The sequence below is a fragment of the Eleginops maclovinus genome, chromosome 15 (genome assembly GCF_036324505.1).
Source record: "Eleginops maclovinus isolate JMC-PN-2008 ecotype Puerto Natales chromosome 15, JC_Emac_rtc_rv5, whole genome shotgun sequence".
In the NCBI taxonomy this organism is placed as follows: Eukaryota; Metazoa; Chordata; class Actinopteri; order Perciformes; family Eleginopidae; genus Eleginops; species Eleginops maclovinus.
This window is the reverse complement of record NC_086363.1, coordinates 6049883-6194061: the sequence shown is the minus strand read 5'-3', so window position 1 is coordinate 6194061 and position 144179 is coordinate 6049883. Positions and strand designations below refer to the sequence as shown.

Genomic DNA, 144179 nt, shown 5'->3' with positions numbered 1-144179 from the left:
ATACTTTTTCTAACATTTCTTTTTGCAACACCAATAACTTACGGACAATCACAGAACGATATTTTGAGGAATGTAATCAGAGATAAAATGTCAAACTAACTGTGTCCCAAAGAGACCTGCAAGACGATGAAGACAAACTAATCACTGCTTGTTCTTAGGAAACCGATAAACCGTATAAAAATATAATATATAACACAAAATGCGGCTTCCTCCTTTGTGATTTTTCAGCTTTGCTACTTCATGTAGTCAAGCGGTTTTCTCTATTTATCTCATCCTATCCTTAATCTGCAGTAAACTGTTCCTGTACTTTGGTGTATAATTACACTGCCCTGTCTAGTTAATATAAGCCGTTTGTTCATTTTGTAATAAAATGGAAAAAAAACTCATGCACATTTGTATGCTTTTTCTTGGTAACTGGAATCTTGGGTACATTTTAAAATGAGTCTAACAGCAACAGTAAGATTTGTAATGTCTGTACGCACTCAAATGAGAGTAATCAGAGAGATTTCAGACGTGCAAACACAAGACAGAAGAAGCAATACGAATTTTATGTGTGTTGTTAGTGAAAGAAAAGGATACGTGACGTGGCCTGGGAACCTTTTCTACCTATACTGTGAAGCAGCACTGTGATTTGTGTGCAGCAAGAAAATCTCCTGATACATTGATACAATCAGTAATGAGAGTCTTTTATGAAAACAGTTCTGCGTTTTGTTTCCCGTAAGCTGCTTTTACCAGGTGTAGCATTTTTGTTTGCCTGTGAGCGGCCTCTTCTTCCTCATGGCTCCAATAATACAATGGCTGTGGAAAGTCTGGAAATTCCACTCAGCTGTACCCTATTTTATAACCACATACCAACAACAAAGCATGCTGGATAATTAGCCAGCACAATGTCATTCACAGGATGATAATTACACTTGATCTGTGGCGATGATCAATATTTCTTCCGGTCAGGTGAATGGTGCTCTGAGGGTTAGAAAGTGACTGATTAACAAATTCTAGTGACTGCTTCCAAGCAGACAAACCTCTGTGGTAAACAGCTAGAACAAAAGGTTATGAAACTATACCTACTTCCCTATTGAGCCTATGGCCTGAAGCTATTTATGTTGTATTCACAGTGTACAGTGGGTCATCCTAGTGTTGCTAGGGGCTATGTTAAAAACAAAAAGGTGTTGTGAAAAATGGAGATAATCTTTTTCCCTTGTCTCATGATATACTCTTTACCATATGTTCCTATTCTAGATGGGCTGTTTGATTAATGCATCAGTGTTACTGCAATCTCTGATCCTTAATTTGTGTCAAAAACTGGTGGCATTAGTTGTGGGGGTTTTTTGAAAATAGAAATCCTCCAAACATTTAATAATTGTCTCACTTCAGAAGACGTGTATGCAGGTAATTGCTGCTTTTCATCATGTTGGAAATCAAATAATTAGGCTAAATTGTGAAGATCGAGCTCTTTATTGTCATAAGCTTAACAACAACAATGAAGCAGTGGTTGATAATAAAATCTTGGATCTTAATCTCTCATAATACATAATAATACACACAATCTACATTCCTGTTTATATCCCTTCCAACAGGTTTGTTACGTAAGTTTGACCAGAAGAGGAAACAGCACGAAAAACACGTACGATGTACATTTCCACTACAAGTACAGCTCCTGCACACTTTTTGACTCGTCATAGAAGAAAAATGAACAGATTTTTTTTGTTTTTATGCTCACTCCCTGGCTACAGGGCTGTCATCAGTTTGAGCTCCACATGTCAGCAAAGTGTCAAAAGTGTGTATTAAGTCAGTCCTGTTTGCCACTATGTGTGCATTTTAAAGTTGTAGCTGTTTGAGGTTGAACTCTTTAAGTACTTCATGTGTTGTTGGGTGATATCTGGCACAACCTCAAATAGTTTGAAGATGCATGGAAAGTACTTCAGGTCAAAAAATACTAAATCCCTTGTTATCATATGAAGTTACTCTTCATACCACAAATGCTCCTGGAGTTTGGACCTTTATGTAACTGCTTCTTCTCACTCTATTTCCTTGTCTATCACGCCTAAGGTTTGGGACTTTCACCTTTTGAGGACAAAGGGGAGGCAGCAGCAGCGCCGGGTTAAAAACTCTACCTTAGACTGAACCTAGAGCACATCATTATAAACCTTGTATCTAACTATCTACTCTTTTATGAGGATCCTTTTTTTTTATCCCAGAGGGGCAATTTGTTGCTCAGTAAACAGTGATTCAATCACCACACCAAGAAAAGGACAGGTAAGAGTTCACACAAGGATAATAAGATTTTAAAAAGCACGAGTATAAATTAAAATAACAATAAGGAGAGGAATATAGAAGAGATTGAAAATGCCAACAGCATCTAATTTCAAGTGTCAACTTATCAGTAATTCTCCCAAGATATTTGACCATAAAATAAATAATAGCGGGAAGTATCATTTTCCCAAAGTAAGGTATCATTTACTTTATTTTAGACAAATGTATGTCAAAAAAGGAACCAGTTGCACCAGTTACTATAATCATCCACCTCTGTACCATGGTAAGTTTCATAATGGATGAGCAGGGACACTATAACATAATATGTCTTCCTACAAAATGGCACTGACACTCATTTGTATGCAACAAAGTGGTAAGAGGACACACAAAATTTCCTTTTATGATATAATGCATCATGTGCAGCACTTTTTATTTAATTTTACATGTATATAGACTCCTGCATTTACTTGCACATTGGTCTTGCAACATAATCGTGCACTATTTTGTTTCTACTCAGTTTCTTCTTGCACTATTTTTATCTTTTAAAATAAAATCGTATTAAGTCTTGTATTTATTTATATTGCATTGTTGGATGTAACTTGGATATTCAGATTTGAATTTCCATAACTACACTGTAGCTGCTGTGCATATGACAATAAAGCTTTTGAATGTTGACTTGAATGTATCCTGAAATGTGCTCTTCAAATAAACCTGCTTTTTCCCCCTGCAGTTCCTCCTCCACACCGACAGGGTGCAGTGCCGCCGGATGGGTGCTGTGCTCCATCTCCGGCATCCTCCACTGGTGTTGAGCAAAGAAGAGGAGGCTTTTCCTGCTCAAAGTGAACACCTCGGCCATTGAGGATAAGTTGAAGACATCAGAGCAAAAAGACGGCTAGTCCGGAACAAGACAATCCCTTAATAATAATAAGTAATATATCGGTACTCGCCGGACCTTCATGCTCTGTTGCAGCGGGGACGCTTGAGTCAGTCGGCGGGTGTCCTGCGCCAGGTGTCGGGCCACAGAGTGGAGAAAATGCCATCTTTTTCGTGGAGGTAACAGTAGCATCCAAGAGTGAAACCTTAGCTAACTGGAGAAAAAGGCGTGTTAAAGATGAGTTATTGATATGGACAAGCTCGACTGTTTATTTGTTTACTTGTTGTCAGGCTGGCAGTGAAGTCGGTTAACCGTGATTTTCCGTTATTCCCATTAACTGTCAATGTGTCTTATTAAAGTCTGAGAACAACCTGCTGGATGGAGAAACGGGTTGCATATAAAAACTGGTTAATGTTATATTTCCAGTGCACATGTTTTGTTACACGTTATTAACCCAGGAGGGGGAAGTATTCAGATCTTAAGTTAACGCAGAAGTAGAGTAATATATTACATGCTATAATGATTATTGGTGCATTAGAGTGTTGTCAAAGGTGCAGCTAGTTTTAATGAATTGTTATGCTGCAGGGTAGCTTGTGAATTTTACTCCAGGTGCAACTAAAGTCTGATGTACGTGTTGATTTATGTTTCACATCATTAATTGAAATCTGAGAATCTCTGAAATGTAGAAGTACAAACTCATGTAAATACTTCAACATTTTACTTGAGTAAATCTACTTCATTAATAAGCCAGTGGTGTAAAGTAACTACTTTGTTTTGATAGTGGTTAACTTAATTGGTGTCCGAGTTAAGTTAACAACATGACTATACATATTTGTTAACACCCATTAAAGGGGTTTTGATACTGTATGATTAAGTCACGTAATTTGTTGCAACAGCTCTCTGGGTTTTTCCCTCTGCACTGATGTGTTTGTTTACCAGGAATAAATGTCCATACCACACCGTTCAGCAGCCATGTAGTAATAATGACATAGTTGTTAAGATGGATACACTCCATATTATCTGCTGTCATGTATATGTCGTACAACACACTCATTCTCTCCACAGGTATGTTTTTGGCAGCTCTCAGGAATCCTGGGGTTTAGCAGCCTGTGGGTTTGCCGCCCAGCCAGTGCACTGCATTCCTTCATGTAATAAGTTGCTTGTTCACAGCCCAGGTCTCTCTGCAGTCAACTACTGGCCACAGCAGAGTCCCACACAAAGACACTCTGTGTGAGTCAGGCTCACAGCCCCCCTGGGAGGAGGCTCGGCCTCACTTTGAATGGGATACGCACTCAGTGCCACGACAGCAAGTAGCACACCTTTTTGAAAAGAAGACAGGGTTTCATTACAAGTGTCCTTGGTTGAATTATCAATGTTACTTAATATGCTTGTGAGAGTGGGTGCTCTTTTTGTGCAAAAATGGCAGAAAGGACTGTTTTCAGATGGTATGTTTGAATATATTTTGCATCCAGTGATGAACTTCTGTAGAACTCAATGAGGCGACACCTTTGAGTGTGATATTGAATGCATCCATTGTCTGCTAGACGGTTGCATCTTGTAGACTTAGAGGTTTTTTATTAGCAAGCCTACAAGCTGTGCAAAGTGAGAAATACATTTCTTATACAGAAAGGTTTCAGGAAAGATTTCATCAATTAAGTTGCATTATGGGAAGTGTAGGATCTGGAGTTTTTGATGCTTTGCTGCATTGATAATCTTGTCCTTTGCTACACTTTCTTATTTAAAACTTGCTCCTGAAAGTACACCTAACTCTATGGATTCCATAATAATTTAATGGAGGAAAAACTAGTTTATTGAAATGTATGACTAAAAATCTATGTTGTCATATCAATTGAAAGGAAAAAATATTACTTTGCGCTATATGTAAGCTATTGACGTCATGCTCTTGTGTTTTGTATCTCTTCATACTAAGCTGTAAGTCCGGCCTGGACCTGTTAGCTGAGGCTGTAGATTGCTGAACTCGGTTTTCAACTGTCATATTGCCTTTTTTAATATAAATATATTTTTGTTTCAGTTATTGATTGTGAAATACATTTTCTATTTCACAAAAACAGCCTTGTTTATTCTGTCTGTAGGCCTACTTCACAATGTTGTCTGATAAACATTATTGTGTTACCTCTGTAGGGTTTGGCCTGCACTTGTGTTGCTTCTTCTCCCTTCTGCTGTGGCTGCCGAGGAGTCGTCACTACTGGAAGGCTGGCATGATGTGTGGCTCTTCCGCTTCCTCATCAACGTACTAGGATACTCAACCATCATCATCCCTGGCTACTTTCTCATTAGCTACTTCAAGCGCACCAATTATTTAGAAACAGGTTTGTGCTTGTGAGATTCTAACATGGCGATGCATGCCAATTAAAGAACAAAATCTGCTTGTTGTGGTTCCTTCCTGCTCAACCTTATTATCATGTTTATTCTTTAATTTGCATCTTTGTTTTCTTTTCTCTCAGGTAGCGGGATTTGCTTCCCTCTCATAAAGACTTGCGTGTTTGGCAGCGAGGCTAAAACAGGTCTGTTGGATGACGTGTCGGTGGCACCCAGGAACGAGGGTGATTCAGGATCATCGGTGAAACAGGTCGTCAAATTAATCTTCTGTGCGGCTGGGCTTCAGGTAGGGATCCTCCTTAGTAATACACTCATTGAATACGTATAATTACATGTGGTCTAATCCCTGTAATACAATATAATGCTTTTTCTGTTTGCGCAGCCGTAGATAAGGATGTTTTGTGTTTGCTGTATCTGCTGTTGGCCACTTGCAATTTTAAAGGATGCTCAAGTTGAGTTTAGTTAAAGGGAGTTGCCGGTTAAGAGACTCTGAAGGCCAGTACTCAAATTCGCACTCTTCATCAAACTGATCCATCTTTAGGCAGCATTATAATCAATATTTTATACTTGATGAATACATATAATGTTGACGGTTCGCTCCTATTGACAAGACATTATCATCCAACCTTGCACACCGTCAGCTCTACTGAGACTATACTTACACAGAGTCAAGTGGTAATCCTCAAAATAGCATTTAGCATTTAAGTAGCTGGAGAGGAGGTTATGGAGACCAAATCAGAGCTTTAGGTGGCAAGACATACGACGACAAATGAATGCTTATGTTGGTCCATGCCTGTTTTATGCGTAATTAGGGACAAATGATAATTCATCAACTCCAAGCCATGCAGGGATGGGAACATTACACTGTTTTGGCCCCATGGTTTGACCTGGGATGAAGTTTATTAATTATAAATATTTACAACAGGGATTTCAAAAAACATTATAATTTATTGACGTACAAAACCTCTTTATTATGCTCCTCTCAAACCCACCAGCCTTTAGTCAAACTGCATTCATTTTATCTTGCTGTAAAACATACTTCATTCCAACTCAATAGAAACAAACTACAGCTCAAAACCACCTTTTTACGTTTGTTCACTGTTCCACAATCATCAAAAAAAACCTGTATATACACGCTTCATTTGAGTTGTTAAAGGTCTAAGGTTCAGATGTTTGAGTAAGCTAGATTAAATGGATATCCTCAAAAGTTGTTTTTTTTTTTTATAACGCTCCATCCTTGTGTCTCCTCAGACAGCGTGTAATTGCATTTGGCAGAAGGACATATCCTAGCAATTACTTTTAGGTTTGACACCACAACAATAAATAATGCAAGATGCAAACAGGCAACAACCAGGTTGTTAGAAAGGGGTCCAATTGCAGGCAAGATAGAGAGGAGGAATGGTTTATATATCTCTCCTGGTACAAATATCTAGGTTTTATGTTACAAAATACTCTCTGCTCAAAATCTACCTTCAGTGCTCAACGTTTCAACAGAACTGCAATTGCTTAAAAAATATAATATAAATGAAGTACATTTTCTTATCTCAGGTATCGTACCTGACATGGGGAGTCCTGCAGGAGAGGGTGATGACGCGCTCGTACGGAGCCAAGACTCCAGAAGAGGAGGGCGAGAAATTCACGGACTCTCAGTTCTTGGTCTTCATGAACCGCATCCTGGCTCTGACCGTGTCGGGCCTGTGGTGCCTCATGTTCAAGCAACCTCGCCACGGAGCGCCCATGTACAAGTACTCCTTCGCCTCGCTCTCTAACATCATGAGCAGCTGGTGCCAGTACGAGGCCCTCAAGTACATCAGCTTCCCCACTCAAGTCCTGGCCAAGGCCTCCAAGGTCATTCCTGTCATGCTCATGGGTAAGATCGTCTCCCACAAGAGCTACGAGTACTGGGAATACTTCACCGCTGTGCTGATCTCACTGGGTGTCAGCATGTTCCTGCTGTCGAGCACGCCTAGCAAGCACCCGTCCAACGTCACAACATTCAGCGGGGTCGTCATCCTCATCGGCTACATCGTCTTCGACAGCTTTACCTCCAACTGGCAGGACAACCTGTTCAAGTACAAGATGTCGTCGGTGCAGATGATGTTCGGGGTCAACCTGTTCTCCTGCCTCTTCACCGTCGGCTCGCTGCTGGAGCAGGGGGCCTTCTTTGACTCGGTGGCCTTCATGACGCGCCACTCCGAGTTCGCCTTTCACGCAGTCTTGCTGTCCGTGTGCTCAGCATGCGGCCAGCTCTTCATCTTCTACACCATCAGCCAGTTTGGTGCCGCGGTCTTCACCATCATCATGACCCTGCGACAAGCCATCGCCATTCTCCTCTCCTGTTTCCTCTACGGTCACGCAGTCACCATGGTAGGTGGATTTGGTGTCGCCGTAGTTTTCTTGGCACTTTTCTTACGGGTGTATGCACGTAGCCGCATGAAGTCAGGCCGGAGGTTAGCGCTGCCACTCGGACAGAAGGTGTAGCACTCTGTGTCTCACGAAACTGGGAACTGGGACCACGTTTTCTGTGGTACTTTTTGGGTCTATTTGTGTGTATCTATTGTTCTTTTTTTTAAATGTTCTTTTCCATGGGTTTTTGTTTTCCTTAGCAATGGTACAGAAAGGGATTTTGCAGTTTTGACTCTTACACCAAGTTGACCCCGAGGGGTTCATGTGATTTGTCAGGTCAGCAGTCACAGAAGTTTTGAGTGCCTGTAAGATTGTCTTATACACGAGTCCCAGACCATGAACTTTGCAAACTGCCTGTTCACCTCTTTCACACTTAAACAGTAGAATATTTTTCCAAAAAAAACGTACGTGGCTTGTGCAGCCAATTACAGGTCACTGTGACCCTGAAAAATGTATGAGCTGTATGGGTAAGCATTAAGTTCGAAGCGGTTATACGGTTGGTTTCAGTCTGCAACCTCAATGCAGGATGCCACTAAACCCTCTGAATCCTACACTCCTTTTAAAATGTATCCCAAGTATTTGAACACTTATTATCTGTTGATTTATCTTTCAGTCGCAATAGCCAGATGCTTAATCTCACAGTCCTCCATGTTGGAGAGCAGGGGCCTTTATGTGTCTTAATGAGGGATTTTATCTTGTAAAGCTGCAAACAGCCGGAAACATGTCGTGCACATGGATCCATCATTTTACGGTTTATTAACATGTTCCACGTGCGACCAGCTTTAAGAGACGGTGTTAAACTACAGTTAATAAAGAGCGCACGACTTACAAACGGTATCATTTTACCCCGACATCGCTGAAACCAGATGCTGCTGTGGGTACTTTTTTGCACGGCATTATTTTAAGATTTTTTTGTTGTTGTCTCGACACAGATTTTACTTCATGTTTTAACTTGGAGCTAAAAAGTCTTGTAAATATATCTCTTTAGTCATTGTTTATTTTCCAACTTGTCTGTTGTGTACTTTTGTAAAAGGACTGCTTCATGTGTTTTCACCGTTACATACGAATGTTCGGAGGACTGATCATGATGATGGTGGTGGTAATGATGTGGTCGTTACCATCATGAGCATGTGAAGATAATGTAGACCCAGGGAGGAGTCAGCAGAACAGAGAGCTTACAAGGGAAATGCAATGTTACTGGTACCTTGTTTTTATCATACTTTTTCCTCTGGTAACTGGATTAATAATAAAAGCATATTAAATTAACTTAACGCTTTGAAATGAAGATGTTTTATTGTAGTGTTTCACACTGTTTGTGGATTCGCCTCACGCTTGGTGCTGTTTGCTTTGCAGATAACACAATAACCTTGTGTATGTATAATTTTGTTATGCACAGCCTGCAACTGAAAGTAATTAATGGTAGTATAAATGACTCTGCTAACAAACTAAATGAAAGAGCAGACCATTTTAACAACTGTGGAACTTTAAAGCACCATAAAGAAGCTAGTAAAATAACAAAATGATCAAATAACCAAAGAAATGACTTCAGCTGTGCTTAAAGGTCCCCTATTCTACTCTTTCCCAACAATATATTATAGGTCTCAGATATATATAAAACATGTCTCTGAAGTGTTTGGCTTGAAATACCCAACAGATCGTGCGTTGCAGCATGCCATAAACCCCTCTGTTTCAGCCCTGTTTTAAGTGCTGATTCTGTGTCTGTAGCTTTAAATGCAAATGAGCATCTGCTGGCCACGCCCCTCTGCGAGGTGATTGGCTTAAAAAAACACAATGGCGCTCTCGGGGGAGATTCAGGTGATAAGATGGACGGGTGTTACCTTGGTTGGTTATGGGCTAATGGTTCGGCAACCCTTAAAAAACTTGTGACATCACAAAGAGGCGTAAATCTGATCATTTTCACACTTGTTTTTACATACAGGTGCATCTCAATACATTAGAATATCGTGGAAAAGTTCATTTATTTCATTAACTCAATAAAAAAGTGTAACTCTTATATTATATGGATATATTACACACAAAGGGAAATCTTTCAAGCCTTTATTTGTCTTAATCTTGATGACTACAGCTTACAGCTAATGAAAACCCCAAAATCAGTATCTCAGAAAATTTGAATATTGTGTAAAAGTTCAATATTGTAGACTCACGGTGTCACTGTAATCAGCTAATTCACTCAAAACACCTGCAAAGGTGTCGTGAGCCTTTAAATGGTTTCTCAATCTGGTTCAGTAGACTGCACAGTCAGTGTAAATGGATCAGGACAAAAAGAGAGGGAATCTTTTTCCAAGTTTCTGAATCTCTTAGCACAGATGTTACAACAATTTATGAATAGATAGCATGAAAAAATGGATTTTGCGTAATAGGTGATATAGGTGTTCATTAGGGTTCATCCTCTGAGAGTAGGTAGAACATTTTTAGTTCCATCAACATTCGGTGGGACTGACAATGCTAGTTTGCAATGCAATTACACCCAAGTTTCTCCCTTAGGTGTAACGTGTTGAGATGGTGTGGTTAAGTCTATACACAGTTTTGTTTTTTTACTGTCTTGGACCAATAAGTTGAATTTTGCAGGAATTTTCAGAGCCGTTTTCAAGGGTGTAAAGGGCCCCCAAATAGAGTTGGGTGTCATCGGCAAAAGGCTTTAGTAATACTAGGTTACTCACGAGATCCTCTCGTTCCAGTCTTATCAAGAAAATATGTTATTTTCGAAACAAAGCTGCTCTTTGCAAATACTGATTCATAAACAAGACCTCTGTAATGATTCACTGAAGAGCGTATTTGACTGTGAAGTGTGTGAAACAGTTTCCCCCTGTTTTATTGATCTCACAGCTGCTCAATGGGGGAATTTCCCCGCACATCTCATTTCACAACGTCCTACACCCCGTAAGGTTTAGAGCAGTGCGTCATGATGTGCGCATCTGCAGTCCTCTTTTCAAATAATACAAAGGACAAATCAAAAGTATGTGGAGGTGAGAGAGGCCGCAGACATGCAGACCCCCCAGTTTCAGCCCCAACAACCAGTCACTGCAGGCTCTCGATCTGACTGCTGGGATGGATGAGTGTTTTCTTATTGTAACTCGTAATAGCAAGCGTGAGGAGCTGACTGTTTTTGGCATAACTCGGGAGCTTCCAGAAACTGTTTTAGTTTTGTTCAAATGTCACAGAGCAGCTGGGATGAAGGAGGAGTTCTGGCTTTGTCAAAGGCGTGAAAGTTAGACATGTTGGTTGGTACATAACCTTCTTGCTGAAAGCTAGATGACATTTGAAGATTAACCGTTGTCTCAGACCCGAGACCTCTTTGGCCACACATTTTTCGATCATCTTGGGTGTGTAAATGCGAATAACGAACATTTAGGCAAGGGTATGAGATCCTATTTGCTCAATTTAAGCTCCTACAATAGGTTTATAATAAACTGCCTCGTGAAAATAAAGACAAGTATACTCTTAAGGGGGAAAATTGCACAATTTTAACCCACTGAAAGACATTTATTGATTATGTTGCTGTCAACAGGCCTTGCATAAATTACAAAATCTAAGTTTTTACTATTTTACAGCAGATTGAGCCATTACTATAAAATGGAGCCATGCTAGCTGTTTGCAGTCTTTGTGCTAAGCTAAGTTAGCAGGCCGCAAGCGCTAGTTTTATTACTTATTTAAAACTAAAAATGCTTGCTATCAGACTTATCAACCTTATCAATCTCGATTGGAACAAGGAAGACGGAGTGTGGACTGATACTGGATAGGAGCCAGATCACCTCCTGGGCTCCTGCCGAGGTGCCCTTGAGCAAGGCACCGAACCCCCAACTGATCCCTGGCGCCGGCTACAATGGCTGCCTCTCCGCTCTGGATCCTCTCGTTGCATGTGCACGTGTCCATATAACTGTGTTCATTTGTATGTGAATATGCAACTGTGTGCGTGTGTGGAAAACTGCATTTCTCCTTCGGGGGTTTGATAAAGGTCCATTCTTATCATCAGCAGTGAACTTCTGCTTTTAATAGTTTTTGGGGTTTAAAACCAGCAGCAATGAGACCACAGCGACACTTTTCTAACCTTTACCCCCGCACTCCTTTACTGTACATGTGGAAAACAAACACAGTGTGGCCGTGTGTGAATCTCACACCTCGCCTGAAAACGTTTTCGTGGCTTTCTGCATACTTTATGATACATTCTTTATTTTTCTTCATCTTGCTTCCTTCCTATATAATGTGGGTGTTGAAATCATGTTCCTGTCTTTAGTATTTACCAATTGCTGTCAAATGTGAGAAGTAACACTACGTCTAATGGAATCAACAACGTGGTTTCAGTTGTTTCTGACGTCTTACAATGTAAATGTCCTGGATACCTGATACTGCTCTTTTGCACACAGGCCTGCAGGATGGAGTGATTCCAACATATACTGTGGACTGAACTACATCTTCTTACTACCTAATTTGTCTTGAGTGAATACCAAACGCACTAACACACTAATATACATTGTCACAAAGTCACTATTAAATATGCAGACAGAGACAGGAAGGGTAGAACACATTGTAACAGATGTATGTCACTAAGCCACAAAAACAGGGAGGATAGGGGACAGGATACAAAGGTCAAAAGCACAGTGTCACCGCAAGCGAATGGTACACACTAGCCCACCGAGTAACACACACACACACACACACACACACACACACACACACACACACACAAACACACACGCACAGCAGATTTACATACAGAGCAGATTTACACACAGGAGTCAAATGTTTCCACAGGAAGTCTTTTGTTGTAACAAGGGCTATTCGCACCACATGCACCTTTAATTATATAAGGGAAGCCTGCGCTGACTCTTGATGAAATTAACCAGGAAATGTTCCATCAGGTGAAACAAACTGAGTCTTTGGTACATTTAACCAATAAGAACATTTCCTACACGTCAGTTTTGCACTTTTTCCTCTTCGGTTACTCTTCTAATTGCTGCAAATAAAAACAAACATATAGATCCTCAATATTTATGCACTTTTACTGTGTGCACTTTTGGTTCAAGACATCCGAATCCTGTCTAACCAAGATTGTTACATTACTATCTAGATCGTATTGTAAGACTGTAACCTAAACTATTTGCATCGTTGAAATATAAATGTTAAAACGTCCTTTTTTTATCTTCTTTATATAGTGTATAGTATACACTCAAATTTCCCCACAGGGATTAAGAAAGGTTCATGTTATCTTGTCTTCTTGCACAGGGATATTATTTGGTCAGTTCTCTTCTTTAATGCAAATGATTTGAAGACTAACAAAACTAAAGCGGTGGTCACGTTAAACAGGCGTTAAAGGTGTCAAAAGAATTGTAAATATCAGCATGTTTCTGAATGACACAGCAGAAGTTCCCCCACTATCACTTTGAATAGTGTATGCGTGTGTGTGTGTGTGTGGGGGGGGGGACGACAGACACCCACACTTCACTGTTTTTACTGATGAGAATAACAGAGATGCACCACCCCCTCAGACTTGTACGAAACACATGACTTACAGGAACCTACCTGCTTTACATTTCCCCAAAAGAGCTCAACCTCACTGGTTGAAGAAAGTCTCTGATTCTGTGAAATGGCCGTATTTTACAATCTGATTTTACCATGTGACACATTTATGTTCATTGGCTGTATTGTTTTGGCTTACTGTGAAAGTCAAAAACCACATTTGTGAATGAACCAGTATTTCTCAGTTCCTGAAGTGTGACATGTTTGTATTACACCAATTGCTCATGTCCAACATAATGCAATTCAGTTCTAATTTCAGGTTAGAGTCCATTGAGGATAATGTGTGATTTGGAAATTAACAAAGCACTTCAAGTTAAAAAGCAGATGTAAACATTTTACCTTCATTTCAGGCCGTATCAAGTTTCAAAGGAATTTACAAAAACCTTTGCCATCCCAATTTCCTAACTAAACTAATACACCTTTAGTGTAAGTGCATTACATTTCTCTGAAGACCGTCACTATCATTTCGTATTAGCTGGAGCATGTCTCCACCTAGCGGCCACTTCGATAAGTCAAACACATCTTCCAGCCTTAAGTTAACCGTCAGCAGTTTACTTTCATTAAGCGTTTTTCCTGTTGTTGTAAATCATGACATTGGCTTATGTAAAAACATCCTTTTGTAAAGATTTTGCAAAGCGAGCTAATGACATTAATAAGTAGAACCAAGACAAGATATAGGTATTACATCTTTTAATTTTTTGCAAAACAAGACTTGGAATACAGACAAGCCTGGACTCAGGCAAAGGAATCTTACAGTCCTCTCTCCATGCAGCGTGCAGTGTTGCACATGAGCAGAACCCACACCCTCCAGACCTGATCTGATATGGAATGTACCATTCCCATGTTCACACATAACCGCTCCAACATTTAAAACTCAGTGCAACAGGGTACTCTTAAAACACATGTGTTGCCACCATGAACTTATTACAGCAAAAACCAAAACTGCGTTTCTCATAACGGCCTTGCAGAGTAATGCTCCGTACGCAAGAGCAACATTGGTCCACCAAACAACATGAATGACTAATTGTTTTGCAGTTACTGCAGTTTAAAGGATGAACAATTGAAAAGTGAGGCTAAAGTGTTAGAAATCTTGGGGGGGGGGGGGGTTGGTTTAATCGACTTCTTCCATGCGTGATGCATCATCTTCGCCTTCTCCTTCTAGGGGAGGGATCTCATCTGGGATGGCTGTTGAGGTAGCCTCCTCAATGGGGACATCGTCGTCATCGATACCTACAGGAACAAGAACATTTGTTAGGGATTTATTAAAGTAACAGGCACGTAAACAAATACCATTAATGATCTGCAGCGTTTCTTACCCAGTCCGAGCTTGATCATTCTGTAGATGCGGTTGGAGTGGGTCTGTGGGTCGTCCAGGGAGAAGCCTGAGGACAGCAGGGCGGTTTCGAACAGCAGGATGACCAGGTCCTTCACGGCCTTGTCGTTCTTGTCAGCGTCGGCCTTCTGTCTCAGAGTCTCCACGATGGGGTGGTCAGGGTTGATCTCCAGGTGTTTCTTGGCCATCATGTAGCCCATGGTGGAGTTGTCCCTGAGTGCCTGGGCCTTCATGATCCTCTCCATGTTGGCCGTCCAGCCGTAAGTGCTTGTCACGATGCAGCAGGGTGAGGACACCAGTCTGTTGGACACGGTCACCTGGAAGAGACGGCAGACATTAGAATAAGCAAAAAACATGCAAAGTGTTTTAACTGCAGGCGGATTCCAAAAGTCAAGTTAATCAAACCCATGCAGAACAGTCATGTTAGAAAAAAGGCTCAACACACCAACCAGCATGGCAAACTTAACCAAATCTGAACATCTAGTAAACAGACCAATTTAAATACACTTTAAAAGCAGGCAATACAAATTCAACAGGCATTTGTTAGAGCACACTCTTAAGTTATATTTTCAAAAAACCCATCTGTAAATCAAAAACTCATTCAGGACGGACTCTAGGGGCCTACTTGTAGCTGTATCAGACTCACCAGAATACATAAGGACCAGTTAGAGCACCTGTTGCCAAACAAAACACCATCAGCTGCCGTTACAAGCACTGCAACTATGAATAGTGTTTTTATTCACTTGATGTAATCATCGATTGACCTTTGCTGAATCTAATGTCTGAAGTCAAACATTACTGAAGAGCCGAGGGAGCGCAAGCGTCTGTACATGTGGATTGACCCTTTCCGATACTAATCATCTTCGTTTGCAACATGAATCTCGGCTCAATAAGAACACTGACCTTCTCCACTTTCTTGTCAAGGATCTCCTTCATGAGCTTGCAGAGGTTCTCAAACTTGGCCTTATCTTCTTCCATCTTTTTCTTCTCCTCCTCATCCTCGGGCAGCTCCAGACCCTCCTTGGTGACAGACACCAGGCTCTTGCCGTCGAACTCCTTCAGCTGCTGGACGCAGTACTCGTCAATGGGCTCCGTCATGTACAGGACCTCAAAGCCACGCTTGCGGACTCGCTCGACAAAGGCAGAGTTGGCAACCTGATCCTTGCTTTCACCTAACAAAGTCATGGAAATGATCAGTTTTATTTATTCGTTTAAGTAAAATACTATATTTCATTTCCCATATGAAGCCTAATTTTTTTCTTGTCTTTAATCATCAAAAATCTGTTTTCCTTGGAGACAAACTCACCAGTAATGTAGTAGATGGACTTCTGGTTCTCTTTCATGCGGGTTACGTACTCCGTGAGGGAGGTGGTCTCATCTCCAGACTGGGAGCTGTGGTACAGCAGCAGCTCGGACAGCTTCTTGCGGTTTTGAGAGTCCTCGTGGATTCCCAGCTTCAGAGGGAGAGATTGACAAAATTAAGATTACATGCTCATTTCAAAAACCCATAGCCCAGAAGCCTCTAACACAACGCAAAATATAGATTACCCAGCTGAATGGGCTTTTAGTACGACACTCGTCATACAGCATCACTAAAGCATGTGATCTACAGCACTAAGTGACTACGGCACAGTGGTATGTACACTACTGGCTGATTATGTACAAAAGGACAATACTGCAACTATTCATAAGCCATGTGAATTTCAAAATGACTGGCCAGTGGTAGCTCTACCTGCACTGCCTTATAAAAGCTATAAGGTACCACTACATGAAATAACAAAAAGTTAACCTCATCAATCCATGGAGATGCACTGAAGACAAAGAGTGCATTATGAAAGATGGGACTTGGCAGTAAAGCGTGTGTGTAGTTGGATTTAAACAATGCAATACCTTGAGGTTCTTGGAGAAACCTTCGTAGAACTTCTTGTAGTTCTCCTTGTCCTCTGCCAGCTCGATGAAGAGCTCCAGACACTTCTTGACGATGTTCTTGCGAATGACCTTCAGGATCTTGCTCTGCTGCAGCATTTCTCTGGAGATGTTGAGGGGCAGATCTTCAGAGTCGACCACACCACGGACAAAGTCTGGAGATGAAAGAAAAACATTGATATTGGAATACTCGAAGCATTTCATGCAGCGTTTGTATACATTTAAAGAAACAGCTATTGTAGTGACACTTATTGTGAACCTACTCAGGTACTCCGGGATGATCTCTTCACAGTTGTCCATGATAAAGACTCTCCTGACGTACAGCTTGACATTATTCTTCTTCTTCTTGTTCTCAAAGAGGTCGAAGGGTGCACGGCGGGGAATAAAGAGCAGGGCCCTGAACTCCAGCTGGCCCTCCACTGAGAAGTGCTGTAAAGAAGAAAAATAAAATCACTTAGTTTTACTACAGTCACATATTAACCCTTAAACAGCTGCTTGTGTTGCATGCTTTACCTTGACAGCCAGGTGATCCTCCCAGTCGTTGGTCAGACTTTTGTAGAACTCGCCATACTCTTCATTTGTGATGTCGTCGGGGTTCCTGGTCCAGATGGGCTTGGTCTTGTTCAGCTCCTCCTCGTCGATGTACTTCTCCTTGATCTTCTTTTTCTTCTTCTTGTCCTTGTCTTTGGAGTCCTCTTCATCGTCTGAGCCCACATCCTCGATCTTTGGCTTGTCCTCACCCTCTTCTTTCTCCTCCTTCTCTGCCTTTTCCTCTTCTGCCTCGTCGTCACTGATCTCCTTCTCGCGCTCCTTCTCCACCTGCAAATCATAAAGAGTTTAACGATACGCAAACGGTTTAAACCCGTCAAAAAAGAAGAAAAAAAGCCCAGATGCAATAGAATACTTACAAACAGGGTGATGGGGTAACCAATGAACTGAGAGTGCTTCTTGACAATTTCCTTGATCCTCTTTTCCTCAATGTATTCTATCTGGTCCTCCTTCAGGTGCAGGATGATCCTTGTTCCACGGCCAATGGGCTCGCCTGCGCATAGAATTGAACAGTCATGAGCAAAATAAAAAATGTCTTTGTTAAGAGAATGAAAGAGCTTGGCTATAGAACTAAATAAGAGTCAAGTAGCACACTACGCAAATAAAAATATTCTGCAATGTTACTGAATGCCAAAAGTTGACACCAAATAAAATGTGAGCAAGGTCACATTTTCAGGCTTCCCCTAAGATTGGCAGCAATAAGTTGAATGATGCAAACATATGCACTAGCATGTGTAAATTACATAATCAAAAGGTTTTGTAAATAGCAGATAAGGTCAAATTTTAATCTCAACTGCTTTTATTTTTGCATCTGTGTGGGAACACTCACCGGTGTCAACCTTGACTGTGAAGGAACCTCCGGCAGAGGATTCCCAGACGTACTGCTCATCGTCATTGTGTTTGGTGATGACAACAACCCTTTCCGCAGTCAGGTAGGCAGAGTAGAAACCCACACCAAACTGACCGATCATGGAAATGTCAGCTCCAGCCTAGAAGGAACACAGAACATTTAAAACCTTTGTATAGAGTAGCATTTAGGTCTAATACGGACGTTACAGTTTTTTTCCTGGATTCAAAATCCTGTTCCGCTGTAGTACCTGCAGGGCCTCCATGAAGGCTTTAGTGCCAGACTTGGCGATGGTACCCAGGTTGTTAATGAGGTCAGCCTTGGTCATGCCGATTCCAGAGTCGATGAGGGTCAGGGTACGCTCAGCTTTGTTGGGGATGATTTCAATTTTCAGATCCTTGCCACTGTCCAGCTTGGTGGGGTCAGTCAAGCTTTCATAGCGAATTTTGTCCAAAGCCTTAAAAACAAATAAAAAAAAACACATCAAGAATTTTGGTATCATTTTGAAGCATGCAGGAGCCTATTCATTTTTTAAATCATATTTATGACTGGTGCCACAACATGCATTTATTCAAGGTTCTGTTAAAAGTAATATCATGCATGTATGTATGCATCCATCCGTAAAAAAAAAAAACCCAATGCATTTTTCCTGCAAACTTACATCAGAGGCGTTAGAGATCAACTCCCTGAGGAAGATCTCTTTGTTGGAATAGAAGGTGTTGATGATCAGGGACATCAGCTGAGCAATCTCTGCCTGAAAGGCAAAGGTCTCAGCCTCCTCCTCTTGGTGCATTTCTTCAGGCATCTGCACAAAAAGGAAATCATGTAATTTATTAACATGCAGCCATACGAGCTATAAAAAAAGGGTACACCATATGCATATCTTAATATACATACACACCAATTAATCAAATACTAGACAAACATAGACCTTGCAAGGCTAAAATGCTGTTTGTTATCGTTAGATTCCTTTCACTTTCATTGGCCCACACAACGGGATCATCATTTCTATTCACAAGCTAGTTTCGTAAAAGTGGGACAGCTGCCATAGGGTTGCTACAAATCAGCGGAAGTAGCCATTAGCCAACATGGCGTCCACTGACAGACAATGGATTCCGCAAACACGTGCTGAGGTACGGCTACAGAGGAAATTAAGAACATGGTCAGGGAATACGGCACTATACATTAAATTGTAAATACAACATTAATGAGGTGTAACGTTAAAAGCGTCTGAGCAACGACGAGCACTCTGCCGTTAGTATAAAGACGCTTTGTCCGGGGGGAAAAAAAGCCCAAACAATGACATTTAAGGTAGTGTAGAGCGAAAGTCCAACAGCAATATGCACAAAAAGAAGCCTTCATTCAATATTGGTTGGCCTAGTCGAATTGACGTTAGGTGAAAACAGTTGACGCAAAGGAGAGAACCGTTAACGGTCGCTTAACGGCTATATCATCGGGATTTAGCGTCAAATGTATAGTTGTGAACGAGTTGCTATATAAATGAAGGAATGTTTTTTTAATCTGGCTAAATCGTATCAAATTTTTAATCATTATGGTGTTAAATTAACCCGAGTCACCGTTCTTATCTTCACCACACCTGCTTTAGTGAAACCCAAGCCCGGCCTTATAGTGCGGCAAAGTGTCGCATATATTCACCATTCAGCATCGAACATTGTATCATAGACGAAAATACTAGTAAGAAGTTACCATTATACAACATGAGAGAGAGAAAACGGGTTGAAAATGAAAATGCTAGCTGTAGACCACGTTCTGAAGCTAAGGTTATCGTCGTGACTCATATGAGCTCTGATCGTGGTTATATCCAGTCGTAGTTTAGTGATGGTGACTTAGCAGAAAACACGTATTGAAGAGGGGAAAATGTTATTCTTATCCAAGCAAACCTCTGGTGTACATACCTTGTTTATTCCGTTGACTCTTCTTGAATAAAATGCAACCAATTTGTAGTCCCTTCTGCTCTCTGACGCAGGGAAATGGAAAGGGACTTCCTTTTAATAGACCGGAATCTTTATACACAATCGTTTCAGTGTGCGGCGATATCACTCCGCGGTGCACCATCCGCACTAGATGAACCAGTCTGGTTAGAAAACGGCCAAAACCGGCTGATAAGGACTTAAAACAAATGGGATTGTTGACATGTATTTGTCTTTGTGTGAAGAGGTTTAAAAACATACTATTTTTATATTATTAGGCTTTACGTCTTTAATAGAGTTTGATCAAATAAAATTCAATGGAGTGCAATACAATGTATTACATCTCAAGAAAATCCTCTAGGTGGTGTGCATTCGTTGGCAATTGTAGTAAGAATTCAAGTCTAATATGTATTAAGTTTAATAAGCCAAAGTGTATCCAACACTGGTGGTTAAAGTACAATTTATATCATATAAAATACTGCAATAAACCAACAGTCAGTGCACATCTCATCATTGCTGCCATCTTGTGGTAGTTTATTATTCAAAGGATAGTTCTAGATGGATCGTGGATATACCATATTTTAGATGACCGATTAGGCTCCATAGCTACTGCCCTATTTTATCAAAACAGCAATACCTTAACTGATCTGATAATTACATTCAAACAAAACCTGAGCTACATCGTTTATTTCATAGAAAAGAGTGAGGGTCTTTTTTTATCTGATGGAGGGATATTCCCAACAAGGAGGGTGTGCTTCGTTTCTTCTAGCACTTTCCATGAAAAACCCGCCTAAAGTGACGTCACGGCGGGTCAGATGCAGCCCATGATGCGGTCCTCGCTGCACAGCTGCTTTCACGGTTCCTACAACAAAAACACCATGGTAACCAACGCTTTAACATTCTAAAGCCCATTAAAGTATGTTTATACATTTATTACAATAGTACGGGTACCAATGTTATGATTGTTCATTCATTTAAATGCAAATGGCTTACAGATCATCTTAAACGACTAGCAAGGGCAATAAAACCAGTAACCTTCACATTTTAAAGGACCAAGATATTAATGAACCCCTGGGGCATTTCAATCAATTATTAAATATATAGATGATATAATGTATCCCCCTACTCAGATGGCACACGTATTTATGAGATGTTCCTTACCCATCTGTTTCTAATGATGGTTTAAAAGTTAAACCAAAAGCTCAACTATTTGGTAATCTTTCAACATCTCATTACAAATTCCTATTATCATATGCTCAACAATTACGGGGAAACAGTCGTTAGCAACAACAATCTTCTATCATAGGCTCTCTCAATGCATTATATTTAAAATAATAATAATAATAACACAGTGTAAAAGCAAATTCGATCTAAGACATAACATAGTGCAGTTAAACTATAGTATAATAATGCAGCCTATAATCAAGTACTACGTTTTGGGTACACAAGCTTGTATACAAGGAGATTAACAGGAATGTAGTGATTGTATGTGCAAAATGGGAAGTTAATACATACATCTTTATGCAGATGATTAATATGTATGCATAATAATGAATGTTATGCTACATATTTTGATAGCAATACTTTCATGCCTTACTGAAATTACATTTTCTATGCAGGAGTAACAAAGAGTGTTTTCATACTGCCACTTTTGTTTAAATTAATGATGTGAAATGTTCCTTCACCAATGGTGCACACAGATGAAATTATTATTATTATTATTATTACTATTATTTGTTGGTATATAGTACAACATACTTTGTTGTACTATATGATATACTTAGATATATATACTATATTAATATGTATATATTCATTGTTTTGTTTATCTGCTACTCCTGATTTATTTATCTTTATTTTAGTTTTCATTTAGTTTTACTTCTAATTCATGTGCAATCTACATGCTGCTGTGACGGAAACACAAATTCCCAGAATGGGATCAATAAAGTATGTCTTATCTTACTGCAATATCAGGCTGTATGTGTATTGTCCAGCTCCGCCCGGCTGCCACGTCCCGATACACAAAACAAGCGCTCTTGGAGTATGGTGCGTAGAGCGCCTGCGTAGATGTTTTTGAAGGCCCTTGACTAGCCAGCGTGCTAATCCAACATCGAGACGTTACAAAATATTTTCATAATTAATAACCTGCTGAAAGCTGTTTGTGTCCATTTGTACGCCACCTAATTCTAGGTATGTATATTTGGAAGTTCTGACTTTTATTCTGAAGTTATATTGTGCCCGCTAAAGTGAGTTTCCTCTTTTGAGGGAACACCAGTTATGGCTAATGTTAGCTTAGCCTAATTTAATTGTGCCGGGTCCGGTAGCGTGCTTACTGCTAGCTTTAGCTAACTATCAAAATGCTAGTTTCGTTTGTATTTGAATGTATTTCGCCCCACACAATGTGACACGTTAAAATAAAGGGATGGTTAAGAAACTGAAGGGTTTATTGGTATTAAGTTAAACAACGTTACTCCACTAGCAGGGTCACAGGTTATAACAAAAGTCACAACTTGTGAAACTACCTACACAACATAGCAGGTTTTATTCAGTGTCCCTTCAACGTCAATACGATTACAATGAACATGCATGTGTTTAATACATATTTACAATTTACATTTACATTGTGTGGACCAGCTTTGAATACATCATGTATAATAAGAACGTTTCATTTCAAGATTCAAAGGCTATATTGTCATATGCACAGTACAGGTTATTTATGGCAATGGAAATCTTTAGTCCCAGGCTCCTCCAACAATACTACATAAATATATATAAGAAATAAAACAAACAATAAAATTGGTTCAAGAAGAAACAGAGTAGAAATAAGAATCAGGAGTCTCTATACATGTAAATACTATAAGATAAACAAGATCGGAATGTAAAATGAAATACTGTTCAGTGGCTTCAAATGTATTGTGATAATAAATAAATATGTGAAACATTAGAAAGATTGTTAATGGGCTTCATTGTTCTTTCATCAGGTTGGTCCAAACAACCAGAATGTCCTTCCCCCCTCATTTAAACCGGCCGTTGTTGCCCCCTCCTGGGATGCCCCCTCAGTTTGCTGGCTTCACCCCAGGTAAGCTGTCACCTGTCCCACAATGAAAGTATATTAAGAAGCTACTTCAGTGAAGTATTTCATCTGTTTTATGTCTATTTCAAATGTATGTTTTTTTTTGGCTGTTGCAGGAGCTCCAATGATCCCCCTTCACCTGGGCATTATGACCCCCACTTCTACAGTAATGATGCCTTCTGTGCAAGTGATCAGTAAGCCTCCAATGCATAAAAAAGACATAATGCGAGTCAAAGAAAACAATGAGAACAGCGGCCCCACTACCACAGTGTTTGTGGGGAACATATCAGAGAAAGCTTCGGACATGCTGATCAGACAGCTGCTTGCGGTAAGTGCAACAAAAGATTTTCAATTGTAACTGAAACTGTGAATGCTGTGCTGTTGCATATTTGATTCAAGTTTTTTACTAGAGTCTACCTTGGTTGTTAACTTTTCCCTTTTGTACTCATGTTATAGAAGTGTGGAATTGTACTGAGCTGGAAGAGAGTCCAGGGAGCCTCTGGGAAGCTTCAAGGTAATGCACAATAGACATATATAGCTTAATTAGGTCAAGAAATACTTTTAACCATGGCTGACATGGAGACATTTGTATTTGTTATCCCATCAAACCACACGGGAACACAGATTAACTTGCCTCAATATCTTTTGCAGCCTTTGGGTTTTGTGAGTACAAGGAGCCAGAGTCCACATTGCGAGCACTGCGGCTGCTTCATGACCTGCCGATTGGAGACAAAAATCTGTTGGTGAAGGTGGACGCCAAGACTAAAGCTCAGCTGGATGAGTGGAAGGCCAAAAGAAAGACTGCGAATGGGGTATAATTATTTTTGCCTCAAGAATACTTTTAGTGCTGTTTCAGATCTCGATTTGTTAAGCTTAAGAAAAAAGGGGGAAACTGTAACTAAACTAAGATGTTTTCTCTCTACCGGCAGAACAAGAAGGCGGAAGATGGAGGAGATGATGACGAAGAGGTTCTTGATGAGGAGACGAAGAAGAAGGATCAGATAACTAAAGGTGCTATTGATGGACTGATGCAGGAATATGCTGCCGAACTCAACGCGCCTTCACAGGACGAGGACTCCCAGCGACGAAAGAGAAGGAAGGAGAAAAAAGAAGAGGTATGCCAAATGTGATTCAATCCTGTCCGACTCGTACTGTCACCCTCTTAAAACCTTAAATGTGACTGTGATACCTGACTTTATTACTGTCATTTCCTTTTCTTTAGGACGACATTAACACTATTGATATGGAGGACGACAAGAGGGACCTCATTTCCAGAGAAATTAGTAAATTTCGAGACACCCACAAGGTAAAGTGGCTTCTTTAATTTTGTAGTTCACATTACAGGTTTTGGACAGCAGCTGCTCACATAGTTCACTCCTAGAGCTTGCAAGTTTAGTCGACACATATACCAAGCTTTTCTTGATCTCATTAACATGCATACCTTGCTACAAATTGGCAATGCATACAATTTATACCACCAATCATCTTAATTTGCCCCATATTATATAAAATGTTACATATTCATTGTTCAAACAGCAGAAGTAGGCCGACAGCTAGTGTTTTTGCCACCTTTCTGAGGCCTGATTTGACACCTGTAACCAAAGTAGTGAAACTATAGGTGTAACTATTATAGATCCATTCTTCATTCATCACACAAAAATGCATGGAGACTATGTAAAGTTACTTAAAAGCTAATCTATTCATTAAACCCCACCATTATGATAGTGATCATATGGTGACTAAAGCAAGATGAATCTCAGAGCTTTGGAAAAAGTTGCGAGGATAGGATGTAAGTATCAGCCTTTATTTACTATATACATATACTGGGCGTCCCCCTCTTGAGGACTTGCATAGGGGCAACTGTACTACACTTTTGTGTGAGTGGGTCAGGGTTATGATGCTCTTTATTGAGCCATTAACTTGAAAATAAAACAACTTTTCCCAACCCGTCACCTTCATTTTGGTGGAATATTGGTGGTGTCCCGAAAGTTTAAGTTGGTGAACCTGTGCGAGTCCTCTGTAAATGATGGTCTGTCTTTATGGTGTTCATGTCGAAGCACAAGGACTCTTGTCAATAACCACTGCAGTGACTTTGGCTGTAGCTTTATAATGCTAGTGTGGGGGGCGCCCTCTCCACAGCAGCACTCTGATCTGAAGACTGACGAGGTACGTGCTCTCTGTGTGGGTTATTGTGTGACTTCTTTCCTCCATCTCCATCTCTCCATCAGTGTCTAACTCTCCTCTGCCTTGTTTGTCTTTTCTGCAAGATAGATCAGTGAGTTCATGTTTTTATTTCAAATCTGTACAGGATGTAAGTCAATCCACAGTGCATGTTTGCTATCTTAGAAAGAGCTGCAAAGTCTGCAACCAGATGAAAAAACTAAAGCAAAGTAGGAAAAGAGCAGAAGGTGAAAATATTGTATCGGAACAAAAAACCTGGAACTGTTTTCTCTTTTCCAACTAATTTGTCTTGCTTTTAAAAATAACATTTATATTGATCAATCAGACATCAATCTGTTAAATCTGCTGCTGTTTTAAACACTGACAACAATCTAAAACTGTTAGATGCTTATAGCCAAATAGTATTTATTTAGCAAGCCCTGGTAGACACTCTACAGAGGTAAGTAAAAAGGCACAAAACAGATGCATAATACACATGATTTATGCTTGAGTCAAGGCACTTAATTTATTCTACTTAATCTGAGCTAATGATTTTTGTGTAATACTTATCTTGAGGTGCATTACACCCAAGGCTTTCAGATTTGTCAGTGTTTCTCGCTGAAGACCAGCTGACTGCCTCGGGCTTCATATGACTAATGAAATAATTTGACTGCTCCACTAGACTCTACTTTTAGGGCCTTATTAAAGTAATGGAAATACTCCAAGTGTAGTATTTTGTTCCTTTGTGTCCGGCACATTCTGGGTCTGATTGTGTTTTTAACTGTAAACACATTACACTCAAAGCCTTGTGTGTAATGCCTATGAAGGCAGAATTTGTATGTGTGTATGTGTGTGTGTGTGTGTGTGTGTGTTGGATTGTGATCAGTCATGATGATCCACTGAAGGCTTCTGCAGGGGTAAGACTGCTTCTACAATTTCCTTTATCTTTGCAGAAATGTATCTGATGTTCAATGTGTTTTTCTTGTTAACCGAATGCTATATTGAAATTAAAGGTGGATGTTTTTGATGATGATGCTTACGCAAGACAGAATCCCATAACGTTTTTCCTTGTATACGTGTGACCTGCTTTCCTCCCAGGCCTAACTTAAAAGGCTTGTAGGGGCAGCGAAGGGCTGAATCCATAGTTCAACACCTGTAAGTCACAAACAACTAGTTCACCAAACGACTGACGCCTGTTTTCTGTTTTTTGTTTTCACTATTCTGAGCGGAGGACTCTTAAGGAGAGAAAAAGCATTGTCTTTTGCAGCGCCTTTTTCGTTATGAATGCCTCAAGTTGAACATGTTCCACAGATCTTTTTGACCATTTAAGTGGTTTCCAGTTCCATTCCTGCTAAAGTATAGTTTATACTGCAAGTTTAAAGCAGCAAAGCACACTGTTCTGCTTCAGATGGATGATGAAGCTGTCTCTCTGTGAGGGAGAGCTTTTTATCCCATCCCGGTTTCCCCAGTTAAGTTCTTTACAAGCTTTGCACTAATTATTTTAGGGCATGTTCCAGTAAGAAATCTTTCAAAGTCTGGAAACCACTTGATCTGTGCACAGTAGAACATAGACTGCAGAGACTCAGCGGACCTTCTGTGGTGTCGGCTGAACCTGTGTATGTTTTGCTCTGCAGAAACTAGAAGAAGAAAAGGACAAGAGGGAGAAGGAGCGGCTGGAGTTTGAGCGGGAACGCAGGGATCGGGAAAAAGAGCGAGAGCGGGAAAGAGAGCGACGGGACCGCGAGAGGGAGAAAGAACGGGAGAGGGAACGTGAGAGGGAAAAAGAGCGGGAGCGGGAGAGAGACCGAGACAAAGACCGCGAGCGACGGCCCAGAGAAAGAGAGCGGGAAAGAGACTGGGAGAGGGACAGAAGCCGAGACAAGACCCCCGAACGCAGCCGATCCAGGTGAGGGGAAAACCTTGTCACCGTACATCACACCTGGGAGATAAACTGATGAAGAGGATTATTTCAGCAACACTTTTAAATTGTGATCAGGATCTATCTGCAGCGCGGTTTAAGTGATCTTTTTAATTTTTCCAGGGAGATAAGTCGAGACAGAGAAAAGAAACGAGACCAAGAAGATGAAGAGGAGGCGTACGACCGCAGGAAGCTGGAGAGGAAACTCAGAGACAAGGAAGCAGCCTATCAGGAGGTAGGAAGGCAGCCTAGGGTGTTTTTAAAATCCCTCCTCACAGCCCCTTCATCAGTAACCAGGAACACCGTGTCTGTTACTCTCATTCCTTGATGTGATTGAGCATACTTGTATTTGATTGTGGCTCATGTGTTACTGTTCTGACAACAGCGACTAAAAAACTGGGAGCTCAGAGAGAGGAAGAAGGCTCGGGATTACGCCAAGGAGGCCGAGAGGGAAGATGAGCGCAGACGAGAAATGGTGAGAGTTCGTTGAACGACCACTGATGTGTTACAGTTACTATGATATCACTGTTTATTCATTTACGGACTGTATTTATTATGAAGTTACAACTTGGTCATGACTTTCATTGTGTGTCTTCAGGTGAAGGAGGGCAAACGGTTGAAAGAGTTTCTTGAAGACTACGATGATGACAGAGATGACCCCAAGTACTACAGGTGAGCTGCAATAAACAACATGTGTACTACTAAGGCCAAGTAGAATGTAAATAGGATTTGCTTCTGATATCCAGCCTTGAAAAATGTGTTCATTACATCAAATCATTTAAGAGAAAAATACTAAACCTGAGGGATTAATTTCTCTGTTCAGCATGACCGTTCCGAACCTTGTGGCAGTTAAACATGTGGAAACAAAATTCAAATTCTGAGCAGATGCTGTGACCCAGATCTGTAGTGGCCGATGCAGTACTGCAGCTAAGGCTTTTGTTCTGAAGGCTGTTATTTTGTATGTGACCCCTAGGGGCAGTGCGCTGCAGAAGCGTCTCAGAGACCGAGAGAAGGAGATGGAGGCAGACGAGCGTGACAGGAAGAGAGAGAAGGAGGAGCTGGAGGAGATCAGACAGAGGCTCTTAGACGAGGGACATCCAAACCCAGACGCAGAGCTTCGCAGGGTAAGCTTTTCCTCCATGATAATGTGTGTGTGTCTGCCTGTGTGTCTGTGGTGAGGAAGCATGCTGGCTGCTGTCTTTGTGAAGGTCACTTTATCCTCCGAGTGTCCCTGCACATCTGTGGTGTCCAGCTTTCATTGTCTGCTGATGTATTTTTCTGTTAAACACTGATCTGATGATAATCTTCGGCATATCTGCCTCTTATTGGTCAAGATGGAGGAGGAAGAGGAGGAGCGTCTGAGACAACCTCCCATCATACAAGAGCCGGAGCCCGAGGAGGAACGAAAACGCCACAAAGGTTCACGAGACCACCGGGACCGCCGACATGAACAGCCCAAACCAGAACCCAGCGCACGGCCTGTCCAGTCAGACAACGAGGTGGAGGAGGGGGAGGAAGATGATTTTGAAAATGACGAAGATAACCCAGACGTGAAACCGTGTTTGAAGCCCACAATGCGGCCCATCACAACAGCACCCTCGGTTTCTTCTGCCAGTGGCGGCGCGTCCCCGAACACCCCCGGGGACGAGTCGCCCTGCGGCATCATCATCCCCCACGAGAACTCGCCCCCGGACGCCCTGCCGCAGGAGGAGAACCGGCCCAAGATCGGCCTCAGTCTCAAACTGGGTGAGTCTAGATTATGAGTCCTCACTGTAGCATAGACAAACAGTTGTTACAGTCAGATACTTAACTGTCTGTCTGTTAACGAGTAAGACGCCTTTTTAAATTTGAGTATTTGACTACATTACGCTTCCGTTATATATTAAAATGATCCCTTTAAATACCAATAGTTATTTTTCACCATTTAATAGACAAAAAACCTGTACCTCTGTTTACTCCAGTGAAATGCTTACAAAGCAAACTGTTTACCTGCTAAAAGAAAATGTTATATTATCCGTTTATTACCAAGATTCCCTTTAGTAACATATGTAGTGATCCAAGATTCAGGATCACACATTTCAGTTCTGAGAGTAGCCAACATGCACCAAACTGCCTCACACCACAGTTCTCTTCATCCGAGTCTCATATGCACTCCTTGCCCTCTCCAGGTTCCTCAGGAAGCCCGAGTCAACCCAACGTCATCAAGAGAAAGAAGCTGCCCGTGGACAGCGTCTTCGACAAGTTTGATGACGAAGAGACGGACGAACAGCCTCGCAAGAGGAAGCTGGTGCCCCTGGACTACGACGATGATAAGAGCTTGGGGGTGGACGGGGCCGGGTTCTCCAGCATAAAGGGGGCCAACACCGAGGAGAAACGTAAACACATCAAGACCCTGATAGAGAAGATTCCCACAGCTAAGCCGGAGCTGTTCTCCTACCCCCTGGACTGGTCTATGGTCGACACGGTGAGGACAGAAAGAAAATGTATTTTTAAACAAGACAAATAAGATGATTAGACTTCATTCACCAATATCTTCCTACATGTTTGCTTCAATTTTTCTATTGAGAAAAGTCCTAATCAAAGTCTACCTGAGTCTCATGACCAATTTATAAAAGAACTGTTGGTTTGTGTGTTGTTACCAGGCATCAGATTGTCCTTGTGAATTGAAAGCATGTGCCAGGTGTCCTTTATCAGTAGGTAAATGTCCGGCTAACGCAGATAAAAGTGCACAAGGCTGGATTTTAAAAAGGAATGTCTCCATGAACCGAGGGAGATTAGGCCCTTTACATATTTACACTAATAGCTTTTAGGAGAAGCTGTACAGTGATGTGTTTTAATAAAGAACATCATCACTGTACTTACAGGCTTTGCATTAAAACTTATGACTTGAGGCTCAATTACATTAATCTGGATAAATACTTCATAAGAGCTGTTTCAGAAGAAGTCAGTACATGTCTTTATTCCCCTCTGACTCTTCTCTTCTGACTTCTAAAACTAAACTTGTGCTTTAATCTCCTTTCCTGTTCAGATGTTAATGGAGCGTCGTGTTCGGCCGTGGATCAATAAAAAGATTATTGAGTACATCGGGGAGGAAGAAGCGACATTAGTGGACTTTGTCTGCACCAAGGTATTTATTCAATAATGTGTGCAGTTGTATTTATCCAGAAATAAAGGTGAAATTACACATCGCATAATCCTGACGCTTTTGTGTTGTCCAGGTGATGGCTCACAGTATGCCACAGAGCATCTTGGATGATGTTGCTATGGTGAGTAGAGTAACAACATTGATGCTACTATGTTAATGTCCTGTCATGTAGGTGTTGCCCTTCTAACTCTATTTGAAATCTAGCATCATTGTATGTGAAGAAAGCAAAAGCAGAATCCAAGTCATATAACCCACGATGTGTGTGACAGGCTAACGTTTTGCTCACAGCTTCTTCATTTCGAGGATTTGCAGCTTTTCATTCATTTATTATCATTGTAATATTATTATGACCATAACAAAGACAAGTAAAGTCTTCCTCATTTATTTAGTGATCAGATAATGATAGTGAAGAGATAACAGGGAATCAGAGCTGCGACACACTCGGTCTCACTCGGCTAACTTTCCTTTGTGTCCCGCTTTAGGTTCTCGATGAAGAAGCGGAGGTCTTTATCGTGAAGATGTGGAGGTTACTCATTTATGAAACCGAGGCAAAGAAGATCGGACTGGCGAAATAAGCGGAACCACTGAATGAAGATCAACTGTTTGTTTTTTCATACATTGTGTATAATAGTGTAGCATCATTATGTCACCCCAAACAAAGCGGTGTGTCCATACCAGTACAAACGGTAAAATGCAGATTCTGCTCATTCTCACACTCGCACCAGGTGTTCAGCTCCTGTCGGGTCTCTCCCTCTCCCCTCTCCGTTTTGCAGGTGCTGACTGTGTCGGTGTGCTTTTGTGTAAATACAGTACGTCATTATTTGATTATAGTTAAATAATTCTGGGAGTAAAATGCACACAGGTAGGAACATTGTTCAGAGACAGATTTATCGGTCTTATATTTGTTTGTGTACATGCCAACACACTTTGTGGAAGGTCTTGTGTGCAGGTCTAGTTCCTGTAATGAAACATTTTTCTGTTGGTGTCTTTAGGGGTTGCGGTCTGGCTTGCAGTTGAATGTGGGTTGGTTAATTGGACTTTTGATTATGAATACGTAAGAGCAACGATGTTATCTTTTACAGCGTTATTTATTCACGGTTTTGGACATAACTGACTTGTTCGTAAAAGTATACAGATTTTCCCTCTTCATTTTCCCTTATTACATTCCTGATAAATGTGTTGGCATGTTGTCAGACCATCTCAGAAACGTAGTCATTTGGAGATTCTGCTGATGAACCCACATGCATATCTCAGATGGTGACATCCCTGCAGCTGCAGAAGCACACACAAACACACGTCATAACCACTACAGGAAAATGAGGTCAGAATGGGAAAAATGAGTTGAAGTTGTGAAAATGGTCTCCATTTGTTTTTGTATTGGTGAACATTTGAATAAAATTGATTTTTTATAACATTTTGTAAAGCACTTTATTTCTCCCTATGCGTTTATGTTCACCAATTGCTGATATTCAGGGAGGCTGTGGCTCAGTGGGCAAGTGCGCTGATCTTCTGATCAGGGGAGCGCTGGTTCCAGTCCCACTGCATCAGCATGTCTCTGTGTCCCCGGGCAAGATGCCTCAGCCCAAATTGCTCCTGTGAGGATTGCCCAGTTTTGAATGTAAGTTGCTTTGGATAAACGCATCTTAAGTGTCTTATTGAAGTTTGACTTCATAGTTTTTGTCATGGGATTTACACATACTATTATAGTATGACCTTTCGACCAACTACTGACTTTCATGATACTATCTATTACTTTTTTTCATCAAAATCCTCTTTGACAAACTGACTTTTCCCCCAACATACTATAGCATTTCATTTTTACTGATACATTTGACAATCAGTACGATTTAAAAAAAAATTCTGATACACTGTTGTTTTTCTCATTTCTCATTTGTCAGGTCTGACCCCTTTTCATTCAATTTACTCATAGGAACACACGCAGAGGCATTGGGTTCAAAACTTCCAGAACTTTATTGATGCCATGTGAGCTAAACAGCAGGTTTCGCCAGTAAAAACCTTTAAACTGGAAGAGAAATAGCACATAAAGTCACCTCTAACCGGTGTCGAGACAGACGAGCCTATGTGTTTCTCCTTTAAATCATCACATCCAGTGACCAGCCAGAGACCAAGCGCCATGGATACTGAAGACACTGGGCTCTATAGCAAGAGCTAAGCAAAGGCCACTGCTTGTAAACAGCTTTTGTTTATTTATTGATTCAATCAGTGTACTTAAAAATAGGAACTATACTGATGTTTAACTTGTAATTTTACCTTCCTTCCATGTCTGCATAAGAAGACAGATTGGTGTGTTACCGTCTTCTGAAACAAACGTTGCTAAAGAACAAACCGGGACGTTTGCCAATGAGCTATTAACACCAGTTAATGTTTGCAATGTGAAAGTTATCATCTGTTGGTCTGAGTGAATGTGGCCAGGTCTGTCCACATTCCTTCTTTGATGGTTTTCCCCCTTCAGCCTTCCTGTGAGGACAGACTCTAGTCTTCTGCTTTGGCCTCCATCTCCTCGTCGTCGTCGTCTCCGTCCACCTCGGCGTTTTCCCGCTCTAACCTCTCCAGCTGCCGGGCGAGCTCCGTCTCATCCGTGTCCGTAACCACCTTGGGCTGAAAAGTAATAATACAAAAAAAAGGTAGGAATATTTAAAAACGGTTCAATCAATCAATTCTGAAGTTTTATGGGCAATTTTGGTTGGGAGAAAATAAAGTGTAAGACTGAGAAATAAAAAAAATAATACTCTAAAGAAAAGCCAGAAGTCATTATCATTCGCGCCAACAGACCCATTATATGCACATATAGGTCTCTTACCTCCATCTGGATGTTGAAGACGCCTCTCTTCTCCTCAATCTTCTCCTTGATAGCAGCCATGGCCTGGTTGAGGACGGACAGGCCCTCTGTGCGCTCCAGAGTGGTCGTCGTCATCACGTAGCGAGGGGGAGCGATCAGGTTGATCTGCCAAGTAGAAGAAGATCATGTTGGTTTTATTTAAGCAGCAGGTCGCAACTGGTGATTCCTTTTGGTGTAAACAGCAAACAGAAAGAGAGAAATGTCAGTGTAAGGACGTGTAAAAGAGGCGATATTACCTTGATGGGCATGGCCTCTGTGGAGCAGCCAAGCCCGGCCCTCAGAGCTTCCTTCACTGCATCAATGCCCTCATAGCCGTAGCACGCCACTTCAATATCTGCATGTGGGGGAGAAAAAAAGATGGCTATGAATTATGGTTGTATGTCTTCACCATGTTACTTCATTCTAAGATCAACCTAAGAGTCCTTAATGATGCAGCTAGCTTTGGAGTATATTGTTACCCGCTCTGATTTTGACAGCCTGTGGAGTGAGTCGCCTGTTGATGTTGTCGATCAGCACAGCCCTCTCTTCTTCTGATAACTCCAGGCAATCCAGGATGGCAGGATCTCTAGTGGAGGGAAGATATTCACCATTCGATTTGAGATCTTCAAATAAATGTTACTCAAAAGTAAACAAGCCGTATAGGAAGCACTTACGCTACAGCCTGTTTGAAGACATCATACGCTCCGTATCCTGGCCTCTTGTATTTCTCATCGAACACCCAGGCGGTGCGCTGGTACAAGCTCTCTAGCTGCTCGTCCTTACTGTACTCCAGCACCTCTGCCACGTGCCGCAGGATGCTGTACACCTGCAGGCGAAATGGACAAAAACATCAGAGGTCGATGAAAAAAAAGGAAAACGAGGCAAGTGTTTTTGGCATGCATGGATGTAGGAACAAATCACTTTGTTGAAAACACACATTAGGAATCATTTCAGTAATTCATTACAAACAGAGAACGTGTTTGGGTACTTACAGTTTTAGATTTGGTGAACTTATCCTCACACTTAATGGCCTCCTCTGGTGAAACTCTTCTTTTCGATAAATCAATGTATCCTAAAGGCCAAGCAGAGAAGAGACACTGTGTCAGTTTTGTTGTGGTAGGATTTATTAAGAGTATTCTAACAGGAATGAGTCTGACAGAAATGAGTCCAGATGAGACGCCTGTCAACGTGCTTTAAATCAATACAGTGAGAAAGAAAACCAATTGCTACTAATTCAATCTACACTTTCTGGGCTTGGCGTAAGAAGTTGGCTGCTTTCTAAATTGCTCCATTACTACAAATCAAATACTTGCATTCAATCAGACAAAGTAACTAGTAATGACTTGTTTGCACTGACATTAAAGAGTGAATTATTATTTGGTAAAATTGAAAAACAATTCTTGCAGCCCTAGAAAAAACCACCCCATCATATTCCATCTGTACACCAAAGTGTCACTGTACTTCTAATGGCGGCTACAACGCAAGGTTAATGAGAGAGGAAAGTCCACATTTAAATGTCAAGCTCATGTTAGTACACGTGTATGTCTTTGTGCTGTCCCACATCCAACACCCTCCACCTGCACTCACCCTTTTCTTTGTCTACTCGGATGACGACCACACACTCATTGCGTCCTATGCGGATGAGCTTGTTGATGGAGCGGATACGTCGACGGGACAACTCGCTCAAGAGGATCATGCCCTCGATGTTGTTGTACTCCAAGAGGCTGACGTAGGCGCCCATCTCGGCGATGGACCTCACGTTCACCATCACAACATCATCCACCTCTGGGAACCGGTGCTGGTAAAATCGACAGCTGAGCCCCGGCATCGCTGGGAGGAAAAGAAACAAAGACGGGAGAGGGTAAAGTATTTGAAGCAGAGATTGTGGGGAAGTCCAAAAGTTGAATCTAATCTAAAACAATAGATGGCTAAGGGATTATGGGTCAAGCTTTCTAAAGTATGAACAAAAACTAATGATGCCATAGTTAACTGATAAAACTTGATTATACCTTTTCAAGAGATAGCCGTGTAAAAAAAACTCATGTGTTTGTAAGATTTTTACCTGAGAAACATGTAATTTAGGGCTGTAAAACTTGCAATAAAGTTGCACAAACTAAGTGTGCTGATTCAGTTTTGGCCAGAACATTTGACCTAACTATATAGAGGAGAGATACTAATAAGGTTCCATCATGTACTTTCTCCCCAAATATTCTCTAATATTGTACAGTCCAGTTTAATTTGTGAATTTGATAATGGTAACACCTAAAGCCATGGATCCCCACCTGGGATATTGATGTCCTAGGATGAACAACATAACGGTCTGGCACCACTGATCAACAGGCAATGAAAAACACAATACACAATGACAACAGTCATGGCAGTGTGTTTTCACTGGGACTGATCGTCATATCGTCTCTGGTTCATAGATGATGAGAATATAACGAAAACAACCTTGACTTGAATGGAAAAGATCATGGCGCATCCACTAGTATTAAATAATTAGCTCCATCATCAACTCCTCGAAAAATGCTGTTTGTCGAAATCTGTCAAACCCCGGTGTTATATTTAGTCTACCCTTCAGGATGTAAATAGGTGGACAATATATTAGAAATAGAAGCACCCTTTGAATATTTACGTACAAGTCCAAAGCCATCTGAATGCCATATTATTAACTGTGATTCTGGACGTTTTTAAACACCGTAGCAGATCAAGTTTACCGTGAAATCATCCCGAAATAATAACAGGGATCTGTACTAGCATAGAATCAACTGGCAGCGTAACAACAAGCCGTTTTATTTCACATTGAAGTCTGTGAATGGGATGATGCAATGCAGATAAAGCCCTTTACTGTTTCAGTTAACAGCGAAAAGCAGACATACACTAATACAACAAGACAGAACATTATGGTAGCACGTTTAAAGCGACTGTAGAGAGTAACTTATGGTGTTAAATATCTAAAAGCGAAAATACAATTTAAATCCCAAACAGCTACTTTCCTATCCGTTAGCTTCATAGCTAGCAACCCGGTTCACATGCGGCACATGTACTGATATTAGCATTTAGCATCTAGCATCTCCATCTGCTCAACACTGTCTCGTAAAAAAGAAGCTGTATCATTAAATACTCACCGGTGTCTTGTGTTTACAGAACAATACAGTTGAATTTTCCGTTCTGGAAGTTTCTTAATTTCCGATTATATTTCCTTTGAGGGTTATTTTAATGAACAACTCGGGCCCGCTAGCTCACATTCATGGGTGTGCTAATTTCTCGACCCGGAAAAGATCGTCACAGCGTTCAACAAGAGCATGCGCAGAAAGCATTCGGTTCAGTCACATGACCAGAGGCCAGCTGATCATCACGTAGAGTTGGACAAGATCACGACCATCAGGCTTGTAATCCTACACGAAAAACAACGGTTTTTTACGAGTTATGTGTATGGTTTAATAACGTAGAATAAAACACAACGTGTCGGTGGGAATCTTAGGAAACGGAACGTTACAACTGTTAGCAATCATCGACCAAAGGACGAGAAGATGTCTGGAAAAGAAAGGATCGACGTTTTCCCCTCCAGAATGTAAGCAGCTTGTTTGCTAGCTAGTTGCTAACCGACTGTAGCTTTTGAGTCTGATATTATAATGCTGTTTGTTTGACTTCAAAGCATCTCAGATTGATGATTTTTAACTTCTTTGTGCCACTCGTTCTGCAGTTTGCTCTGCTTAAACATGGTTTATAATATCAGCACCAGGTTTCTGTTGAAAGAGGAAGAGTGTTTTGTCATGTGATAGTTCTACCATCATCCCAGTGTGAGCTGTCAGTCTGAGATGGTGTTTCTGACCTCTAGACAGTTAAAGTCTATACTGTCACAATGTGTAACTTTAGATTATACTGATGAATAGATTTAGCTTGGGGACATTTTACAATGCTCATTAAATCATGTTAATACAAGACTTGAAAGGTTAAATCATTTCTGCCTCCAACCAGACTGAGAAAGAGACCAAGCTTTAACGTCAATAGTACCATGACAGTTAGTCTTGTATTTGTATATACAGCTGTGTTGTCTAAGCAGTCAAATACTATCAGATGTGCCTGACAGGGTTAATTAAACCCAATAATGTAAATGAGAGATCCTGATATGTGTGGCTTACAATAAAACCCCAAATCAATGGCTAGACATCTGAAATACCAGGCTGTGTGGTGCAGGCAGTGTTTTTCTTACCCATGCATGTCAAAGAATGTGCATAACCTCATAAATATTTGAGTCCTGTATACATGTGATGTCATGGGTACGATTCAAATACAGCATTAAAATGTGTGTTTGTGCTTGCAGGGCTCAGACCATCATGAAGGCTCGGCTCAAAGGAGCACAGACTGGCCGCAACCTGCTGAAGAAGAAATCTGACGCCCTCTCCATGCGCTTCCGTCAGATCCTTCGCAAAATTATCGAGGTCAGTTGAAAATAATTAATAACCAACTCTGTTCTGCATGCATTTATTTCTCAATTGTTTTTTTACGATCTCATCTCTTTTCCTCAGACTAAGACTAAGATGGGGGAGGTGATGAGAGAGGCGGCCTTCTCTTTGGCTGAAGCCAAATTTGCAGCTGGAGACTTCACGTAGGGAACAGCAGAGATCATGTGATGTTGTTATTATGTTTAGAACATGTGCATCTGTATCTCACATCTGTAATTCTGTCTACAGCACAACTGTCATCCAGAATGTCAACAAAGCTCAAGTGAAGGTCAGAGCCAAGAGAGACAACGTGGCAGGTTAGCCTGAAAGTACCATCTCTTTACCGTTACCTAACAATGTTGATTTGACGCTTTTATCATAAATATGTTTTCCTTTCTTTTAGGTGTCACTCTCCCAGTTTTTGAGTACTACCAAGAAGGCGGGGACAGTAAGTAATGCTTAGAAACATCTGGTTTTGTTGAGTAGTGAACGAGTGAGTTCTCACCCTCGCTGTGTTTCAGGTTATGAGCTGACGGGTCTGGCCAGGGGAGGAGAGCAGGTCTCCAGGTTGAAGAGGAACTACGCCAGAGCTGTGGAGCTGCTGGTGGAGCTGGCCTCCCTACAGGTAGGGGGCGCTGATGATACACTGAGGTTCATTTAGTTTGGTTTAATACTTCTCAAGTGAAATGGACAGTTAAAATGACTTCTACGTGCACCAACATTTAAAAGCTGCTCTCATGTGAATGTGTTAATAATGTGTGTATACTTACACAATAATGCATTATGATAACCCTTTCTAATATTTAAGTACATTTTTTGTGTATTTTTAAAAGAGCAATTCTGATCAGGATAACTTGAAACACTCATTCTCATTTCTGTCTATAGACATCTTTTGTCACTCTGGATGAAGCCATCAAGATTACCAACCGCCGTGTGAACGCTATCGAGCATGGTAAACTCACACTTCACTTACATTATGGCCTCTTTCTTAAATAACTTCAGACTTGTTATTAATGCTCATCTTTATCCGCCTGCAGTGATTATTCCCCGCATCGATCGCACCCTCACCTACATCATCACAGAGCTGGATGAGAGAGAACGAGAGGAGTTCTACAGGTGAACACTTATGGAATAAATCCCAGATTTTTAAATTAAACCACTCTGTTTTTGTAATAACACTGAATATACTGCCTCCTCTGCCAGGCTGAAGAAGATCCAAGAGAAGAAGAAGCAGCTCAGGGAAAGGACAGAGCTGGAGATCGCCGCACGCTTGGCTAAACTGGGTCCCATCGCAGAGCCTTCCAACATGCTGATGGAGGAGACGGATGAGGACATGCTGTTCGAGTGAAGGGACCTAACGTCAGACGAGACACCGACCTCACCCAGCATCCTATTTATTCTGTGCCTCTCAGGCCATGTTATTGTCTCCTCATGGAAGTGATGAAAGTTGTTCTTTTGTGTACTTGTCTGTGATGAGTTGTTCTATTGTTTCAGTGCTGGGAAGTACTGCGTGTTTCCAGATTTTCGTCACTGTACAGAACCAAAGTGTCGTCGCACTTGGCTGTTCACCCTGAAGGGAGTCAGTTCAATATTAAAGAAATGACCTAAAGAAAATATATATATATGTTAACACATGGTTTGCGAGTGAAATCGAAGCTGCATTCTGTGTGACTGATCAACTTGTACATATTTCAGGTTCTTACAACATTAAGAGCTATTGCATGCTGTAAAGCTGAAAGTGGTTGTAGATTTCAGTGTGTGTGTGTGTAGTTGTCACCTCATTTGAGGATGTTTACCAAATCACCAGAAAACCCTGAAGTGATCCCTGCTGTAAAACTTGTGCACCACAACAAAGGCCCACACCTCATCCAAATAAAGATGTTATCAGTATCCAATCATTTCCTGGATTTCTTTCAGTCTCAAAAGTGTCTGACACTTCTTTCAACTTCATGAAACATTGTCTGAGTGTGTGGGTATCTCAGCTTGATGAGGAATGGTTGTCATCTTGCACCAGAATGCTGTATTTAGCACGTTGGTAATAGTTACCGTATGACTTTGCAAGGGCTGAATAAACCACGTTTGTGATGGCAATTAATAACACCGACATACTGAAGAAGTTATCTTGACGAAGATAAGGGAACTCATTTATTTCAGAATAGACATTGCTTGTTTATGTATCAGATTTTATTAATACATTTCCAGAGTTGTGCTTATGAAGTACCTTTCAAAAACTGTGTTTGTTGTTTTAACACTAACTGATATTATGCTTTGTTCATAATAATGTTAACCAGCTAGAGAGACAATACCGTAGATTTGAGGTCTGTTGAGACATGAGACAACACACAATAATACTGACACTGGTGTGGAGGAAGTACCTACAAAAGGTTTAGGTAACAGTTTTTCCTCCTCTGTTTCTGAATGGAAGACCACTTTCTGTTTGGTAAATTAACAGCTTTTGGTTAACCGCTTTATCTGGAAGCTTTTTTTTTGTATAACTGTGACGGTAATATCTCCCATACCATTTTGTATATCACGCAATCAAAATGTAACAATAAAATATTTTCTCTTTTTGTCTAGAAAATATATATTTACAATTATAAATAACTATTAAGAATAGGATAGAAACATTTCTATGTGTTTCACAATTGACTTTGCATAAACTGAGATCGATAATAAACATATGAAAATCACCCACAGAGACACACAGACATAAAGAAGAGTAAGAAACTTGAGTCCATCCCTGCAGCACGTTAAACCTCTGAGGAGAATGTGCACGGTGAAAATCCAGCGACAACCAGCACTGTCCGTCCTCTCCAGGAACATTCATTATTGCTCTCCTGTTTACCTCCTGCTACCCCGAGGCTCCCTGCAGTGACGCCCTGTGACCTCTAGCACAGCCAGGAGGTGGGCACCCACTGCGGCTCAGTGTCCAGCTTGTCTATCAGCCTGCGCAGCTCGTAGAAAGCCGGGTCCGGATCCATGTTCACGATGGTTGCATCGAAGAAGTGGCCGAAATCGTGCTCCATCTCGCGGGCCTTTTCAATGATCTCCTTCAGGTCTTCAGGCTGGGGACAGAAAACAAGACTTGATATTAAGACAGCTTGAGGACGCTGACAAACATTCTTACATTATTTTATGGTCATTATTTGATTCTTAATTATATGATTTCTTGATTCTGACAGATGTGTACATGTTGGTTTATTAATGATGTGATACAATATTGTTTATTTGTGGTTTATTGTGTATTTAGAGTATCAGGAGTACACATTCTGTTTTGTTTTTTTAAAGATTTCAGCCCTAATAAAGTACCTGTGAGTAACTCAACTTTTTTTTTTTTTATGTAACATTTTTTGGTACAATTAATTTCTGTGATCCTCTGTTTTGTAAATAGCTTGAAGCACTATATCAGAACAAAACACATTTGTAACAATGCACAGTGGGGTACCTTTGGTGTTTTCCCCTCTGTGGCCAGCAGGGTGCGTAGTCGTTCCTGAGAAGGAGGGGCAATGAAGATGACATATGGCTTGAGGTTGGACGTCCTCAATATCTGCAGTGACTGACAAGAGGAAAAACAGGGAAGTAAGAATATATAAACTACATTGTAAAGACCAAACAAAGCACTACTATGGCGTCTTATTTCTGACTAAAGAGAAGTTGCTTTATTAGTCAGCAGTAATGAGTTTTCATCAACCAAAAAAAAAAAAGTACATTTATGTTCAGGATTTCAAAAGGATGATGTTATACTGGACAAGCCATGATGCTAGAGATCAAGACAGAGGGAGAATTGTGCTTTGAAACAATGCTGGGTGTCCTACCCTGGTGTGGAGGCAGAGCAAACAGATGCGTCCAGAGTTGACGACGTGTCGCACTGAGTCGGTGCTGGTGCCGTACAAGTTCTTCCCAAACTCTCCCGACTCAATGAACTTCCCCGCCGCTAGGTCGGTCTCAAAGGCAGGCCGACTCACAAAATGGTACTCCCGCCCGTTCCGCTCATGTATCCTGATGTTTCTGGTTGTATCTGAGCCAGGAGAAAGGATAGATTCAAAGTGGTGAGATACATGTTTGAGGCGGTATGTCCATTCCGAAAACATGTGAAGTTCTTAATCTGGAAAATAAAATATGATGAATATTTGATATTGTGAGTCCTCCCAACGTTGACTTACATGGAACAGCTACAGCAAACTTCTCCGGTTCGATGGACAGAAGCCTCCGACGCAGCTCATCGTGACCGCTGTTGGTCGGCCCGATCAGAGCGATGGGGCGTTTACGGTTAGCGGGCTGGTGATAGAGCGACATCTCCTCATAGGTCGGGATGTCATCAAAGTCTGAAGACACAACGGGGAGGGATTAATGAAACAACCTTCATTTACAAACCAAATCCTTTCCAGCTCATGGGCCTCTGTTCTGTTACTGAATGTGACATTTGAATTCTCTTGGAAGAAAAATGTACTATCATTTAATCATGCATTTGTTTTTCGTATCCAAGTTTGTCTAATATACCAAGGTCCCGCTTCATTTTGGACCCTATCAGCTACACATGAAATCACAGTCCCCTTCAACTAAGCAGTGAGTGTGTGTGTCCGTCTGAGTATGTGTGTGTTTCTCTGCATTAATCAACAACATCACACATCCCTTCAAGCCATTTAGGCACCTGTTTGTGTCTCCTCTGATCCCGTCTGTGAAGACAGGACTAATCTGACCTGTGACACGAGCTGCTGCCAGAGCGGCAGGACGTGTCAACTCTGGCTAACGTTAGGGGTTAACACCGCTCTCAAAGTGTGGACTCCTGGAAGCTGCCCAGCACGGAGGCAGACCTTCACAGGTGGCAAATGAGAGGCAACAATTGGAGTTTTATGGGTGAGGGAGTAGCTTTTTAATCGTAGCAGAGGAGGAACAGGGGGTTAATTCTCAAACCAGCATCCCATGCGTCAGAAGAGAGTCAGCAGCTTCAGGTTCCTCGGGGTAAACATCAGTGAGGACCTGACATGGACACATCACACCAGGGTCATATCCAAGACGGCTCGACAGCGGCTCTTCTTCCTCCGCAGGCTGCGGAAGTTCAACATGGACTCCAGGATACTCTGCAACTTCTATAGGTGCACCATCGAGAGTATCCTGACTGGCTGCATCACCGCCTGGTATGGCAGTTGCACCGCCCTCAACCGTAAGACTCTACAGAGGGTGGTGAAAACTGCTCAGCACATCACCAGGACGGAGCTGCCATCCATGGAGGACCTCTACACCCAGCGGTGTAGGAAGAAGGCCGGTAGGATATTAAAGGACCCCCATCACCCCAGCAACAATCTGTTCTGTCTGCTGCCGTCTGGCAGACGGTACCGCAGCATCCGGACCAAGACCACCAGACTCAGAGACAGTTTTATACCACAGGCTATAAGACTACTGAACTCCTGAGCTGTGTGAATGTCTACTCACATCTGTTTATAGTACACACATACATATATATATATATTATACACATCTGCCATACATATCTGTTTATAGTACACATATCTATATATTATACATATCTGCCATATACATCTGCTATACATAATATATGCATCTGTCCATACCTCCTCATTCAACAGTGTAAAGTGTTTAAATACTTTCAATGTATTCCACATATGTATATATTTCACATCCTCAAATCTTTATTGTTGTTACTGTAAATATTCTTCTCTCTTTTTGCACTATTTTATTTATGTTATTTGCACCATGTATGTTGAGTTGTTGGAGGAGCACGCGACATAAGATTTTCATTGCCAACATATACGCTGTATCTGCTGTGCATATGACAAATAAAGCCTTGAACCTTGAACCTTGAACCTTGAATGCAGAGAAAAAGTCTTACCGGTATTTCTGTTCAGCGTGGTCACAGTCTTCTTCCTCTGTTTCCTGCCTTTCTTTGCATACCAAATTTTCCCTGGAGAAATGACAGATCCCAAATGTTAGCTTTAAAAAGGGATTAACATTTCACTCAGTTACACTCACAAAGACACCTAAAATCCTATTTCTTGTGACTTCTGTTTTACCAGCGCTCAGTGTGTGTTTCAGCACTTTATCCTTACCCTGCTGCTCACGACTCCTGTCAGTTATGGTTCTCTTCAAGGTCTCTCTATGTTGCTGGAAGCTCTTCCCTGAAAAAGGTACACACGGAGATAAGCAGATCAGCACTGTATATATAGAACCGGAGTATTTTCCATTTCAAAAACATGTATCTATGTAAAAATGCTCTTTATTTAGAACAAACACTTTAGCATGCACAGAACCACATTTGCTAACATTACCAACATCAAAGCTTTTTAAGGGCTCTAACTGCATTTCATAGTCTTCCTAGACATTCCGGACATGCTGAGGAAAAAGCATGAGGGAGCTGCTTTCACATTCCAGTGCTTAACCTCGTTTTGGTCCAGACACAACAGACGTGGGTCACAGAGTAATCGCTAATAATTCTTAGGCGTTTGTTTTAATCTGCTTGATGTGCCAGGTGGGTGGTGTTTCCTGCCAGTATAGTGGTGCCAACATATTACTCACGGACAGCCTTTGAGGACTTTACAGGGAAAGCATCCTGCAGTAGTACTGGGGAGGAATGAGAATCCCTGTGTAGTTCAAACAGCATTCATAATCTATTTTGTATTTGTTTCGAATGTCCTTGCTAGTTATTGTTTATAATAATTAACCGCATCCTGTTTTTTGTAGTAATGTTTGAGCCTTTCAGTCTTATCTTCAATTATAGAAATCCTGGTCTCCTTTCATTGACCCTATCCCTATCTTATAAGTACCCTCGACTGGTTAGGGGCCCCACAGGATGCAGCCACAACTGGTAGGGGGTGACACACTCTCCAGCCACACTAAGCTGCTCTTATAACATGCTAGGCTACATACCCTACACATATAGCTTTGAAAAACAAATATATAGGAAAACATGTATTTATTTAGAGAAAGATGCTATATTTTAGAGCTCCCTTCAGTGGCAGACTCTGGATTTCCTTAGAATTTGGAGGTTTATAATAAATAATCAATACAAACTAAAAGAATGATATCCATTGTAAGTGGATATATGTTTTAGTTTTGTTCAGCGGTTTTATGTTGATAGCATTTTGTGCAGTAAGAAGCTACATATTGATCTTCAGCCCTGGGCGACCCTGACCTGGAATGAGTCCAGCTAGCGGCTGGTTGTCCTCGTCTCCGTCCCTGTAGGCCTGCCACCAGTTGGGGTCATCCTGGCTGATGACGTGCAGGATGTCTCCCTTCTGGAAGGACAGGCCGAGCTCCCGACACGGCACAAAGGGGTCATCGGAGGGGTCGTAGTCAAAGTAAGCTCTGACGTGCATCTGAGGACAGGGTCAAGGTTAGCGTTGCATGCATGCAGACGGACGTCTCATGAACACACACACCACACACACACACACACACACACACACACACACACACACACACACACACACACACACACACACACACACACACACAGCATTAGAGACTTACCACAGTCTGTCTGTGAGCGGCAGGTTTAATCTGAGAGCTCGGGATGAGGAGGAAGGTCAGAGTACCTTGCATTTGTTGCTGATGGAAAAGATGAGAAGTGATGAATTAAACATGGCAGGGATCACATTTCCATAAATCTGGGTTTCAAACTTTTAGTACAGTATATAGCGGTACGTTCTATTTTGAGAGTGCATCTACTCAAAAGCTCAGGTATATACTGTACGTCAAATCACATTTAAATTGTGTCATAGTCAAACATAAACATCTATTGACATTGGGTAAATATGTAAAAGAATAATTACGAAACTATGTGAATAATTAAAACCCCAATGGATAACTGCTGCTCCTCACCAGCAGGTCGTGGACTTCATTGACGTGTTTCCCCCGGATAGATATGCCGTTGATCTCCAGGATCTCGTCTCCTTCGCTGAGGAGGCCGCTCTTCTCCGCCGCTCCACCTTTCACCACCCGGCTCACCAATACACTGTCCATGTCGTTACGCACCGTTGCACCCTGATGCACACACACAATGAAACACACATTTTTCCCAATATGACAGTAAACTGAGGGATAGAAATTGGAGCAGCAATTTAAATAGAAAGAAATATGTCACGTTTTCCCCCTGGAGCTCACAGTGACAGGCATTTTACTGCTCTGTTGGTTTGTGGGTAATCTGACACTGTCACACCCATATGATAAATGTGTGTGGTGAAGCATGGTGAAGGCTAAGAGTGGAGGCTTTTTCTGGACACACAATGAAAAAAAACATAACAATATATACCGAAATTACAAGGATGCTCAACATCCATCAACTCCCATATCATTCTTTTTTTGTTGCTTCTTAAAAAAAACAAATTGAATGTTGCGTGGGTATTCAACATGAAGCTGTGGAGTAATTTACAAAAGCACATGTACACAAACGTGAGTCAAAAAACATGAATAGATGGCGTCTCACCAGTGGGGTGTCGCGGGCCTTCTGCAGCCGCACCAGTTTGACTGTCTCTCCGAGGTACTGGGACACGCTCTCCTCTGCTATTTCATGCCCTGCCACCGTGTCATGAGCCTGCATCAGGGCCTGCCACATAAAACACACACAGAGACACATGTAGAGACAAACAGAACGGACACACACACATTTTACAGACACACAGAGACATAAAGGAGGCGGCAGCGTTAGGTAGTGAGAATAAACGGTACCTGATTGTGCCTGTAAAGATCTTTTATATCATGGTTGGTATGAAAATGAAATGATGGTAACTCTTATGGCATCATGTACAACATTTATTACAATATAGTGTAATGAATACAAAAACCTTAAACATGCACCTGCTCCCCCCCATCTTCTTTAACAAGACCAGTCAGCAAAGCCACCCCTGAGCCAGAAATAAAACAGAGATTGCTGCTTCACTTCATCTAATGTGACACGCGCTCCGAACCCCACAATTAATAACCGTCCGTCCAAATTAGTTTCTCTATCCTGCAGCGGAGGGGACCTGAGAGAGCGGAGGCCGGGCTAAGCTTTGGCGCACACACAATCCGTCTTAATCTCCACCTGCATTTAGCAGTCAGGATCCACCGCCATCGATCATCAGACACCTTTGGCTCAGGAAACTGTGTGTTAGGGAAAGTTGAAAAAGGAGACATGCTGGACTCCGTGGGGCTTCTTCCTGTTCACACATGAACCTGGGAGTTGCGTTTGAGGTTGTTTACCTGTACACACACACTACAGGGTGACTCGGCTCCCTGCGGAGGAACCAACATAATCTGTTCCACTTTCTGTGCCACGAGGCTCATCACATCGCGCCGCCCCCGCCGGCTACACGGATCCAGCTCAGTGGAGGGGCTAACAGAGAATTTGTAGATCACACAGTCACGTATGTCAAGCATCAGACCCCCCCGGTGCACCCCTGTCAGAACCCTCAACCGTAAAATGGCAGCAGCAGCACCTGCGGCCTTTTCTCACCTTACTGCCTCTCTAACGGACGGTGATGTCTGATAATGTGGCTTTTTTTTTCCACAGAAGAATCACTGAACTGTAAAGTGACAAATTCAAGCCACTTCAAAGCAACGCAGTTTGAATATCGGATTACTTCTTTTAATGTTGACATATCTAATGCTAAACAGATGTCCCACTGAGGAGCGGATAGGTTTCCGATATTCTGCACATCCTTCTTCTCCATATAAAGTCACACCAGCCTTGTATTGTATATAACATTCTATAGAAATGATTTCATTACATAATAATAAATAAGATGCGTATTTCCATGTTATACAGCTCTTGACACGTTTACCTCTTTGCTAAGATTAATTATACCCACTTTTCCTTCTTTAATATACCTGCACCTAAATTAAGCTTTTAATATTGATATTCACGTGATAATATCATCCTGTAATAACATCATTTGATTATCTTAGATACTCTGTGAAAAATAGATAAATCAGCAACTCTCTGCCAACATTACCGCATTTAAAAGAAGCTTCCACCTTGCCAGGAGGATAATGTTTGCACCCAAGAGAGCAGACCTTACTAAGGTTTCAATCTCTCATTTAAATAAACTAAACTACTGCGGAGGAATTGTAAAACATGCTTCATATATACAAAATGAATCAGCAAGATCTTTTACATCCCTGATTGCCTATTTTCTTAATTTATTTAAATGACATTGGTCGGCAAAGATCACACTAATCACGCTTTCCATTTACAAAGAGCTGGCCTGACATCACAACCTCATTTACATAAGGGCTTCTTGAGTCACCTGCTGGATTAATCTTCGGAACAAAACACGGACTAGTTGACTTTGAAAATTTGACTTTTGCACACACTATAATAACCAATAATAATTACAGAAAGGTGAATCTATAATTTACGATACTAAATTTGTTAAATGAGCTTCTGCCCAGCCGATACGTCCTTGAGCAAAACGACAGAAAAGGGACAGCAACGTGACACAGCCTGAAAGCGCCTGCATGTATCAGGAGGGAGCATTATGGCATCTGACCTGCCTCTCATCGCAGTATTTATTTACGAGTCATACTGTCATTGAACTGTCTTTGAGTGCTGCTTTTCTCCTTATAACAGCCCATTAAGTTAACCGTGACCTCTGACCTCCCAGTGGAAGGTGCAAAAGAAACAATTACCCTATTGGAATGAGTGCAGTAGAACAATAATTATATTTCACCATTTCAATTATCAGCATATTAACTAAATAAATGAGTGGGTCTTTAAGGCCCTGCTGAGCCTCCCTGGTGTCAGCTCTTCTAATAATATCCTCGGTTATTGTTATTAAGTCACAACTGGCAGGCTGACATCTGACCTGGAGGTGAGGGTTGGTGAGCAGAGCCTTGAGCTCCAAGCCTTCCTTCTGATGGCTGGACTGGAGAATCCTCTGGACCTAAAAACACACAGACACACAGCCAGGGTGAGGTCTGGAACCAGGGCCCAGTGTGCTCTGATTGGTTAGCTGGCCGGCTTTATTGTGATCGCTTAGAGATGTCCCGCAACCAAAGTCTAATAGGGCCTTCAAATATAACTATGATAAAAATATCTACTCTCTCAATTTCCTTTTTAAGTTTAGAGTCTTAATTTGTGAGAACCAAAGTTCATTTTGAAGACAACCAAGTAAAACTGTGATTTAAATCTCTTTAACGATTATCGTGACGTCCCCCTCCTCTATGTCTGTAAATCTGGCCATTTGGAACAGGTATAAATACATTTGATATCCGACGTGGTCAGACAACACGTCGGACAAATTACTCATTTTCTAGCATGACCCGGCTCTAGGCCATGTGTGAGGTCCTCCCAACTGACATCTGAACACATTAATGCACCCCCCCCCCCCCCAGAGGATGCATTCTTTGGATGTTGGTGACTCAATGGACCATTCACCAGCACAAACCTCAGGGCACATCGTCAACTGTTAAACATCATGTCTCAGTTTCATCTGTGCTGAGATATCCCAAACACAGAACAGTCCAACCCCTGTGAGTGGCTGATGATAAAGCTCTTTCCCTCAGCACCAAGTTATTTTGGGAATGGTGCACTGCAATTCAATTTCTACATGTTCTACAGATCGTCTTCTCACCTTACTTCACTAGAGTGCATTTGCTTGGTCTGAATTCCCCTTTTTCTCAGCACGTTGTTTAGCAATTGACTGACATTGACATATTTTGACAGGATTTATATTCTGCAACAGTTTATAATCTACATTATTGTTCATTGGTGTATTCGTTTGATAAGAGCAGGTGTCATAGGTTGCCCTTACACCAAACACCAACAGTAGACTGTATAGTTATCCTCAGGAAAAATATTAAGGGTCAAAAAGTCAACACCACAAATGTGTATAAACAGTATGAAGTTGAGCACTAAACTGTAAAATAAGCTATACGGCCACGGAAAGAATTAAGACACCACTGCAGCATTATCAGTTTGTCCTGTTTAATTATTTATAGGTTTGTCTTTGAGTTCAATTCATTTTTATTTTATTGTATTCTCTATACTACTGACAATGGCTGCCATACATGTAGAAGAAACATCTGGAGTGGTCTCTAATGTATATTAAAATATGGTCACTTGGTACACAGTCCAATTAAATAAATACTCAGGAGCAAACTGTTACACTGTTAATGTTGTATGTTAGCAGATTTAACAATAACAAACGTGGAAACTTCAGCTCTCATCTGTTCGGACACTTTCCCCTCTGTCCTCCTCTCTGCTGCATTGTTCTCCTTTGCTTTCTGTGGCTCCTGTGATGACATGTAGCGGGAGGATGCTATTGTCTTTGTCCTGAACCATAAAAGGAGTCCTTTTCGTGTTGTCTTACTCTACTTCCTGCCTCCTGTTTGCAGCTTAGTCAATCCATAACACTAATTGAAGCTCTCACTAACAAGGTGATGTGCGCTCCCCCCCCCCCACCCCCCCCCAGCAGCGCCGAGCCGTGCCTCGGCCCACGCTGATGTAAGCTGCCTGAGTTTCTTTTTCTAGCCGCCCAAGATCCTGGCCTCCTTCCTGCAGTGTGCTGCACCGCTCAGCCAGCACCAAGGGCTGCCGGGAGATTACCCAACAGCAAAATCTTAGTGTCACACAGCACAGCCACTTAGTTTAGACACACTGCTGCTCAAACTATTACGGGTTGTTAAGCGCTTCGGGAGCTGTGCCTGGTGGTGGGTGAGTGCACACACTGATTTACTGGATGCAGAAAGACAACGTGTGTGCGTGTGTGTGTGTGTGTGTGTGTGTGTGTGTGTGTGTGTGTGTGTGTTGTGTGTGTGTGTGTGTTTAAAGCAAAGCAGATCATCTCTATCCTAACACCACTCTTGTCAACACTGGAATACAAAGTATGAAGCAGTACAGCTTAGTGTCCTTTGAATGAACTCCCGCAGCCTGTTCCACATCGAGCTATCAGCTGAACATCTCCCTGCAGTGCTCTGCCTGCATTACAGTCTTTCATGTTACACCAGTCCACTAATCCTAATGATGCCTTTTGTGGGTGTTTCCCAGCAAACTGTATCACAACTTCTGTCTCTTGACTGGGATCCAGCTCTGAGTGACAGGCTGCGGTTAAACAGTTGACATGTAGAGGCTCGGCTCTGCAGGGACACAAGACAATTACTGTAGTTTTGTCTCAGCAGAGACCGACCGGTTTTTGTCAACGAGGAAGTCAGGTGTAGCACATTCCCTCCTACTCAAACATAAGATATTTTGCTCTCTATCACTCTCTGTGCTGAGGCTCAGTCAGCACTGTCAACTGTTATCCAAAGAGAACAACGCCCCTTGATGACTGAGTCATTTTCATACAGTATATTTCCAAACCAGTGGACTACCAAACCTTGTATCTACATGTTGGTTAAAGCCTTTTCCTTCCCTGGTTTCTTAATGTTTTTTACCCCCACTTTAAGTTTTTAAGCTCACTACGTTTCCATGCATGGCACGGATCCAACAAATCCCTCATCTTTGTTTTCACCCACCTTTTTAACCATAAAACAATTTACATTTCATAACTATTCAGACTGGCATCGCTGTCTTTTGGGCAGCTTTGTTGAATTAATCATCATCTATAGCAAACATTTGATTTTGATGCTTTATTGAGTTTCTACAGACACTTCACCCACAGAGGTGATTTAGAGGTGTGCACAAACTGTCTAATTTGCTAGCCTCATAGGTTAGTACTGAACATAACTTGTGGCACAGTTAAAAATGTCAAGTAAAAGAAGTGGTTCCTGGGAAAAAGTCAGTGTTTTTTGCATGATTCAGCAGTGTAAACTATTTTGCAAAACGTATGGCAGGGTGAGCTCTTGATTCAAAAGAACCATGGTGAGTACCTCCATGCAGAGATCCTCAGCCTGTGCTGTGAGGGGTGAGGTGGGGCTGACCATGGCCATCTGCTGTGACACGGCGCTGTAGATGGCGAAGGCATTCCTGAAGTCCTCCTTGGCAACAAGCTGCATTACGAGCTCCACATCCTGCTGGCTCTGCGTATCGTGCAGGCAGTGCTGCGCCCACTTCAGAGCCTGCAGCAGCTCCGCCACTTCTGTAAACAGGCAGAGACAGTGGGGGGGGGGGGGGGGGGGGGGCAGTAGAGAGGCAATAGAGAAAACAGAGGCACGCCTAAGTTTAAAACATTTGAAAACTTATCTTAGTTGATGAAAAAACAAAAAACAATAACTTATTTTCACAACAAGCTGGAAATGTAACCCTCATATTTCCTCTTATTTTAAGCACTCTGAGGCTTATGTTTGAAGGAATGAACTGCCAACAAATAAATGAAACCCTATGGCGACACGGGATGTTTTTTCTTAAAGTATTTTCAAGTATCGTGCATTATTTACCAACATTTGATTGATTTTGCTAACTTATAACTTAACTTATGAGGCAAAATTCACTTCTAGTGAGTGGTCCATCTCTGGCCCTCGGTGAAAAAATGTTGGACACCCCTGATTTAGAGTGATGGGGACTTTTAGAGGCGCAAACATCACAGCACACTATATCAAACATCCTTTTACAAACTCTCAGACAACATGTGCAATTTGTTCACAGTATAAGCAGGTGTGTAATGCATGTAGAGCAAAACTGTTTATTTTCTAAGTGCTGCGGGGGAAGATTTTCACTATGTGGGATTTTTCTCCTCCAGTGAGACATCAAGCTGTGTTACTGCAGTGGAGGTGTACGATTTTGATCCCCAGTCTTGGTTTGTATTCAAGTCAGACTTTTGAGGCTTGAAGTTGCTGCAGTGTATACACTGAAGATTCATCATGGCTCATAGACAGTAGGGTTACTTTTTATAGGACTCACTTCCTGCAATAACTTTAGCTCTACAGTCCACCGTCATGTTTATTAAATTGAGGAAAACAGGTTTAAAAAGTTGAGAGTCCCAGGTTGACACAACAACAATACCTTTTGTAGTATAGTGCAATAAACTGTATCCTATAGCGACCCATGTTTAGGGTCAAAAAGTCAAGTCAGACAAGGAGCACTGACATGCTGTATGAAGACAGGATGAATGAAATCTTCGGCATTGTAATCAACCCTCCCTTCTGCTCTCACTACAAACTCTTTGCAATAACTATCTGAGTGACTGATTAAATAATGGATCAATTGCGTGTACACAATCAATCCATGTCCTTACACACATTCAAATGTTGCTCAACTGATGGGCTCTTCAGTACAGAGTTGGGATTAAGATGCTAACCAGAGGAAGTGACGGACAGCTCCTGAATGACATCACCCTCCTCCACCGCCGCCCTCTGCCCTGCGCCCTCAATAGTCTTTGTTTTCATCCTTTTGTTTTCACTTAATGTTTGTAAAACCTCACAACTGCCTTTTCTTCTAGATTGCTCCTGTTCTTTGTGACCTTCTTTCCCACATCTCTCACCCCAGTAAAGACAGTCCCACCCTCACTGCCTCCTCCTCCTTTCAACTCACCGGCTAAAGGATCCAGCGAACATATTTCTTTGGTGGCTTTTTCCTTCCCCTCGAAGGTGGGATTGTCTATGCCCACCTTGGGGTTCTGTGCCAGCTTCTTGAGCCTTAGCGAAGCATTAGGGTCGATGTCGTGCTTCCCCCTGCTTTCCTCCTCCCTCCTCTTCCTGAGCTCCTCCTGGTAGTGCTGAATCCGCTCCATGTGGGCGCTGCTGCGTGGAGATTTGACAATGCTGCTCTCCTCCCCCGGGCAGTCCACTGCCCGCTCCCTGTGGTTTTTGGCCTGACCAGAGGCCTCTTGTACATAACCATTCATATGGGAAGTGATCATCCCTGCAGCCGCGGCTCAAACCAGCCCGCTGTTTACTGATGTCTGCCCGAGTGATCCGAAGCACTGCTCGATACAGAGGCCATAGCACGCCGGCGTAGGATGTCGTCCTCTATGTTCTCTCTATGATCTGTCCTCCTGAAATAAACAAAGAAGGAGTTAAGATAGATTTCCCTTGTTTACTTTTTTATATCATTGAAACACATGCATATTTAAAAATAATAATAATAATAATACAATTATTATTATATAATTAAAAAATTGGACACTTTTAAAGAAAAAAATGAATTGAGAACATTTAAAAGTACTCCACTTGTTGTGTGTTGCATTTAATTCATTCGTAGGAAACTATGATCAGAATATAAAGGGTTTCAGTGTCATAAAATATATGCTCCAGTTTGGCTGTACAGAGTGATTGACAGCTTAATTGCCAATCCTGAAGAGCCTGCAGGACTCTGGAGCCTTGGTTTCCAACACATTCCTTTTTAACCTGTGCCAAGGAGGTTATGTTTTTGGTTCAAATTGTTTGTCCGTCTATCTTTTTTTCAGCAGGATTACTGAAACCCTACTGGAAAGGGGAAGCATGAGTCAGGATGAACTCATTACATTCTGGAGTGGATTAGTCATGGGGCAGACTTCTGTTTTCTGATTGCCATATGAGTTTTTCTACACTTTAAAGCCAGCTAAGGGTTAATATGGTATTATTTTATATTCCTAAATATGAGGTTTATTGATTTTTTGGATCTATAAATGTCTATCTGAGAAAAATCCTCATTATTATGACTAAAGTTCAATTGTTTTAAGATTTTTAAAGTGTGAAGGTATTATTATATAAAGCTTTGTTACATTATTTTAAAGTTTTAAATGTCTTAGTTACTTTGCTATACTTCCTTTTTGTCTCTGGCTGTTGATCAAGGCCAACATTTACTCCTAATCTTCTGATCTATCTCACGGCTAATCTTACTGGTAACATGGAAAGCTCTCTGGCCTTCGTCACCTGAAATCCCTTCAGTTCAGAGTCTTCCAGTCATTGGTTTGGGTTCACCTGTTCCTAACTGTTCCTTCTTCGTGAACAGCTTAATCGAAGTCCGAAGCCAACGCATGAATACCCAGATAAAGATCTTGTTTTCTAATTTGAAGCGTGACACACAATTACTACTACCTGATCTCCTATCATTGTAACGCGGATGGATTATAATCTATTTTAAGGTTTAAGGTGTTGTGTGGATAAGCAAATTAAGTAGTATGACTGGAAGCGTTTACTTGGAGCTTATGTGTATTCAGTCAGTTAAAAAAGAAAGAAAATCCTGTTGCACGAACAGTCGTTGAGTCAGGAGCGGAAGTGTTCTGTGCAGGTTAAAATAAAAAGCTTCATTTTTCACATAACGATATTAGCTTCTCTTATGCAGGGGTTTAGGTAAGCCTTCCTTCCTCTAACAATACACACCTGTTTGAATATTTATGGAGCCTCATAACTTCTGAACATTTAGAGACACTTTTCTGTGTGCATGGGGGGAAACCAATAAGCATTAATAAACAATGGCTTGACCATTCCATGTCATACAGTCAGACATAGACACATGTCACCTGTTACCTCATCATGGCAGCCCTCCCCCTCTTCTACCTACTTCCCACAGCTAATTACATTTGGCAGATATATCCCCCAGCTCTTGGAACAAGCTCCCAAACCCCTCCCCTGCACAAGCGTTTAGCTCTGTTTAGAGCGGCGGAGTACGGCTGACGAACAGCAGACTGCCAGCGGGCCATCTGTTCCTGCGGGCTTAATTAAGCCCGGGATCTCATGTCCTACTCAGCTCAGTGGCCACAACAGTACTGGGAGGGATGCTGGGAATAACAGGGGGGGACTGGGTACACGATTGAGAATGAATGGAAGTGCTCCTACCTAGACGAGGCAATATGAACATTTTGGTATATAGTTAGGTATGTGGTACAAGTTTTGAGCCACTGCCAGACACCAGAGAGAGTGACGTGTTGATGCAAATGAGCTAAAAATCTAATGTGACGTCAAATCAGAGAGCAACAGTTAAGGTGAAATCAGAAAGCCCCCAAACTGATCAGCCTGGGGTTACATTGGAAGGCCAAAAATATTAAATACAGGCACAAACTAAGACAAAATAAAGTAAATCAGTGGAGTTCAAGCAACCTAACATGCATCAACTTGCACATTTACAATCAATCCACAGAAATATTGCTAGAGTATCAGACTATTGATACATAGGATGTCCGAAGCTTGCATATTTTTTTTAAACCATTGTGTAAAGACTATAAACAATCCTTCTACTATATTGTGATGCCTTTAACAGATTAGGATGTTCTGTCTTAGAGGGAGACTTGATTTAGCAGCCAGTACAACACAGACACATATCGATGCTTAAGAAATACTTTGGTTTATGAATTACTGCTGTGGCTTGGGATATCCAACCCTTTTTGTCATAACAGCATGACCATAGACTACTCTTTAATCCTTAACCAGAGTAAATAGACCCAAATTCCTCTCAGTGAGTTATTGATTTTAGAAGTAGGTCAAAAAGGTATTTGTATAAAAGTAAATCAGTTACATCTTGCAAAGAAGGGGTTTTGTGCTACTATAATTTGTCAACGTGATAGTAAGTTTATCACTGAAAGTCAGCTGAGTTTCGGTTGGTCCCCAGCTCCCCCCCCCCCCCATCAGATAGATCTCCGGCTAAAATTAGCTACATGTAAACACATCCTGAGGGGGAAACCAGAAAAACATTCTCATACATTAATCATAGCTCTCTGTGCTTTAAAACTAGCGACTGATGGCTCGGTTTGAGGCAACGTTAAATAAAGATGTTTCAATGAGTCACCAAAGGCATTACTGAGTCTTTGTGTGTAGAAGTCATTATCGGTTTCTGGGTACATCACAAAATAGCAATGATGATGTTGCACAGTCATACACAGCAGTAACAGTAGATTTAAGAAGACGGTGTTGCTATTTTACTGTAAAATACTCAACTTGTGTTAACAATTGCAATTAGGTTAACTGTTAGCTTAGCATCCGGGTACCGCTAACTGCGTAGCTTAACGGTAAAGTTAGCTGTCCGTCACAATATACCTACCACTTTGAAGAGAGCAAGTTGAGCGGCTTTCAGCACGAAGCAGCTACTCCTTTATAATCCAAAGCTATGGGAATGGTATTCTCACAAGAAAAACTACAAGGTCTCCCCCGGTGCTCACAGCTCCGGGTTCAGCCTCTACAGTGACTGTTGAAGAGGCTCAGTCGGGACACTTGTGGCCATCGCTGTGGAACTGCTGTTTTGCGTCGTCTCCCTGGCAACACTGCGGCTCCACTGCGCCCCCCCTCTGCCAGACACGGAATTACCTCATCTCCCTGCTGCTTCGTTACAATCCTTTTTTTGCATTTCATTAGCTTTTATCCAAAGTGACTTACAATAAATGCAAACCCCCAAAAGATAGAAACTCCGAACAACAATAAAAATGGATACATCATTTTCCACCACGTGAAAAAGTAGTGCTTTTCTTGGAAACTCATGGATCCACAAAATGCTTGGCAGATCTCGAGTTGCTCTGTCAATAATACCCCACACACATGTTGCCAGTGAGAGAATAACACATTTGCAGTTTTTTTTCAACAATCGTCTTCACAGTGATCCCCTTTCATCCCATCAATTTCATACACATTCACATAGATGAATTCAACTAAGTTCATGTTAATCATCATTAATCAGCATTAATCATCAGCAACTAATGGGATCTACTGTCATTTTACCTTGCAGAACAGAACAGAAACGGTCTAATCTCATACAGCCAGAGAAATATCTTCACCAAAGCCTAAAGCTGCCTTTTCCTGCTGTATTTTCTATTAGGTTAATCCTTTTTGACACTTCTGTGCTTAACCTCTTTTCCTCATTAGGATAACTCCTGCCAGTTCCCGATTCTTAAATACTTACCTTCCTAGAAAGAAAGACAGTTAAAGCACTGCATTCAAATGCAGCTGTTTTCTTTGTTCGTCTAAGAAGCTGTAGTGGAAAGTCCCACTCCACACATTTCCATTCATTTTGGGACTTTTGCTAATCTTAACTTGTCAAATATCTTTTCTTAAAAAAAAAACAACCTCTATAGGACTCAAACAGTCATTCAAATGAAACCAAAAGAGAATTCTAGAAATGAAATATGCCATAGAACAACTCAAAGAGAACACTCCAAAACAGGACAATGGACCAAACCTCGTCTAATTTTTGCATTATTTTATTTATCTTTTTACACTATGTATGTTGAGTAGTTGGAGGAGCCTGGGATATAAGATTTTCATTGCCAGCATATATGCTGTATCTGCTGTGCATATGACAAATAAAACCTTTGAACCTGACCCTGCTTTTTTGTAAAAAGTCACAGGCCAAAAAGATTTGGGAACCACTGCTTTAATCTCTAAAAAAACAAAACACATCTTATAACATTTTAATGTAAAACCCATACCTGAGAAGTCACTTTTAAATAAATGTGGTGGAGTAGAAAGTACACAATTTCTCTCTGAAAAGATAAATAGTTGCATAAAATGTAAATATTCACGACAAGTACCTCAACATATTAGGTATAAAGCATAAACAATAGTACAGTACTTCCTTTTCACCAATGCAAAAGAGGGGGAAACGGTCATATTAATGCAGTTAAACACATTCACATTGGGAACTGTATCCACATGGACCTTGAAAATGGTTTGTAAGGAAGGTAAGACCATTACTCATTCATTCATAATTCTAGAACTTTCTCTTACCTCAGGCTACCAAACTTAGTACCAAAGAAGAAAATCACTATTTTTTTCTTTCGATATATTTTATTAAAAAAGGAAAACCAACAAGAACTTTTTTACATAATGATCAAGGATTTTTATTATCTTAGTCTCTTTCATCAGTTTCATATCATTACAGAAAATGTTATAGTACAGCGTTGTTCAATGTCTCCTCATTGCTTAATAATTTCCTTAGGAGTGCTGGTCACATATATCTGTACAATATGGTTCTCTTTTTTTTCTGTACATTTTTTGTGAAGTTGGTTAAAAAGGCTGTCAGCACTTAAAGAAGCTGTTTCTTTTCTTTCATTTTTTTATTCTTAAATATCTGATCAAATAAAAGATTATTTTTCCCAGGTTAAGCCTGCCCCTGGGGGGGGGGGGGAGGGGGGGTGTTTAGGGCAGGGTGTTTAGGGCAGGGTTTACACCCGGTCACCGTGAATATAAGGAAGCTTCAGGGTCTGGGCAGACTGGGGTGTGCCCCCCCCCCCCCCACCTCCCCATCCCAACATCACCTCTTCCCTGCCCAGGCATTTGGCACTGCGCACATAAACAAGACTCACAAGATAAACAACAAGCAAAGCTCTTTGTGAAGCCAATATGATGCATACTAATGAGAGAAAAACAGAAGTGTCACCTTGATGGGCGCTCAAAAGAGGAAGTGGTCTTGATGTGCCCCCTCTTCCTTTTAGCTGAGCACCGTGGGAAATCTGGAGTCTTCCTCAATGTTTTCTTCATTTTCAAAAAACAGATTATTTTTTTCCACTAAAGATGAGGAAATAATAATTTTCTTTTTTTGTCCTGGCAGGCACCTACAGCTGTCTATTAAAATGCTACTGCTATAGATAAGGTCTAGCATTGAACACACAAAGCAATTGCAATGAAAGGAACGAAGTTGCCTTAATATAATAATGATAATAAGAAGAATAATGATAATAATAATAAGAATAATCATAATAATATATTACAGAATAAATCTCTTTTTATAATTAGATTTTTTCATTAAAAGTTATATTTTCTTTGTTTGAAATAATATAATCTTTTTAAATTAATTTTTTCATATGTATCTAGGTTGTGATCAAGATGTTGACTATACCTCAACGTTATCCAAATCAATAAAAACTAGCTGTGCCGTTGCATATTACAGAATAGTCAATGATATGTGGACATGCACCGTGAACCACCCATTCCAACCCTCGCTATATGACGCCGACGCTCCGTCCCTCGGTGATGACATCATAGCCGGCCGATGACCATGACGTCAACCACCTCGCCCTTGTGCAGCTCCACGTATTGCTCTGTTTTCGGAGGTAGCATCAGGAGCCCGTTAGCACTGCGCATGCTCATCAGCCTGCTGCTCACCTGGTTCCCTGCAGCAGAGAGAAAACAAAAGAGTTTATAGCAGTCCCATAAAAGATGTGTACATCTGCAAACAAACAAAAGAAAACTGCCAAGGCCAAGTGCTCCAGTCTGTAAATGCAGGAAACCTAAGGTGTTAGTGGTATGAAATAATGTTTACTTCCAGTGTCTATATACAATTGCATTATTTCTTCCCCAAAGAAGACTATGTTCATGCATCTGTCATTACACCAAGAGTCTCTCTAAAGAATCTTTTTAAAAAATCCCCCAAATTCACTACATATTGGCATTGAAAAAATGTAAGGGACATGTAAATATATAAAGAAACTGCAGTTCGGTGAATTTGGGGTATAAAAAATAGGATGTAAGAAGTGCTTGCTAAATATAAGGTGTTTTTCTGCTCATAAATACATTTATAATATATGTTCACATGAATTAGGAGTTCTTCATACATAAACGGTTTTGCAATCAAGCAGCTTAAGTCAGATGTGAGGCGGTCCAACAGAATTGGAACCGGCTTTGGTTCTGGTACCTGTGCTCTGTGCCCACGGCAGAGGCTCCTGGTGATGCCATGTCAGAATGCAGCGGTGGTATTCAGGGCGAGGGTCTAACTTCACATCACAAGACAACTAGAGAGGAAACAACAACGTAAATTATAACGCTGTATGTCAACAAGTCATATTCCTCCCCGCTGGTACTGTCTGTTATGAAAATAAATGTAATGTAGAAATATACTGTGATATTCTTTTCAGTACCTACATTTTAACTGTTGTGTTTTACTTTTTTAATTGCTTTGTGATCATTTTCTTGAATCCACTGTACTGTTTAACTGTTTTAAAAAGGGAAACAGAAAGCAGTGAAACCTCTCCCAACTTTTTTGGCATAGGTAAAGGTTTATTCGAGATTACTATGCAACCTGGGTATGATGCCATCAGCTAAGGGACATGATCTGGCTACATCTGTGCTTCCAGGCCATCGGTCCCCCCACTAAGTGGCAGTAATGCATTCGAGTTGATTTCTAACTGCTTTATAACAGCAAATGATGTAGCACATCTCTCTGGACAGCACCCACGATGGCAGGGAACCAGACCTCTCACTTGATGAGGCTAGTTTGGGACACAAGCTGCAGCTGTTCAGTGCATGTGATATTATTAGTATTCCTTGCTCTACAATTATGAATATTCATGACCTGGGAGCAGGCCTTCAGGTCAGTGCGAGGCGTCTTTGGTTCCTTTGCTGGTCATTAATATGTATCAAGCGGTTGATGAAATTAGTATTAAATCCTGAGTCAAGAAGCAGTGGACTGGAATGATTCAACCAGAAACCTTAGTGCAAATATAATTGTAATGTTCCCATATTTAATGTTTCCTCTCTGTTGCAGTTTGTTCCTTTCTTGACCGTTGGGGATACGTTCTGTCTCATGGTTAAACAGAAAACCCTCTTCTTCAACCAGCAGTGCCTCAACAGATGGTGAACTTTGACATTTTGTGACTGGGCCAGAGAGTCAGGCTCCCGTGGTTGCCCTGTGCATCCTACCCTCGCTTTGATGATGGTGGGCCTAGGGTCCAAAATGCCCTGCATCTTCCTCAAGGCAGGGATGACAAAAAGATTACAGGTGACAACAGCGGACACGGGGTTTCCTAGGACGAACGGACGGACAGAGAGAGGACGACGACAGGAGAAAAGAGGGAGAGAAATATATGAGTGACACCTCTTCAGAAATGGTGGACTGAATCGCTCTTTCTCTCAACTTCACACACTACCTGGGAGGGCAAAGATTAGTTTGCGAGCACCGTCCATGTCCAAGGTGGCAAAGGTTGTTGGTAGACTGAAAAAGAGAAAATACATTTGATTATTTTGATTTAAACATTAAAATAAATCTTGCATTAATTCCTGAGTGTCTCACATTGTTTCACTTGACTAATTACAACTTACTTTTTAGAATATTAACACGTTTTAATTCCACTGCTGTAAATCTACATCTGGTAGTTACACTGAAATGTCCATTTTAATGTGCACTTGGTAACTGGACTGTTGCATGAGAATAAAGTGTATTTAATTTACTTACCCTGGTTTCATGAAAACACGACCAAAATGGATCTGAGCATGTAGATCAATATCCAGCACCTGCTTAAGGTAGTCCTAAAACACAAAAGAGCCATACATAAAAACATGGGGGTATAAAAATCATATATTTTAAAATGATTTGTTGGATACTAGATATTAAAGTGTCCATAGAAAGCATCAGTCTGGTATTTTAAATTGTTCTCTGATGTCTACAAAGAAGGTATATAACTTTGGTTGATCCAAAACATGTCCAGATGCGGTTTTACAAACCCATTTACAACCCTATGATTTGGTCCTAGAATGAAACAAGCTGTATTGCTTTATTTGGGCGCTCCTTTAAATAATTATGACCAGCTCTGCTCTGATTGGCTGGTTTACAAGGAGCAATCCATGGCTGCCTCAGAGCCCACAGAAGTAAGTGAAGTTTGACCTTTTGGCATCCAACCTTACATGTTTGAGCCTTTATCGGAGGAGGAAACCGATGAATTTGAAGAACAGCCAGTTGGTCGGAGATTGGAGAGCAACGTTACGGAGTGGTGAGTGTTAGCGTTAGTGTTTCCAGCAGCTGGTCCGCCCCTTTTTACCGCTGTGTCATGCATATTCATGATTAGCATGTGAAGGAGGAAACAATGGTGTTTGAGGTTCACGGTATGTCAGTTCAATGTACTGAACTCTCCTTATTCAACTATGCCAAGGTAAATACAGTTTTCCATTCTATGGCACCTTTAACATAATCAACTACAAGTAAAAATAAAATTCAGTACTTCGCAATTAAATACATTGGGACTGTATTATGTTACCGTATCAATGTCATAAACAAGTCAACCCAAGAAAATACATTTTAGTTTGTGTGTTTTTTTATCATCTAAATTGTCCAAAATTAAGGCTGTTGTTTCACCCTCTCACCACAAGGTGTCAGTAAAAGACAGCGTCATGGTAAAATATTTGCAGTGCCATCACACCTTCTCTCCCATGGACACTCCTCCTGAGGTGATGATGACATCAGCACGGTTGATGCCTTCATTCAGAGCGTTGAGAAGGTCATCGGGGCTGCAAAAACACACACACACACACACACACACACACACACACACACACACACACACACACACACACACACACACACACACACACACACACACACACACACACACACACACACACACACACACTTATGCTAACAACCAAATCACAGGAGAAAAAGCAATGGAGGAAATAGAGAACTAGTTGTGGAGAAAGTATCGGAGACTGGTGCACACTACAATAACAAGTATAGTATAAAAAGGAAGGCGTACTTGTCTCCCACGATGCCCAGGTTGATGGTAGGATAGCCGTGCTCCTGGATAGTGGCCAGCAGGGTGGAGCGATTGCTGTCCCTGATCTTCCCAGGATGGAGGTCGTCCTCTGGGTTCAGCAGCTACCAGGACACATGGGGAGAAATTAAACATTAAAAACACTACTTATACATTCAACATCCATCCTCTTTTAGGGTCAGTGTAAGTATACTTGGCTTTCTCATTATTCAGGTAATCTCTTTCTGTGGTGGCGAGCCTGATGGGTGTTGAAAAAATGGTTCAGCTATACAGGGAGGTTTAAACTCTTGTTTGCAAACATCCCTTCTATTATATGATTACTATATTTAGCTAGCACTTGGCAGAAGGACAATACAGTGATTTCCAGAAATTGCCAGTGTGAAGTTTCAAAGGATCATTTGGTGCTGCTTTGTGCTTTAGATAGTGCTCAAATAATTAATCGATTAGTGGATTAACAGAAATAAATCCCCATTAATTTTCACAATTAATGAATTGTTATATTATTTATAAAAAAGGCCATTGATTGATTATGCATCTGGCTTTTCAGATGGATTTTGAACTATTTATAAGACAATAATTACATTTTGTACGTCCCCTTTGGTTCTAGGAACTTGGTGGTGGATATATCTACTATTTTGTAAGACTAATCGATTAATTGTAAAAAAAAAAAATCACTTGATCATAAACATGGAATGAATACTGAAAATAATCTCAAGTTGCAGCCTTACATTCAGACAAAACCAAAAAAAAGAAAATATTTGCAGCCTTTTTAAAAACAACTGCAGTATGGTGTGCTGTGAATTAGCATAATGTAGGTCCTTTATTTGCATTCATACATTTTGACCTCCCTGTTTTACGCAGTAGAACTACAAATCTGACCTTGCCTTTGTTTGAGGAAAAGGAAAAGGAACAAGCACTGCTCAATATTACAGATATTAAAGGAAAGCAACACCACAAATGAACATGCATCTAGTTCAGCAGGTTCACAGTGGCTTCATGGGCAGACAAGCTGCATACTTTCAGTTGTAAATGCCAGCTGTGCACAGATATTGAGTTTAACCCATATTCTACATGGTCAATTTAACATTGCTGCAGGTAGACACTGTTAATGCAAAGACAAATCCTCTATGTAATAAGACTTGCCCCAGGAAGGGGAGATGAGGACAACAGCACTTCATATTTGGAATGTGGCCATGGAGTAGGTGACTCACGACTGATTAGACAATTCAGACATATCTGCACAGTGCCAAGAACAAGGTGTTATGGGTATCTAGAGTCTGCTGAGGATCTTCATGAAGGTTACACACCCCATGAAATTTAAACTGCACCATCAGTCACACAGAAAATGCACAAATATGATCCCAGCGTTAAGAGGAAACCACCTGGTCACAGATAAACACATCCTTCACAACTGAAAGCACACATGAAACGGCTGAGTGCGCATTCAGCTCTGAATGTTGTTCTGGTGTCCGCAGTCAAAGAAAACAATGTTGATTGTGCATAAATATGAACGAGGTGTGCTGTCAGAGACGATGGCCGTTGTTGTTACCTTTAGCAGCTGAGGCTGAAGCTTTTTGGCAAATACAGATACAGTGTGGGTTGAGTGCCAAGGCGTAACATTTCCTGAATGAAATCAAACATTTCTCGACGAAAACTAGCACGTTCCTCCTAACCCTCTTACCTCGTTTCCTGTGGACATGACGGCCACCACAGGGAATTTCTGGACCTCCACCTCTGTGACTCCCACAGTGGCCAGGAGACCAATCTCAGACGGGCCCATGTGGGTTCCCTTTGCTAGCACACACTCCCCACGCTTAATGTCATGACCAATGGGCCTATAACCAGAAAGCAAAGTGGATGGTTTAGAGGTAAAGAGAGAGAGGAAAGAGAGAATGCACTATGGAAATATAATTTGAATACATGCAACAAATATATGATTAGTAAAAGTGACACAAATAAAAATGATGGTAGAGACAAATAGTGGATTTTACCTACAAAATTACCATTTGTAACAACGTTTCATATCCAGTGTTGCATGCTTTCGAGTTTTGCCTCTCTATTGTTAAACGTGGACCCCATTTAGCTTAACTCATCTGAACTTTTTTCCATTTTTGAGTCTTAGTTCACTGTGGATGCATTCGAGAAAAACAGCGTTTTTTTCAAGAATTAAAAGCGAAAGGGGTGATTAATCGATATAAAGTAAAGTATATTAAGTTAAAGTATTCCTTTAGGTATATATATTTTTATAAAGTCATAATGATCATACAAACAATGAAAATAAAGGATTATACTCCTACATTAATTCAGTCTGAAAGTGCTTCTTATGAGAGGCACAACCAACACAAAATCACACTGACCTGATGTCCTGCCCCGGGCGAGCCTGAACGAGGATTCGTACCTCCAGCTCTTCTGTGCCCTGAAAGACAAACCATCAGATCCATCAAAATGAACATTAACAACTATACAAACCCACATTCATTGTGTATTCCGCTCATCTCTGGGTTTCACCTCATCTCAGTGACATCTAAAACTGCTATAATCCATTTTCAGTTGCTATGGCATTGGTATAAACTCTAAATAGTATCTGCATTTACTGGTGAATGTAAATCAAAAGCTACTGATGGCCTTCATGATGGGCTGTATTTTTGCTTCTTCCTGCCTCTTCATTGGAGTAAAGACCAGAAGTCCGACTCACGTCTTCAGACTCGCGGAGCAGCTCGGTGTCTTCCACCTGCACTACAGCGTCGGCCCCGCATGGGATAGGGGCCCCCGTCGTCACCCTCATCACCTGGCCAGGCATTACTGTGTGGGTGGGCTGCAGAGAGACACACACAGAACAAGGCATTATGATTATTGTTTAACTCTAGTAGCACATATTCCTAGTAAGTGATGTAAAGAGGCAAACATGGAGTATGTGTTTGCATGATTTTCTTCAATATGAGAGGTAGTGGTAGTCAATAAATCTCTTGAGCCCGCTGTTGTCTCAGAGGTTTAATCTGTTTTATAGTTTGGCAGCACTTTAACTTTTTTTGTCACGCTTTGGGGCGAAGGGCTTTTCATCTCCTGCTAAGGGAACACACTGGTGAGCAATTACAGCTGGTCAAGGCGTGAGGTGAAGGACAAAAGTGAAGTACTTTATTTTCATACACAGGTTGTGTGGGTGTTTGTGTGACTGTTAGTGTGTGTGTGTGTGTGTGAGTCGGACTTTTTAGTGAGCTAGAGAATATATGTGTGTGTCTAAAGTGTGAACGTGGGCGCAGACCTGTTCTCCAGCTTGGGACTCTCCAATGATGAAGCGGTCGCCTGGGCCATCAGCCGCTAAAAGAAAAGAAAGATTTAATAGTGTCACACACATGTGCAGCAGAAAATGTGTGTGTAGGTGTGCCATTTAGTTGATTCATTTTATTTCAGTGGGAAAAAGAATGAACAAACCAGAAGAGAAGGAGAGAGAGAGAGAGAGAGAGGAGAGAGACATTGATGTTGTTTAATTAAACATAATAATGGAAATATACACAGTAATGTCAATGCTTAAAGATCACAGAACACTTTCTAATTCCTGTCTTTCAACCTATTTCTTCTGCACGTTTACAGACCAAACACACAAGAACAAGAATGAAACTCATCAGGAGCCACTAAAAAACACAATTCAAACTTAACTTACACTGATATATATACAAAATGTCCTTGGAGAGGAAGAAATGTGTTATAAATATAGGACTACATGCTTCCACAATGGTAATAAAATGAAATGATTGCCCTTTTTTTTTTAGGAGGACAATTTCTTCAGTTTTTCACCAACTGACACAATCCAAATGAGGGTTTTCCAACTCCTAGATCCAGATCTGGGGGTTGCCATGTTTGTTTGAGAGAAAAAAAACACTGCTCTGGTGAAACTACTTTGTTATTGGCTCCTTCCTCACACAACGTCTAGGCTCTAAAATCTCTCAAATCTACACATGTACGCCTCGGCAGGCGCCAGGCCCTTAGGACAAGATTCATTTCATCCAGAGAGACCTGTGGTGCTCTGCTCCTCCTACTCCATCAGCAAGAGCCAACAGCAGATGTTACATGCAAGAGTTTTTGAGCTGCCTGGAGCTAGTCAGCTGCCACCCTGCTCTCCAGGTTAACAGGGCCCTCAATGCTTTAAAGAATGCAACTGTAGGAATTCAACTATGCCTGAATGTTACGGAAAAAAACAAGGTAGACCCGTTATCTCTTGCCACTTATCTCCACCTGGCAGCCATGGAGGACAGCCCCCTCCATGTCCCACAATGCAAGGCCTTATTCTTCCCTCAGCTCAGGTTGGCAGAAGAAGGCCCCCTGAAGCTGTTCTCCACTGCCCCAGTGTCCTGATCCTCTCTAACCAGCACAATCAGCACATTTGTACAGGAGGAAAGACACACTGGAGAGCCAGCTGGATTACATTCAACAGTGATTGGTAAATTGAGTGTTAGGTCACATCAAATGGTTCCCTTCATTAGACCTAGTGTGATGGAACCAATTGTGACGTGTGAAGTCTCCGCTTACACTAGTAATCTTACAATATAACAAAACAAGATTAAAACATATTTGGTTTCAATGTATTTCTCCAGTTATTACGCATTAAAAATACCTTATTGTATTGTTGAATGAAACATTCAATGAGATGACTGAATGAGAACCGTCATTGTACCAAATAAGCAGGACATTATCACAGAAATCTGTCTGCTGTTTTTATTTAATTGTAAAAAAGATTTGATTTAAAATAGATTTTACAACAGATTATGTAATATATATGATCTGTTATTTAAATTGATTTGACTCATTATGTATGGATCATCGCACGCCAAAGCAAATGTATTGGCAGACTTCTTTCCCTTTATCCAGTCTTTGCTGCCCCTCAAAGCTCTTCACATAAAGCAGCGATAAAACAAATTTGTATTCTGATTGTGGTGGTCATTTCGAAGGATTTGAAATACCAGGCAGATGTTTTGTACTCAACTGCTCGTAGGTTATTTAACAACGTCAGCAGATCTTGGTCTACATCTGAGACTGACGGGACAGGAACATATTTCAAATCAGCTGGCACAATATATACGGTTCTTACCTCTCACAGCATAACCATCCTTGACAGAGGCAGGGAAGGGTGGCAGGTTGTCTTTGGCATAAACGTCCTGAGCCAGGACTCGACCCATCCCATCTGTTGGAGAAGAGGGAGATCCTGAGTATGAGAAGGGGAGGAGGAGCTGGGACCGGGCTTCTGATTCAGAGATACAGAGTGGCATATGTGCCAGAGGTCTGTGTGTGTATATGTGTGTGTGTGTGTTTTAAAAGAGACAGAGTGTGACACCGTGCATCAAAATCTCTGTGCATGACTCACCACCTGACCATCACACACACACACACACACACACACACACACACACACACACACACACACACACACACACACACACACACACACACACACACACACACACACACACACACACACACACACACACACACACACACACACTCCCCCTTTCTGTTTCAGCGTCACTAATTCACATACAGCAAGTGTTGCTTTCCAAATTGTATATCCAGCCAGACAACTTAAAAACACTTGTGTAGGCAGAAGAGAGACTCTGCATATAAACAATAGCTCAAAGAGAGGGAGGGAAGGAGAGGAAGATGAAGAAAACAGAGTGGGTGGAGGAGAAAAATCCCGGCACTAGAAATACCTTAAGCTGCTATGTGGCTATATATAGCATTTCTCAGAGCCTTTATCCTATGATTATGTGGGAGTTAATATGAAGATCTAAGCTTTGATATCAATGAAAATAATATGCATTTACACCCACACACATGCAGACACACACCATGTCAAAGACAGCCATAACGAGTGGTTGTAAATGATATATCAACGTCCTAGAAGAAGACACACGTGACTAGTAGACGTGTCTCATTTGTGTGTGTTTTTTACATCTCCTTCCAAGCTGCTGTTCAACTTGTTAAAACCAATGTGTTGAAGCAGAGGATTAAATAAAAATAGAACAGAGGTTTTGCTGAAGCTGAAATATTTGTTTGATCAGATGCTTTGTGAAACAGCTCCTACAGAAGGCCCAGGGTTTAAAAGGGTTACATAACGGTGAGGTGCTTTGTGACATAACTCGTCCACATAATGTGCTAATCAATTCTTGTTCTTGAATTATATTACCGAAACATACCTCCCGAAGAGCTCAACAGTAAAAGAGAGGCATTCAATGCTGATTATTACATGTAAAAGGACAATATGATGATGATATAAGAGACACGCTTAATGCTAAAATGCAGCATAAGCATCAATACATGTACAAACACATGCACGCATGCATGCACACCTCTCTAAATCCAGCAGGGGAGCTGCTCCAGCTGTTGTCTCTCTAAATATTTCATCACTCATATCCCAACCTGCTCTCCTCCTTTCCCCACTGTCATCCTCCCAGCTGTGCTCCTGCAAATCCTACAACTCCCTCCCCTCTAAAGGAACATGAAACATCGCTTTACACCCGGCAGAAGAGAGAGAGTTCCTTCTACCCTCATTGATGTAGACGTCATGTGTGCCGCCGCAGGGTGTTAGTGCCCCCAATCTGTGCTACCCCGTCTTCTGAGATGAATTAAACAGTGTGTGTCTTCCCCTCTGGCCCTCAGCCTGGCTCTGTGTCACCCTCCGCTGGTGCTGAGGCCACTCTGCCAGAAGGCTGACTAGACCCACGGGGGCTAAACTAACTTCTCTGTGTATGTTTGTATCTGTTTGGACATGCAATCCATAAAAGAGTACATACCTACAGAGAAACATTAAAACATGAATTAAATCTTGAATTAGGCTATGAAATACTGTATGTATTGTTTCTAATTTGTGTCACTTTATTCTATTCCCGTTAAATATTTGAATGTGTGTACTATGTGTGTTTAGTGGGAAGTATTTCAAAATGAAAAATTAGGTAAACCTGTGGATTATTATAAAAGCAAACATAACTTTTTTAAAACTGCAACAAAACCTGGTGATCACTAATAATACAAATATATGTAAATCAGATCTTTTTATTTTTCCCTTTTCAGAGTGGATGACAGTGAACTGAAACAGAACTTTTGCAGGCTCTTAAACTAAAACTAAAGAGACACTAAAATGCTTAGTCTGATGAGAATTCTCGGTTTGGTTTGTCACTTAATGCGACCCTTTCCACATAAACGATATATATATTTTTATTAATATCAAATAAAGCAGCTTTAGAGAGATTAACACTCTTTTCTATGAACTTTCTCAACAAAAAAAGAATGCAGCAGCGAATGCAAACGAAATATCAATGATAAGGAAATGGTTGCTTTTATTTGTCGTGTAGCCCAGAACAGTTATGTGTGCAAGCTTTTCACTATCAGTGTGAGTGACACCATGGCATGCAAACTGCTGATTCAGCGAAGAGTCCAGTTGTGGACATTGAGTGTTTAAAAGCTGTCATGTGAACTTATCGAGTGTGTGTTGCTACATCCATCTGAAAGGTGGGACACATCAACATCCCAGCATGCTGAGCGGCTGCTGTCAGCAGACATCATGGGAGAAGGAACTGGAAATGCCATGGGGCAGATGAACATGTGTGTGAGGACGATTGATCAGATCTGCAGGGCTCCTCACCTCTGTAGTTGATGATCTCAGTGCCCAGGACGGCCGTCATCTCCAGCACAGTGATGAAGGCCTTGTCCATGGAGGTGAGGGGGAAGGGGGACATGCGGTGCCTCCGGGCTACCTTGGTGATGTCCACTGCACTGTGACCTGGTGGGAAAAGAGACAGTACACACACTGTTAAAAAAAAAATCACAGAACAGGAACATTATACTGATTAAATTACTCATATTGAACATGCAGTACAGTGAAGACCCTGACACATATTTGGTGGATATCAATATTTGAGACCAGAATATCAACTTCTATTATTTTTATACGGAGCATCTGAAATGGTTTTGTCCAAGATTGCTTCAAATGACCTCAAAAATATATTTTATATACTGGAATTGAATCAAACTTGTCCACAGACATATATGACAAAGTTTTAAATATCTTCAGCACAATAATATAGAGAAATACAATCAGAAGTTTAGTAAGAATTCCATTTATGAATCCCAATCAATCATCGTCTATGGACATTAGTTTTTATTTTAAGGACACTAAAGTGTGCCAACATTTATACATAAAATTTGGATAACAAGTAATGTAGTGCACTCGGTAGAAAACACAGAGTGATTTCAGACATAGCTCCAGGCTACCCAAGCTTTGCAATGAAAAATCCCAGCCTAAATCAGAGAACACTCTCCCCTTTTAAGGCTTTTTAATTCTTAAATAAGACAGATTGAAAGTTAAGAGAGAGAGAGAGAACTCTGCAGGGAATCAATCCAGAGACAGAGCAGCCTCTAAAGGAAAGGAACTGAACCACTCAACTATCTCCGGAGACAAAATCTATATTTCAAGAATTTTCTTTCAGCCGAAAAGCTACAAAAAAGGAGTTTCCAAAATGTCTACTTATTGATTCAGACTGATCTGGGCGCATTGGGTTTGTGTCTGCAGCAGTAGAGGTTGAATTTGAATATGATAATGCACACATGCAAAAAAAACACATTTAGAAATAAATATATGTGAGGAGCCGACACCACGAGGAGGGCTTGGAGAAGAAATAGTCCTGTTTGTTTCAAGAATGTGTGGAACCAGCTGAATGATAGCAGCCATGTCGGCCTAATAATACCTCTCTAATAATAATTCCAAAGGTAAAAGGAACAAAGCAAGGTGTAACTAATATGTAATCTGCTCCCTCTCCCCCCTTCTCTCTGTATCTTGTTCTCCCTCTGCCTCACAGTGAAGAATAGACGCTGTGCTTTGATTTCCCTTGACCCAATTTCTCTCCTTTAAACATACACTTATGCTTCCACAGCATATTCTGATGCTCAACATGAGGCTTAACAACCTTTGGCAAAACATCACACACACACACACACACACGCACAAAAAGGGTGTGCAACACGGCCGCCACACACAAACCATGCTTGCATTATCACATCCTGTGATAATTAAATCTGTTTATGCTTGTTTGAGAGCACACGTTGTGACATACAATATAACAGAGAGTGGTTTTGCATTGGAAACTTAGTACTCACTTGATCTTAGGATATTTTCTTTGCTGCTGCATCGTGACTGCACCTAAAGATGGAGAGGGTGATTTGGCAAAAGAGATGAAGGGCAAAAGGAAAGAGAGAAAGCAGAGGTAGTGGTAATTTGAGATAAACCGGGCCGCTCTTTTGACATGCTTGAGATGAGAAGCTGTTTATACAACAGTCAGAAGCATTGGCAAGAGCCGTGTCACACTACACTGTGCACTTTGTCCTGCTGTTGTTGGGAGATGACTGCACTCCGGCATTACAATTTTCATCACTTACTGTACACTACATCACAGGTGATATTCACACTGATAAATGCACATTTCATATCACTATTAGATTAGAAAAGGAATATACGGACAAAGGCAACAACATACAGAGTGACAATATCGTATCACACAAGGTCATAACAGATGTTTAACTGTGCTACGGTGTGACATCAAATGTAGTGGAGATGTAGTGTCGAGTTCAGATAGTGGCTGTTCAGATGTGGTGCAGGACGGTCTCTCTGGAGATCGCTGATGCGGCGTGACAGCTGCACTAGTACTTTACCTCCTGTAATCTATAGCAAGGGGGGGAGGAGAGCGGAGTGGGCGAAAACTGGGCTGAGCTTCCCAAAAGCATCTCACACTTCATCTAACTTAAAAGTGTTGTCGGTATTGTTTATAGCTTATATGTCTTAGCCAGATAAATTAAAACAATACCACAAAAGGAACACATGGTGCTGACAATAAATACCCTCTATCTCATGTGTGCAGATCTCAAAATAAAGATGATGGCTTATTCGGTCACAAAGAAGATATTGGTTACTCTTTTTGGATATTTTTCCACGTATTTACAGTATACGTATTCATGTATTGACTCTGTAGATACGGCTAAATGAAAATGGAAAACAAAACTGAAATAAAAAAGAAAAAGATATGTGTATTCACATTTCAAACTATATTCATTCTCTATGTTGGTTTTGTAACCAAGATAGAAAAAAAAAAAAAAACTAAACATTTTTTAAAGTGTTTTCCGGAGTTATTGATTATATTGTAGGTAGTTAAGTAGTGATAAAAAAATCTGCCAATTGTACAACATACTCCGAAGTGATGTATGTTGTATTATTGGGAAATAATTGGCTACCAAGTGTTACAGCAGGAGCATGCTGTTGGGAAGCTCAGCTTTAGGGAAGGACTAAATAAGGGAAGGTGAGTCATAACTTGTAAGATTGGCTCAGAATAAAACTATTTATTGTTCACCAAATAGTAGAAATAACATTATTTTAGAGTCTGTAGAAAATCACTTCAACTTAAATGTATTTTGTCCAATAGTAAGCTGGACTATTTTGATTTTGGGGATTCTTTTGCTCTCCATTTGTCTTCCTGAATAAGCCCCGACTGTCAACCTATCAGATGTTTTGTATTTGCATAACCTGTTGTCATTCTGTCTGCCCTCACATGTCTTTCACTCTGTGTGGAAGTCCTATTTGCAACTATTGCATCACAATAACACACACATTGGGTGTGGGTGGTGTGTGGTGTAAGGAGAACCAAAACACCCATGGTGAAGGTGAAGTTCTCTCTACCCCTACCACCCAGCCATATACCCCTCTCTCTCTCCCTCCCCTCCCTCACCGCCATACTAGCTAAGCTAACATTGTGACACCACTGGGCACCAAACAGCCGAGGTGAGAGGGTGGGAGATGGGAGATGGGAGGTGAGGCAAGGTGGGTGGGATGGTAGAGGAGGATGAGGGATGGAGAGACAGAGATAAAGAAGAACAACAACAGAGAGAGAGAGAGAGAGAGAGAGAGAGAGAGAGAGAGAGAGAGAGAGAGAGAGACAGAGGGTGGAAGGATGAGGGTCAGCATGACGTGGTCCCACAGCCCGGAAAGAAAAAAACCAAACAAAAACAGGAAGCACGAACTAGACAGACTTCACTAAACTACAGAGCCGAGACACAGCAGAAAGGAGGGAAAACAGGAGGAAAAAGAACAAAAACAATAAAGACCACTCGAGCGGCCTGATGGCATCTACTGAACAGACATCCAGCACACCAGACATAGCTACTGAAAGCAGAGCATGTTAACCGGAGAGACAGAAACAGAGACAGATGGGGGGAGAGAAGGGGGAGACGGACAGAGAAACAAGAAGAGGAAAAGTGTGTGTGGGAGACAGAGAGAGGACTCCTAACAGACCGGACAGAGAAATTGTGAACAACAGACAGATTGAGGACGAGAAAGAGAAATGTGGACACAGACAGATAGAAAGACATATACAGAGAGAGAGAGAGAGAGAGAGAGAGAGAGAGAGAGAGAGAGAGAGAGAGAGAGAGAGAGAGAGTAAGCGAGGGCTAGAGAGATAGCTAGGCAAGCGAGGAAGGGAGAAGGGGAGGGGGGGACACAGAGCAGGGGCGTTTGTTTTGCGCGCTCCTCGGAGGAGGTTGAGGGAAAGGCAAGGAGGGGAGGGGGGCGGGATAGTTACTCGAGAGCTGAAGGTCCTCCTGCGATCATCTTTAAGCCCCTCCAACCTACACTGGAGCTAGTGGAGATAAAGCATCGAATCACAGGCATCAGTGCATCTGTCCCAGCAAACCACAACACTACAGACAGACAGACAGACAGACAGACAGACAGACAGACAGACAGACAGACAGACAGACAGACAGACAGACAGACAGACAGACAGACAGACAGACAGACAGACAGACAGACAGACAGACAGACAGACAGGCATCCGCTACGACAGGCAACCCTAGCAGGAGAAAGGAGCAGCAGGGACAGAACTGAGATAGTAAGAAAGAGAAAGAAAGCGCAGTGGGCTCTCAGCCGGCATATGGCACCCAGTGACAGCCATATTGGAGGCCCTGGGAGCACTTGTAAAAAACATTTTGAAGTATACAACTCTTTGAGAGGATAACTTCTGCGCTAGTCTTGTAATAACTGACTCTAGTGTCATTTTTGGATTGGGAGAGAACATCAGGTTTGTATTTTTTCCTCCACTGTGACATGTTTCCATGCTTTAATGTTCAAAAAGGTCAGTTTCTCTTACTGCCAGTCTGCTCTGATTCGGTTAGCTGGCTCTGTTGTGATTGGTCAAAAGCCTAGAGAAGTTCCAGCCCTTAGCCTATCAGGTTCAATGTGTTGAAGTTCATCCAATAGAACAGCAAGTGTTACATATTGATGTCACTATGTTACGGATGAAAACAAAGGAGTCCAAAAAATAGATAACTAAAGACAGGACAGTTTACCGTGTCACAGTGAAATATAATATACTTCTCACAATTCTCCTTCACCTAAATGAACCACACTTACAGGTAAAGTGTATTTGTCTGATATATTTTCTTCTACATCTGCTATCTGTTATTGAGGCTTATTTTTTTGTAAACAGCCTATTTAGGGGACCACCATGAGGACACCAGCTGTGGTTGCTAGGAGATTAGTAGCACAACTGCAGAGCCCTCATTTAAAGAGAGAGAGAGAGAGAGAGGTATGTTGAAAAAAAGAGACAGAAAAAGGACAAAGGTGGGGATTAAGGGAGCTAAATACAGCTACAGCAAGACACAGATCAAACTTGCAGACATTGAAAAGCACATATGAAGTCTAACGTTCGACAGCTAGGACATTTTCGTACAAAGTGTGCCTTTCGAAAGAAAAAAAGAAAAGCACTGCAAAAGACAACTACATTTTTAAAATGAAGACAAGATAAACGCAGAACAATTACATCAGAAGCTCACTACTTAGCTAGTTTCTCTAAACACAGACAAACCACAAGTATCACACGTTTCTACTTCCTTATCCAGTTTCACATATGCCTCTATAGTTATGACATGAATCTGTCCTGCAGCTAATGCAGTTAATACACAGTCACCGTTAACCAAAAACAGCTACAAGCCTTGATGCAAGGTGGAGTGATGACACTAAGACTGACACGGTGGAAAACAAGACCTCATTATGGCAAAAAAAAAAAGAAAAAGAAAAGCTAAGTAGAAAAGATCATACCATCAGAGAGTGATGGGGGGAGACAGTTTGCATATGGAGATGAAGACAGTGGAAAAGGCTACAGGAGTGTGTGTTTGGAAGTGAGGAGAGTTTGTGGAGAATGAGTGCAGTAGCAGAATGGGATGTTTTTTGGACATAGAGGGAGGGGGAAGGCAAAAAAGCAGACTTTCAAACAATCTCACACTCATTTCTAATCTACCCTCCACTGCAATCCCCTCCGTACTGGTGAGAGACTGACCAAGTGAGAGAAGAGAATGAGCTCCAATGAGGGATGCACATGGAAACACACACACATTCAGAATAGAAAGTCCCTCTGTCAGCAGACTAAGGTGAACTAAAGTAATTGAGAGTCATTGTTGTTGTGTGTGTGTGTGTGTGTGTGTGTGTGTGTGTGTGTGTGTGTGTGTGTGTGTGTGTGTGTGTGTGTGTGTGTCTTTATTCGTCTTAATTGCAGTAAACTCAGAATGCAGACACACACACAAATAAAAAAATACTGGACCCTCTGCCAGAAACACTAATCACGCCGACCCCACTGTCGCCACAGAAACAGCCTGACGACGGGTTGTCATGGAGATCTGCCAAGAAGATCAATGGGCGATGGGGAGCGGGAGGCGGTGGTGTCGTACGGACAGAGAATAGCGAGCGTGGCCAGGTCAGCGAGACACGTGGCTCCGGGGGCTGAGGGCCGCCCAGGGGAAAATCGATGGGGCCAATAACGAGCTGGCCGAGGAGAGGCTGCAGGAAATGATGGGATGCAACCGCTGCGGTGCTGAACTCAGCACAAAAACAAAGGAGCTGTCAGAGAAATTATGCAAAAAAGGGGAAGATTTATCCGTCCGCCGTGAGGAAGAGAGGGTTGTGACAGGGCGAGGGAGGCTCGTTTGGAACAGATTCAACCGCCCCGCGGGACGGGGCAAGAGAGGGAGAGGGATGGAGCAGAGGACAAAACGCTGGAGTGATAGCGACATAGCGGTAGAGGGCAGGACAAAATCCTGTGGAAATCCAGAGCAAGTCTTCCTCTCTAGGGGGGAAAGAGCCTGAAGGGGGTGACACCAGTGAAGGTCTCTGGTCTCTCCACTGACTTCCATTAGTTTTCATGGGCTTCTCAATTTCTTCATCATCCGTTAATTCAGAATCACACTCTTGTGCTCAAAATTCCAACCCCTTTCACACAGACAAGCTCACACACTCAAAACACTACAATATCAACAGCCACACACACACACAGACACACACACACACACACACACACACACACACACACACACACACACACACACACACACACACACACACACACACACACACACACACACACACACACACACACACACACACACACACACACACACACACACACACACACACACACACACACACACACACACACACACACACACACACACACACACACACACACACACACACACAGATCACATGAAATGACCAGATGGGGGATGAATGAGAGAGAATGAGTGCTGGTTGAGATTTCATAGAGGCAATGGGGAGGAATGTGCTACTAAAGGTGGTCATACACAGGGCAACTCTGTCCAACTCAAGTGCTGCTTTTCCATTTACACTTTACACTATTGCCATATGTATCACCACACTACTTGGAAACCTGTCCTGATGACCTACACACCTCCCCCTGAATGAATCAGTTTAATGAGGAGTATAATATGTTTTGTTTGTTTTTGCAGAACCACAGACCCCATTTACCTGGCATCAACATGCATCAGCTCACTGTCGCCTGCGATCAGATAATGGTATCAATATACATTCCCTAAAGTGAGCCCTTAAAACCTCTCAAAGCTTAGTTTCATTATGATTTTTATTTTTACTGACATAAAAAGATAAGCCATGATCAAACTGTAAGTAGACTAATTATTTATGAGGTAATCAACCCAAAACTGACATCCTGTTTCTCTTCAGATATTGCTAAGTCTTTTTGGGGAAATTGGAGTACATCTTTTCAAGCTGTGCCCTGCCTACCTTAAACCAGTAAGAGGAGCACTCACAGGGACATCTCCAATGTAAAGTAATTAAAAATCATTTGCAGAAAGACAGTGTGTTCATGTATAAGATATCCAGTCAAAAATCTCATGTTTTTACACCTGTAAATGGGGTCTACTTCCTCAATTTCACCATGTTTTGATCTTTCACAATGACACTTTCTGGATTTTAACCAGTACTGTACTTTGTGTATCATCTGTGTTGTTTTGGAGTATCAGCAAAGGCACTAAACTAAAGTAAGAGCCGGTTTGCTGTAGTTAAGGGTGGCCCAGAGTGTCTAGTCTAAAATGTTGAATGTGCCTCTCCCTGCCTGTGTACATGTGTGTTGGTGTGTGAGGTGCATTGTGGGATGCCAGTGGCCTGCATGCCGGTAGATTAAGAGGTTGGTAGAAGGTTAGCGGGTTTACCTGGTCCAAGGTAGAATACCTTGACTTGAGCGTGATGACCTCATCCAGGTGAGCCCTGAATTCTCTCCGTGAGGCCTGGGGGAAGCCACAGGATAGTCACTCACCTTCATGCCACACACACTCTCTCACACAGGTGCAGGCAACAGGCATGCACACCGATTCTCATCAACACATCAGTATCAGTTAGTGGAGCTTTTAAAACACAGTTGCTCACACAGTCGCCTCATTTCTCACACACATCCCTGAACTCAACCAGAACTAGCCTAACACACACTCTGCAATCGCATCAAAGGAAATTGAAGGATAAAAATAAATGGCAAACAACTAGAAAACACTAACCACCAAGAAACAAAACCAAAGATGGATGAAGAACAGAACCAGTTCAGTGGATTTTCACAACAGTACCAGTAGAGTGTGGCTACTGTGGACACATTTCTCTATAAGGGAGTGTGTGTGCAAGGATTGAACCTGAGTGAGTGCTTGACCCCTGGTCGTACCCGAGGCCTCTGTCTGGCAGCAGCTCATCAAGAGGGCAGGGACAGAGATTCTGATTTAGGTCTAGGATAAGGTCAATTAAACTTCCTCAAAGCATGTAAGGTGACACATAGCCTCATTGATACGGAAATGTGTTAGGCCAGTATTATATTGCAAGATAAAATATAAATAGTAGAATATATAATGATGAATGAATATCTCTTAGATTTGGTATTTAAAAGGATAGTGCCTTAACATTTATACTGAACAGCATTTGAAAATTGGGAAACACTTTACATAAACTGCAAATATCCCATAAGATTGAATGAATATCAATAAGAACGTTGATAAAAAAAACCAACTATTATAGATGTTATTGAACCATACTGACTTGGGCAAGCCAGCATCATCAGCATTACATTAGTATTTAAATTCTCTTTGACATACTGTACAGTTAATTTGGAACTTCTGTTTTTCAATTATGGCTGGTGTACAATACCACAAAAGGTGAAAAAATATAAAATTGGTTTAACATACATTCCAAGTGATCTAATTAGTGCAATGTAATCTGTTTATGAGGAAGAGCGAGCGTGATTGTGAGTGCTCTTTTCCAGATTTCATTACTTTGCAATTACAGGTAATCAATGGACGTCGATATCTCATTGGACAAGTGTCAGCTCTCTTCCACGCCCTTGCACTGAGGCCACGTCTTTATCACTTAAAGATCAGAGTCGCTGGGGCATGACCAGAGTAACAAGCACAGGAGAGCTGCAGAGGCTTACAGCACATTCAGCGAGCCTTTTCTCTTTTACACAATGCTGTGTGTGTGTGTGTGTGTGTGTGTGTGTGTGTGTGTGTGTGTGTGTGTGTGTGTGTGTGTGTGTGTGAGAGAGAGACCCTTTTCAAAAGGAACTAAAATGTGTACACATACTTTGTTTGTGCAAGCAATATCACTTCCATTCAAATACATAATTCAAGCATCTTTCAACTTCAATTCTGAGGTTGAAACGCAGTTGAGAAATATGCCATGTGATGGAGGTGTGTTTATTTTTAGAGGGTGTGTGAAACAAGGCGAGGGTTAGATACAGTACGAGACTCAGAGTGACGTTTCACTACAAGACAACAATTAGAAAAAAAACATAACAAGACCACATCCACACGAAAACAAAGAAGAGGAATGGTAAAGATAGTGGGTAGTGTGTTGAAAAAACACAGACAGCAGGAGAACAGCAGGCAGGAGCGCACACGCGCGCACCACACACACACGCACACACACACACACAGAAACGTTGACTTTAACAAACTTTAGTAGGTTAGTTGAAAACAATAATATTAAGTTTGAATACAAAATACAAGGTTCAACTTAATACTATTGCTTTCAACTAACGTAATACAATAATATGACATTTGGTGACTTAATACATTTAATTAAAGTCAACATCTCAGTTTTTTCAGTGCACACACACACACACACACACACACACACACACACACACACACACACACACACACACACACACACACACACACACGGGAAACGACATGGAGTTGAGGGGGTGAAGCAATCATTCCAGGCAGGAGGTAAGGAGTGCGTATGGCGAGGGAGGGAAACCGATGCCATGATGACGGCCGTAAGGATGCATTAGAACACATGCAGGAGTACCTCAGCAATGCTTAAGGTGGATGAACAGGAGGGGAGCCGCGCCTAGTGCCGCGAGAGAGACAGATAGAGAGAGACAGAGGAGGGGGAGAAGAGAAGAGGGTTAACAGAGCCAAAGCCGGGCTGAGCAGGGGGACAGAGGCACACAGAGACTGACGCCGGAGCAGACAGCGCCCCCTGTTTGTCAGGAGGACATCTGCGTGACAGCTCTCTGCGTGACTGTCTCGGCCAAGGCAGCCAAGGGCATGACGGACAGGACAGACGAACAGGACAGCAGGTAGGTTCACTCCCCATCAGAAACAAAAGGAGAACAGGATTCACAGGAAACATCACACATTTTGTAATTTCTTCAATTTGTCAAATGCAGTTTTAAGTGTGTCTGTTTTTATTTACGCGTCCTGAATTTCCCATTCTTCTGTTTGTACTCATCCAAATCCAGGTGTTGCTTGGAAACTATTATTTCTGAGTCTGGAAAACAGTTTCACAAAGGCTAAAATGCTCTTTTGGTTTGCAATCAGTATAACAAATAAATGTGTGCTACAAGTCCCGATTGATGTGTTAACACGGTATTTCTTTCTGTTTTTTCCCAACGTGGCAACACATGACATGACTTAGAATAAAACCACTGAATTCAGTTGCAATATTACAGAAAACCTGCACTTTTCAATTTGTTTTTTACCACTTTTGTAAGCTGTACATTGTCTAGAAAACCCAATTTTTCCAATATTGAAGTTGACCACAATCCAGATCAATTTGACCTGATAAAGGATGCAAAACCTCACAACAACACAGCCCTGCAATCACTACAAGTGTCCATCATTGATCCAAAATGTCTCCAACCTTATATCCCTTCACCCCCATCTTGTTGCACACATTATACTAAGACGACAAGTCAACCAGAAATCACACAGGAAATAACTTGAGCCCGGAAAATGCAATGTAATTTATTTGTAGCACCCTAAAGTATCACCTATTACTGCTCTTCTGGGGTCAGCAATGATTGGAGCATTTTCATTCATGCTGTGGTAAGGCTTTTCAATAACAGTGTCTCCACCAGAAGGCAAATGAAGACTTTTATTGCCTACACTAATGAGGTGGGAAAAAGTAAATGTGTCTGCCTCTAATAGCCTGTCTCTGCCCACAGATTTCCATAAATACTGATGGACATACTGTATAACCGTAACATAAGACTTTACACCTGATGTGGATCTAGATTTCTGTTTGTTGTCCATCTCACGCAATGCTGCTAATTCACTGACTGGAGAGACATTCACTATGCCCAAAACAGCGGCTGTTAAGCGTTTCATTCATGCATTATTTTGTCTAAACATCACAAACACAAACACAGCCATCTGCGTTGGCAGAGGTTTTGCAGGTCAGAGAGCCTTCCAGCTCAGAGATGACTTATTACTGGGAAATCAGTTTTAAAAAAATCACATCTCCTCCGGAGAAATTATGACAGGCATGAACGTCAAGCTCTCCATGAATCATTACTAAAGTCATTAGATGATGGCTGACCCTTTCTGATGAAACAGTAACATTTTAGATCAAAAATATATTGCCTTTATAAAGTGGAGCTCTCAAGAAGTTGAGCATCCCATCCGCCTAATTGAAATCCTGGATCTCAGTAGCTGCCCTCATCTCCACTCACTGCTCAGATAATGGACACTGGCAGGAAACCACGGGAGGTTACAAATTGAAACTCAAGAGTGAACGGCACGAGGATCTCCTAAAAACTGTAGCAGTGAGGTAGCACTGTGTTAAAAAGAAGCTCTGTTCACCAACACTGAATAAACACATTTTAAGATCTTGAATGATATATTGTTGACATCCTTGATACCTAGCTTGCAGTCTTTTCTTCAAGGCCTTGTGCGGTGCATTTATTTTGTGCGTTATTACCTATAAATGAGTAGAATATTGTGAATCTGTTGGCATGAATGTGTATTACCTATGGTCACAAACTGAACAGAGTACTATGATGGACTTTTAACACTACTGTCCTTTATACACTGCCAGGCCAAAAAAAAGGTCACCAGCCTGTGGGGGGCAGTGCTATGATCTGGGGTTGCTGCAGTTGGTCTGGTCTAGGTTCAGCAACGTTATGTGCCCAAAGAATGAGGTCAGCTGACTACCTGAATATACTGAAGGACCAGGTTATTCCATCAATGGAGTTTTTCTTCCCTGATGGCACGGGCATGTTCCAAGAGGACAATCCCAGGATCCATCGGGCTCAAATTGTGAAAGAGTGGTTCAGGGAGCATGAGACATCATTTTCACACATGGATTGGCCCCCACAGAGTCCAGACCTGAACCCGATTGAGAGTCTTTGGGATGTGCTGGAGAAGACTTTGCGCGGTGGTCCGAATCTCCTGTCATCAATACAAGATCTTGGCGAAACATTAATGCAAGACAGAAATAAATGTGACATTGCAGAAGCTTGTGGAAACGAGGCCACAGCGAATGCGTGCCGTAATCAAAGCTAAAGGCGGTCCAACGAAATATTAGAGCGTGTGACCTTTTTTTTTGGCCTGGTAGTGTGTATACTGTAGTGTCGGGTGTATTCTTTTTGAAAGGAGATATCATTTTTAACACATGTTCTTCTGTCAGGAGTAAAATCTGCCTGCTACCTTGCTTTTTTCTTATGAAGATTCACAGAATGTATATCCACTCATGTAATGATGGTGTGTTGAAGTGAACACGCAGGGTTCAACTAGCTGGCGTGTAGCAGACGAGTATATGCATTTAGCTGCATTTAATTTTAATGTGACTTTAATTCTGAGCGAATGATTCATGTATAATTTAGATTTGTATGGGACACTTGCACTGAAATATGCTGTAATGCTTGTATTTTCATATCTCCTCTCTATAAAGGAGGTGGTGGGTGCAAGGTTAGCATGACTCATAGTCAGATTGGCCACAGTTACGAAAATAATAATGACAAAATGACCTCAATTCTTATTAACATGGTACTGGAACCTTATATTCTGCCTACCTTTAGTCTTTTGACATGGAAAATAACAATGTAACACACTCACAGTTATAAAGATCTGTAATGAGATTATACATCCGTTATATCTAAACTGAATCATGCATTCAGCTTGATCTGCACAAACATCTTTAGACGATATCACACACGGGGGTTCTGCTGTCTTTTGCCGTCAAATAAAAAACATGTGCTTTGAGCTGATTTAAAGTTTTGTGCTTACGTTTTCAAAACAGCAATTTATTGCAAAGGAAAAAACTTGCTCTCACACGGCTCCCCTCTGAATAAACCAAGCTAGGAAAAAATCCACACAGAACAAAAAAAAGGCCAAACAAGCAGCGACCAATCCATTGTCCAGCCCTGATAATTCATCACTGGCCGTCGCTGTGTCTACAGGAATTAGAAATTAATGAGCTTTTGAGTGAGTTGCCAGCGTGGCAGAGAGTGAGAGCTAACACAGCTGATTCGACAGGCCCGTGTTACTCAACAGTTTCGCTGCCCGCTTCTCATCAGCAGCCCACATTGTCAGTGCAGCTGGTCAGACAGTCTCATCCATTCCTCTAGAACTGCTTTTCATTTTCTGTCTGTCTACCCCCCCCCCCCCCCCGCTCTGCCTGTCTGACTGTTTCTGTCTGACTGTTCAAAGCCCTTTTGTACTCTTTCCATTTTTTCCTCCATCACCCTCAAGGCAAACTCTCTGAGTCAGTGGGCGTGAGTAACTCGAGACAATAAAAATATCCGATACAATTCATGCAAGCTCGACACTCACAGATGCATGTTCATAAGACATGTGTGTCGAAACATGCTACTGGTGCTTAGATAGATAGATGGATGGATGGATGGATGGATGGGTGGGTGGATGGATGGATGGATGGATGGATGGATAGATGGATGGATGGATGGATGGATGGGTGGGTGGATGGATGGATGGATGGATGGATGGATGGATAGATGGATGGATGGATGGATGGATGGATGGATGGATGGATGGATGGATGGATGGATGGATGGATGGATGGATGGATGGATGGATGGATGGATGGATGGATGGGTGGATGGATGGGTGGATAGATGGATAGATAGATAGATATTTACTTAGTTAAAGCACAAGTTGGTACCTGTTTTGACAAAATACAAGTAAAACAAATGACAAACAATACCTACATATTCTCAGTAGAAGAGACAAGTATCTAGAAGAGTATCTACACCAAAAAAATACACAGAATAAGTTAGAATACTCTCTTATATACGAATAAATACTATAGGGACCGAACCATTTAAGCATAGTACTTTAAATAAATGGTGCACTTTTAATTCAAAATACAATATATCCTGTGAGTGTAAGTAGGCTAAAAACATACAGTAGTATGTGCAAATGTGAAAATTGTTAGTCAGTATGTTCAGCATTTATCGGAAGTACAAGGTCCGACAATTTAATAGAGTTAGACTGAATCAGTCCTTTGTGTACCAGTCAATCCTGAAATTAAATAAAGTTAAATTCCAGATCTGATGTACGATACAGGATCTTGAGCATATTTTTTTCTCGTGATGTTATGTTAAATGCTTAATATTTGTCATTGTTTGATGTCACAAATGGAGCTGCTGTGATTCAGGAAAAATGTCAGTCTTGATCTGACAGTAAAGTATTATTGTTATCGCAAAAAAAAGTACAAACATGACCGAGCGCATTGGGCTCAGCTGGATCCTGCCTTTGATATCTTGACCCAAATGGTCTTTGGGTGCCGCGAGCCAAATACAGCTATAGAGGGGGGGCTGAATGCGTGTACATTAATCAGAGACAAAAGAGCACTTTCCTTCAGGCTGGAGCTACTCTCATCTGGTCTCCGTAACACTTTATCATTTTATACGACATCCTGCGTCCTATACGACCCGACGCCTCAGCCATACCTCAGCACCTGACATCCAGCAGGGCAGGATCGTTCTTCACGCCTACATTTAAGTTCTCTCGGGGTGGAAATACCCTTCAGCCTGACATGCATGTTTATATTTCCCCCTAGACCATGTAAATATCCGACTAAGCAGATTTGAAATAGTTGAAAAAGCTCCTCATGAAGTCATTCTGTGTTGGAAAGCTTATTTTCCTAAAAAAAGAAAAAATCTGTCAGTACAATAAGAATAATTTAACTGTGTCTCCAAAGACTGTCATCTTGATTGTTTCATCTATTTCTCCAAAATACCTTATGAAGAAAAGAAAGGTAAGACATTTAAGGAATTTGCTGTTTTTTTTCTACCTGAGAGTTAGCTGACAAGATTGTTGTTGTTGTTCTGGTTGATTTTTTCAACAGACAGGAGAGCGTACTCATCTTTTAAATTCTCTTGAAAAGAAAGCAAAGATATTTCATAACATGTCTTACGGTTCCCTTGAGAAATTCAATTTTCTAGCTCAGTTTAAAACAAAAAGGACTTAAAAAGGAGCCGTTTAGTATTATACAGAGTACGAACATAGCATTGAATTTTGTTCCTGTCCTAAAATCGTCTACATCTATTTGTTGGCATCTGTAAAACAGCAGGAATAAACAACTCTGTGGTGCAAACAAGAAGAAAAAGCATTCACCATCCCTGCATGTATCTATTCCACACACACTTAGGAAATCTTTGTGTTACATAGCATCGATAAAGCTGCACATTTATCGCTTTACATGACATTTAGCTATCAGTCGAATCTCCACAGCTATGTCAATATCCTGCTGCTTCTCCATGTCAGCTGTTTAAAAGCCATCATGGATTTCGAAGGTGCTGCTTCCACACTTCTTCATCTATTGCCACCGTTTCCATTTACATCGGTGCTCGGGCTAAGCTGTTATGTTGGTGACTGGAGGGAAGCACATGGTAACTCCAGGGAAAAGGAATAACAGCGTACAGGCATCGGTATCAAGGGGTTTCTGATTCCTATCTCTGATGATTTCTTCCTGTGAGGAGCTTTGGGTAAAAGCAGCAGCTACATGAAGGAGATGAAATGTGGATGGAGCTGCTTCTGTTTAAGAAAAGGTGATTGCTTGACTGCGCTTGCTTGTCTTTTTATGAATGTGTTATACCTTCATACACTGCATTAAAACCACAGCCAGAATATCAGGCACATAAACCCCTTCACCCTTCCTCCTCTTCCTCCCCTTGCAGCTAATTTAAGCTAGTCAACTGTCCCGTTGCAACGTTACTCACCCTTCTTCCCCTTAAACTCGTTCACGGCCTGACAGTGTATACCTCCTTCAGGCTTCAGCACACACATGCAAAAATATATATGCAAGAGCACAACTTATTCACATAATCACAGTGTTCACGTAATGCATCCACCCCCATTTCCTCTTAGCTAACACTAAAAACAAAATCCTTCACTTAGTAAACAGGCACACACATTACTTCTGCACAGGCACACACACACAAACAAGCATTTAAAAAAACCTGTAAACATTCTCTCTGATATGCAGGAGGAAAGACATTACTTACCATCTTCTGCCTGGAGTCGGAACAGAATGAGCTCCCCGGCACATGCACACAAAAACACACTCACACACACACTTTTACACGCTCACTAACTGGGAAAGGGTGAGCGAGGAGGGGGAGAGCTAGAGAGGAGCAGAGAGAAAGATAAGAAGGCTGGCGTGAGAAGGACGCACAAGAGAGTGAAAGAGCAGCGAGGAAATGCAACAGCCAGAGAGACAATAAGGAGGAGGAGGAGGAGGAGGAGAGAGGCTGAAGAGGAGGAGGAGGTGGTATATAGCAGCACATACGGTGCTGCGCTAAATCATACACGCATGACTGAGGTCTGTGGGTGCATGTCAGTGTGGCAGTGTGTGTGTGTGTGTGTGTGTGTGTGTGTGTGTGTGTGTGTGTGTGTGTGTGTGTGTGCATCTCCCATGAGTGTGTCTGATGAGGAGAGATGACGGATGTGACTGTTTCTCGCCCCCTTAACCCTCGCTTTCTCTTTCTCACATCGTCCCACCTCATTCGTCCATCTTTCTGTCATTTTCATACTGATCTGAGATAATGAAGTCCAGTGGGGGTGGGGGCTGATATGAGGTGAGCTACTGGGGGTCGCTCTCGGAGGTGGACAGACAGATACAGACAGAGAGACAGACGGTGCAGCACAGGCCGAGCCAGCCAAGCACTTTTTCTGTTTGTTTTGTTCATTTTCAATTATATCCATCTTCCCCTTCCCCACCTCCCACTCTCTCTCAGTCCCTTCTCCTCTCTAACTCATTAGCTCTCCGTCCCCTTCCCTCTTCCTCACTCCCTCCAACTCTCTGTTCTCTTCTCTCTCCCCTTCGCCTTTCTTTCTCACTCACTCCATCATAAATCCTCCGCACCTCCAGCAGGCCAGGATACAAGGAGTCACTTTTACGAGCCTTACTGAACTGGAGGAGGACAATAACACATATCTAGCAGTACTGCCGCTTTTCCCACACACACACACACACACACACACACACACACACACACACACACACACACACACACACACACACACACACACACACACACACACACACACACACACACACACACACACACACACACACACACACACACACACACACACACACGCAGCAGACACACAAGCGGTCAATACTGTCAGGTAGAAACCAAACTTGAATAATTTCAGTGGAACACAAAGGCATATAACAAGTCTATCTTTCGTTTCCACAGGGGGAATAAACCTGTAAGGAATGACGACAGAGGCTGTAAAACAGCGCAGCTGCGTCACACTACGAACAGACCCACAAAACCATACTATCACACACTCACACACTGCAATTCAAGCACACAAATACAGTTTAGTGCCAAGAAAATATAGAAAACATGGCAAAAGGAAAAACAGATGTCTAATTCTTATTCCTTGTTGTAATTCTATTCCCAGAGCACTCTTTAAAACAACCATTTGTGCTTTACCTCGAAGAAAAACCAACATCAAGAGTCACTGTAGCCACCAGAACAGCATCTGAGCTCCTTGACACAGATTCCACAAGTCTGGTCCCAGATAGACAGAGCTCATAGTTTTGGATAAGTATTGAAGAAACATCTCACAATACCAATGCTGTCCTTCACTAACTTAGCTTTGAATGACGTTCAGGTGAATATTTACTAATGATAACGTCTTTTTTACATTAAAAGTGAAGATGATTGGAAGAAAACAGTCGGACAGTAGCCTCTTGGTAGCCTTAGAGGCAAAAAAGGGGGGAAATATTTATAAAATCATTATGAAACAGTTACGTGATCCCTCATCTGCATTCATTATTTGCCTCCACTCATTTTTAAACAAAAAAACTAACATTGAATTGACCGCCCACCTGAACACAATCATGGTTTGTTCAAATATGAAATGCCAAAGAAACAAAAACAAAGTATCTACTCTCAAAAATGTGCCAGACTTGAGAAGTGTGAATTCCTATACATGCTCACTCAATCAACAACACATCACTGTATAATATTGACACGCACTCTCTACTGTATATCTTTGACAGTTATGGAAGTACAGACTCATGTCTCCTGAAGAGCAGCTGGCTGTAGATCATTGATCCGTCACACTGCAGCCGGCTGATTTGACATTGGAACGGTGCTTACGTGTGCAGCTAAGGCATAAATCATCTCCCTCTGTGTGATCACTTCACCCTTTCAATGATCCTCTGTCGCTTCTCATTTGCAAGTGATGGTTCTCTGATCTGCATACAGATCAGACTCGGCCCAAATAGCATGTGCATTTCACACACCATGACTATCACAACTGATATGACTGCTGTGAAAATCCTGCAGAGGAGAGAAAACGCTCGGAAAGCCAAGCATGTACTTGTGACTGAGAGCATGGGGAATCTACAAACTGTGATTACATCCATAATCTAGTTAGAGTAGTAGTGTTGGAATGATCTGCCAAACAATCACTTACTACTTCTGCTTATTTATTAATTGCTATAGTCATATATTAAGCTCAACACCAAACATCTGCTAGTTGCAACTTTTAAAACATGAGAAAATGCTGCTTTTTCTCGGACCCTGTGTTCATTTTTTCTTTTGTTGTAAAATGTTCTTCCGTTATATAGACGAAGGAATTGATATATTGAAAAAAAATCCTGGCAGTTAACTTGACAATCTTTTAAAGGCTCTAGTTCAGAAGGTGTTTCGTGTGACAGGTTTTTTTGTGTGTTTTCGCTCACAGAAAGCATGCTAGATTTACAAAAATCAGTAGCAAATAGTAATATATTAGTTAAAAGGACAATTGTATTCAGCAAACAAACCGGTAATTGCTCGTATTTTCCAGTAGGTCATGTACGCACTTATAAATGAATGCATGAGCTTGCCTGTTTGCACACATGTGATGATAACATGTTCTTGTTTTGGCTTGTGGCAGTGACCAGAATGACAATACGTCCACGGTGAAGGTCATGGAAGTGGCTTGTGCTGAGTTGCAGTACTGCACTGTGACTCATTTCCCACATTTCAGTGAAGAAGGATGGGTTGATTTCCATAAGCCTTGGCCTTGGCTCCAAAGCCATACATCAAGCCATTAATCAAAAGAAAAGCTACAGCACCAGAGTGAAGCGGTGTCCTCTAGGTGCACAGCCAGCACCTGAAAGAGTTTGTGCAAAGGCATCATTGGAGAGCGGGAGCAATGAATACTTTAATCAAAATAAACGTCAATATCGGTCAAGTTGATGGGATGTTTGGAACAGGCTACAACACGCAGAGCATAAATACTGGTCGCACTTGCAGATGCATCGAGGTGATGGAAAGGGGAGAGTAGATAACAAGAGCAGCGGTCAGGCTAAAGAGGCATTAATTAATATAGATCTGACACGCACGCAGAAAATTAGGTCAAAACTGAGTTTGCATGGTCCTATATTGGCTTATTATCAACAGACAGGAAAAGGCAATTCAATAAGTGACACTGCGCAAGAAAAATCATTTTCTTCCAAGGCAACAATCTCATAATGTCTGAAAATCTACAAAAAAAGGTACAATCACTCAAACTGTTATCATATTTGTCATCAGGAGTATTAGTCATGCTAACATTTCTACTACTCCATCGTAGTAATTGAGGAAACATTGGCTGCTCCAAGAAGAATATCGATCAGAAGGAAAAGTTAAAATCCTAAAGAGATTGCTAAAAAACTTTAATTTAATAGAGAATGTCTCAAAACGCTAACCTATCAAACTGCCTAGCAAACTGCAGCAGTTCCCAATGTGTTTATTCATAAAAAATGAACCTGAAGTTCAAGAGGTTTGAGTTCGTAAGATAGGAGTACTTCCTAAAATATACAGAACACCCGACTAAGGCAGGAGTATTTTTGTGGTTGTGTCTCAGCAAATGACTGCACATTCTAACCATCTCTAGCGAAAAAAGGAACAGGACGCACACACACACACACACACACACACACACACACACACACACACACACACACACACACACACACACACACACACAGTCAACCATCCTCTGAGTCAAAGCCCCATCTCGCATATGCTTCATTAATCCAAACACACCATTACATAACTGTACTAAATGCTCACAAGAGTGGAAGGGTACAACTACCCTCCCTGTGTCTTGTGTGTGTGTGTGTGTGTGTGTGTGTGTGTGTGTGTGTGTGTGTGTGTGTGTGTGTGTGTGTGTGTAAGACTAAGAGACAGTGTGACAGAGAAAGAAAATCTGGTTACATCAATGGTTGCAGAGCTGTTCAGTTTGTAATCCTTTTGTATCAGCTTGCATTTGTGGGCTGTGTGTGTGTGTTGTGTGTGTGTGCCACATCTGAGTGTGACACTTTCTCTTTCTCCCTTAAGGTTGATTTTGTGTACTACATTTACTGTTTGTGAATGTGAGTTTGTGTAGTGTGCGTTTTCCCACACAGATAGGCTTGGACATCAGTTGCTGTAGAGGCGTCAGCTCCTTTGACACATACACCCACATGTTCACGAACAACATTTTTGCTTATGCATACACATTATCAAAGGCTCTGTGCATATATAATTGTGTCATGTTCCAAAAACAAATGTACAAACACCGAGCCTTGTTTCTTCACAAATGCTACATGAGTTAAATTACGGATACACAACCTGTGTGTATTTATGCATAATTCTATCTGGCGTTTCCTTGCTTGTGGATCCAGCCCTCCTTGCATGGAAATCGCAGCAGCAGCAGCAGCTCCGGCGGTGGCGAGATTAAGACCTCCTCCATTCATACCTCCACTCTCAAAGCCGACACACAGCGCTGCCAACAAGACCCAGCTAAGGAAGTTACCCAGCACACAGTGGCACATGAAATGCATCAGTGAACAGAGCCATTCTGGCACTGGATCCGGGGACATTGTGTACATACTGTCGACAGCCGCTTGCAACGTGGGAATTTCAAAGAACATATGGCTGCTTGTCGCAGGGAAACAGCCTGTGACAGTAGCTAAACAAGCTAAAAGCCATTAGCTGCCTGTTAGCAACCGCGAAGACACCCATGTGCAGAAACGCATGTCACACACAAACGCTGACTAATGTGGGTGGCATGTGATCGTGACAGGTTAGCGATGCTTCGAAAAGGTTCATTAACAAAGAGACAGTTGTGAGTGTGCATTTTTATGTTGGGGCAAGGTAAGGGGGCTGATGGTAGAGGACTTCCTGCCTGAATCAGTGGCGCTAGTAGCTGCATTGTGACATCAGCAGCAGAAATGAAGCTCCCCACTGTCCAATTATTTACAGACCAACACTATGAAGCTCTGCTGAGGTCAGATACACATTGTTACACAGTGGAGAGGACAACAGCGGCATAGGTTAGGGTCAACAACGTGGGCCAGGTAGCTCGAACGCACAGGTAATGAAGAAAAATAAAAACTGTAACATCATACATTAATGATTATTACAAAGGTTTAGACAGCAAAAAAGCCAAAAGCTGCGATTTCATTTGTCACTCACTGCAATGTAACTGAAAAACAACGTCAAAAACAAATCGAGATAAAGAGGCAACGCCGCAAAGCTGGGCGTCACTGAAAACAGTTCTAACACTGTTCATGCTTAAGCCAAATCCACAATAAAAAAATTGCTGTGTTTCGTCATTCATATCTGGTCTCAACAGGATATAGTCAACGTTTCCTTTTGGGAGGGAATCAAAAACTGAACTACAGGGAATTAGTGTCAGCTTTTAGAAGAGCTGAGACGGTTTCACTCGGCTGTTGTCATTTGAAACGTGCAATGCATGGAATTGAAAATATAATCTAACTTGCAGGCTGAGGAGTGGAACTAAGACTTAGCACCGAATTACACAAACTTTTCCATAAGATATAAAGTTGTAACACTGATTCTGTTGTACAAGGACTTTCAATGACACCAGCAGGTTCATGTCTATCAAAAACGCTTTCACTACTCTCTGTGCTGTCTCATTACTTGCTCTCCGCACCTTGACTGATTGTTTTCACATATGACTGAACACCATATCCACATTTAAATATCTACACGTCCAACAAACTTTTTGAAAATAAGTTCCTGGGGGTAAACCGCGTCTTGAACGCTGACCTCTCATTGCTGTACGTACACCAAACAGAAAGAGAGATCTCTAACTACTTCCTCTCTCTCATGACCCTGCTATGCACCCGCCCTCTCTCCTCCACTAGACTAACATCCCATCGCTGTTCCCATGGCAACCCCCTCATCTGTTCTCATAGCACCTGCCTGCTGTCCAGGAGACACATGGAGACGTGACATTGACAGATGAGGTGTGAGAGGGAGAGAGAGAGAGAGAGAGAGAGAGAGAGAGAGTTGACGCCTTTCAGCATTTTAAAAACCTGCAGGAGAAAGCTGTGAAATCATAGCAGGATACTTGGACATTTCACATTACAGTGTGTTGCTTTCTTCATTGAGAGTTTTGTCACACAAACAGAAAACAAGTTAGCACTCCTCATGAGGAGCAACTGGCACCAAGAGCCCCAGTCTAACCTGAGAGCTGTCCACATGGGGGTACAAAACGAGCGCTAGGAGTGTCAACAAAGACATTTTACTGGCCAAAATGGTAAAGTATCCCATTAGTAGAGAGAGACGGAGCGGACTGAGGGTATAAAGTTGAAAAGAACTGCAATGTATTGAAATAAACCTGGGGAATAATTATGCAAGAAATCGCATCCAAGCATGAGAACCACAACCTGCTGTCTCCATAAGTACACACACTCACACACAAACAAACAACAGGGGGTGTACAAGTAAAACACATTGAAACAGACACAAAACACACATTTTGAAAAGTTGAGACAGTGGAAAAGAAACACTGGTGTGCGTGCGTGTGTTTGTGACTTTGTGATGTGTACAGGTACTGCAGGAATGACTTAAACTAACTAAAATGAAGACAAACAAATAAAAAACACGTTTTAACCAAGCAAAAATGAAACCAAAGGTAAGAGAAAAAGGAAAAGCTCCACCCCAAAATAATGAAATAAAGTAATGAATCACGATCAGATCGTCATCTTTAAGGTATAACAGAGATTCCACAAGAAACTATAAATGTTTGTACACAAAATAGTAAACAGCATAGCTACAATAACCATGGTCTGTGGAGGAAAAGGCAGTTGAGCTGTGGGAGACAAACAGTAGGGCTGAGCAGACAGGAAAATAGGCTCAGTGTGTATGTGTGTGTGTGTGTGTGTGTGTGTGTGTGTGTGTGTGTGTGTGTGTGTGTGTGTATCTGTGTGTGTGTATGAAGTATGCATTTGAGGTGAATGTTCCTTACACTCCTATCCTGGAGTTAAAGTGTGAGAGTAAGGATGAGCACTCCAATTAAGATTTAGGTTTTAAATTAGGATCAGATGAAGGGTTGGTTTGAAATCTGAACAATACAAAACAAAAGCATGCATATAGGTAGTTTAAATGGCAGAAAATCTAACTGAATTTCACGCAGAAGAGTTCATTCTTCTCACAACCCAGCAGATTTATTTCAATCAAGTTTGGTGCCACTATTCCAGGGTCATTAAACTTTGTGTTGGAGTTTATCAAGGAGAAAAATAGGGCCGCCACATCTTAGTGGATTGGTTTCCTGATTCGTTGTTTAAGTCTTGGACCACTTGTTGTTTCATGCTGGAAACAACAAGTTAACTTGGGGGGGCTTGTTTCCCCCAAAATATGAGCACATTTCTAGTAAAAAAAACAAGATTTAAAGCGGCTCATTTAAAGAAACTCGGTTCTACGGTCAACAAATCGATTATTAAACAAATTCGATTAGGCGCAAGTCGACTTAGAATTACTTTGAATGTGAATATACAAGTACTGTACATCCATGACACATGTATGTTTGTTTAAGTGTGTGCGTGAGTGTGTTTACTGTTTGTTTACTCACTTTGGGTGTGGGACAGGAAGCGGTCGAGAGGCGGGACGTGGCCTGGGCGCGGGGCGACTCCGAGGGCGTGGTGCTGAGAGAGGCTGTATCCCTGGGCAACACCTGCACACCCCGCGAGATAATGGAGTCTGGGATCTGAGGTCACACACACAAACGTAGGCAGACACACATGCATATGAACACCATAAACACACAGCTGGACACACACATACTGATATTTAAGATCTGTTTACACATAAAGATTTAAAAATATGCAATTTCCAGACGCTACAAACTTATAAACAGACACAAAAACCAGCCGAGAGGACAAATATTAAACTGTGTGTAGATGAAAGACAAATGACTTTATAAATGTGACATGATGATGACATATGATGAGATATCGGGGGGCGGAGTCTTACCAACATCCTTCTGTGACTGGACAATGAAGTGGCATGTTACCGTGACAACAGAGCAGGGTCCGGGCTGCAGACAGGGCAGGTAGGATAGGATGATGGGTATGAAGAGATACCTGATGTTACATGTGACTGCACAGAGTAGACACACATGATACGCACACACACACACACACACACACACACACACACACACACACACACACACACACACACACACACACACACACACACACACACACACACACACACACACACACACACACACACACACACACACACACACAGATGTATGTTGAGACAGACGTGGTGATATATGATCTACAGAGAAACATGACAAACTAATGTTAGGATAAATATTGTTTTTCAACTCAACATGTTGAACCATGATCCTTTTTTTTAAAGCAACAAGCTTCCACTACAGTCAGATGTGCATGTTTATACGAACTTCTGATCAAACTACTACAAACTAACTTTTACAGGGGCCTATTATGTTTTTTTGGCTTATCCCTTTCCAGTAGTGCGTTATATGTTTTTGATTATGTAAATGGTCTACAAATGCTAAAATCCCAAAGTTATCCATTGTAGTCGTTGACGTCACTACCTACTACTACCCACTACACCAGGGCAGGGGTCTCCAAACTCTTTACCCCGAGGGCCAAATATTCGGAGAGCTGGGCCACTTATAGGTGAGGTGAATATGGTCTCAAAAGTTAAGTTATAAGTTAGCAAAATCAATCAAATGTAGGTGAATAATGCACGACACTTGAAAACGCGTTTAGAAAAAAACAGCCTACATCCCATCTCTCTTTAGGGTTTCATTTATTTTGTTGGCAGCTCATTCCTTAAAACAGAAACTTCAGATTGCTGATAATAAGAGTAAATATGAAGGTTCAATTTCAAGCTTGTTATAGAAATAAATTAAGATTTGTTACTTTTCAAAATTTCATTTGAAAATTGGGCTCATTAATATATTTTAACATATATATTTGAGTAGTACAATATAAGACAAGCAAAGGTTTGATTTGTGGGCCATATATTGCATTATAGTTTTAGAATTTAAATGAGTTCTGATCTCTTGACGCTCGACTCATTTAGTGAAGAGGCGCAGGAGCAGATTCAGCCTCTTAACTGCGTCAGAGAAATGTTTGACTGTACACTTCCTGCTTTTTAAAAAGAGATCTATCATAGATTTTGAAGGTATAAATGATTACCCAGATGGAAAAACTTAAGGCCTGCAGCAACGACCATTTATGAAGAGTTGAAAAACAGTAAATCTATCATCTAAAAAAGGTGCTATCTGCAGCATTTTTCAACATCGATTTGTCATGGTTAGAGTCATAATGACATCGTGAGAGCTTTTTTAGCAGCCTGGACCAGCATAAGTTATAAATACATGCTGGAAAATACTTTGAACAATAAATATTGAAGGCATAAATGAGAAAATAAGACAATTAACTCACATAATTTTAGTGTTATCCAACATCGGAAGCTTTTACATATATCTGAACTACTGAAAACTCATTTTAGTATCAAGTCTTTGCTATACCTTTAAGACCACCAGTGTTGCCTTTCAAAGAAGCTGGTACTGTTTACTTAAGTATTTAAGAACAATAAGAATCATTTTTCATTTGCCTTTTTTCCTTAGTGTCCTCTATCGTCTGCCATAGTGACACAAAAAGAACAGCACCTTCTTCTTGCTTGGTTTTTGAGAAGTAGCTTTCCTTTGAATACTCTTTGTAGTGACTTATTGATGTCAAAATGCTATACACAGCACCTTAAACACATGCTTTTATGAATGACATGTGTGAATGTGTATCGATGATCATGAAACGGATGGAGTCAGATGAACACTGAAACAGTAACCCCTCTCCTCCCTTCTCCTCTTCTCCGCTGGTACCTTGGCGGCGATGGATGCGGCGGTGATGGCCGAGGAGGAGCTGTCCTCTGTGGAAGCCACACCGCTGTCCTTCTTTTCCTCATCCTCTTCCTCGCACTGCACGCCCTTGTCCTCCGTCTGGCAGCAGGGCGAATTGTTGGGTGGCGGCGAGAGGGGTGGAGGTGGTGATGGCAGGTCCTCCAGCTCGTCCGCCGCCTCCTTAACCTTCACCACTGCGTCCCGCAGGAGGTCGATGGCGTGCGGCAGCGCTGGCAGGATGAACTGGAAGCATTCCTGGAAGAATAACAAGGACATGGACAGCTTTCTTAAGCAGAGATTCAAATAATAGAAGTGTCAGGCAACAGCAGCCAGAACGACTGCGCTATTTCCTTTAAATAAACAGTTTATGGTTTTTAAATTAAGCACAATGTATATTTCCACAGAACATATTCCATCAGTACAACAGATCATCATTTTCTGAGCGTCTAGCTACTGTCAACCTGTCACAACTCTTCTCCAGTACATTAGAGAAGACAAGCAATGTGATGTGTTTTCATTAAGATGAAGTTAAGAGAGTGTCACAATAGAGGCTTAACAGAAAAAGGACAGTTTCTGACCTGAGAGCTGCACAAAGACATGTTAATAGCAAAGTAGAACTGAAAAACTAAAAATAATGAGAGTAAAAACCTATTTCGGTTTAAGAGACCATAGTAAGAGCATCAAATGACATTACTCCAGGTGGAATCAGTGCTGTGGAATACAGGAAATAAGATATAAAAGTACGTTCCTCATAACTTACAGGTTAAAAGCTAGTCCCCATCTACAGTTAAGTTATAAATGAACAGACCATATCTCATCATTTCTATGTATCAAATATAGTGTGTGACCCTGTTTGAGGTAGAGGAGATAAAAGCAGAGATTTCCTCCCCTCCTCTGCAGATCACAGCGCCTCCTTCTGGCCACATGTATACTAGTTTGTGCTCCTTCCCTCCTCCCTCCGTCTGTTTCCCCTCTCTCTCTGTGTGTCAGTGTGCCTGTGGGCTCCTCAGCTATGCTAAATGCTCCATTCTCCTCACTCCCAAGACAAGAGCTAATCTGTGAAATTATTTATCTTCTTGTGTATTTTAAGCATTGAGAAGATACATTATTAATCGCCCCCACACTTTACAGTATCCACGCTGGCTGCGAAACGGGCTTTCGGAGCAACCTCTACACTTCACATCCCATTTCACGTGTGAATATCACAGGCTGGATTAAATTTGACGTTGTTAACCTTGATTTGACTGAATATAAAATCTCATACATCAACTCTAGGACGCATGCATGACTGGAAAAGCATGCCTTGCCACTGTGCATGGAAAAATGTGGATTTCTCCGAATGGGAGATGAAATAGATTGTAAGGTAATCTCAATGGTTGACCACGAGCCAGCCAGGCCTGCTGTGTAGCCGCGAGCTAACCTTTCCACCCCGAACCCCCGCCTACACTCTCACACATACACATCCCAATCCACAAGAGAGAATTTTTATGCTTCTTCTTGTTGTCTTTGAAGCACACATCTGAACATTTTAGGATAAGAAAGCCTGGCTGAAGTGGTGAAAGATTGGGTAAAAGAAGGAGCGAGGATGGTGTCAAGAGCCTGGAGACATTCCTCCTTTCCCGGTTTGTGCTTTCATTGCGTGCCGGGAATTTTCTTTTAGGTACGTCAGGTTGAATCTTTTTTTCCTCTGCTCTTAGTCTGTTTTGTCCTGGAGGAGAGTAACTGTCAAGAACACTAAAAAGCAGAATCCCTGGATATACTGCCAGTGGATGAGAAACACAAACCAGAGAGAAGGATGGAGGGGGGGGGGGGGGCACTGCTGCTCTGACAGGGGAGGGAAGGAGATGACGAGAAGATGACAGACAGAGAGAGGAAAGAGTGAAAGACAGAGAAACAGGGAGGACGATTCAGTAAGAGAGCAAAAAAGACACTGCAACAAAAACACAGTAAGACGACGATGAAAAGAGAAACACAGAAAAGAAAACAGGAGAATAAAAGAGGGAGTGAGAAGAATGAATCTTCAACCCTTCTTCAGTTCAACAGGGGGATTTGTGGGACACTTGAATTTTGAGACCATTAAAATAGCAAGAAAATAATAACTGCAAAAGTCAGTATTTTCTTTTATGTATCATATATCCGGAAAGTGAGCATTGTTTTGAATCTGTAACACTAATATTCAGTTTGATTGAAATTAATATGACAAATAATAAATTAGAGTTTGACCATAAAAACATTTTACAAATATCTTTGCTATTTTTTATATTTATGCTAAATTTAAGTTGAATTAAAGATGGACTCCATCTACTGTACCTGAGAGAGGAATCAGCCAATGAAAAGAGGTGTACACTGTTTTATTAAGTATATAAGAATTCTTAAGGAAAGTTTTAATGCCTGTGAAAATAACTTCAAAGTCCTCAGGGTTATTTCAGATTGTGCATGTAGTTTGACATCTAGAACGTCTGTGTTAGGATGTCGGGGCGTGGAGTTTGAAAGATACGCAGGGAGAGCTTAACATAATACAACATTGAGTTGCATTATGGGAAATGTAGGATCAAGAATTTACAGAGTTTGGCTATGTTTTTCTGTCCCATTGCTGCTTCAGGTAAGGTCCATTTTCAGACCACATCCTCACCTGCTTCATTTATACAAACTTAAATCTCATAACAAAACGGATTATGTTAAATTGCAAACATATACACATTTGTAATTGAACTGAATACTTTCATGGCAGCAAATGCTATAAAGATATAGTGTGTTGTACATCCCGTGTGAATGTTTCCAAAGAGACATAACATGAAGCTAAAAGAAGCCCAGCACACTCTGACATACAGTAAGGTCGGCTGGCTCAGCTGGACTCCACTGCTATCTTTATGACAGGAGGTCATCGTAATAAAAGCCTGCAATGGGAGGCTTGTGCCGTTAACTTTAACTGGGGGTTGATGAGGGAGACACTAATATGGCAGCAGATGGGGGAGAGGTGGCGTAATTGATTAAACAGAAATACTAAAATCGATCACGAGAAGCGAGCGCGTAACGAGACAGAGACAGATGTGCAGGTCAGCGCGGCAGAGGGGGAGACAGATGGACGGGGACACGGAGACAGCAGTGGGTGGAGACACACACACACACACACACACACACACACACGGGTTTGCATTACCATACACAAACATGCTCACACCCATGCACTCTGCATCTATAGCCTTTGTACTGAAATACATGAAAACAGACAGATATACAAGTGTACCAGGAAACAACAAAGGCAAAGAGCACTCACACAGATCTATGCTGCATGCACAGACATCATTGATTTACCATTCAAATGAATGCACACCCAGAGTCACACACCTCAAATCCATACACACATTCTGTACACATGCTGCTTACAAATACGATTGCCTATAATGACTGCATGGAGATTTAGTTACACAGCACAAACAATGTGCAGGTGAGAGCCTAAAGCAAAGTTGACCTTTGCATAAAGACTCGTGTTATTGTCATAGTGCTAAGCTAACGACAGCAGAGTCCCTGGTTGCTATGTATCCCTCGACCTTTTACTTTATTTATCTTGAAAATGGTATTTTGTAATGAGAAGTCAACGAAAAGTCAACCACTACTTCGATAGCTAAATGAATTTCCAGCAATCAGCTTAGCTTAAAATAAGCCTTAGCTACACCTGTTGCAGGCCACATTTTGGCTTTTGTTGTGGATCAAAAACTGACAACCATATGTGCCACTCTGATCATATTTTGAACCGGAGAATCGGAATATCAATTTCCTATTGAATGTGTTATTATGGAATAAAGTAAGGGATGATATGAGATACATGTCCATGCTTTTGTTTTCTGTGCCTCACTCTTGACAGCGATGGAGCCAAGAGGGACAATAGAGTGGGATTCAAGTCTTCTCTGTTTGGCACAGGAGCAGGAAAGACACCTGGCACTTGATCTGTCCTCTACTGAGTGACCTTTTGCAGTTTGGTTGGAAATTGTCCCAAAAGGAAAGTTTTATGGACACTTTCTATATGGAACTGCATTTGGCACTTATCCAGAGCGCCTTACAATCTCCCTCTCAATCACTCACTGATGGCGACTTGCTCAAGGAGACTTTGACATGGGGCCAGATATTTGGGACCCCATTAACTCCCCAACTTAAATGGGTATTTATATGAATCGCTTAATCAAGATCAGCACTTGATCTGTCAGCGTGTTACTTTTATCCGTTTGCCTTAACACAGCTAACCCAGGATAGAGGTGATCCATCTCGTTGCAGCGTTTCCTACCTGGGAGCCTTTCTTGCTTCCTGGTAAGTTAATGATGAGCGTCTTCCCTCGGATACCACACACAGGTCTGCAACGCACAAACAAAGGGAAAAGTTTATAGAAATACAGAGGAAGAAAAGTGCCACGACTCTGCTTGATTATGCTGATATATGCTTCTCTCTCCACCCTAAAGCCTCCATTCAGTGTATCAGCGTGTTCTGCACTTCATCACAGGCGATAAATGAACTCTCTCTCCGTTTTGTCTTACATGAAAAGATGGAGGGAGTCGCACTGTGCATTATTTATCTATACTTTAAGGCTCTACTGGAATAACTGCTATAGTAGAACAGTAATTATAAAGTCAGGTCACAGGACAATTCATCTTGTGACTCTCTTGATAAATACAATGTAGATCTCAACAAGGCTGCCTCTTTACATACGGAATTAAGAAAAACATAAATGAAAATTAAAGGTGTGAGAGAGTGTCTGACCTGGAAAGCATGCCTAGTGGTGTGACGTTGAGGGATCCCATCAGCATGGCCAGAGACATCCCTGGAGCCTCGCGCTCTATCACCTCCTTAGTGGCCTGGAGAGAAGAGAGATGAAGAGGAGGGTCATTAGTGAGATAAGACAAGATATACTTTATTGATCCCAAATTTGGACAGGTTTTCATTACAGCAGCGTAAAAAAACAAGGTATTGCGCATAATTAGAAATCAAAAAGAGTAGAAAATAAACAATTTTCACAGAGAAACATCTCAAAATAGAAAATAAAACAAAACTAAAGACTGCAAATTATACAAGTTGACCGTGAAGATAAAAATCTGTAAAATATCTGACAAATAATCACTATGGAAGAGCCAATTTACAGCTAACCAAATATAAGTAGGATATTATTTACATTAAGTGTGCATAGACTGGCATATTGAATGAAATATGAATGTACAGTGGAAAGTTATATGTTCAGTTTACAGATAATACTCTCACTAAACATGTGTCCATCGTGAGTAATTATAAAACAATTGATTCGATTGCCTTCTGCTGAGGTTAGTTTTATTCGTCATACGGTAGGTAACATGCTACCTGTGGCATAACTCAATCTAATAGAGCGAATTAATAAACAGGCTTTGATTCAATTGTAAATTCCCTTTACAGTACACTTTGGATATTGAGCAGATGGACCACATGAAAAAGTTCAATTAGGTATTCTTGATTTGTCATATTTGAATCAAGTTTAGACTTTCAATTTAAGTGATCAAATAAAAGAGACTGACTTTCCGAGACTGAAATGGAAAAAAGTGTTAGAACATCACTATTTCTGATACACATATACTGTATACACAATATGTCAATGTAAAAAAAGGGCATTGATCTTCTGGAGGGTCAAGCAGCAAGAGTGATAACTAGGAAAAAATACATTTCACATTTTATGCAATAAATAGGAATTTAAATAAAAGAGACACAGATTTTTTGAAGGACCCAGATACTGATTTCCCCTTCATTGGCCTTTCTATCACATGACAAAAGAACATTTGTTAACATCACTGTTATACCAGCCTCCTAGATGCCTGCCTTGACTGAAAACATCTGGACTGCCCTTCACATATTGATTTACAATCCCTCTTGCACAATCCATCTCTCAATTGTCAGAAAGCTGAAAAATCCTTATCTGACCTGCCTCCTCCCAGTGTACATCCCTATTAGCGAACACGATTGATTAAATCTTTGAAATCCATACAGGAATATGTCTTTCTCAGTCAGTCTATATCTATAAGGATGCATCTGATTTCCAGGGGTGTATTCATCTTTGCAGATATGTGCAACAGATGCACTTCTTAGTGTTTATACAGTCGTGGGACTGCAGTTGAAGCGGCGTGTTCTTGACAGATAGATGGCGGAGTAGATAGTGCCTTCTTCTCCAGCTGTGTGTGTTGGGTGCCCTTGAGTTGAGTGACACTTCAAACGTACCATTAGCGCCGAGAGGGGGGTGAGAAAAAGACTTCAAAGAGATGAGGAGCCACTGATGAGCATCGTGGGCTTGGACTCAGGAGAGGAGAGAGATGGGAGGGAGGGGAGAGACATGAGGAGAAGGAAAAGAGTGTGGGAGGGACAGAGGTGAGGTGAGATGGAAACAGGAGGAAAGGAGATGGAGAGGGAGGGGTGAGGCTGAGTGTATACCTCATCACACAAAGTCACTGATTGGGAGAAGAGGGTGATGGGTTTGATTCAACAGGCATGCCTTTCAACAAAAAGTGAGACTGTGTGTGTTGAAGGGAAGAGACAACTCTTATATGTATGATGGGGTCAAAGAAATGGGAGGAGGGCATGTGATGAAATATTAGTTAATGTATCCCAATCCCAAGAAATCCTTAAATTAAAAGGTTGAGAATATGTGTGTGTATTACACCTGTGTAGAAGGGAAAATAAAGGTATTTTTTAAGGTATGTGTTGTTCACAGTGGTCTGACCAAATGAATGTGTTTCTTTTTAATGTAGTCCTGTTAAATATTGAAGTAGAACTTTGGCAAACATCGTTCAGGCTTCTTGTACCTTGTCAACGTACAGGCAAGAGGATCTGATGGCTGGCGACTGAATCAAGACACGATCCCCTCAAATCTGAGCAAGTTTTTCTCATGTCCAACTAAGAAACTTTGTCAAATAAAACCAAACTATCAGCTAAAAACATGGGTCTTAAGATGAAGCATATCAGCATGACTTTAGGCAATTTTGAGAAAAAAAAGATGTGTGATAGGAGAATAGTGGAATACGTTATTACTTATTAATACTAGTTGTTGTTAGTTCAGAAATATAGCAGAACAACAGGAAATGTACTGTATTAATATGTAAATTAAAAGGGACCTCAGCTATATTTTAGTTGATTATGACCCACAAATTCACCTCCTCTGAAATCATGTATTCCTGCTTTGTATGTCATAATATCTCAAGCAAGTGTAAGTGGTGCAAATAATAATATGGAAAACTGGTTATTTTGGGAAATTCCAACTTGTAAAACGCTCAATATTAAATCCTTAGATTGCTTAGACTGACCAAGACAAATATATATTGATTTGAAAGATTGAATCAATGTTGATTGCTACTGTAGATAGGGAGGACGCAGGTCAGATAAGGACATTCAGACAGCTGCTTTTGTGAATTGGTGCAAAGAAAAATGCTGTATCATGTAGTGTGATAGAAAAACATGGCAGTTAAAGTTACATGTATATAACAGAAGGTAAGCTTTTGATTAAAAGTGAAGACACGACATGTAATCTGTGACCTCTGTCCTGCCTCCAGTTAAAACACAATACAGTCATGTGTGTGGTGTGCAGGCTATCACACACAGAGACAGACGGAGAGATACCGTGGTTTCCAGCATGCACGGTTGAATCAGATAGCAGGTTTTTATCAGAGAATACAGTGTGTACGTGTCCTCCCACTTCCAGGAAGGTTGCTGTCTGCCATGATTGACGAGGACCAATGATACTGCTGAGAACCACAGCTCATCCCCTGCCAAATGGCTTATGTGCTTGTGTGTGTGTGAGTGAGGTTGTCTGAGTACATGTAAGAGAGAGGTATAGCAGTGCTAATCCAAACAAGGTAAGGAAAAGATAAGAAAGAGAAAGACTAAACGTAGAGGATGCATGTGTACACAGGAGTAAACTGTAGAGATTAAAACCTTCACACATTTTTAAACTTTCTATTTTACATTGTCGGGAATTAAATCACACAACCAACAAGAACAAGGGGAAAGAAAGCAACTTAAACCTGATGTGAAGCCTGCAATTACAATGTACTTTGTATTTCTGAACTGGTGACAAAGAAACAATGACTATAGCATGTATGTTGTGTAGAGCAGTGAACACAGTCGGAAGGAGTAATTCAGAATTTAGTATGAAAACTAATTTGTGCACCATTTGGAAACATGTCAATACAAAAATATATTTATTATGCTATCACACTGCCACCTGCCACCCATTATCCATTATCTCTGAATTGCTTGCTACATGATCCCACATCTTTTCCATGAAACAATGAATCAATAAAGATCTAACTTCTGCCTCTTTATTTCCCATGTGACTGTGGGGCTAATTACACTGTGTGTTCATCAGAGCGGCAACACAATCAGCAAAAACTGTCCGAGTTCCTCTGAATGAAGCACAGGCAGCGACAGGAGAGGGCTACCTTTCCAAAGCCTGTTTCCCTCCAGGACACAGACCTGTAAAAGCTATCATCATACTTCTGTACTTTCTACTGACGTTCCTTCTTGTGACCTCTTACCAATCCAGTGTCACTATTTCACCGCAATCTGAACTCCCTGATTCTTAGGTAACATGTTTCTGGGTTTGTTTCAATACTACTCTCAATCTTCTTCTTTTTTTTTCAGTTTCACAATGAATGAAATATGACACATTCAAGGCCACTCTTTTAGATTCAACCATCAACAAATGTGAAACAGAACAAAGAACTAACAAGTTAACCCACCTCTGGTGTGACGTCTCTCGGGGCAAAGCCGGTGCCTCCGGTGGTAAGGATGAGGTTAAGTTCCTTTTCATCGCACCAGTCCACCAGAGTCTCCTGCTCACACACACACACACACACACACACACACACACACACACACACACACACACACACACACACACACACACACACACACACACACACACACACACACACACACACACACACACACACACACACAGTTGAATTATCATTAGAAAATCAACCACATGATAGAAAGACAGAAAGACAACATACCTTGATTTCGTCAATCTCATCTGGCACTATCTTGTAGGCCGTGATCATACCCCCCAACCTGAGAGAGGAAGAAAGCCATTTCACTATTAACATATTATATTCCAGTCAAGATACTTAACAGTGATCAGCAAAAAAAATCCACTTTTATCTTGTGACCTTACTACAGGGAGGTCAAAAGGGTCAGCTAAGGAACTGCGGACCGTCAGTCAGCGTTTTAATAAACAACCTTTTAGCAGAAGTGGAGAGCTTGAACTCAGGGTGACCGAGTTTCCATTTGGATCAGCAGGTTAGGGAACAGGCCTGGGATATTGTGGGCTCAACTTTATATTTTTCAGAGATATAAAGCAGAGAATACCCCTCTCTTCAGACCTAGACTGGAACTCTGAAGCTTTTAAATGTGAGGTTTCTCTAACAGAGCCAAAGTGTGTTTTCCACTTCCTGGTCGACAGCAAACAAGACTTTAAAGTAACCTTACATCTGTCCTTTAAGACTGCATTGGACTGAGAATACACTGATGGAGAAGACAGATGACAGAGATGTTAAAGATGCAGGAAGAGTAAGAGAGACAGTACAGTCGAGTGAGCCAGGAAAAAGAGAGAGACGTAGGAATATAACAGGAAGTATGGAGGAGAGAGAGAATGCCCTTGAACATCCCCTCCTGAAAGGCTTTTCCACAGGACGGCCCACAGAAGAGGGAGCTCTGACAAGGACAGACCGCTGAACTGCAATCCATGGCGACCTCCTGTGGCCACACCGGGTACGACGCCCAAAAAAACAACCCCAGGCTCAAGGTGAAGGCTCTGCACAGACACCCCTTATATAACCCTTTTTTTGAGGAGCGCTATTTTTGGGAGCCTACTGCATCATGTTTCCCCTCCGCGTCAGCCACTTAAACGCCATGATACCAAGCCTCAGACAAATACCCATGAACATTAATGCATCCACTTCTTTTTCTGCCTTTCAGATGCTATTATCCACACGGAGAGTCTTGCTCTTCACACACCCGAGTTACAAAGAGGAAAAATGCTGCACCCTGGGAAACATCATTCAACAAATCCATCGGCTCTGCTCGGTTTTCAAACTGTGCAGCGGAGCAGCAAGAGAGACACGCTATGAGCGAGGCAACACCAAAATACTGCAGCATGCATGGAGACGAGGCATGAGAGGGAATCTGCCTGCTTCTGACAAAAAAGGCAGAGGAGTCAGGAAGGATCATTTAAGAAGTTATTTTTCATGAGACACCGCACATGCACGGCTACTTCCACTAACTTGTGCACCCACGCACTACACACACACTCCCCTGCTGACATTCCTGTGATGGCACGAGTGATTTAATTCTCTTGATGTGCTCATGGGGGGGGGGGATCTTTGTATGTGTGTGTGATCGTGTTCATGCATGTGCATTCGTCCGTTTATGTGTTTGTGTGTGTCTGTGTTACACCTCGGGAGAGTAAAGGAGCTGTCAGGACAAATCACCTCTCTCCCTCTCCTGGGGTTTCTATGCCTCTCTGTTTCAGCCCAAATGAAAATATGCTCAACACAAATAACTAGGGTTCCTTCCCACCGTTTCCTAGGCAACCCCTCCTGCCTGAAGCCTGGAGTTGCTGTGTTGATCGTGAGTGTGTGAGAGTTTGTGTGTGCCGGTGAATGTCAGTTTTTTTTGTGGCTTTTGTCACTATCGGGGATGCCATTTCTGTGCGAAGGCTGCAATATGTCGTTGACTGGACGGTTTTTCGTGTGTTGCACGGCATGAAATACGTTTGAGGCATAATGTGATTTGTGTGTTCTTGTCAATAAACACAAGACATGTTCGTAGACACGTCATGTGTTATTCAGAGTATAACATCTGGAGTGTTGATATGTGTGAGTGTGTACAGTAAGCTTGTGGATGTATTTGAACACGTTGACATACAGTAGATGTTTTTATTTTTCTGTATTTTTAGTTATGGTTGTTATGTATGTATCTTTTACAGTATATACATTATATGTATAGGTCAGAACAACAATGGAAATAGTTTTCTTGAACTTTACTCTATAATCCTTGACATTGTCATTAAATATGTATTTGTTGCATGTGGAAGCATACAGTGTGTGACGTCGCCGCTGCAGCAAAGGACGTTTGTTGCACGTCATCTTCTGGATGTACGTGATGATGCAAACATGTGTATATTTGGGCTCTTATATATGTGTACATGCAGGCATACAGTATCTGGCATGTGTGTGCAGGTGTCGATGTAAATAGAACAAATAGACGTATCCATTAGACAATTGCAAGAAAAATAATCAGCAACTATTACGAGATCATGTCAAAAGTATGAAAATTATGTTTAAAGCCTCTCAAATGTGTAGATTTCCTGTGTTATAACACATTAAACAGAGTATACAGTATTTCATGTCGCATTCACAGCTAATAGTCTGCCTCTTTGGTGCACACCAGGTGCAAGTTTGTTTCATTGTTTCATTTTTCACTGACTATAAACTGTAAACAAAAGTCAAGTGAATGAAATGCTGTTCAACAATTAGTCAGACATTAAGCAGGGAAAAAAGAAAGGAAATGTTGCATAAATACTACACTTGCACTATTTTATTTATTTATCTTATTTGCACCATGTATGTTGAGTTGTTGGAGGAGCATGGGATATAAGATTTTAATTGCTAACATATAAGTTGTATCTGCTGTGCATATGACCAATAAAACCTTGAAACCTTCCTATGTTTTGGTGCATTCACACCAGCAATGAACCACTCCAGAGTTCACTAGCAAGAGGTCCTAGACCACCTCTTTTAGGTGGACCAGAGTCTGGTTGTTTAGTTCACATCAGAGGTCTCAGACTGTGTTCACACCAAAGCAAACGCACCACAACAAGGGGTTAAACGCTCCAGGGTCATCCGTACTAAACAAGGCTGGTGTGAATGCAACCTTAGATTGACAAAGCAAGACATCTGAAGACATCCCCTTGAACTTTAAGATATTCAGGTGGATATTTTCTGACCCCCAAGGGATTTATAAAATGTATTGTGCAGATTAATCAATGACAGAAAAAGAATGCTATTTGCACCCGGGTGTATGCAGCACAGCTGAGACACATGATTTGAAGACACCACCTTGAACTTTGAGATATTCATGTGAATATTTGAGCATGTGTATGTGCAGTCATGTGTGTTTGAGCAGGACTGGTCCTTTCCAGATAGAGTGCTCGGCTGTATTCGGGTGGGTGTGATCTAAATTGAGGGAGGGTAAAGGGTCTGCAACATTTGAATCTCTAACACCCATCTTTGTCCCTTTGTAAGACGGAGGGTTACGACATATAAGGCTCTTCCTCAAACTGCAGGCCGGAGGAATTTAGCCTGGAATAAAGGCTTCTGCTCGAGGTGTGGACAAATCCTGATGCGGACAGAGGAAGGAATGGAAGAGGGAAGACATGGGGGCAGGCGGAGGGAGATGGGGGTGGGGGGAGAGCATAGCAGTGGTTTTGGCCTGAAAGCCTGGACGCCTCGGCCAACTCTTTCTATGAATAAAAGACGAGCACAGAAAGGAAGATAAAGAGAGAAAGAGGAAGAGGCACGGAGTGAAAAGAGTGAGAAAAAGGAGGGATAGATTGTCAGGGGCACACTTAACAAGAGAGGGGAAAAGTGTGTATGCATGTGAGCCAGCTGCAAATCTCTGTGGTGGTGGGACACTTCCAAGATAAGACCCATCTGCCAGGGTGATTTCATTAATAATACAGGCTCTTTGTACAGGGCACTCAATCTCACTCTCTCTTTCTTTCTCTTGCTTCTTTACACACACTCCGCCCAGGGAGGAGAGGAGAGGCTTGGCCATCTCAACACTCCCCCGAAGTGGCAAGGAGTCGAGCCCATTACAGCGGAGTTGTTGGTTCGTCCATATGTAGGAAAGCTCTCAAGGGGTCACCTCTCAACATGTTAGCTGATAGAGGGAAGGATGGAGGGATGGAGGAGGAGCGGACCAGCCCACCTCTTCAAGCCCCCACCGTGATGAGAGCTCTGAGTGCTCAGCGAGGGGTTCCACTCTCATGGTTCCTCTCACAGCCACTAAACAACACACACACACACACACACACACACAGACCACTCCAACCCCACAAGCGTTGTATTTATTTACAGAATAAATGTCATCCTGGTTCAGATCTGCCATGGCTGACAGTCCCTCTCCCATTTCATTTTCTTTCTCTTTACCATCTGCCACATATCAACCCGACTGCATATATTTAAACAACAAAGTTAACATCTGTGGCAAAACAAGCACTGCTCATATGTGTGTATCAATAACCCGCAATATAAACTATACTTTGAGCAGGTCTGCAGGTAGAGCCTCAGGGTCATTCAGACTTCACTGTCACACACTGAGTCACATAGTACAACAAATGTGTGTGTTGTTGGTGCAGATCTCTGGATGACACTGTGTCCTCTACAACCTATTTGTATTAAGTTATGAGAACATTTTTATTTCTGTCAGATGGCAGTTTTTAAACGTAGTTACATTCAACTATTTGAAGAATACTGAACAAAAATGCAACAAGACTACTTAGCCAAGTCAAGTAAAACATCCTGGTTTGGCTTAAAATAATTGGCTTATTACGTCATTTAAGTTTTGGATGTAAATTCAAATTAAGAAATTAATTTCACGACTCTCCTGGGTCGAGTCCACCTCGTGCTCTTTACTAATCCAGTTTCGAAAGATTCCCCTTAAAACGCAATTGACCATGTAAGGAAGAAGAGTCAGGCCAAATGTAACATTTTTGAGTTTGAGATTTAGGTCAGCAGTTAGAAATTATTCAACATTTTGAGAAGAAAAAAAATGATTCTGACTTTAATCTCAGAACTCAAATAAAAAATTCACTTCTGGTAAGATGTCACACGGCGGGGCCCTAATCCTCTTCTGTGTCAATGCAGTGTAGAGACCCAGATGCTCTAACGTGTGTGTGTTTGTCCCCTGACTGTCTCCTGACTGTGAAATTGAGCCTCACTGTCACCCATCGGATTGACTCCTAGCTATTCTTAGCCGTGACAATTTGTAAAATTGACAAAAATTGTTACAACACAAGTCGCTGCAGGGCAGAGACAAAGAGTTGGCTCAACAGCCCTGAGAGGGAGGCATGCTCAGCCTTCAACACACAAACACACACATGACATGCCAAAATATGTGAATCTAAACAAAATTACTCGCTCACACTCAAAAGACACATGCAAATCTCACACCTGTACACACAACCTTCTGCCTCATCTGTGTGTCCTTGAGCTTTGGTATCATTTGTTTAACCCCCCTCTGCTACTCTCATACATTTCATTTATCTCTGCACCTGACACACCTCTGGATGCTCTGAATACCAACCTGGGAGGCTGATTGATTGCTAACGCCAATGTGTGTGTGTGTGTGTGTGTGTGTGTGTGTGTGTGTGTGTGTGTGTGTGTGTGTGTGTGTGTGTGTGTGTGTGTGTGTGTGTTATAGCTGCTGTGATTATAGTTTATGTTACATATCCTGCTGCCTGTAACTTCCTCCCTCCCTCCCTCCCTCCCTCCCTCCCTCCCTTCCTTCCTCTCCTTCCTTCCTTCCTTCCTTCCTTCCTTCCTTCCTTCCTTCCTTCCTTCCTTCCTCCTTCCTTCCTCCCTTCCCTCCCTCCCTCCCTCCTTAGTCTCTATTCCTCGCTCTGTCCTGTCTCTGTGTCTCTGTCACAGCAGCTGTGGCACATTGAGGGCACAGCGTTCCGGCTGGTCAACCTGATGGAGCTGCTGACTCTTGGTGTGGCGTGGACTAACATGGCATGGAGGATCTCAGGCCAGAGGAGCCTGTGTCTCCTTCAGCTCCCATCAGCGCCACACAGCAGAGCAGACGGGGCTGTAACACTGAGTGCCAGCCTGGATGTCCAATTTAAATGTTAAACAGCACCCTGTGGTACCCAGGATCAACCACCTCTCAGTTACACATCACCCTGATGCCAAAGACCTTAACTCTGCCTCCAACATCACCAACCATCACTGGAAGTCCACTCATTTCCCATAGAGGAGAACTAGCCAACAAGCATTACATAAACACACTTTCCAACTAGAAAAGCTAGCAGGCAACTGATGATTGATATATGTATGATATGTTGATATAACATCGGGACTTCTCTAGAACTATGAAATCAGAGTCCAACAGTCCTCCTATACAAAATAAAGCAAACTTTACTCAAGTTTAGTTTAGTTTATTGGTTTAATTGTACAAAAAGAACATAATAGATAATCTCAAAGAGATAAAATGCTTTGTCCCAGAATAGAGCAGTTTGCCAATTTCCAAGCACAATTACATGTGTTTTAAGTGTCGTACAACTTAAAATGCTTAAGATGAATCATCTGTTTTTGTTCTTACAGCTTTAACCAGAAATAATCTTTTAGTTACATTAACAAACAGCCACAAAGAGCTCACATACATCATTTAAAACAAAAAAAAACTATCAGAATCAGAATCAGGAATCCTTCACTACAATACAAAATCTATTTCTAATTTTCCCGAGGTTGCAAACTGTATGAATAAGAATGTGATAAATCTCTAATCACTCTCTGGCGCACTGTCTAGCGTGACACACACGACATCCTCACACATGCCTCTTTGTGTCACACAGACTTGACACATGCATTACGCATCAGCCTGAAACTAAACATACCGTAAAGGATATGACAAGCATGGATCGGACCAGGGTCCCACAGCGCGGGAACTGGAGACACTCTAGCGATATTGACGTGTGATATTGTGACAGAGGAACTCCAGCAAATCAATGGCCGCATGGGGAATGACTCCAATGTCTATAGAATCGTGTCTGAGGCTGCATGTTTTGGGTCACAGTTCCTAGTCATTCAGTCACAGGCGAAAGCAGCATTTTGAAAGGCTACATGTGATGTGTGCGCTGATATGAAAGACTGTTATTGTTCAGAGGAGCTGACATTGCTCAAGCTCCAACTATAACTCTTGGTGACATGAAATCTGACACTAAACATTAACTCTTTCAGCTGCAGGCTGCTGTGGTTGAAATAAACAGTGAGGTCCACAAAGAAGCAGATTTCATTGTGGAAAAACCTGCCCTGACCTCAACCGTATTGTATCCCATCTTTGGGATGAAATGGGACTGTGAGCCAGTCCCTCACCGCCCAACCTCTTCTGGCTCAATGAGTGTAAATCCCTGCAGCCAGGTTACTGAGAAGACACTTCCCAATGTAGAGGAGGCTGTGTTTTATATCAGTCAAGAATATATCAATCCATTAATGCTCATTGTTTTGGAAAGGTGTAATGTCTAAGTGCCAAAGTGTGAAAAGCATGCCCTTTTCTTTATTACATTCACTCAGTGTTTGCTTTGTTTTAAATTAAATAATTTATTAAAAATGACATTCATTTTCACTAGCAGGAAGCCCAATCAACACCACCCATGTTTTTACACCATAAAAAGCCAAAACGAGCATAAAGTGAACCTGACAGTGCAGCTTTTGAAGCTTCTGAAAAACAGTTTCTGATGCATTTATTCCAAGTAGACTTTTTGTGTGGTTATAGCTTTCCTGTGCACTCTACATGCTCTTTCGTCACTGATCACATCCCTGTTAATGAAACATCTTTAATTTCATCTCCTTTAGCTTCTTTGAATGACTTCTTCTAGCTGCTGAGAGTCGTCTTTAAACAGAAGTGTGCTGCAGCTCTTTTGTTGTTGCCATGCATGCTGGGAGTTTCTCTCCATAGGGCGACACAGAGCCCCGACATGTTGTGTTGCAGAGGTATTTTTAGTTTCTTAGTAACACAAAGAGAAGACGGCTTAGACACGCACACACACACACACACACACACACACACACACACACACACACACACACACACACACACACACACACACACACACACACACACACACACACACACACACAGAACCTGTGCATATGTTGTAGCGTGGTGGATTTAAGGATCGGTGAAGGATTTAACTTTGGAAAAATGAAGGTGTTTTCTGTCGTAAACTCAATTGAATTCTTCATGAAAATACTCACAGGGAGGGATCATGGATGAGATCTTTGAGGTTGACGCCACTGCGGTCCTCTGCAAGGTTCCGAAAACAGCTGTCACTAACTGGATAGACAGAGAGAGAGAGAGAGAGAGAGAGAGAGAGAGAGAGAGAGAGAGAGAGAGAGAGAGAGAGAGAAGAAGAATATCAATTAGCACACAGTTGATAAGCATCTGACTTGAAGCGTTTTAGAAAGAATTGCTATCATTACGTCACGTCATAAAAATTAGTTAATTACAAGGCGAAAAGGTATCATGCTATCCAAAAAATGGAGCTTTTTTCCCCCTGAAAATCCTTTACACTCTTTAGAGGTCTCTTAGCCCCATTTCAAGAATAAGGAACACCATTTTCTTTTCCTGAATTGTGTAATGGTTGTGTAATAATCGTGTGATTACTTCTGGTGGGAGACTGAACTGACGGTTTCGTCACTTTCTAACTGAAGTAGAAAAATGAAACACCATAATTAACTTTCTTTGATCAGATGTTGAGCAACATCCAAGACACTTTGATCCAAACACATCTAAGAAAAGTTCAAATTTTGGTATTGACGTTTACACCTGTGACAAAAAGGTAAATTAGGGAGAATAGGATGCTAGTATTCAATGCAGTCCCACTTGTCAGTTTTCAATTAAGTTAGTAGCACTCGTGTATATAAAAAAGTCTGGCGTTACCTGGTATAATTTCGTCTCTATATCGCTATCCTCCAACAGTGACAAACCAAATAAGGCCGCTATGTGAAACACTGACATCACCTTCAACGTGCAGACTTTTTGATCAGTCCATGTGAAGCCACACCTTCATCATCTCTAACCTCTCCTTGCAAAACCCCCTCTCCTGCAGAGCAGGTGTGAGCGAAATGAGTCATCACGGTGATCACAGACGAATAGAGTGACAGATAGTGTGAGACATGGGGAGATGAAAATGGGGTAGGGGGTGGGTGGGGAGGGAATCTCAAAGTAAGAGGAGACAGGAAGAGACAGACGAGCAGGATGAAGAGAGGGACAAGGTGTTTTGTGATCTAACGGGGCCAAACGTGAACGGACACGCTCGGGTCTTGAAATAGATGCAAACTGAGGGGGGGGGAAAGGGGGAAGGCCGATGGTGGTGCAGTGGATTTAATCCCAAAAACTTGATAGCTTGATAGCTAGTTGTAGGCAAGACTGGAAATGTCATGATGTTAGTCCAATGAAGTGCCATGATCCATGAACGTGAGGAGGGGTGGAGGGAGTGGATGGGAGAAGCAAGAATGGTGTAAAAAATGAAAGCGGGATGGCAAAGGGGGGGAAGGAATGAGCTGGAGGATGGAGAGATAAGATTGAGGGGCGGTGGTGAAGAAAATGGGAGATTGAAAAAGAAACAAAAAGAGTGTAAGATGGGCGGATTACTTTAAAGGGGGTGGGGGGGATGAGGAGAAAAGCAGCAGTGATGGGGCGGCTCTGTGGGGACGGAGGTAAACAGAGGGTGCAGGACGTTGCTCTGGGCTCTGGCAAACAAATGGGAGAGTGCTGACATTTGCACACCGAGCCAGCTCAGAAAGAGAGGGAGAAACAAGAGGGACAGAAAGACTGCGGGAGGGAGGGGGGGGAGGCAAGATGTAGCAAGAAAAAAAGATTGAGGGAGGAGAGAAAAAGGGGAGCAAGCAGCACATGGAATACACACCACCCTGGCTTTAGAGGGGCACTGCTGCATAAGTGCATGAGTGCGTGTGTGTGTGAAGAGGGAACTTCCTTCAAGACTGCAGTATTCCTTACACACACACACACACACACACACACACACACACACACACACACACACACACACACACACACACACACACACACACACACACACACACACACACACACACACACACACACACACACACACACACACACACACACAGCTCTCAGTCTTTCTCTCCCAGCTACCCCTTGATCTAAAAATAGCCGTTCCACTCTCCTACAAGAGGCAGCAACCATTCTGAACCAATCAACACGCTCTGTCAAAGGCATCGGTACCCACCACACTTCGATATGTGTGCAAGTGTGTGTGTGTGTGTGTGTGTGTGTGTGTGTGTGTGTGTGTGTGTGTGCGCGTGCGTGCGTGCAACAAGGGGAACTCCTGAGTGAAGGTAATAAAACTGCCCCTCCCTGCTGCACTGGCTAGTAGGAATTGTGTGAAAGTGATCTCCTCCACAAAACAAAAGAAACAAAAAGCAAGAGGGAGAAAAGACCGGGAAACAAAAAAAGGCAGAAAGGGAGTGAGAGTGGAAGAGAGGGAAATCTGGCTGCAGTTGAAACAGGCTTCAAAGGAATATTAATGTGATCCTGTGCATGAGCTGAAGACAGGAGAAGAGTAGGGGGAAGCGGGAGGGAGGATGGAGGAAGAGGAGTGAGAGGGGAGGGGATAAGGCGTGCCAGAACTTATGACGCTTGTTCCCTCCCAGCTCTAGAGCTCCGCCCATGCACCTTTCTCCAGGTAAATCTGCAGCTCAGCTTTCAGCGCCTGCTCACAAACAGGGCCGTGCACTGCATCATCTCCGGTGTCTGGACTAAAACCTGCATTTTGGGAAAAATCAGGGACCACATCTTCACAGCAGCTGTCAACTTAGCATTGCTTCTATTAAAACCCTCTAACTATTTAGCAGTTAAACCTGATCCCTAACCAGCTATTCTAACCGAAGCTAATGGTCAAAGTGAATACCCAAAGCAGTGACCCCATCCCACCCCAGAGCGCGCTATCCCCCATCGTACATACAGTACACAGGGGCTAAAAGGTCAATGCTTGTACATGGCTGGGTAACCACCAGAAGATGGCAAGAAGCCAGACAGACAGTTGTCAGAGTCGAGGCTGGTTCTATAACGGAACGTCATACTGTTATTATGGGGTCAGGCACAAGTAGATGCTCATATGTAGGAAATGCAATTTACATTCAAGCTAGTTCAATTGATTTTCATATCTGACATTGCTGATATAAAGTGCAACCAACACTGCTCTTGAAACTGCACACAGTATTTGTAACTGTTATTCCTGGGAGTTTTTTCAGAATTTAAAATCTTCCAGTCTAGCTTTAGTTTGTGGGTGCTCAGTATAATAAGGTGTGGTTTAAAGCAGCAAAAGGAAGAAGTCAGTTGTTTTTTTCTTTTGGTCAAACTACAGTTTTCAAGGTCAAGAATGAACAGAATAGTAGTAGTCTAGAATACAATAGTAGAACTAATATTTTTAAAAAGATCGAAAGAACAAAACTTGGGAAAAAGGGATTTGGTGTATTTGTATGTCTTGAACCTTTTTATCTATATTGGCATCCCTCTAATTCTAATCATCTTTTCATCGGATATCTACTTTCTGGTGCCTATGCTTGTATCGACTCCTATCATCCCATATTTGCCTCCATCTATGAGTGAGTGAGTGTAAAAGCCTGGATGTCCCCGGGCTACAGCAGTGGGAGGAGAGCAGGAGGCCTGTGCTTCAGAAGCATTACACAGGGCAACACTACTCGCTCATGGGATCTAGAAGTGCACAGCCAAACACTTACGTTTACTCTTAAAGGGTTAATCGCTAAGCCAAAGAAGAGCAGGAGAGATCAGGACACAGGGGAAAACATCAAGAGATCAAACAGAACTGATCATGGAGGGAAAAATGTCAATAAAGTGCGGAAGGGAATGAGAAAACACAGAGGGAATTATGCTTATTACGGAAAGATATGGGAGTGGGAAAAGTATCCAGGGCAAAAGTATTTCTGGAGCACTGCTTTCACGTCCTGGCTCTTCTCTAGGTTAAACAGTGAAGGACTACCACGTCTAAAAAATACAACCATAAAGCCCAGTGTTGTTTTATAACACAGATAAAAAAAGTGAAATGTGAATTCACTTTTCTTTTGCAACTATTTATAGTACACAGGACATTTCTTTTGAGCTTTTTTAGACATAAAAATACTGAACATACCAAAGAAATGAACAAAAGTGGGGGTAGCAACAGGTGGCGTGAGTGTAGTAGCCTATTGCTAACTAAGCTAGTTGTGAAAAGACAGTGAATCAACTAACTGGTTTTGGAGATACCTTTGTGAGGAAACCACCTGCTATACTATTGTAGCTTACAAATAAAGAAATACATGCACCATTTATTGTAACAGTGATGTATGTGTGCTAACAGATGTAAATCAAAATATAAAAAGATTTAGCACATTTTTAAAGATAATATCATGAGCTGTTTTACATCCAATCACTGATGCTAGTAGCTCCTCATCTGTGCATTACAGTCAACTGCAGCTAGCATACAAGCTAGGTGTCTTTCCCTCATAGCCTACAGAAACTCTAAGTTAGCAAACAGGCTATCTGTCAGTGTGTTAGCCGCTAGCAGAGAAGATTCCTGAACGGCTCATGTTCTACTCAATCATTTCCAGGACATAAAGCAGTCAGCACTCATTATCTCCCTGGGATCCCTCACTAATGGGGTTTCCCTTATAGCAGGTCACACGCACCAAAAGAAAACAAAACTACACAAGAAACACAAGAAACATGGAGAGGCTATTACACTTCTTTCAGGTGCATGAACACTCACACACGCTCACAGACTTGGACATCTTGCCATGGATCAGCAATTTTACAACATGTGCTACAAATCACAGTGCAAGACAGAGCGCCTCGAGTTGCTTGTGCCAAAGTCTGCCTCCAGCCCAATTATGACAGCGCTTATCCATCATTATGGCACGACACCCTGCTGCCCTTAAAAGGAAATACAAAAATCCATGACTGTCTTGTTTTTTGGGGGATATTATGTGAAGTTCTAGAGAATAATTCAATGTCCGATTTTGCTTCAACATGCTTTTCCAGTTAAAATGAAATTCATCCAGACACAAGTGCTCAAAGATTTGTCCGAAGATTCATGAACATATGTAAACACAAAACTATGCAAAATCCATCAGTAAAGGGATAGCATTGCCTTCATCATCAACAGCCCACTTGGCATCTGTATTGTTTCCTGTTCTTTATCTACTGACAGCAGTGCCAATGGCCCTCCAGCCCTGAAGAAGCTACTATGGAGGTCGAACATTGGATTGGGCTGACATCTGCTGGTGGGAGGGACAACACCTCGGCACACCAATGAGCCTCAGCCAAAGTGATATCACTGCATCCTGTCTCCTTTTCTACTGGCTTGTTCTGTGTCAAATGGAAACACTGGGCCCCAGGCCTCAGATTAAATGAGCTTAATGATGAATAGAGGTGTGGACCCGCCTCCAGATTGTAATGGGGTGGGGTAGACATTTGACTAGGGGGCTTTCAGTACAACAACCAGAGGAGAGGAGCACTGGTGCACACATACCAGCATCTTCATTCCATGGCAGGGTAAATTTCCAAATTAATAAAGGCTTCACGGTGCTGGGTAAAATATAGTAACAGCAATAACAGCAGATAACCTAATCTAATATAAGCCCACTGTATCTTAGCAACCTTGTTAATTCTGAGAGGAGCATTGGGGTAAGCAGCAGAAGCACAGCATCCATCATCAAAGACACACCCAGCAGCAACACACACACACACACACACACACACACACACAACACACACACACACACACACACACACACACACACACACACACACACACACACACACACACACACACACACACACACACACACACACACACACACACACACACACCAACTCTCAAACCCACGACACCACGCACATGCACATGCTATCTTACCATTAGCCCCTATCTCAATCACCCTGTGATGCCGATGAATGCATACACATGTGCAGGGCGACATACTCAGGCACATGCACACAGATCCTCAGGCTTACTGTAAGCAGCCGGGAGAATGGAGGGGGTGTGGAGCGGAACAATGGGATCCTAATCGTCGGGCTGCATTTCAAAGCCTCTCCCCTCTACAACACTGTTTCTAGATAAGATTTGAAAATGCTATTTATATCCGCGGGGAAAGGAGCCAACCAGCAGCTTGATTTTCATTTATTTGAAGTCAGATCTAAATTGGGGTGGAGTTACATAATGCAAAGAGTGCGACACTCCACCTGCTATTGCTGAGCCAGCCATTGAGGAACACTACAGAGGGAAAGGGACCAAAAAACGCACCGGGCCCACGCTAATGCTGCAGCTAGTAATTACTCTATCGGCTTAATAACCATCGCTTACTACACCAAAGGAGCTCGGCTCATCCGTGTGGGTACAGCAGTGGGCCGATCCGCATCTCAAATCCAAAACTACTCCAGCACATAGCCAGGACAAAATCCGGCAACCATGCTGAGCCAAGGACAAAACATCACAGCACTACATGGCCCAGTCCCCCCATGCAGCAGATGTGCAGCTAAGACAGAAAGACAGAGAGGGAAAGACAGCTCTGTTCTTCACAGCTGTGGCCCTGGCTCCCCAAAACTGGCTCCCCCTTTACCTGTGCCCCCCAGAGAGGAGACAAAAGCTCCATCCCAGAGTTGGGAGGGAGGAGGGAGGAGGGAGGAGGGAGGTGGTATAGGATGGACATGTGGTGTTTAGGGAGTGTGAGCAGGAGCCTAATCCTGACAGGATTAAGAGAGCATTTCATACTGGATGAGAGGAGGGAGAACAGAGAGATGAGGAGATGGGATCAGTGGTGGGAATACTTCGAAAGCAAAGAGGGAGGACAGAGGAAGAGTGCAAGATATAAAAGAGAGTAGTAAAATGGGAAGAGGGGGAAATGACTGGTAGGGGGAGGATACAAGAAGAGACATGCAGGGGAATACATAAAAAACATGGAGGGGTGAATGCCTACTTGTCCATACCCCGATCAAAATCCCTTTCTTTTTTCCATCTGTGCAACATCATAAATGGGAGTGCTCAATTATGGGAAGTGCGTGTCAAGATGTGTCAGTGAGAGAAAATAGGGAGTGCTGTACGGTGTCAAGAAACTCGATGTTGGTGATGTCAAAGTCAGGTGCTGTTCAAGAATAGGGCAATGATTGAGTAAGTGTTAGGGCTGCTCAAAATAGCAGCATCCACAATGTGCATGTGTGCTCACGCTGGAGCTGAAATGTCAAATAAGTATCTGTGATGTACAACTACACAGCTAAGACTTTTTTGTTCAGATATAAATACCTGCACAATGTGGCGGGGAATTCATTATTTGAAAGTAAAGAGTGAGGGGTTACAGTTTGAAAAAAGACGGTATCAATAAGAACTCATTTGCACATTATCATCTGATCTGTATCTCAATGAGGGATCTAGATAACAGTGTCTGAACACGGGCCTTTGCAGTTTTACCAACTATTATTAAGACTTGTGTTTATCTCAATTCAGCTCAGACTGGGATTGATCAAATTGGTGGAGAAAAACAATTTAAACATTTTATTTTTTACCATGGCTCTTGAGCAAGACCACCAACATATGCCCTATTATCATGTATTGAATATCTTTGGGTTTGAGGGTTGGACAAGACAAGCTATGGAATTTCTCGGTACTATTTGTGACATATAATAAACTGATGATGAATTGGTTAATAAAGAAATTACTCAACAGATGAATTTATCATAAATTAAAATCATTGCTCACACTTTGGAAGACGTCTTCTAAAACTCCAGAGGCCTGCTCAAAAGACCATACCCCGGCACCAGGATACTTAAAAAGAAACCAAAATAATACCCACAATCACCAACAATCAAAGCAGAAAATGTAGTTTTCCTCTTCTCAGATATGAACGTAACGGCAGAGTGTGTCCAAAAACTATTCATCTGTTTTTCCCTGATCCAGCCGAGTCAGCCCACTCTCAGTCACTTCTCACACTCCGCACTCACCTGAACCTCTCTTTGTAAAAAGCGCGAGACTGGAGCCCTCCTCAAAGGACCCTCGTATTGATGTTTTATTAACATGGCCATAAATATTGGAAGGACACTTACTAATGAAGCTACAGAAAAAAACTTCCAGAGACAATTTACAACATCAGGGAATACAGCGACCTTGAATATGGCACCCTACACCCACCCCCCACACACACACACTTTCTACTTCGCCTTTCTCATTTCCCATGCCTTGACTGGAGTGCCCCTGCAGCTTCAACATAACCCCCAAGCCACACACACACACACACACACACACACACACACACACACCCACACACCCACCCACCCTCCTAAGCCCACCATCTTCCCCTTCTATGTTTTTCTTGTTCAATGAAATCAATGGATTGGAGGGGCTTGATGAACCACCACACCCCTTGTGAATATTAATCATAAATCACGGGCCCGAGTATAATGAGCCTTGTTTCTAATGACAACAGGCGTGATGGATGTGTCTGTGGCTCGGTGGCATTATCATATAGCCAGGCAGGAGTGTGCACGTAGGCCCGGCCTGTGTGTGTGGCTGTGGGTGGATGAGGTATCGCAGCTTTTTCTTCCACATGTGGCATGACATTTCAGTGGCAGAGGGCCCAGGGCAAGCCAGCTCTCCATGGCATTTCCAACAGCTGTTTACACACATAGACACTCACCTAATGTGTGTGTTCTGAACACATGAGTGCATGTGGTGTATATGCAGTGCAGCCATTCATATGATACAGTTCGCTTTGAAAACCATGATACATGGCATACTACTTTGCACAGTATGGCAAAGTCTACTTACCTAAAAGTAGACTTTATAATTCAACAAGCACCCAACATGGAACTGAAAATTGATTGGGTTTTATTGGGTTAGCCAGTTTTAAATCCTAATCCAACTCCAATTCTAACTAGATTTAGCTTTCAAAATGTGTTAGTAAATACAACTCAAATATCTTCTGTCACATTTCAGTAGCGCAGAAACCACCAAATCTTTTGAAAGTGGACCCTATTAACAACTTTTTTTATACTTGTTTCAGGTTATGCAGATCCACATGTTCAACTATTAGGTGCAGACTCTTAAAATGTTGATACCCATGTATTTGAGGTGAAAGGATCATTCATCAAGAGAAATATTAACAATCATTGGTCATTTTGAAACTACAAAAACGCACCTTATACTGAAGGTCATGGAGTGCCGTTACAGAAAGATATATCTTCCATCTCTAAATAATCTTTGGTTGAGGACAGACACTTGCTGGCAGAGAGTATATTAACCATAGAGATAGCGATCATTAATCAGCAATAGCTGGTAAAATGTTTCCCAATGTTTTTGGATAATGCAAAAGAAACCGGAGCGATTTGATAAGTGATTTGTAAACGATGGATTTGATTACTAGTAAAACTATCTCTCTGTTCACACAGAAGTCTCAAAGACACATACCTCAACATGTGTCTGCACTGCCAGACACCTTAATAGACGTTAGTATGAGAATAATGTGTGTGTGTAATTTGTGTGAACAGACTCTTTCATTTGGCAGCTTTTTAGAATTCTGCAGCTCAGAAAACAACATATGTTGTAGACAACAAGGGTAAAATCATTACAAGCTGTCAGAAATACAAATAAATACATGAATTCACACCTAACAGGCATATTCTTTCCTTTTTTTTCTCCAGCTCCGTCTGTGAGTGTTATCTACGGCTGCTCCATTAGTGAGCCAGGTACCATTCTCTTGTTAGAAGCCAAAATGAGCTCGAGAGCAGCTCTATTGATTTCAATAGAAAAGTGCTTACACTGGCATCAATATAGCTGCACATTTCTGATACCTCGCGTTAGAAGCTTCCCTCCTCTCCCCCTTCTGCCTCCACATCCCTTCGTCTCTCCCCCTCCGCTCCTCCTCCTGCTGCTCCCCCTTCATCCTTCCAAGCTGCTGATGCAGGGAAACCCAGGGCTGCACCACTACAACCACGGCTAAGCTGCTCATTCCAGTTTGAATCCTCGGAGAAGCTGGGTGAATCTGCATGGAAGACCCTCGGCTCATTCATTTCACTTTGCTGCATAGGACTAAAGATAAATGGGTTGGAGAGCAGACCGGCTCTGAAATGGAGAGGTATTGGCTAACATTAGCAACGGGGCTCTTTATCTGTCGGCTGTTAGAGTTTGCAGTGAAAGTGAAACATATGTGCTTAGGCCTAATCAGATCAGGTATTGATTGGTCTTCATAGAGGAAGCTTAATGTTCTCGCTGCTTCTCTGTGATCTCTCACTCAAGGGAGGAAGAGAGGAGAGAACAGAAGCAGAGGGATGGAGAGATGGAGGTCAGGGGTCATGCTGTGCCTGCACTCGGTCTTAAAGGTCAAGGTTGGGCTGGCAGATGGCCATTCAAAATCAATGGAAGGATTCTGATCAAAGTTAAGGGTCACAGTCGTGCTGACCACGGGAATCATTTGATGGGCAAAGCAAGTGCACATGCACAACCCCAATTGGGCTGAGCGTGTCTCAAAGGTGCAGCTGTCAAGGCGATTTCTGGAGCAGGAAACACGACCATATTGTAAGCGACACATTGTTCACTAAGTGGAAAGTTAATCTAAACTGCATCTCCACTGGGTTCCCATGTGGCGAAGATGGCAGCCTCATCACCGTCTGGTCCACCGGCTGCCCTCCTCATGACCAGCCCCAGCTCCCTGCCCACAAATCCCATTTCATGCCAGCCACGCTTCCAAAAAGCCAAGACAAAAGCCCGATCAGCACAGCTGCGGCTTTAGCACATTGTGCCGACAATCGTCGTGAAATCAGTGGAACAAAGCAAAGCGGAACTCTACAGCACCCAAAACTATGCAGCATTAAGCTAAGGGTGCCTCCGTCTGTGGAATCTCTGAGGAAAAGAAACTTCCTGCTACTGCTCAATGCTGGCAGCTCCAACACATTGCAATTTTACATACGAGATATATTATTTGATTAAGTGATAAAGGATGACCGTAGTAACGTTGCATCCACAGGTGGAGGAGGTACTCAAACATTTTGGTTAAAAGTTGCAAGTATAAGCATCAAAATATACTTAAGGTAAAAAGTACTCTGCGCAGGACGGCCCATTTAATAACTATATGTTTTATAATTATTGATGCACAAATGTGGTGATCACACAATAAATAAAAAGGCATTTTGCAGCAAGTGTTGCAATTTTCGTAATTGCTAAGTTCATGAGTGCCTTACCAAAAGTACAACACAGAAGAAATGACCTCGTCAGGTTTATAGTAAGATCGAGGCGTTCCATTTGATGCCAATGTTTCCTGATGTGATGTTAATGTGTGAGTGGGTGGTCGGGTATACATGTGTGTGTCTGCGTGAACCATTCGACTCTCCTTATTTCCCAGGATGCAGAGTTAAACATGCCCACACACACACACACACACACACACACACACACACACACACACACACACACACACACACACACACACACACACACACACACACACACACACACACACACACACACACACACACACACACACACACACACACACACACACACTGCCCCAGGCCCAGCTGTACTAATGAAGCAGCCTGTAAGCAGCTACCTTCATTACATTCAATCCTCTGGACAGTGTCAGCAATTACATTGCAGCTTCCCACTGTCAGGGATCACACATGTACACACACATGTACACACACACACACACACACACACACACACACACACACACACACACACACACACACACACACACACACACACACACACACACACACACACACACACACACACACACACACACACACACACACACACACACACACACACACACACACCCGGTTCGAAACTTGTCCTTCCTCCCAAGGCTAGTGCTAGCTGAGGTTGTTGAAGGCAGGAGTTCCTGCTCTTCTTTGGTGGTGGGTGTTTGGCTCGGACTCGCCTGTTTTAAAACCCCTGAACACATCTAACTCAGGCCCTCCACCACATCAGCACACTGTGACGTCTCCCTCTCCCTCTCAGCCTCTCTGTATGTTGGAGCAGAAGGAAGCCTGGAGGCGAGGGGGGGCTGCCTAATAGAGTGCTCCACTTGCCATATTTCACACATCTCATCACTTATCCCACAGAGACACACATACATGTACATGTCAGTGCGGGGGAAACCGAGAGGGAAGCCCCTGGAGGAGCCAAAGCATTCAGGGAGTTTTCCAGGGATTGATTTGACTGTGAGGATGAGCAGATATATTGAAACCCGTTTCAAAAAATGAATTATTAGGCAAATATGTACCGAGTGAAATAAGACCGCTGACAAAGATATACAAATGTATGTGATGATGATATGCAAATAAATGATGGTAATCACAAATGCATCTTCCTTTCCCTTAGGTCTACAACTGATGATTACTGCTTAGTATGCCAATTATTACCTCCGCCAAGGATGTAATGTTTTCGGCTTGTTTTGTCTTTGTGTCTGTTTGACATTCTGCGGGATAACGGAAAAACCACTGGCCCTACGTTCTAGAAAATTAGAAGAATGTATGATGTAAAAAACACACTGTTGAGACGACCCGATACTCGTGAATTATGTTCCACTTTCTTTTACATTGCTAGATAAGTCATGTGCTGTCAGAATGATCCGAAAATGCAGATACCAACTTCATCAACTCAGAACAGCTATCTATATGCTTTTTAAAACACACTTTGTAGCGTCAAGTTATTTCTTCATTACAGCCTTGTTTGGATAAACCTTGAAGCTGCAATTAACAACTCTTTTTATTAACCATTCAATCTGTAGATTACTTCCTCATTACTTAGCTAAACTATTGTACGAAAGGTCAGAAAATAGTGCAAAACAATACTCAGGAACCCAAGTCAGTATGTTCAAATGTCCTGATTGGTCTATTTATGAGTCCATGTTAAATTAAACAATGATGTAAAACAGAGAGAAGTAAAATCGCAAGGTGTTGATCCTCTAACAAGTACACTCCTGATACATTTGCCTTGTCAGTTGCCTTGATCATTTCAACTCTTCAGACGTCCTCCCATCATCCAATTTATGTTGCGTTTAAGTGCTGGTGCCAAAATCAGACTTCGAGCTTTTCAGCGCATTCATGTGGAATTTACAAGACTTCTCTCTCTCCATAAATCTGCTGCGGCAATATGAAAAGGCACAATACAAAAGAACAGGTGCGGCGATGAAGCAGAACAGAGGCAATTGAGTGAGAAACTCCCTGACTCACTTTTTTCAAATGTACACAGTCATATGCCCAGATTGAAAACAACCAGTCATGCCTGTGGCAACACCATGAATGATGCAAATGGCAACACAGCTGTTGATCCACGTCATGTCATGTCAATCAAACTGGTTCTTGTGTGTGTGTTAGTGTGTGTGCGTGTATGGGATTAGCATTTGTGCCAGTGATGCACTGTGTGGGCGGCTATCTATTAAATTTTGATCCCCAGGTGGCATGATCTGAAAGGGTTTTGTGGTAGAAACAGAAAAGGCATGACGCTGAATAATAGAGGAGAATGGGAGAACACCTTGACCACACACACACACACACACACACACACACACACACACACACACACACACACACACACACACTCTGGGCTGAGGTCGGCCATCAAACACACCTCGTTAGGGAGAAGCTGGCCTTCTCCATTATTCACATGTACATGTTCTCCTCACACTGCTCGCTCGCTCCCTCGCTTCGCCGGTGAGATGGAGTGAGTTGACAGCTAAAGCTAAAAAAGTGAGAAAGGTGGTTCGAGAGGGGAAGGTGAGGAGACGGGGACGAAAATAGCGAGCAAGAAAAAGGAAGATGGTTGGAGATAATATGTGATATAAGAGTGGGAAGGAGAGAGCGTTATATTTATCTCCGAATTCCCAAGTCTTGTAACACTCTCCAAACTTGATTTCAATTATCATTGATATGGAATTGATTAGTGAAAGTGATGTAAATATAAATGTGTGAGCAAGCCAATGACTGATATAATTACTGTCAATTATGAATGCAATCACAGCGTTCACTCCTTAGCAACTGTAAACACTGCAGGGAAAAGCCTTCTGAATTGAGAACCATCAAACATTGTGTGGATTTGGGATTTTTTTCCAAATCATCCTCCCTTTCTCAACGCGTCACTTTTGCATTTGCCGTGGTAAAAATAGAAACACTACTCCCCAATTCAAACAACTACGGTGGTTCCCGGAAGCGTGTGTCACATACATCAATCAGCGCGTTGCACCTCGACATGGCCGGTCTTGTGGGCCTCGGGAAGAAGGGACGGAGGGGAGGAGGGAGAGAGGGAGGGAGTTTAAACAAGTGACAAGCCAATGGACACCCTGGCAGCGGGTCAAAAAGGAGAGGAAGGGCCGTTGCCAAGGGTGACAGCTAGAAGTCACACATCTTTCTAGCAGTGCTTCTTCTTGGTACAGACACTTGTCTTTGTTTGGATGTCCAACGCTTCCTTACCTCAAGCTTTCCTATGGGGTGTTGTTTGCATGCGTTACATTAAAGGGGCCCTATTACATTTTGTTGTTTTTTTCCCATTCCTGTGTTGTGTAAGCGTCCGTGTAAAATCCCAAAGTTATCTCCCACACACTCCAACGCCTCGATGGGACTCCTTTGGTTACTTCTGTTGTAACGCTTTGGCCATCGATCCGACACATTATATGGGATACGCTACGGCGGGAAATCTTTAACGGTTGACCAATCAAAACGGAGCCGGCCATCAGGGCAGTCCAGGCTCTGGTTTCAGACAGAGGGTGAAAAGAGGGGCTGCAACACAGGCAGTATGAGAACAAAGAAGAGCTCTTTGAACATTAAAGCATGTAAACATGTCACAGTAGACACACACAATACAAATATGATCCTAAAAATGGGCCCCTTTAAAAATAAAAAGTACACATTTTGTCATGCTCATCTTTTGGGATGAAAGCTACACACATTGTGCAATTTATTTACTTGCCTAAGATTCATTTTGACTAGTTTTGCTTCTTCTGTCTCTTGTGTTCCACCCCCCAACCCTCTTCAAACTACCCCCAACTCTCTCTCTCTGTTTGGCAAACAGCAACAAAATTTCAAAATACTGAAAACCTGAGTGATGTTGACATAACTGAAGTTCCCTGTCTCTTCTAGCAGAGAGCCAGATTCAATAGCTGCTGCACTACATGGAAGATCTGAGAGGTATTTCCCTCCTCAGCTTCTGATCCTCGTCACTGCTGATGGTTTGGGAGGAGAATAAAACTGTTGCTTTGTGGCTCAAGGAGCTTCAAATTCTCTAATTTGAATGATTAAATTGACCAGATTAAACATGGGATGTTAGCTAGTCAAGAACATGTTAAAACCACAAAGCTACAAACAACCAGATAAAGCAGATCTAATATTGACTAATGTCAAAATGTGGGTATTCCAAATGGTTTATTATGGCTACAAAATGGTTACACAGTGTTATGTGGACTGTAAGCACTGTTAGCCTAGCCCCTGATCTCTATTAGGGGCTCCTTGTGACAACAGCCACCACCCCGCCCCTCCTGTGATGGATGATAGATACAGATGAGCTGACCTCTCCTAAGTGAAACATGAGGGAGGTATACGTTTCAGACACCTATTAGCCTAGGACTGATAAAGACGTGAGGCGGCATGGCAGCACACGAGGCAACCCTGATGAATCAATGACTTTTTTCAGTTTTTCTCTAATTCTTTTCCCCATCCTTCCTGCATCCTCCAACTCCCCTCTGTACCTCCAGTCCTAATTAACACCTCGAGCTGGGACACGGGATCCAGAGGCAGCGGGCCACGAGAGTGACTCATCAGTTAAAACGCACCGCTGTATCTTTATCTCGATCTGTATCGCCATCACTCAGCGGCTTCTCTGCTTGCACAGGTTATCGCGAGGACCGACCCAAGCAAAGTGTGGTGGGGATGGGGGGGATAGTCATCTCTCCGGAGCAGTGTAAAAAACAATAAACCAGGAAGTGTAATTTCTCTGAAAAAGGAAAATGTCCTTTAGGCATTACCATTGTTGTAGCACTTATGTCAAAAACAGGAATTAGTTTGATTTCTTCAGTAAAGGGAGGTAGCATTTAATGATACTGGAAAGATATGTTGGAACCTACAACTATAAATAATGAAACGTACATTCAAAAAGCAGTACAGAAATGGTATCTCTCCCCAAAGGGTTAGGGTTAGGGTTTTTTGAGACACAATAGAATTGGAAAGAGAACATTTGCATTGGAAATGATTCTGCCACATCACAAAATGCTAATCTGGCATCACTTGCAATTCAGATTATGAATAAAAATGTTTTAAAGTCACAAAAGACAAGTTTTTGACTACTGCTATAAAGTGCACTATGTAGTGGCTATATAAAGACACATCAGAAGGGACCACTGACAGAGGATGCAAAGCAGGTAAAGACAGAGGGTGCTAAAAACCAAGGTAAAACAAGAGTGAACCTTGTCAAATAATACATTCACTCAGTAGATGTCGAGGAGAGGGCTACAAATCCTTGTGAGGTTTCCACTTTAAATGCCAGCCAACCAGAAACTCATTTTGGGGAGGAGGTGCTCTTACAAACAACCATATGTATAATTTGAAATAGTCTGACCTTGGCGCACACCAAGTGACAGAGTCTTTATCTGGAGCATACAGCTTTGCTAAAGTAGATGTTCTTCCCTTTCACATGTGTAAGTGAATATGTTTATCTGGAATTTAATGCCGGGAACTTCACCTGCAATGACCCAGGAAGTTGCAAAACATTTGAGTCAAAGGGTTTGGACAGGTACCTCACCACTCATGGAACACTTGCTGGAAGGTGTAACAACTCATTTTAGAATTTCTTGTTTATCACTAACACAAAAATAGCAAACAATAGCCCCAAGCTCTGGATGTCCAATGCAAGTTTTTCTGTAAAAACAAGATAAGTGCTGACACAAAATCTACCAGCATCTCTTTTGCTTTTTTGCTTACTCCCAAAAATATCACGCACAATCTTCCTCTTTTCATTTTTCTGTCTGCACTAGCCTCTTGTGATTATCACCTCAAATGAATGACAGACTGTAACACTGCTTCAGGCCAGGAGGGAGTCGGAACGGACCGACTCTCCTACACCTACGCATCCAGTCTGGGAATAGCTTTTCCAGGCAGCCCCGATGGAGCTCTTCTCTGGAGAGCTGACAAGAGCCTACAAGAGACTCTGCTCCGCCGAATACCGTCTGCCTCTTGTTCCAACTCTCATCCCAATTAAAGAATATTCACAGCGAGGGAGGATTATTTCCATGGCCTGTGAAAGCAGAGAGAGAGAGAGGGGTGTGTGCAAAAGGGGAGGAGAGTCACCCCCTCCCACCCGGACACACACTCCACTCCCCACTTCTCGAAGCTGAAAATAATTCCTTTGCAGTGAAGACTTAATTCTCATTCTGTGTTCGTGTCCCTGATCCTGCATTGTGTATTCTGGTCGTGTGGTCTGCCTGCCATACTGCTGTCCACTGTCACAGCTATGTGTGTGTGTGTGTGTGATGCAGGGAGAAAGAGAAAGAACAAACAAGTGAAGGGTCAGTTGTGTTTTAATCACTGCTACACTATGAGCCCCACCCAAAACAAAGGATAAATCCCTGTCTGACCACATGCAATCAAACGGATCAAATACATTTCTAGTATTAATAACAACGGATAAAACCATTCAGGTGCGAGCTTATTCTCTGACAATGCAACCATTTATTTCCCTTTAAATGCCAATGTTATCAATGTTTAGACATATACATGAAACATATATTCAAGTCAGTACAATTGGATGAGAAACATGAAGCAGGAGCAAGTGTATGCCCATTTTTTCCCCCATCTTCCCTGGTTGTCTCTTCTCTTCCAAGTGTATCCCTCTCAAACCAGCATATTGTTGAACAGATGCCCACATATTGTTGCGAGGGAACACCCCAGTAGCAGCTTAGAGATGATTCAACCATAGACAGACATAGAGAGTTGGGTCAAAGCATGAAAAAAATCATGCTAGTGTGTAGACTCATGCCTGGGGCTCTCTGATTCCCATCCAAACCACGTATGTTTTTATCACCAGTGAAGCGAATGTTAACATCTATTTTGTGTTTTTCATTCATGATGTCATCCATGTCAGGATATTACATTTGGCTGTCTCATTGCCAACAGGGTGAAAAACGGGAAGGAATAATAACTGTGATGCTAATGGGAGGATAGACGGACCAGTGGTAGGGAGGGAGTTCATAAAGACTTTACAAATATGTGAATGGCTTAGCGATTTCAAGGCACAGATTTAGTTATTTCAATGGTGAAGAACAAGATAGTGACCATTTTTATACATCTTTTTAGATCCTGTCGCTAAGGGGCTGGAGTCTGCTTTACAGACAGATGGAGTATTTGTGTCTTTCGCCATGGGTATCTGGACAAAAGCAGACAAGATGATGTTACCAATATTAGAATTGTGTTTGACAGCAGAAGCTTTTTATCTCCCAATTTAGAAAGTCAACGTTTCTATACAACTGTTCTTGTGAAAACTGACCGCGGTTGGCTTAAGGGAGCCTGTAGACAGCTATGTGCTACGTCCCATACATGTTGAACTCAGCTCTTCTTTTCACAAGAGTCAGGAGCTCAGCGGGTGTAACCACAGCTTTGTAACATGCGGACGATTTTACGCTTGTATCTCAAAATTAATCAGAAGGGCAAGTCAAGGCCAAATGTTCTATCACACAAAGTTAACCAAAGTGAAAATGAATTTGTTATATGCACAATGATTTGGAAGGACTCCAAAATGTATGGGGTTTTCATTGGCCCCTGCTTAACCCTTTCACCATGTTTTATAGACGTTGAGGACAGTAGTTTACCCAAACTGAAAGCATGACCTCCTACGGCGGACGTTTTACAAATATTATAAGATATACCAAATGTCATATAAAAATGTTTCTTCCTAGTGTGAGTCTTTTCTTTGCAACGGACAAAAAAAGGTGTTTTGGGAAATGCTGGAAATTCCTAACTGATGCATGCCATGTATCGAAAGGAACAGCTCTGCCATCAACGCTTACAACACGTGAGACCCAAAGCTTAAATGCTCAGACACACTGGGACATATTTCCATTGCACAGTCTGGGTGTAAGCATTCTGGGAAATGTATTAATGCCTAACTGAGAATAAAAGCAGGTTTGGGGGGTAATCTTCTGCATGTCACAGTCAGATGATGTCAAAATTGTGCCCCGGATAGTAGCTTCTCTTTAATTGTAAAATTCTTGGCTTGTATTGCTAACAGTAGATTGAGTCATTCAGAGAGAGACCGCGAGAGGAGATTGCTCCATAACCTGGCAGCCACCCACACCGTTCAGTGACAGATGACGGCGTCTCCTACTTTTGGTCAAGGTGATCTGGCACGCTAGGTCGCCTCTTGCTGACTTGACTCCTGTCTCTGTAGCGAGTCTTTTTCGCGGCTGATCTCTTAAGGTGAGTTTGGGACAAACTCCAAAGATTAAATTATGTGGAAAAGCAGATTAAATAGTTATTATCCCATCTGCGGCCAGAGAAGTACACACAAGCAGGCTAGGACACATACTTGCAAACGTGCATGGACACGTGTACACAAGAGGAACACATCAAAAGGACAAATCATATTTAACAAATTAAGTCTGGGGCTGCACAGTTTTGTGTTCATCATTTTCTCTTTCAATATGGCCGATCAATATGTGTATTTTTCATAGGCATGGTGTCTACAACTAGTCATAATGATTTCCCAAATCCTTTTCTAAAGAGCACCTCCTTGGGCTAACCTTCAGACTTTTTAACAGACCAACAAAATGCTGACCACATTTGATCGGGAAATAGGCACTCATCGCCAAAATAAAAGCTAGTCACAGAATTTGTTCTATTAACAGAGGGGTTTAAAGAGTGATCTAAATGTGGTTGTTTTGGGAAGCCTGCCTGCTGTCGATTCATGTCTTTCTGATAGACATGTAAGTTTAGAGAGCCGCCCACACTTCCCTGAGCCTCTCTCAGTTGTAACAACTGAGGCTAAAAAAAATAGAAGAGCGTGAGAGGGATAGGGAGAGATGATACACAGAGCAAGAAAGAAGAGGGAAAATATGTGTGCTGTCTGTCGCAGAGTGGAGATTTCCTGCCCTGGCTCCTCATTGGAAGCCCGGTGCTGACTGCGTGTCCGTGTCTCTTTGAGGAAGGGCTGGAGTTTACACACACACACACACACACACACACACACACACACACACACACACACACACACACACACACACACACACACACACACACACACACACACACACACACACACACACACACACACACACACACACACACACACACACACACACAGCATCAATGGAGGTTTCTATGGGCTGTAAATCAAGCTAAACATCCAAGAGCATCCGCGGCCCATGCATCGAGAGTTGCCGTGTAATAATACTGCATGGTCCCACACATGCACACTGGCTTTGTACTGATTAAAAACCACTGAATGCTGTTTGCAGGGCTCTCTCTCTGTGCCAACCTCTCTTCCGCTATCTCTCTCCGTGTGTGATCATGGAAGGTATGCATACAGTAGCTATATTTGGGGCTGGGGGGATTTGCTAAGCTGTGTTTTCCAGAGTGCAGTATTAGTGCAGAAAGACAAAGAGCAGAGAAGAGTCACATGCATATGCACATACCACAGTTGTAAAGGGCACGCTCACGTGTGCACACTCTACACTGTGCATGCTTACAAATGCATAAAAGCTCAGCTGGTGTGTGTCAAACGTTTGGCGTAACTCAGCCTAGGTTCTCATTGGTAGAACTTTTCCCGGAAAAATCTTGAAATATCTACACGAAAAATACCTTTTCAAGCCAAGACATAGCATTATGAATTCTCACTATGCACCATACTTTGTCAGACTAGCAACCGAGCACCACTATAGGAAAAAGTCATTTATCTTTGGATGTTTGTATGGTCCTTTTCCTGTCACGAACTTGAGGCCACAATTCACCACCTCTTTATCTACAACTGTATCTCTACATACACAAATACACATGCATCAACCAATTAGGGTGCACATATTCAGCTGAAGTGAGTGAGTGTGTAGCTGTGTGTGCCCGCCTGAGGCAGGCCCAGGGAGTGGGACACAGGACAATTAAAACTCATGCTCAACAGGAAGAAACACCGAAAGCTAGAAACTTGGCACTGAGCACTCGTGCATCAAAATACGCAAAACACACACACATACACACGAGCACCTAGAAACCAGTAGATAGAAAAACACAATCCTCATAGAGGGTCAAACACAGTGTGAGAAGCTCCCATCCCCTTCTGACAAAGGTCACGTTTTCAGTGTGACATCTTTGACAAATTACAGTATGTTTACCCAAATGATCTTGTAGGAAGTTTCCTCCCTTCCCTCGTAAAAAATTATTCAAAATGTCGTACATTATTTCAAACTCACACACATTGTTGGACATGTCAGCCTCAATTCCCTGGCACTGTGTGTCCAGGGTCTAAACAGAGATGTCCCCTGGGCTGTGTCACCTATCTGGAGGGATGTGGGGCTAAGTGATGGAGGAGGGTGAGCCAAGGTCTCATCTCATCGATGGTGACTGAATGCAGGAGTGGACAGCTGACCTTTAACCCTCACAAGAAGGGAGATTGAGCACTGCTACAAAATCTATTAGCATTCTGCTCACACAGGACCTATAACACAGCAAACTAATGGCATGACTAGTGGATGTGTAAGACTGAGGTGTGGCGACAAAGACTCTGCGTTATAAGAGAGATCCAACCTGAATATTCGGAGCTTTGCTTGCTCCTGGCAGCACAGCAGGGGACGTTTTGCTGTCAAAATGAATCAACTCACAAAAAAATAAAATAAATAAATAACACAGCGGTTTGAGTAACCATGAGTAATCCTTCCACGATTAGATTCTTAAAAGGCTAAGGGTCAGGTAAAACATGGCAACTTAATGCCACCATGCACCATTTCCCCCCTATTTTTTGCTCACTCCTTTGATGCTTTGTTTCCCTGACAGTGCAAGCCTTCCTGCTCCATAAGCACACACAAATACATCAAAAAGACAAATAAGCCTGTCGGTTGTGTCTCTGCGCACCTCAACATCGACATATGTATGCTGGAAATGTCAACACTGCACAGCGAGATCACACTTGCAATCTGTCACTACAGTAGGGATACAGTTGGGGATTCAAGTGAGGAATTGGAGAATTAACCTCTGCTGATGTGGTGTGGGCATTAATGTACTGTTAAAGAAAGGTAATAGGTATTATATAATCTCTAATTGGTGACCGATTTACGGCAAAAGACCAACTAAATAACAATAAACTATCTGAAACCATGTTATTTCTGCTTCAAACACTAAATCCTCATCAGTTTGCGACTATTTTCCTTCACATATACTCCAAATTCCTCATCATACAGGAAAAAGCTGAGATGGAAAAGGAGAAAAAGTGACTGGAGGTGGGTTTTTTCTCCCTTTACTTCCCTGGGTGTATCTATCTGATGCAGTATTTACCGTGGTAGGGTCAGTACCGCACTGATTTGTGAGTGACGCTGGATTTCAGCACCATGGACAGCCCCCCCTCCTCTCTCTTTCCAAAGCAGGAGAGGAGGAGGGATGGAGAAGGAGACGACGGGTGGTTGTGGTGTTGTTGGTGGTAGGGGTTTCCCTGGCAGATTTCAGGAGAGGGTCTCTACACAGTTATTCCTCCATCGCTACACATCGCCTACCACCTCCTCCGTGCTGCTGGATTTCCATACGGAGGAATACCGTATGTGTGAGATCACGGCTTGCATGAAATATTGATCTATCCAACCTCACACAGGATGGACAGAGAGAGAAAGGGAGGGAGGCAGAGAGGGAGGGAGGGGGGTATTCCTATGTACAGCTTTTAACATGCATCCACCCCACCACCACCCCCCCTCTTTCCTTCCCTCCCTCCCTCCCTCTCTATATCCTCCAAAAAAAATGACTTTCCGATCATGACAACAATCGCTGGATAAGCCTGGCGTGATGTTTGAGGATCAGAAACATGACAAAGCAGACACACACACACACACACACACACACACACACACACACACACACACACACACACACACACACACACACACACACACACACACACACACGGAAAAAATGAAGGCCGGCGGCGACCAGATCTAACACCATCCGATGCCTCACAGCCGCACATCGCATCCAAAGCGCATAACGTTTCCAATATTGGTAAGTGAGAGACGCGCCGTCATCGCGTTGCATTCAGAGGAATGTCAGGAGGATTTACCCGTGTGTTCAGCCACACCATAGCCAGCCACAGCCGTTATCATGTGTCATGTAAACTCCTCGGCCAGCACTGTCATTCACAAATTAAGCCACATCCGATGTAATTTCTCACAGTTTACCCCCTCAGATCATCCACTGCTGTTAATAGGCCAAAGGATGCGCTCATCACCACATCCACCTTCAGCAACTGTCGTGAGCAACACTTCAAAAATCACTGTGGTCAGCTGGGTGTCAATAATGCAATCTATAGCCCGAGCATCTTTAGCAGCGACACAACACACGGTCAGCTGTAATTTTCAGCTCTGACAAGCAGATAGGGATATGAATTATTCAATACACATAAACTGAGCTCTTGTTCCTTAGCAGTGAAAACGGCTCGACAAGAACATCTACACGAGCGGACACAAACCAATGCAGAGACCCCCACATTTATCGCTTCCACACCACAAGCACTGGATGTAATGTGGCATGTACATTAATGCATGCCGGTATAAAAAGAAGGAAAGAAAATCAGCGTCGCCTTCAAGAGGCTGCAAAAGCCAGCAAGAGACCGAGAGCCACGCAAAAACCAGCCGACATGTATGAAGATCTGCACGGACAGCCGGCGGAAATTAATCCATAGAAATGTGAGGAAAATGTCAAAGAGCCGATGGGAATATCTGCGTTTACCTGTCAAGACTCCGACCCGGATTTGGTGGTCGTGGTTCGTTAAAATCATCCCGTCTGACGCCATGTTCAGCAGCGCTGTCGCCCGCACCGAGAACTCACGGCAGGGCCCAGAGCCGATCGCATCGAACTTAGTGGGGAGAGGGAGGGGAGGAGGAGGAAGAGGAGGAAGAGATGGAGGAGGGCTGGGATACAGCAAAAAAAAAAAAAAAGCACCCCAGACGAGATGAGTAGAAAGCCGAGCGATCAGCAGGACACCTACAGATAAGCGGACCGGATGCGGGGGCCGTTTAAACCGCACACATCACTCAGCTGGCCGCCTGCCACGGTAGTAGTGTGGATCCCAGATTAAGTCTTATGGAGACCACTATTGATTTCCTGTGAAGGCTTTTAGGGGAGACTGACGAGCAGACGCCACTCACTTTTCTCATGTTTGATGCCCTTTTTGAAGCTGAAGTTTAAGATCTCTGCTACTCAGAGGCTTCTAATTTGACCTCTCACCTGTTGATTGACAGTATCAGTTTCAATCTGAAAGCCTCATTTTGTGGCCCCGTAAAAGTCCCCTCCCCCTCACACCACTTTTTACTATTATGAGATGCACCCCTGCATTTATAGATTAAAGGGGCCCCTCTGAGAGCTGCGACCCCCCAGAGATGTGTCCGCTAAATCATAATGCAGTGTCTTAAGAGAAGATCACAATCTGACCTGTAAAAAATGCAACTACATCCCCGGGTGAAAAAAGAACCGCTTCTATTTATAGGCTGGCTGCACGCTTCCATGGTGTATAATTTCTCTTGTTTATTCTCATGGAAAGAAAATGCCCATCCTCCAGCTTCTGTTGGGAATCTATCAATATACATAATTCATTAACACACGAACATGAGCACAGTAACCGTGGCAAGAAATGGGGCAACTCTTCCTGCGTGACTGGCTCGCTTCAAAAGCTTTGCCATGTCTGTGTCCAATGACCAAACCAAAAGAACTGACACCATTTCCACACTTTATATAGTAGCCAATTCCCTCTTCCATTGTGTTACAATTAGCAACAGGAGGTGTGAGGCAGCCAAGGACATGAAATAGACCTTCACAGCTTAACTGATGTCTTAACCTGAGTTGGATTTTTGACTCGGTGGATCTTATTTTCCTTCTGAAAGCCCCAGTACAACCCCAATACGTTTTTCAGTTTTACTGCATGTCATTTAAAAATTTGAAGTTGGACGATCATCTTAACATACATTTCAACATTCATCTTCATGCAGATTCACACTTCAAGTTTTGTCCGGTTAGATAGTTGAAGAACTTGCTGTAGTTCTAGTCTACCTTCAGAATCTTTACCTGTGCTTCAAAACTTTGTTAAGCTTCAAAATATGCAAGCCATGTTACATTCTTCTTCCATTTTGATCATTTTATCTAACTCTTGGCCCGATAGAAAATAGTTCTCCAAAACGTTTAACTTTTTCTTTAATGCCTGGCTGAAAAGCACTGTGTTTTTGATCTCCTTGGTTGCAACTATCGCTGTGAGTGCTTTAGTATCAGATGTGTAACTACACCCAGCGATGTCACAACGTTACCCTGCAGTACACTTCTCCATCACTGCAGCAAGGCCAGTTTAATCACTGGAAGTCAACTAAACTGAAAGTTCTACTTCTGCTTTGTTGCTCTTTAAAATAATTCTACATATGTTTTATCATTTTCAAAACAATATTTTAATTATCTACTTTTCCCAAAGTTAACTCAGGCTTGTGGACAGAAAGGTATTTGCTGGTCTAGAACATGTGAGGGGGTCTTGCTCTGTGTAGCATGGCATCGCAACAGCATGCACATCTGTCAGCCTGTCAATGATGGTGAGGGCCCAATGCTAAAGAGGCCTTGTTAACTGTGACTATGCACAGATGCATGTGAGCATGTGCACATACATGCACAGACATACACAATGCAAACAGATGCTCGCTCACACACTCTAACAGACACACTCCACGGTCCAGAGCTGGCAAGCGTTCCTGGAAGGCTGGAATTCCCTTGCTGGTGCAGAGAGGCAGAGCTGAGCAGAGAAGATAGTAGAGCAGAAATGTATACCGGAGTGGGGAGGCAGGGAGGCTGAAGACATTGGGGACCCCATCTGGTGTATAGGGGACTGTGTTTATGTAGTGTTTGATTGTGCACAAGTGCACATTATAATGACGCTGTAATTGCCTCACAGTCAGTCGAGCTGCTCGCTGTTCATGGATAGGTGATGAGGAGGCAAGGGCCATCGCTCTCCACTTTTCCCTCACCATCCATCACAATAATAAGGGGAGCCCCAACAGACGGAGGAAGTTGTAAACATCCCCTATTTTCTGTGGTGGGCTCAGGGAATCCCCCCTTTTCCCCCCCAAGGCTCCAGATGCAGGCCAGAGGACAGCAGCTTGCTCTATATAGTGTTATGCAACATTAGAGGTGCTTAAGCATTTTTAGGCTCTTTGGACATGTCTCAGATGGTGGAATCTCTCCCAAAACTATATTAGAAACAAGAACAGGAAGCAGTCATATGCCACGTCAATGCTAAACAGAGCATACCTTGTTCAATAACAGAGATTAAAGGGAGATATTTCTGGATGCTGTTTTTATTACCTCTGTCTCAAGTCTTTCCCCTTAGGTCTCTGGAGTTGGTAAGAGGCCAGAAAAAGGTGCACATCCATCCAAAGGCATAAAGCATGCAGGAGATCTGTAAAGCTTTAGTTCCACCCAATAAGCCAAAGTTTGCCTCTATTCCTAAAAAGAAAACACCAGGATAATGTTGCTGAATGATAAAGCATGTTGGATAGATATTTCATAAAATATCAAATTGCACTTGTGTCTGATTAGCCAACAGTTTATCAGTGTTTAGGCAGTGCATTTGTTTCTGTCACCCATAGTGTGATGGCAATGATTGGCGCAAACAATTAGACTTGTCACTGCCTAAACCAATCATATGTTGTCTTGGAGAGGTGCCCGGCTCACCATGGCAGGCTGCTTTTGAATTAAAAAAACAAGCAAAAACCATAAAGGGAAACTTACCCTGGGGCTTATTCGACATTATCCAATGATGCCTTCTCCACAATACCTGACTAAATCTGGCCTCAGCTGAAGAGGAGAAGTCAGTGAGGAAGAAAAAAAAAACCAATTATCCATCTGTGAATGAGCAGCAGACACTTAATTCAGGACTGCTGGGGACAAAGCCCCTTGTTTAGAAACAGTAATTAGGCAACAACATGGCGAGGAGGTTGGGAAGAGTCGGAGGCGGGGTGGAGTACACCTTTGGTCATCCAAGGAAAGAGAAAAATGGAGGGATGGAGATAAAGGAAGAGTAGACAAGAAGGGAAAGATGGAGAGAGAAGACATGCGAGGAAAAGGAGAGAGTGTGTGTGTATATGTGTGTGTGTGTGTGTGTGTGTGTGTGTGTGTGTGTGTGTGTGTGTGTGTGTGTGTGTGTGTGTGTGTGTGTGTGTGTGTGTGTGTGTGTGTTAGGCAGCATTCTGATGAGTGCAGGATCTCTGCCGAAACGCACCACCATTACAGCAGCGCAGAACATCGCCCGAGGGCTTTGGAATCAAACCCATTACATCTGATACTGGATTTCTCTCTGCTCAGAATTAATGCAATGTGGACTCGCCTTCTCTAAAGCTGGCCAGTGTCGCATAGCATCGCTGCGCAAGGAGCTGCACCACAAGGAAAAAGAGGACAGGGGAGGAGGAGAGTGAGGGCCTGAGAGTCTGAGAGGGATAGTGGAGAGGCAGGCTCGCTGCAGCCGGAGGGGTCATTTCATATTTCAATTCTTTTTTTATTATATTGAAACAAGGGCATGCTGTCTCTAATAACTCCCAGGATATATGGGACTATGTACACATAAAGGGGCCTGCGTATATGTTTATACAGGGGCCTTGTAGTCCATTTGCATAATTAACAGAGTGGCATTTGAAAAGCAGAATGTCAGCACAAACAACCTTGGACACCAAACTACCCCAGGTCATTTTTTTCAGCCGTGTAATTGGCTCCTAATGCAGAGGAGTTAAACATAGAGATTTTCTGCCCTTAAAGCAAAAAAAAATCTCCTCTTGTTAATGGGCTCAGCACTCCCGGATTCCTGCCGGTGATTATCAGTCAGCTTGGACTTCTGGAGGTTTAGGAAAGCACCGTTAAATTATAAATTTCAAGAAAACATCTCTTTCCACTTTTAAATCCGTCCAATCCTCTCAATTGTATGTATGCTCGCAACGTCACACTTTTCAAATTTAGCCGAGGTCACTTATTGGTTAAAAATGAGCATTGGGAAAAAGTGAGTCATTTTGTGCAGCGTTTCTGGCCTTCATTTTGTCTGAGCTGCACACTAGTGGAGTGAAGGTAACACGTCCATCTATGTCTGCCTCTCTGCGTATGCGTAATGACATGTCTGATGTAATGTTTGTGTAAGCGACCATACTCTCTGTGGCTGCACAGCTAGCTTTGCACATCGTGTCTGCGCTACGCCCAGAACACATCTCACTTGACAGCTACATGCAATCTCAAGCAAATTGGCAGTGCGTAGAATGAGACTCTATGTAAGGTAGCGCCACAGCCGACACACGGACAGCAGAAGCTTCTTTGGCACTATAAGAACATTTTTATGGAGCTTCTTTATGGAGCCATGCAGGGCTATAAATGAAAGTCTTCAATGTCTTTTTGACGACTTTTTCAACCAATTATTAAAATTAGATCCTTATTTTAAACTACACTGAAGGATTTTACTGAATTTCCTGATTTAGTTTTACACACACTATGCCACTATCCAAGAGTTCACAATGTATTCATCAGCCGGTAATGAGGTTCAACCAACATATTGGGTCGCAAATTTATCAGACAGTTTTTTTTAATGATATTCTGGATACCAGCCAGTTAAATATGGATGAAGATTCTGCCCTAACAGGAAACTACATAAAAACGACCATGAATTGTATTTTTATTTACACATATATGTGCACACATGCTGCTATAAATGCTTCTCTGAAATAATGTGCCCTGTGTTAAGTAGCCGCTTACATAAAATGTCCGTTATTTTATGTGTTTCAAGGGTCTCTTTATGGTCTTTTCTTTTACAGTCAGGTGTTCTACAAGAAACAGTTTAAACATTTGGCATGAACATTGTCTAATATAAAGATATGGTGATCTGCAAAGAAAAGCAGTCATTGGCTAATAAATAAATAATCACCAGCTGTATAACAATAAGTAAATATTCTGTAAAAAAATATATTTTAAATCCTTGCTATAATAAAGGTGGACATTTCTGAATAAAGGACCAATAATCACTATAAAGGCCATTTAAGGCCATAACTCTCCATCTCTGAGTGTAGGTCCACCGCTGATGAGTTACGCCTTCAGATACACAGAAATGTTGCAGACACTTGTGGCTGTCTCTTGTCATCAAATCTGACGTGCGAGTCAGGAAGCGTGAACTGAAATTGAAAAAAAAAAAAAGAACACCCTCTGGCACCTGTCCTTCCAAGCTGTTTCCAGGAAAGAATTGATTTCCGGGATATGCCGGATGCTACGTTGCCTTTGGGATGTAATCTCACACCCATACACCTATTAACCTCTACCAGCACAGAAGTTGGAATGACTTTCAAGCTCCAGTGGGTCCAGTGCGGGATAATGACTGTGGTGAGTTCAGGTAATGTGGTTAGCGCGCTGTTGGGGCCAAGCTGTCAGCTCCGTGGCAGAGTTAGAGGCTGGGGGTTGGTAAGAAATTCAGAGGAGGGAGAGAGGGAGAGCGAAAGAGAGAGAAGCCCGACCTGACAGGGCCTGGGAGCAGAGTCAGCGGCCTGGGATCAGTGGCATAGCCTGAGTGGATCGGACATTTTCCTGCAGAGAGCTATCTCCTGATGCTCAACATCAACCACACACACACTCCTGCATGAACGAATGAACATGCATGTGCAGAAACATACATACTTAATTGTGCATGTGCCTGCAAAAAACCCCCTAACCCTAACCCATTTCTGCAACTTAGAATCTCACCATTTCCTTTCTTTCCCTTACATTACCCTCTTCTCTCCAAGTGCATATTCTCTATCGTCCCCCTCGCCTTTTGGTGAACCTTGGAGACGCGTGGATGCCTGCTGTCATTAGGAGCGGTGAGCATACACTCCATGTTTTGCTTGTTAGCTTGTCAATCACCCAGTCAGTCTGTCAGTTTCTGAAACAGCCATGCAGCCCCCCTCCGTCCTCCGTCATCTCCCCGGCCCAGGTTGTCCCATAATTCAGCCTCTGCACCTGT

General features: G+C 42.1%; 8 protein-coding genes across 12 annotated transcripts in view; 4 read left to right on the top strand and 4 right to left on the bottom strand.

Moving 5' to 3' along the window:
• The window catches only part of nfkbie (nuclear factor of kappa light polypeptide gene enhancer in B-cells inhibitor, epsilon), a 7394-nt gene extending 7008 nt beyond the window's left edge, over positions 1–386 (top strand). The window contains exon 6 of the mRNA XM_063901704.1: positions 1–386. This exon is cut by the window's left edge and continues 528 nt beyond it. The gene's annotated coding sequence lies outside the window, so the exon portion shown is untranslated.
• A 2630-nt stretch (positions 387–3016) lies between these two features.
• On the top strand, positions 3017–9139 carry slc35b2 (solute carrier family 35 member B2). Its single transcript, XM_063901703.1, has 4 exons — positions 3017–3306; positions 5270–5457; positions 5593–5753; positions 7016–9139. Exons 1-4 carry the CDS (start codon positions 3287–3289, stop codon positions 7946–7948), a joined length of 1302 nt encoding a protein of 433 aa, XP_063757773.1. The 5' UTR covers positions 3017–3286; the 3' UTR covers positions 7949–9139.
• Positions 9140–14504: 5365 nt separating this feature from the next.
• On the bottom strand, positions 14505–20186 carry hsp90ab1 (heat shock protein 90, alpha (cytosolic), class B member 1). Its single transcript, XM_063902555.1, has 12 exons — positions 19983–20186; positions 18728–18871; positions 18317–18523; positions 18049–18208; positions 17579–17712; positions 17184–17489; positions 16934–17099; positions 16635–16825; positions 16051–16198; positions 15648–15916; positions 14728–15061; positions 14505–14641 (listed from the first exon to the last, which is right to left on the bottom strand). The coding sequence occupies exons 2-12, from the start codon at positions 18869–18871 to the stop codon at positions 14523–14525; spliced, it is 2178 nt and encodes a 725-aa protein (XP_063758625.1). The 5' UTR covers positions 19983–20186; the 3' UTR covers positions 14505–14522.
• Positions 20187–22065: 1879 nt separating this feature from the next.
• Positions 22066–31705, top strand: rbm25b (RNA binding motif protein 25b). The gene is made up of 17 exons (XM_063902021.1): positions 22066–22187; positions 22979–23076; positions 23187–23398; positions 23527–23584; positions 23722–23882; positions 24000–24185; positions 24293–24376; positions 26865–27136; positions 27272–27383; positions 27534–27623; positions 27747–27820; positions 28122–28272; positions 28483–28894; positions 29317–29612; positions 30177–30275; positions 30367–30414; positions 30776–31705. The coding sequence occupies exons 2-17, from the start codon at positions 22998–23000 to the stop codon at positions 30866–30868; spliced, it is 2427 nt and encodes an 808-aa protein (XP_063758091.1). The 5' UTR covers positions 22066–22187; positions 22979–22997; the 3' UTR covers positions 30869–31705.
• Positions 31706–32245: 540 nt separating this feature from the next.
• On the bottom strand, positions 32246–36480 carry eif2s1b (eukaryotic translation initiation factor 2, subunit 1 alpha b). The gene is made up of 8 exons (XM_063901646.1): positions 36261–36480; positions 34720–34962; positions 34125–34204; positions 33807–33958; positions 33612–33718; positions 33390–33487; positions 33115–33258; positions 32246–32912 (listed from the first exon to the last, which is right to left on the bottom strand). Exons 2-8 carry the CDS (start codon positions 34958–34960, stop codon positions 32787–32789), a joined length of 948 nt encoding a protein of 315 aa, XP_063757716.1. The 5' UTR covers positions 34961–34962; positions 36261–36480; the 3' UTR covers positions 32246–32786.
• Positions 36450–39470, top strand: atp6v1d (ATPase H+ transporting V1 subunit D). Its single transcript, XM_063901647.1, has 9 exons — positions 36450–36706; positions 37460–37577; positions 37665–37744; positions 37830–37897; positions 37984–38028; positions 38102–38205; positions 38466–38532; positions 38618–38696; positions 38784–39470. Exons 1-9 carry the CDS (start codon positions 36666–36668, stop codon positions 38926–38928), a joined length of 747 nt encoding a protein of 248 aa, XP_063757717.1. The 5' UTR covers positions 36450–36665; the 3' UTR covers positions 38929–39470.
• A 227-nt stretch (positions 39471–39697) lies between these two features.
• Positions 39698–56618, bottom strand: pals1b (protein associated with LIN7 1, MAGUK p55 family member b). 3 transcript variants are annotated; one of them, XM_063901642.1, is made up of 14 exons: positions 56413–56618; positions 52987–53449; positions 51387–51595; positions 48383–48460; positions 46024–46143; positions 45420–45581; positions 45069–45146; positions 44731–44914; positions 43649–43717; positions 43432–43503; positions 41744–41905; positions 41396–41598; positions 41026–41136; positions 39698–40645 (listed from the first exon to the last, which is right to left on the bottom strand). In XM_063901642.1, the coding sequence occupies exons 2-14, from the start codon at positions 53312–53314 to the stop codon at positions 40469–40471; spliced, it is 1953 nt and encodes a 650-aa protein (XP_063757712.1). In that variant the 5' UTR covers positions 53315–53449; positions 56413–56618; the 3' UTR covers positions 39698–40468. The 3 variants fall into 3 exon arrangements, with proteins under 3 accessions (XP_063757712.1, XP_063757713.1, XP_063757714.1); XM_063901643.1 differs by having other exon boundaries at positions 46024–46131; XM_063901644.1 differs by lacking the exon at positions 48383–48460 and having other exon boundaries at positions 46024–46131.
• Positions 56619–58501: 1883 nt separating this feature from the next.
• gphnb (gephyrin b) lies at positions 58502–138024 on the bottom strand. 3 transcript variants are annotated; one of them, XM_063902795.1, is made up of 25 exons: positions 137915–138024; positions 114178–114256; positions 106153–106210; positions 105877–105969; positions 101888–101982; positions 101418–101484; positions 97118–97390; positions 94823–94957; positions 80529–80570; positions 78392–78466; positions 74455–74511; positions 71987–72029; positions 70476–70613; positions 67929–68021; positions 66105–66160; positions 65538–65657; positions 65200–65258; positions 64524–64677; positions 62825–62946; positions 62492–62579; positions 61531–61604; positions 61223–61290; positions 60999–61102; positions 59995–60091; positions 58502–59473 (listed from the first exon to the last, which is right to left on the bottom strand). In XM_063902795.1, exons 1-25 carry the CDS (start codon positions 137976–137978, stop codon positions 59340–59342), a joined length of 2388 nt encoding a protein of 795 aa, XP_063758865.1. In that variant the 5' UTR covers positions 137979–138024; the 3' UTR covers positions 58502–59339. The 3 variants fall into 3 exon arrangements, with proteins under 3 accessions (XP_063758865.1, XP_063758866.1, XP_063758867.1); XM_063902796.1 differs by having other exon boundaries at positions 61226–61290; XM_063902797.1 differs by lacking the exons at positions 74455–74511; positions 78392–78466; positions 80529–80570 and having other exon boundaries at positions 61226–61290.
• Positions 138025–144179: the final 6155 nt, after the last annotated feature.

Bases quoted from the DNA above. Each gene is read 5' to 3' on its own strand.
- slc35b2 (XM_063901703.1), top strand. From the start codon at position 3,287: ATGCCATCTTTTTCGTGGAG. The intron at 3,307-5,269 runs GTAACAGTAGCA...TTACCTCTGTAG, and splicing joins ATGCCATCTTTTTCGTGGAG to GGTTTGGCCTGCACTTGTGT. The intron at 5,754-7,015 runs GTAGGGATCCTC...TTCTTATCTCAG, and splicing joins TCTGTGCGGCTGGGCTTCAG to GTATCGTACCTGACATGGGG.
- hsp90ab1 (XM_063902555.1), bottom strand. From the start codon at position 18,871: ATGCCTGAAGAAATGCACCAAGAGGAGGAGGCTGAGACCTTTGCCTTT. The intron at 15,917-16,050 runs GTGAGTTTGTCT...TGACTTTGTTAG, and splicing joins GTCCATCTACTACATTACTG to GTGAAAGCAAGGATCAGGTT. The intron at 14,642-14,727 runs GTAAGAAACGCT...TTGTTCCTGTAG, and splicing joins AATGATCAAGCTCGGACTGG to GTATCGATGACGACGATGTC.
- rbm25b (XM_063902021.1), top strand. From the start codon at position 22,998: ATGTCCTTCCCCCCTCATTTAAACCGGCCGTTGTTGCCCCCTCCTGGG. The intron at 23,883-23,999 runs GTATAATTATTT...CTCTACCGGCAG, and splicing joins AAAGAAAGACTGCGAATGGG to AACAAGAAGGCGGAAGATGG. The intron at 24,377-26,864 runs GTAAAGTGGCTT...TTTGCTCTGCAG, and splicing joins AATTTCGAGACACCCACAAG to AAACTAGAAGAAGAAAAGGA.
- eif2s1b (XM_063901646.1), bottom strand. From the start codon at position 34,960: ATGCCGGGGCTCAGCTGTCGATTTTACCAGCACCGGTTCCCAGAGGTG. The intron at 33,719-33,806 runs GTAAGTGCTTCC...TCCCTCCACTAG, and splicing joins GTCTTCAAACAGGCTGTAGC to AGATCCTGCCATCCTGGATT. The intron at 33,488-33,611 runs GTAACAATATAC...CCCCACATGCAG, and splicing joins GGCTGTCAAAATCAGAGCGG to ATATTGAAGTGGCGTGCTAC.
- atp6v1d (XM_063901647.1), top strand. From the start codon at position 36,666: ATGTCTGGAAAAGAAAGGATCGACGTTTTCCCCTCCAGAAT. The intron at 38,029-38,101 runs GTAAGTAATGCT...GCTGTGTTTCAG, and splicing joins CTACCAAGAAGGCGGGGACA to GTTATGAGCTGACGGGTCTG. The intron at 38,533-38,617 runs GTAAACTCACAC...ATCCGCCTGCAG, and splicing joins TGTGAACGCTATCGAGCATG to TGATTATTCCCCGCATCGAT.
- pals1b (XM_063901642.1), bottom strand. From the start codon at position 53,314: ATGATCACTTCCCATATGAATGGTTATGTACAAGAGGCCTCTGGTCAG. The intron at 44,915-45,068 runs GTAAGTCTCTAA...CCCTGTCCTCAG, and splicing joins CCGCTCACAGACAGACTGTG to ATGCACGTCAGAGCTTACTT. The intron at 41,599-41,743 runs GTAAGTCAACGT...CTCCTGGCTCAG, and splicing joins GTTTGCTGTAGCTGTTCCAT to ATACAACCAGAAACATCAGG.
- gphnb (XM_063902795.1), bottom strand. From the start codon at position 137,978: ATGGCGTCAGACGGGATGATTTTAACGAACCACGACCACCAAATCCGG. The intron at 114,257-137,914 runs GTAAACGCAGAT...CTGTCTATCCAG, and splicing joins CCGGGTCGGAGTCTTGACAG to TTAGTGACAGCTGTTTTCGG. The intron at 65,259-65,537 runs GTGAGTCGGACT...TTTGTCTTTCAG, and splicing joins TGCTCCGCGAGTCTGAAGAC to GGCACAGAAGAGCTGGAGGT.